Raw genomic sequence first — 133,272 nt, forward strand, 5'->3', positions numbered from 1 at the left:
TTTGTCTATAAGCTTCAGGTACCAATTCATAGGCCTTCAATATAGCTTGTTTTACCTTGGTATAATCAGCTGCATCCTCAGCAGACAAAGCAGAATAAGCTTTTTGAGCTTTACCTTTAATCACACTCTGTACCATAAGAGCCCATCCTTTCCTTGGCCAGTTTGAACTCACAGCAACCTTTTCAAAATGTTGGAAATACTGATCAACCTGATCTTCTTCAAAAGGAGGGACTAATCGAACCACCCTGCTGGCTGAAAAACCATCATCAGAATCAGATTCTGAACTCCTACGCTTCATTTGTAACTCATGCTGCCTCTGTTTCTCCTTCTCCTCACTATCCAGCTCCATCCTCTTCAATTCCATCTGCTTCATTGCTAGATCAGCCTCTATCTTCATCTGAGTTATCTTTTGTTCAGTCTCTAATTTCTTTTGTTCGGCCTCTAATCTCTTTTCCTCTTGTTCGGCCTATAATCTCTTTTGCTCTCGTTCAGCCTCTATCTTTAACTGGGTTTGCTCTCGTTCAGCCTCTATCTTTAACTGGGTTTGCTCTCGTTCAGCCTCTATCTTTGCCAGCTGCACCTGTGCCTCAGAAATTGCTATTTCACTGCCAGGAAACTGTTTTAACACTTCCTTCTCAAACACCTTCTTTTCCACATAATGGCCAGCTATCAGTCTCTGAATATCTGCCTTTCTCATAGACTGCTTTACTTCTGTAAGGTTTAGCTTTGTAGCAATCTTTATCAAATCATCCTTTTTCGCCACCTCCAATCCCTTTTGGGTTGGTGACTCCAAAAATGCCTTAATATCCATTGCTGCTGGTTTCCACACACACAAGCCAATTAAAAAGAATTTATCAGACCTCCCTCAAAAATCTTTGGATTGAATCCCGAACAAATCTCGTCAATCTGGGGAACGATCCCAGACGACACTCGTTAATCTTTGGATTGGATCCCGGACAAATCTCGTTAACCTTGGGAACTATCCCAGACGACCCCCCAATTTTGTCACGAACCAGCAACAAAAGAAACACACTGAGCATGATTTAGTGTTAAAAACTATTTTATTAATCACTACTTATGATAATACGTAAAATAAAAGTAAAAATGTTAGTATGTTAGAATTCAAAAATGTTAAACCTCGAACGTTAACCCCAAAACTAAACTCGTCGTGTGTGTGTGTGACAAAGTCCAAAACTCCCAGTTCCGGAATGGTTCTTAAAGTTCAGTTCCGCAAGCCATAAGGTGAAACGTGAGCAAGGGCTTCTTCAACAACCACCGTTGTCTGAAGATAAGACGTAGACGTAGAGAAACATAGGGAGAGTAAATACGAAATCCAAATGTTCCATGATGGAACCCAAACGACACTTCAGGGTTTACTCGGTAGTGACTTCCTCACCCCGAAAAGCATCCGAATCGTGGTCGTCCACACACAAATACCTGTTTCCTTCTACAGGTCAGCAACAAAGTGAACTCCACCGGATTACTTCCAACTTCCATACATGGATTTCAGTGGCAAACACAGTTATTGTTTCTCATCCATCGATAGAGAAAACAAGCAGGCTGGTGTCTCTCTCCCTTCTCTCTCTCTCTCTCCTTCTTCTTCTGACTTCTTCAACAACATCATTACGTCCTTTATCTTCTATTGACGTAAGCACGCCCCACACACACATACACACACACTCTCTATCTTAAAGGGACTTTCACTGAGTCCGTAACAATCTCCACGAGAACTCTGCAGTGGTCGCTTTTACCAATGCTGTCTTGGACAGAGACATTTGGCACATGTAGGTTGGTGAGGACAATGTCAAGTCCCTCATATTACTTTGCTTATAACATGCCACAGATGTTTGTACTTCAGGAATCACCAAATTCAGTCATTGGTGGAACTACCAGGCCACTCTTCATCATGGACATTGAAGTGCCCAGAACGTATTCTGTTCCCTTGCTAATTTAAGTTCTTCTTTATAGTGCACTCAATATGGAGGGGCACTGATTCATTGGCTGAAGGAGCTGCTTTCTACGCTTGAATTTCAATTGAATTAAATATCCTAACTTGCACTTCCTGGTTCAGACTTAGTAAGACTTATGAAAGATTCTTCAATTGGTTGAAGAGGCATGCTTTTGCTTGTCTTGTTCACAGAGGCCCCAAATCTCCTGTTGAGAGTGTTGCATGATATCAAACTCCCAGTGACACTACTTTGCCATCCAATTGTCCCCAAAGCGCAGTGAAAGGATGATGAACCAGTACCATTCATCCACTATTGAACCTAAAATCTGGCTCAGTGACACAGGCCAATTAATTTTGTTCAGGATGCCACAGAGTTTCTTGAGTTTACTCATGCTTATCCACCTATTCAAGAAGTTGTAGGTAGTGGAGAGTCTTTGACATATTAGGAAATGAGGGACTTGTCAAAGAATACTTTGCTGCATGTTCTTCTAGTCAATGGCAAACAACAGGATGTTGATGGTCTGAGATCAGGGTACGTTGTTCAGTCTCTCACTGATGGATGACAAATTCCTGTCACCTATAGAAATAAATGGACCTGCCAGTAGTCATCCCAACCTTCAAACTGTCCAAATCATGCTGTAGATTGGTACAGATCCTTCAATAAGGGATCTAAATGGACTTGAACATGAGAATTTTGAGTAATTAGCTCAATTCCTGATACAGCAGAAAGAAAACTACTTACAAATTCTATCTGAATAATTCCATATGCCACTATGAAAATGCCATGCAGAAAAATATGTCATATTTAAGCTTAATGAAGAGTGTTAGAAATAACTAATTTGGCCAAATCATGTCTACATTCTTAACATGGAGTGTAATTCAATGTTGAATGTTTGCCTACTTGTCCTTAACCACAAGAACAGTGGATAATATTAGCTACATTAATTTATCTTTCTGAAATGCTGGGAAAGTTGATTCAAAAAGGCGCAGTTCAAAAATTGGCCTGTTTGTAGGCATAACAGCATGCTAATGCGCTTGGGTAGATGCCTTCATAGTAAATTTATCTAGTGGCCTGCCAAGGAAAGGATGTACATGCATAGAAACTGGACTTATTTGTGGGCAATTTTAATGGGCATTAGAACCATTTTGTGCACTTCAGATCACGCTGGTGATCATTGGGAAAATGATCCAGGAGCATCCATTGTACCCAATGTGACATTTTCCCAGCATCAAGTGCACCCCCCAATGATGCCATCACTTGTGCAGCTGCCATTTTGTGATCAGCAGAAATTGGATTTCAAAGCTGCAACCCGTGTTCATTACTCACAAAAACACAAAGAGCAAACCCCACAGCGCCTCAGCAAAGACACAAATGCACTGCTCCCTACATCTGCCAGCCACAGCTTTTATTGCACAGAATTGCTAGATGCAGCCCTAATGCGTAATAACAAAGCATTATTCCACATAATATTGCAATCTCTGCAAGAGTGATGATATCATGGCTTGCAGTGCTTGGGGGCCACACTTGCAGCATGGTAGTCAAATCTGTGTTGATGATTGCAGAGAAGGGGTGGGTGGCCAGACACACTGAAGGCATGTGTTTCCCCTCCTCACTCACCTTTCCTGGATTTTCCCTCATCTCCATGGCAACCTTGCAGCTGCTCTGTGGTTACCATGGACAGAGATCTTCTATGGTTCTGACTGCCTTCCCCTACTTCACAGTGGCAATGACACAACTGTGAGCTCTGCAGGTAGCCGCTGCTGAACACCACACAGGTAAAGACTTTACAATCGGATAACGGTGAAAACATACCCAATGCTTTTTTTTAAACACTTTTTCCCAATTTCCTGATCTTTTATGCAGGTCACCTGATTGTACTGCACCAGGCTCAAGGAAACTTCTATCATGCTGTTATGAAACCATTGAACGGTCTCTTGACCTCACAATCTACCTCGTCGTGATCTTGCACCTTATTGTCTGCCTGCACTTTCTCTGTAACTGTAACACTATATTCTGCATTCTGTTATTGCTTTTCCTTTGTACTACCTGGGTGTATCGACGTGATGAAATGATCTGTATGGATGGCATGCAAAACAAAGTTTTTCACTGTACCTCGGTACATGTGACAATAATAAACCAATTTACCAATTTAGTTTACCAATCATCCACCCTTTTAGCAAATGAGAAAGGGTGAAGACACAAGAGACTGCAGATCTTGGAATCTGGAGCAAAATCTTGATGCAAGGTCTCAACCCAAAATGTCGACTATCCCTTTGCCTCCACAGATGCTGCCTGACTCACTGAGAAAAGGTGAACTCCAACTTCTCAGCAATGCTATCCAAACAAGAAATAAATGAAGGAGTGGCTCCTCAGAGCCTGCACCCAAGGCTGGCAGAGTCCATCCTGTATGCCTGTATTCTTTCAATTAGACAAATGAGTCAGAGGATGTAATTATAAGAATACTTGATTTTAAAGCCTCACCCTATGAGAATCACACCTAGAGAGAGAGAGAGAGAGAGAGAGAGAGAGAGAGAGAGAGAAAGAGGGAATAAAGAGGAGAATGTGTTTCTGCTCATCATTCCCTCTGGAAATTTGATGTCCTGATTGGCTCAAGGTATCCAGTGAAAAGACCCATGTTGGAACTGTTAAGGGGATACCTCCCCTCCGTCAACTGCCTGTCTGCTCCAAGGTTGATAAAACCTTTCATGTATGGATTAAGCAGTAATTGTTGCTTCTGAGTAAAACTCATTATTCTTAAACCCTTTGAGTCATGTATGCCCCTATGACAGAAGTTAAAATCTTAGGGGAGAGCCCAGCTGCCTTCTAACAATGTATCAACAAAATTACATCGGAGCAAGTAATAACAATTTTTGTCTATTCATGTTCAATTTCCAGTCTTGATATATTAGTAAACAAAGTCCTGTAAAGTATTATGGAAACACTGTGATTTTTTTTACAACATAGAACAATCCATATCAATAACTTGGTGATTTCATAATGGCATACAAGGAGGCCATTCAGGCTGTTGTGTCTATGTCAGCTCTCTGAAGAATCCACATTTCCCTGTAGAGAAACAAAGGACTGCAGCTGCTGGAATCTAGATGAAAAACACTCTGATGCTGGAGGAACTCAGCAGGTCAGGCAGTATCCGTGGAGAAAAGCAGGCGGTCAACGTTTCGGGTCAGGATCCTTCTTCAGGACTGAAGACAGCTAAAGGGGAAGCCCAATATTTAGGAGGCAGAAGCAGAGCAGTGATAGGTGGACAAAAGAGGGGAGGTGGGTGGGCACAAGGTGGTGATAGGTAGATGCAGGTAAGAGACGGTGATAGACAGGTGCAGGGGAGGGGGAGGGGAGAGCAGATCCACCGGGGGATGGGTCAAAGGTAAGGAGGAAAAAAGTGGGCTAGGAAAAAGAGAGAGAGGCTAGGAATGGGAAGAAAAGAAGAGGCATGGTTGGGGGCACTGCTCTGCTTTTTCCTCCTATATATTGGGCTACCCCCTTTTCCTATCTTCAATCCTGAAGAAGGGTCCTGGCTCAGAAAGTTTACCACCTGCTTTTCTCCAAGGATGCTGCCTGGCCTGCTGAGTTCCTCCATCATTTCCCTGTAACCTATTCTCTCGCACATGCCCATTAACACCGTGCTGAATCTCCCAGCAGCCACCTACACTGGGGGTAATTTACAGTAACCAATTAACCTAACCTGTCTTTACCTCTCGCTGTCTTGGTGAAGCAACCAGCATAATCAAAGACCCCACCCACCCGGGACATTCTCTCTTCTCTCCTCTTCCATCAGGTAGAAGATACAGGAGCCTGAGGGCACGTACCACCAGACTTAAGGACAGCTTCTACCCAACTGTGATAAGACTATTGAACAGTTCCCTTATACGATGAGATGGACTATGACCTCACGATCTACCTTGTTGTGACCTTGCACCTTATTGCACTGCACTTTCTCTGTAGCTGTGACACTACTCTGTACTGTTATTGTTTTTACCTGTACTACATCAATGCACTGTACTAACCCAATGTAACTGCACTGTGTAATGAATTGACCTGTACGATTGGTATGCAAGACAAGTTTTTCACTGTACCTCGGTACAAGTGACAATAATAAACCAATACCAATACCAATAACAACCAGCAAGTCCTTCTGATGTGGTAGGAAACCGTAACATGTGGGGAAAACCCATGCAGTCACAGGGAGAATGTGCAAACTCCACTTAGACAACACCCAAGTTTAGGATCAAACCCTGGGTTGCTGGCACTGTGAGGCGACAGCTCTACCAAATGTTCCACCCAACTACTCTGAGCTCTGAGAGTTCTCAGAGTTTTCTTCCAATCTTCTCCTTCCAAGATGGTAAAAACCCAGTGTAATCAAACTGTTCTGTTATGCCTTTGAATTCATGGATCAATTGTGTTTTCCCTACAATAGACAATCATCTTATTTTGAAATAGGGACTGCAAAAGTGTTGTAATATAGGTATGGTCTGGATTTATAATTATGAAATTTCAAAAGTAGTGTAGTGACTCATAACTTTTTTCCCATGCAATAATGAATTGATTATCTATTGAGGGTGATGACACAAAATGTACACTTCAGATTGTTATGAAATAATGTTTATTAAAGGTACATTGAAACTGCTTACCTTGTGATAAAGGCAGTATCTCTTCAGCCACGTCACTATACCTATAGTCATACTATACAGCATTAGTAGAGAGTAACACAGGCATTGTACCCATTCAATTGGCATGTTCTACATGGGGCCAGCCCAATCTAAACAAAAATTAAAATATACTTGGCACTAAAATGAGATACACTTGAATGACAAAATACCCAAACTGTTGCCATGATGTCTAGTCATCAAAAACATTATGCTCTTATTGATGTAGATTATTGTGAAAATATGTCCTCGAGTCACAACACTGCAACATAGATTTTCCTTTACAATGGTAGCCACATTTTCCAATGTTACGTGAACAACATGTGGATTCATTTGCAGTATCTATATAATTATGATTACATCAAAACCAAAATCTAGTTGTGATGCTTTTATGCAGAATGTTACACCAGTCAACCATAAAATGTGATAATTCAGTAATCATTCTCAAAGTCTACATGATAAATGACTATGTGGTTATTAAACCAAGACAATTAAAGAAATCAATGGCAACAGAGGTTCAATAATTAAACTACCAAAGATTCTCAGAAAATCACAAAGCACTTCATGGCCATTGAAGTATCTTTGCGATCACTGTTGTAATTTAGGAAATGAGGCAACCAATTTACATATGGCAAGCTTCCACAAACATCAAGTTTATAACTACCAAATAATTTGATTTGTATTAATGTTGAATGAGTCAAATCAAGGTGTTTGAATAATTATAAAAGTAATTGGTTTATTTCAGTAACCTACTATTCACACATCTGTAAGCCTTTCTGGTTTCTGCAGAATAATGTTCAGGCAGTGCAGAGGGATTGGAACATATTTGTTGTGCCAATGTTATAGAGTAAGGAGATCTCTTCCTACATTCCCAATCTGGGCCATCTTTCACAACAAAGAGCTCATATAAAGCCAAATCCTTAACCACAGAGCAGTCCGGAATAAGAATAATGTAAAGAAAAACATTGTGCTACACTTCTTAAGTTACTAATGGCCAACAATAGAAGGCTTTCCCTGAAACCTAGGGGCATGTCACTCACTGACCTCTCATCCATGAGCTTGCCTGACATAATGGAAGCAGAACTTAAAAATATACAAGTCATATATAATATGGCAGAGCCTTAAATGCTGCACAAGGCCAGGGTAAATTAACCATTCCATATACGATGACAGCAAGTAGAAAAATCATATGTAGCAATGCAGTCACTTAGGATGAGAGCACAACATCAGGGGTTCAAAGATGTGTTAATCTGTAGAAGGCTGAGCGGGGAAAATGAGATTTGGTTTTCATTCAGAGAGTGATAAGGGTCTAGTGCTATTTTCTGAAAGGATGGTAAAGACAGAAATCCTCATCACACTGAAATAATTGGATGAGTAACTACAGTTTGAGGCTACAGACTGAGAGCTAAGAACTGAGATGATCCGAAATGGGTTGGTTTTGCTTGGCATGGTTATGATAGGCTGAATGGTCTCCTTGATAGTAAATCGCTTTGAATCTGTGATGCACTGAAAGAAATGCACAGCAAATAACACAATGGATATGTAAACATGTAGCAAAATCAATTGTTGATTGGTTGTGTTGATTAATCTCTTCAAAGAAAGGGGTAGAGGTATAGTTAGGGGAAGTATTGAAGATATGAGAGTATCAAAAACACTTGGCCAGAATTTACTGTAAAAACAACCATGATGTTCATAATGCTGTTTCAATTTATGTACAAATTGAAGCACTACACAGATATGCAAAAATCTAAACTGTTGGCTAAGGTGCATTATTACTTAATAATCTGCACTAAACTTGCAATTGCCATAGGGTATCTTATTCAAAAATGAACAGCATGAAGTTCTGATCATTGTATCATGGACACAGATTAAGTTCACCATAGAAAACTAAGGATTGCCGATTTTTGGTCCAAATATTCCACAATGGCGTAATTATTACTGCCAAACAATTTCTTTCGCATTGAAAATTATTTTTTTTACAAGAGTGGAGTCTTATTCATTCAATTTTTTGTAATTGTTAAAGATCAGAATTATATTGACAGTTTCATTTCTTTCTATCGCTTTATTCACTCTTTCCCCTTCTTTGTTTTAATATTAAAACATGAACAAAATCTAATTTACACTTCCTGGTTCAGGCTTTGTGCAATTCATTAAGAAACCTCCAGTATAATTGGTGAAGGAGATCCACAAATGCTCCCAGGGACCAAATGCCCTGTAGAAGGTGTTGCATTTTTTTAATCTTTGACTTGCACCAACCTGCTTAGCAAAAACTGATGGAAAAGGGAGGAGAGTTGCTTGCAACTTACAGTAAATGCTGGTCATATATTATACACAATGATTTACAAACTGGTAGGAGAATGAAATTATGTTAACGAAAGTAATGGTTCAAGGTAGAGTGATGGGGAAAGCAGACTCACATAGCTATCCAAAATTTCATCCATTTACCTTTGAAGAGCAAACTGTTCACAGTCAATGGGAGGAACAGGTTTGAAGAACTGAATGGTTCTTTTATGTTTTGGAAAGATAAAGGTCAAAAATACAGAGCGTATGGAGCAGTTTCAATCCAGTTCCAAATACATGTCCACATGACATAATTTATTCATAATTCAACACAAATTGGAACAAGATCAGAGTCAAACTCAACTGGTCCACAACACTGGCTAGTGACAGAAATGGAAGTACAAGTATAAAGACTGCTTGGACTTGAAGCATGAGTTGGAAAAGCAGCATACATATATACGTACATGCTTACATAAATACAGGTATTGCTTGCACCAGATTATGTAAATTAATGGGATGCAAATTTTAATCTTAAATGCTCTTTGCCATTAGGCAGTTGATTCAGTACACTAATATATGGAACAACTGCAGAGCCATGTTTACATAAAGCATGATTTCTTTCATCCTTTAAACCCAAACTACTCTAGTTCTTTAAATTGTATTGTTAATTAAGACCTGGTAATTTCTCCCATTCCTAGAGAGACTGTTTTCATTAATATCATACTCCACCTCCCCCCACCCACCCACACTCTCTTCTATACCTCTCTCCTGAAGTCACTGATTCTTAGTGGGGATTAACCAGTATTTCTTGGCACTTATGGTTATATGCAGTAAGTATGGCAAGCTATTTATCCCTACCACCAGCAGAAAGGGCCATAGCTTTGCTACATTCCATGCACAGGAATCACTGACTAGTGAGAAGTAAAAATCCTGACAGATTTCTCCAGCTGGCTACAAAGATGTTGATGTCCACTCACACCCTAGTTGTAATCAGGTAGCAGTAAATGTTACTGTTCTATATTCTGATCTTTCTGGACTTCATTGTCCATTGCCATTCACGAGTTTTTTTCATCATTAATCCCCCAGGATTATTATAGGATAAATTTTAACTTTCATATAACCATGCACCTTAACACATTTTAAGTATGGCACATGAAAGGAACACTGAAGGGTTTGCAGACAGTTTTTGCCTTGTACAATGTCCCACAGGTATTTAGTTATTAGTTCATTTCTTTCCGATCAGTTAGAAATTAATGAATGCTCCACTTTTGAAAGAGGCTAAGTTACAGATATTTACCTTTAGACCTTTGAACCAGGCACATAAATTAGTATTACAACAAGGAAAAACATAATTTGCTTCTGGATATTCAAAAAGTAGGTTTAAAAAACACTTGAATCACTGTGCTCAGAAAACAAGAATAAAGGCCAAAAAATATCCAAGGATGAAAGAAGGTGAACAAAAATAATAACTGGCATTTTAATGTTTGTATTCATAGTGCATCTACTCTCTGTGGAACTCCTTACAGTAATTTAATGAAAGCAGGACAACAGTGTGCTAGAATGAAAGAGCCAGCAGTCCAACAACTGAGAAATAACCTTGAGACTGCTAAGTAATTCAAACAATAACACAAAAAAAAAGTTTTGTTTTTCTTTTTTTCCCTGTTCGGCTGCTTGGTATGAGGATGATGATTCAATACTGCTTGGCCTTGATCTCCAGCAAAATTCAGCAGCAACGCTTACTCGACTGCACCGTGTGCCTTCCAACTTTAAAAGCTCCGTTGCTGCTGATCTGAGAGGGATCCAGAGGTGGAATTTGCTGACCTGAAAAAAACCCAGTGAGATTATTACTGACCACTTACGTTACACATGGTACAAACACTTATAACATCTCTCAGATTCTGGGTTTACTGGAATAACACGGCAATGATTCATGAACTCTGATGTACAGCACATATGCAAACTGTTCATAAAGAAATTGATGTAAAGTCTGTAGGTTCTTTAGTGTTGCTACTCCCAGTGGTACAGCAGAACATCCTTTACTTAAGGAAGTAAACTCTCAACTGATGGACAACTGTCTGTGGCAACCACGTATGGAAAGTCGTACCACATGATACACTCAGTCTTAAAGATATACTTACATGCAGTACATTGAATTATTTCCATTATTTTATATTCAGGTTTTCCTTTAACTGAATCCACTGTTTCTTATTGCTTTATTTGCTTATTGCTTCTGGTCACTTCATCATAGGAGGGATGTGGAAGCTTTAGAGAGGTGCAGAGGAGATTTACCAGGATGTTGCCTGGATTGGAGAGCATGTCTTATAAGGATAGGTTGAGTGAGCTAGGGCTTTTCACTTTGGAGAAGAGGATGAGAGGTGACTTGATAGAGGTGTACAAGATGATGAGAAGCATAGATCGAGTGGACAGTCAGAGACTTTTTCCCAGGGCGAAAATGGCTAACACAAGGGGGCATAATTTTAAGGTGATTGGAGAAAGATATATGAGGGATGTCAGGGATAAGATTTTTTACACAGAGAATGGTGGGTGCTTGGAACGCACTGCCGGCAGAGTTGTGGGGGCAGAAAACATTAGGGACATTTAAGAGACTCTTAGAAAGACACATGAATGATAGAGAAGTGGAGAGCTATGTGGGAGGGAAGGGTTAGATAGACATTAGAGCAGGATAAAATGTCAGCACAACATCATGGGCCAAGGGCCTCTACTGTGCTGTAATGTTCCAACACTAATGATGCTAAGAAGACTTATTAAATTATTACCTAAACTTTTTGATTACCAATGGGATCCACAAAATTATGATATAATGAGGACGAAACCTGGTCTTGTTAAATTTTTATCTGTCAAAACAATCCTCACATTCCAACACTGAGTATAGAAGTCATGTTTCAGCTATACAAAACCTTGGTTCAGGCTACACTTGGAGTATCATGTACAGTTCTGGTCACCACAGTACAGGAAGGATGGGCTTTGTAGACAGACCGAAGAGGTTCACCTGGACGTTGCCTGGATTAGAATGTATTAACTATAAGTAGTGTTTGGGTAGCGGAGATAATCAGAGACTTTTCCCCAGGGTGGTAAAGTCAAATATTAAAGGGCATAATGTTTAGGTGAGAGGGGGAAAATTTAAAGGAGATTTGCAAAGCAAGTTTTTTTTTACATATACAGAGAGTGGTGGGTGCCTGGAATGCACTGCTGGGAGAGGAGTAGAAGCAGATACAATAGCAACATTTAAGAGGTACTTAGACAGACACATGAAGGGGCTGGGGATGGACGGATACAGACCATATGCAGGCAGATGGGATTAGTTTAATTTGGCATCAAGGTCATTGCAGACATGTTGGGCCAAGGGGCCTGTTTTATGTTTTCTGTGCTTCTATTCCACAGCAGGGCATCCAATTCGTGCACAAATGATGTGACTATTTTCATTCTACCCAGATATTGGTCCCTGTTTGTGTGAACAACTTCCTAAATCGGCCTCTCACCAGTTTGAACTGTGGCTCCTTTTCAGGCTTTAGTTTGAGGTCATGTACCAGTCAAGAGCTGATATGTACTTTATTTAAAATTATTTCTCTCCTTAAGTTATTTTTAAGGAGGAAATGCGCCAATTTCCTCAGTTATGATTCATACACTGGCTGATGCCAAGGTCATCGTGCCTTGGACTTAATTCCAGCCTTTCTTATTCTGGCTCACCCCTTCCCTGCCTGCATCTAACTGCCCCCAGAAATGCTTTGGCAGCTCATTAGGCCGTGCCCCCAGGCTTACTGGCAGTCAAAACCATCAAAAGACTTTGACAGCCTGTGACGGTCTCCAACAGTTACAAATAATAAAAAAAAATTACAAATTAATCATAATATTAATTATTACAAACTTATAAAGTAAAATATTAAAATAATTAAACACATAGGTGGCCCAATTGCACACCAGTTAGTGTAGCTGCCTCCCAGTCCAGGGACCCAGGTTTGATCCTGACCTCAGGTGCTGTCTGTGTGGACTTGGCAAATTCGCCCCACGGATTTCTGCCTGGTGTTCCATTTTCCTCCACTTCCCAATCTCATGCTGGTAGGATAATTGGCTACTACAAGTTACCCCTTGGTGGAGGCAAGCGGCAAAATGACTCAAAGGGGACATGATGGATTTGTGAGAGAGAGTAAGTTTCAGGGCCACAAGGAAAACAAGGAGAGGGGTGACAGGACTGACAGGTTACTTCGTTGGGAGCCGGCAAGATGGGTCAAACAGCCTCCTTCTGTGTTGTGGTAAATAAATAAGTAAATATGAAACTAAAAAAGTGATAAAATATATTCAACAATTAAATACATTTAAGATAATTCATTCAAAACATATATGGATTAACTGAAACTTACTTTTCACCCTTGGAGCCCTTCCTCTCCATTCTAATGAATGAGTGGCAGAATATGTGCCAGCTTCAGTAGGCAGATTTCCCAGCATTACTACTGGAAACCACAGGAAGTTAATGTTCTGCTGTCAGACTCCACGAGTAGAGTCATAGAGTTATACAGCATGGAAACAGGCCGTTCAGCCCAACTGGTTCATGCTGACCAAGATGCCCCATCCAAGCTAGTCCTATATGCCATCATTTGGCCCATAGCTTTCTAAACCTTCCCTATCCATTTGGCTGTCCAACTGTCTTAAAAGTTGTTATTGTATCTTCCTCAACCACTTCCTCCAGCAGCTCGTTCCACATACATACCACCCTTCTGGTAAAAAAATAGTTGCCCCTCAAATTCCTTTTAAATCTTTCCCCGTCACCTTAAACCTTTGCCCTCTAGTTCTTGATTCCACAGTCTGAATGATGGCAGCAAGAACCTCTCAGAAAGTCTGCAGGTTCCACATTTATGTTAGTGGCCCTCACGAGGCTTTTGTATCGTCAACCTGGCCTTTGCAGAAAAAAGAATCATCACTGTGCTAGTGTCCATCTCAAAGCCCTTTGCGATGTCTCTGCAGCGTGAATGTCTAGCCCATTGCTAGAATGCTCAAAGTGCTGTCTAATGCAAACACAATACAATTCTGGTAGGAATCCCTCTAATTCATACTCTCTGGTTTTAGTCTATTATTCAGCAATCGATTTGCTTGCTGACTGCTTGCACTCCAGGAATTTTAAATTGGATGGAATCCTGAGTTGTCATTCAGCTTGGCCATCTCACAGGAAACAGGGGTTGCTCATTTTTCCTTCTAATCACACTTTTGTGACTGCTTAAATGTAATGGGAAAGGGTAGAATAATATAATCCCAGCCAAAGATATGAAATGGCAGAAATAAAAGCCCTTTGTCTATATTAAATGTATCTTTTAAGGAGGGAGAGAGAAGTAGGAAGGTGGAGGGACTTAACAAGACAGTTCAAGCAATAGTAAGACAGAAGGAGAAGGGAATGCACAATGGCTGCAATTACGGGGCCTGATATACTAAACTAGTAGAAATATGATGGCAGCACAAAGTGGGTGTTGGGTACCAACATATATCCTATCGTTAGGAGTATTGTGATGAGGAACAGTATTAATATGAGGATTGGATATTAGCCACTAAAATACTAATACAGTGAATAACTAGTGTCACACCAGCACAAATCATGTTTAGAAAGGAATTAAAATAGAAAAATAAAATCCAACCTTACACCCATTCCACTGGACCTCAATCCAATTTCTCACACACATATTGTAGTTATACCTGATTAAGAATAAGCACAACATCCTATTTTACAAGCAGATGAATACTCTAAAGTTATTTAAGGATTAAATATTCAAAAGACCTGTTTTACCTGTAACTTTTTTCCCATCCTGATGAAAGATCATTGACACAAAATATTCATTCTATTCTCTCAACACACATGCTGCTTGACCAACTGAATATTTCACGTCTGGTCTGTTTTGCTTAACACAAGTTTAAGTTCAGTTAGTGAGTTAGTTAATTTAATTTTTTTGTCACCAGTAGGGCTGTTTGAAGATCAAGACCTCAATCCTGGCACAAAGTTCATGGTGTACAGGGCAGCTGTGATCCTCATCTTCCGCTACACTTCTAAGACATGGATTACCAGCAGCAAGCACCTCAAAGCACTGAAGAGGTATCACTAACACTGTCTTTGCAAACTCCACCAAATCCATGACAGGATAAGTGAATCAACATCAGATCCTCTCCCATTTTTGAGGGTCCAATTACACTCAGGTAGCTCCAATTGACAGGCCACGTTATGCACCTGATTCCCAAAATAGGCAGTCTACCCCAAGCTCCACATTGGCAAGAGGTTAGCAGGTGGACTAAGCAAGCAATTCAAGGATGGTCTCAAAGTCTTTATGAAAAGGTCTGATATCCCCAGCAAATCATGGGAATCCACTCAAAATGGGAAACAAGTAATCGGGATGGCACTGAGAACCTCGAGGCCATTCATCGCACAAAGCCCAGCATAAACACCACTTCCCAAACTACCCACCCTGCCACCCCACTGAACTCCACCTCCCTCACTTGTGACAGAGTCTGCGAGTTGCACATTGGCCTCGCGAGTGACCCCAGAACACACAGACCTGGAATGGAAGCAAGTCATGCGCAACTTTAAAGGCCAGCCTAAAAAGAAAAAACAATATCCTGCTGTTATAAGATTATTGAACGGTCCCCTAGTACGATAAGATGGACACTTGACCTCACAATCTACCTCATCATGACCTTGCACCTTATTGTCTGCATGCACTGAACTTTGTCTGTAACTGTAACACTTTATTCTGCATTTTGTATTGTTTTACTTTGTACTACCTCAATGCACTGTTGTAAATGAATTGATCTGTATGAATAGTATGCAAGACAAGTTTTTCACTGTACGTCAGTAGAAGTGACAATAATTAACCAATTCCAATTCCAGTTCCAATGGCTTTTTCCATTCCTATCCAGCTTCTCAGCTAAACTGCTCACATATTAACATTGGCTCTGGATATGGTTGGTCTTGGTTGTAAGTGTAACAAATGTAATATTGGATGATACCACTTTAATAACTATGCCATGTGACCAAACATGCTCTGTGTATGTATTGCAATGATGTTCAGATTAAAACTTTCCAGAAACCATCTGTTTGCCTCTGGGGAGAAGCTGCCTGCTTTTGTTTAGTAATAGGCACATAATAAAGAAATGCTGCATGTCCCTCTGCAAAAACTCATTTAATAAAGCACTTAGTTCATTTGTTATCAGTAATTTTCCGTAGGATTGGAGAAAGAGTGATGATGTGGCAAAGGTCAGGCCCACACCAAACAGTGATGACTCGATGCAGAAGGTCACTCTGTATCAGAGAAAGGACAGTCGATCAACCCAGATATCTGGAGGATCTTGTGCTAAAGTGAAGACCACAGAAACTGGGCTTCCCCTCTCCCCCTTTACATTATCAAAGGAATGGTGTATTATTTATAATATCAATTGGAGAACTATTCCAAGAACTGCTCTCTGTGACATTTTGTTTGTATTTATCCATCGGATGTGACAATGCCCACTTTAAATCCATATGTAGATCGTTCCTGAACTAAGAGGGGCTATAGCAATCAATCACTTTGGTGGGTCAAGAGCCTTGCACTGGCCAGATCAGTTAAGGATGGCAAATTTCCCTCCCCTGAAGGACATTAGTGTGCCAGATGGCTTTTACCACAACCAATAGCTTCAAGGTTACCAACAGCCTTCTATTTTTAAGTTCCAGATTTATTTAATTACTTCATTTTAAATTCCCCATCTGTATGGTAGGATTCAAATCTATGTCACTGAATCAATGATCTGGAACTCTGACTGTTTGTCCAGTAACTTAACCACAACACCGCCATACCCACAGTATTGCAAGACTGCTCAAGATGGAGCATTCCAGAGACTCTCTGCCTGTCTCTGGAAAGAAGCTCTCTGCCTGTGTGGTAGTGGGTATAGAGTAAAGAAATGCTGCAAGTTATTAAGCAGATCTTTTTTCATTTAACAAAGTATTTTGTTGGTTTAACCAACAGCCCATCCTCCACAAACACAGTGAATGAATAAGAGAGAAAGATACAGTGACAGTAACAAACCTCAGAGAAAACAGCAGACTAAAGACTAAAAGAAAGGTCCCATGGTTTTATTTTACTGAATGAGCAATCCAGAGGCTAGTATCAATTATTAGTTCAAATCTCATCAAAGCAGTCGGGGAATTTAAACTCAGCTAAATAATCTGGAACAAAAAAGTCGTGGTGAGCCTAAAATACTGGATTGTTGCAAATACCCCATCTGGTCACCAACGCCATTCAGGGAGTAAATCTACAGTCCTTTTCTGTGTACATGTGATTCCACTTCATGTAACCAACTCTTACATGCCCTCTGAAATGCCCCAGCACAGAATTTAGATAAGGTGACTCATTACCAACTTGAGGGCAATTAGGGATAGGTATTAATTGCTGGCCTTTCAGTTAAGTGTCAAAAAAGATTAGGCAATTCCTCATGAGGTCCTGTGTTTGCTGAAACAGGAAGTGGAGAGGAAGTTAGGCAGGAGAATCTTCTCAGACAAGACTGCAGTATTTTAGAGTTTAGTTACCTCTTTGAGAAACAGACTGCAGGATTGGCTGTTTTAAAATTCTGCACCATGTGTACTGTTGATGATCCACAGAAGAAAAAGACATCTATCCGGCAACCCAGCGAAGCACGCAACATGTTACACTGCCAGGTGATTCCCTTGGCCAATATACTTCACAATCTGGCAAATGGTTACTATTGAACTCCCTGCATGAAAGAGATTTAAAACCTAAAGTTAAAGCGCAGTCCGATAACTACTTTGCTGCAATGGTATGGTACCTTCCCTGAACCAAAACAAATCTTGCACATCTGAATATTAAAACAAAAGGGTTTTATTACTTTTCTTGTTGCTGAAATTATGTAATCCAAATGGTTGAAAATTGGTCTAATTTAAATAAAACTCCAAATGGCGACTCTGATGCTATGTGTAATAGGTGATGTGCACTCTCTGTTTTATTTCTACATCAGTTTTTGTTTTACATCTGCCACACAAGCCAGAGAATTGATTAATCTCTTAAGCCATTAACAGAACAATCATGGGGAATTTCTTGAGACATTCTCATCCAAACAAAATCACATGATTTTCCATTTAAATCTCAGTAGACAATCAGATATAAAGACTGAGAAAGGGGCAGGCAGCCAAACATTGCATCAGATTAAAAACACCATTGTAATCTTAGTGAAGAATGGCTTGCCTTGCCCCAATACATCTCTCAAATATGACAGCATTTACAGACCAAAATTATACCCAAAACTGAAGGTGGCTGAACCTATCTCACTGACATTAGGGAAAGGATCCTTGAAATATCAGATTCATTTGACTGATATGACAAACAGCAAATAATAGATGTAAGGGACAATAATAGTGCATTTAACAATACTTTCATCTTGGCATTTAATTATACTTCAATCTTTCCTTTATGGTTTTTTTTGTCTTTTCTGCTCGAGATCTTCCACTGGGGAAAGAATTGTACCTGTGCAATTAAAGAGCAAAATTCAGAGGTTGATGTCCAAGATCTAAGAGGGGTTTAGAGGGTTGTGGGCCAAACATGAGCAAATGGGACTAGCACCATGGTGGCATGGACAAGTTGAGCCAAAGGGCCTGTTTCCATGCTGTGTGACTTTATGGCTCTATATCTTGCTCATCACTAAGCTGTGCATGAATAGCATCTTCCTGAACGTGAATAATGAGAAGGTTCTGAATTGACTCACCAGATAGCCTATAAAATCACCCAAAGTAGTTAGGACTTGTCCATTCCCATGAGTAGAAGGATGCCTTAATTATTACCAAACAAAATCACCAGCATTAAAGTGTTCAGCCAGGTTCCTTCAGATATTGACTATAGTTAGAGAATTTTTAAAAAGAAAAAAATGAACTCTGAATTTGGATACAGAATGATTTTTTTCTCATCATTATACACTTGAAAATCATTTCTTTTCCCCTAGTAAGGGACATGATTGTGATCGCTTCTGGGTTGAATTGCTTCACTCTGGAAATTCGACTGGGTGTTTTGGACACAGTTCAGCTTTATGAGCACCGCCTGAGTTATGGTCATCCCACATGCAATAGTTTTGCCCCATTGCGGGGCCAATTGGACCAAGTCATCTTAGGAGCGAGCATGGTTGGTAACTCGCAGGATAACTAGTTCTTCACAATGCAGTGCTGAATTGGCATGGCATTTAAAGGATTGGGACCCCACACTATATGGCACCAACTCCTCCCACCTACCAACCAACATCACTCATGACCCACAACCTACCAATCTTGCTCCTGACCTCTCCTTTCCAGACATGGCTCCCAACTACACAATCAGCCAAGGCCCACAACTCTTCACTTGGCTGAGGTCCATGATGGGGGATCAATCTCCAAACTACTAAACAACATCCACTTACTGACCACCACCTTTCTCCCTCTTACCCCCTCTCCAGCCCTGACCTTGCTTGCCAGCACTCCAGCCACACTGCTGCTTCCCAATCCCTCACTCCATTCCACCTGATCTAACTTTGAATTAAATGGTCTAACTTCTCCTGGTCCAGTTCTCCACTAAGGAACCCTTAATGATTCACAATCCAATTGGTGAAGAGTTATTTAGTTGCTTGTTTTGTTCACAGAGGTCTCAGATGCCTTGAAGAGTTCCCTAACCCTTCAACACCTCTGATTTATTGCCCGCTTCTGTGCAGAAAACCAGGAGACAAGTGCAAGTGCAGTGAATGGCTGGTTCTGTTCATCAAGTGCTGAAAAGAAATACCCATAAACATCTTGCTGGTTAACTAGCACCAACCTTGGACCTCCCCTCCTTTAACTTTTCTAACCACTATTGTTCATGTGTGAACTTTAGCTATGAATGCTTTAATGGAGGACTGGTTAGTTCGTTGCCTGAGCTGCAGGCAATGAACCAACCAGTTTCTCAGTTGCACTGCATTACGTAAAGTTGTTTGCTGTCAACAAAAGTTTGGTCGCACAACAACCTAAAAGAAACTTTCAGCTGGCTTCTAACACACAGAATCTTCAACAACAGTCAGGATATTGGGAAAGGAAGCCTGATGCACAGTGCCAGCCATGATCTTATTGAATGCTAGAGTTCCATTTACTTCTTTCTGTTATAATTTTATATAAGTATAATATTAATAAACAGCAAATATCATGCATCAAATAGACTAATTAAGATCTGAAATCCCTGTTTAAAATAACACAATGCAAAATTTCTCTTGCAGACAACAGTGACTGAGCACCATTATTCATGTGTGGACCTTTAGTTCTGAATGCTTTAATAGAGGACTGTTCAACTGTGAAAGCAGCACAGTGGAGTTCAGTGGAGGAACTCAGCGGGTCAGGCAGCATCTGTGGAGATACACCGAGACATCGACAATCTGCCTCCACAGATGCTGCCTGACCCGCTGAGTTCTTCCTTTGTTTTTACTCCAGTTTACAGCATTTGCAGTTTGTGTTTCCAGTGAAGTTCAATCCTGTTCTTGTGTAATTTTGACCAGCAAGTGGGAAGAGAAATAGAGTTAACAATTCAGGTCTGGGTTCCACCTGAAACTTTAACTCTGTTCCTCTTCTCACAGAGGCAGCCCTGACCTACTGAGTACTTCCAGCATTTTGTGTTTATATTTTAGATTTCCAGCATCTGCAGTATTTCTTTTGGGTTTTCAAGTCCTTTCAATGCTTTTATGACCTGGAATGGGAACCCAAAGTATTCTTTCCTTCTGCTGTGAGGCCAGATATGATCCTCTTTCAATGTCAGCTCACACACCAGCTTGTATTATGTACTAAGCAAAGTAAAGGCCTGTCAGTCTACATTGCTTCATAGCTAATTGGGCAAATTCCTTCATAGTTTCCTTAAAGGCATAAAAGGTGGTTATTTGGCGCATCAGGTCCAAGCTGGCTCCCAGCAAAGTAATCCCTTTCCTCTATCCCTGCAACTTAGACCTTCCCTCATGTCTATCAACTCCCCTCTGATTATTTTACCATTTACCTATACTAAGGGGTAATTTACAGTCACCAATTAATCTACCAGCACGTCTATGGGATGTGGGAGAACCCAGAGCTCCTGGGGAAAACACAGGCAGTCACAGGGAGAGTGTGAGTACTCCACACACACAGTGCCCAGGCACTAACCGGTTTTTCACAGCGCTATGCAGCTATCAGTTCTCCTCAGCAGTCAAGTCTTGGAAGCACAACATAACCATAATTTCATTTGAGTATATGACACTTGGCCATTTTCATGGAGAACACAAGGGACTGCAGATGCTGGGATCTGGAGTGTAAAAAAAAAACAACTCAGCGGGTCAGGCAGCCTCTGTGGAGGCAAAGGGATCGTCAATGCCTCAAGCTGATGACTGAAGAGATAGAGGTGAGGGGTAGGGATGAGGCAGGAGACGGCAAGCGATAGGTGGACCCAGGTGAGGAGGGGTTGATTGGCAGATGAAGACGGGTGGGGGAGGGACGGGAGGAGATAGCTGGAAGGTGATTGGTGGAGACAACAAAGGGCTGCAGATTATGGAATTTGATAAGAAAGGAAGGTGGTGAGTGGAACCAGATAACAGAGGGATGCTGGGTGAAAGGGGAACATTCTCTGTCACTATTTCTGCCCCTCCCTGCCCCATCTGGCTCCATCTACCCACCAACCACTCCTCACCTGGATCCACCTATCCTGCCTCACTCTTCCCCCTCACATCTTTGTACTGGCTCTCTCCCCTTTGCACTCTCAGTCCTGACGCAGGGTCTTGACCCAAAAAATTGACTATCCCTTTGCCTCCTCAGATGCTGCCTGACCTATTGAGTTTCTCCAGAGGTTTGTTTTAAGGGCATTTTCATTTTATTTTCATCACCAACGGATATCATGATTTTCAGTGATGTCAATCTATTTTCATGGCTGCAACTAAAGTGAGAGTAAAGTTCACTGTGGTTGGAAGCAACAAACAAGGGACAGTAGAGAGCAGTTGTTACTGTACTAGCAGCCAAATCCATGGACTACTGACCCAGAAACAACAGTCTGAATCCCTTCATAGCAGCTGGGGAAGTTAAGTTCAAGTCATTACTTATCTCACTAATGGTAACCATGAAACTACTGGATTGATGTAGAAGCCCACTTGATTCACTAATGTCCTTTATGGCTGGAAAATTCTTGTCCTACCCAGTTGGGCCAATTTATGACATCAGCTCCACCAATGCGGTTGACCTCTTACCAGCCCCCTCACCTCAGAAGCAATTAGGTATGAACAGGAAGTGCTAGAATTGCTAGTGAAGTCCACATCTGGCGAATGAATAAATAAGGAAAGTAACTTTATCCACTGCCAGTGCACATTGGACAGCTGCAGGCAATGAACCAACTGGTTTCTGAGCTGCATTGCATTGGGTAAAGTTGTTCGCTGTCAACAAAAGTTTAGTCATACATCAACCAAAAAAAAACTTTCAACTGGCTTCTAACACACAGAACCTTCAACAACAGTCAGGATATGGGGAAAGGGAACCTGATGCACAGTGCCAGCCATGATCTTATTGAATGCTAGAGTTCCATTTACTTCTTTACATTTTTATACAACTATAATATCACCAAACAGCAAGTATCATGCATTAAAAAGACTAATTAATATTTGGAAAAACCTGTTTAAAATAACATAATGCAAAATTTCTCTTGCAGGCAACAGTGACTGAGCAGTAATCAAGTGACTTTGCCTTTACGACGACAGCAGAACTTGCTGAGTCAACACGGAGTCACATTGACTTATTGTGGTTACTGAACTTGCAGTCGCTTTGTCTGGTGAGGTATGTTTTCCATCATGCACCCATTCAACTGTGCAAGACCATAGATAGCTGGCAATGGCCAGAGTTACACAATGCATGTGAGACAGAAGGAATGATACCTAACCACAGAAAAAAACAAACTCTGACAAATTTAAACTGGAGTTCTTTGGCAGCGTATAATTATTTGCAATAGTTCGTACAGAATCATAGTGGACTGATCTTGACGGTACAAGAACCATCCAAAACCCCATGGTTTCCCCCCACCAATCTGTACCGCTCATGTATGCAATTGAAGCACATATCCAAATGAACAATGCTATGTCACACAATGTCTTTCTTTTTCAGAAGTAAGCCTTCCATTTTCCACATCCGGAGCAGAGCATTCTATGCAATGACCTGAAACGTAACTTTGTTTCTCTCTCCACAGAGGCTGATTGACCTGCTGAGCAATTCCAGCATTTTCTACTGCCCTATCAATGAGTTACTTTCCATATATGATGCCCCATTTCCAATGGCACTGAACTACACGTGCATGCTTAGTTGAGCAGATTCAAATGCTGTTTTGCTCCCTTCAAGTTGCAATAGTCACATCACTTTAGTGCTGAAATGCTGACCTTCAAGCCCAAGAATCATAGACTAATACAGCATGGACAAAGGCCCTTCAGCCCAGCTCGTCCATGCCGAACAAGACACTTATCTAAGCTAGTCACATTTGCCCACATTTGGCCCTTATCCCTCCAAACCTTTCCTATCCCTGTACCTGTCCAAGTGTCTTTTAAATGTTGTTATTGTACCTGCCTCAACCAGAGACACATGAAATTCTGCAGATACTGAAATCTGGAGCAATACACAAAAGTGCTGGAGGAACTCAGCAGGTCAGGCAGCGTCCATGGAGGGAAATAAACAGTCGACGTTTCAGGCCGAGACCCTTCATCAGGACCGGAAAGGAAGAGGGCAGAAGCCAGAAGAAGAAGGAGGTGGGGGGGGGGGGGGGGGGGGAGGGGGAGAAGCACACCCAGGCAGGGGATAGGTGAGTTCAGGTGAGAGGGGGAAGGTTGTGGGTGGAGGAGGGGGGGAAGATGTAATAAGCTGAGAGGTGATAGGTAGAAGAGGCTGAGGGCTGAAGAAGATGGAATGGGGTAGGAGAGGGCAGTGGACCATGCAAATAAAGGATGGGGGAGGGGAGCAGAGGAGATGGGCAGGTCATCAAGGCAGGGGAAGGGAAGAGTTGGGGGGGGGGGGTGACAAAGAAGGGTGAGGTTACCAGAAGTTAGAAAAATCGATGTCGAGGCCATCAACCACTTCCTCTGGTGCACCACCCTCTCTGTGAAGAAGTTGCTCCTCAGGCCCCTTCTAAATGTTTCCCCTCTCACTAGTTTTTGATTCCCTTTCCCTGGGAAAAAGACCGTGTGCATTCACCCTATCTATGCCCCTCATGATTTTATACACTTCTTGTAAGGTCACCCTTCAGTCTCCTATGTTCCAAGGAATAGAGTCCTAGCCTGCTCAACCTCTCTCCATAACTCAGGCCCTCGAGGCAAGGTAAAGCAAAAAAACTGTGAGTGCCAGATCATAATATTCATGATTTTTATAACATGCAAATTAGGAGTTGGAGTAGGTCACACAGGACCTCAAGCCAGCTCTGCAAGTGAATAATAAAATTGCTTATCTTATTGTAATTTCAGCTGTGTTCCTATCTACCTATGGTCACTTTACACCCTTGCTCAATCGCGTATCTGCCTCATGCTACATTAAAAACATCTGGACTGTGCTTCCACTACCCTTTGAGGAAGAGAGTTCCAAAGGCTCGCAACTTTCTGAACGATAAAATTTCAGAATCAGAAACAGGTTTATTATCACTGACATACGTCGTGAAATTTATTGTTTTGTGGCAGCAGTGTAGGGCAAGACATAAAGACATAAAAATTACTCTAAGTTACAAAAATAAATAAATAGTGCAAAAGAGGAATAACAAGGTGGTGTTCATGGGTTCATGGACCATTCATAAATCTGATGGCGGAGGGGAAGAAGCTGTTCCTGAAATGTGTGGGTGTGGTTCTTCAGGCTCCTGTACCTCCTCCCCAATGGTAGTAATGTGAAGAGGGCATGTCCCGGGTGGTGAGGGTCCTTAATGATGGATGCTGCCTTCTTGAGGCACCGCCTCTGGAAGATGTCCTTGATGGCGGGGATGGCTGTGGTGATGGAGCTGGCTGAGTCTACCTCCTTTCACCTCCTCTCTGTCTTAAATGAGCAACCTCTTATTTTAAACAATGACCTCTAGTTCTAGTTCCAGCTCTCAACTTGAAACACTGACTCACATCTTTTGCCTTCATGGATGCTGCTTGACCCGCTGAGTTCTTCCAGCATTCTGCTTTTTGTTCCAGATTCCAGCATCTGCACTCTCTTTTGTCTTCAAGGCTGAATGGGACTAGTGTGGATGGGGCAAATGCTGGCAAGTGGGACTAGCTGGGATGGGGCATCTTGGTCAGCATGGACCAGTTAGACCGAAGGGCTTGTTTCCATGCTGTATAACTCTACGACTCTATGACTCAACCATTCTCATCACCATGGGTCAAAGTCAAATCAGGTAGATTTAAGGGCAAGATAGTTGATTGAGATGAAACCATTAAGAAGCTAAGAGGGCAGATGCTACTTTGATTTCAGTTGTCCCACTCAGGAATGGGATGATCAGTTCCCACTGGTGACTTTCGGGGGACGCTTGTGTTATGGACTCGGTGAATGTTCCTTCAAGATAGAGCTAGTAGTGTGTGTGTGTGTGTGTGTGTGTGTGTGTGTGTGTGTGTGTGTGTGTGTGTGTGTGTGTGTGTGTGTGTGTGTGTGTGTGTGTGTGTGGCGTGTTTACGTCAACAGAAGATAAAGCATGTAATGACGTTGTTGAATAGGTAAGTCGAAGTCAGTCAGAGGAGAGAGAGAGAGAAAAGAGAGAGAGACACCAGCCTGCTAGTTTCTCTACCAATGGATGAGAAACAATAACTGTGTCTGTTACTACAATCCATGTATGGAAATTGGGAGTAATCCGGTGGAGTTCACTTTGTTGCTGACCTGTAGAGGGAAACAGGTATTTGTGTGGACGGCCATGATACGGATGCTTTTCGGGGTGAGGAAGTCACTACCGAGTAAACACTGAGGTGTCGTTTGGGTTCCATCGTGGAACATTGGATTTCGTAATTACTCTCTAAGTTCTCTCTACATCTACGCCTTATCTTCAGACAACGGTGGTTGTTGAAGAAGCCTTTGCTCATGTTTCACCTTATGGCTTGCAGAACTGAACTTTAATAACCATTCCTGGACTTGGAGTTTGGGACTTTGCCACACACACACGACGAGTTTAGTTTTGGGGTTAATGTTCAAGGTTTAACATTCTAACATTTTTACTTTTATTTTTCTTATTATCATAAGTAGTTATTAATAAAGTAGTTTTTAACACTGAATCATGACTCTGTGTTTCTTTTGTTGCTGGTTTGTAACACTTGAGAAAAAAAAGTGTGTGTGTGTGTGTGTGTGTGTGTGCGTGAGTGATAGAGTTCTACAGCATAGGAGCAAGCCTTTTGGCCCAACTTATCCACGCTGACCAAGGTACCTACCTGAGCTGGTCCCATTTGCCTGCATTTGGCCCATATTCCTCTATCCCTCTCGTGGGTTTCCTCCGGGTGCTCCGGTTTCCTCCCACATTCCAAAGACGTACAGGTTAGGAAGTTGTGGGCATGCTATGTTGGCGCCAGAAGCGTGGTGACACTTGCGGGCTGCCCCCAGAACACCCTATGCAAAAGATGCATTTCACTGTGTACATTTCAATGTACATGTGACTAATAAAGGTATTTTATCTTATCTTAAACCCTTCCTGCCCATGTACCTGTTTAAATATCTTTTAAACATTGTAATTGTACTCACCTCCACAGCTTCCCACATACCCACCACCCTCTGTGTGAAAAATTGCCCCTCAGGTTGCTTTTAAATCTTTCCCCTCCCACCTTAAACCTATGTCCTCTAGCTTTAGACTCCACTATCCTGGGAAAAAGACTGTGATTGTTCATCTTATCTACGCCATACATGATTTTATGTACCTCTATAAGGTCACCCTTCAGCCTCCTATGCTCCAGGGAAAAAAGTCCCAGCCTATCTAGCCTCTCCTTATAACTCAAGCCCTCCAGTCCTGGTAACATCCTTGTAAATCTTCTATCCACCCTTTCCACCAAAATGAAATCCTTGCACCCTTTGTCAGATAAGCAGTGAGAACATTGTTGAATTCTCTGCAGAGACTAAAGAATGACAAATCAGGTACCCAAGAAATTAGTATCCTAACAAAGGATCAAGGTTTTCAAAGAGTTAGAAAAAAAGATTAGAAAAGACTTCAGGTCGGGGGGAGGGGGTGGGAGAAGCGATGATGGCTACAAATAACTTCATATTCATGGGCCAATTTAGAAACTCCCGGTTGAATATCCTCTTCTTCCTGTCATTTGATGTGAGCATCCTTCAAATAGTTTCCAGCTTATTAAAACAAGTGATGAAACACCATGACTGGCAATGGATGCGGATTTGTATTTACAATTGGCAGATGGTAACATGTCTTAGGAGTTCGTCATTCACTACTGATTTGGCCCATCTCACTTGTGGAAATAAAAACAAAGAGAGACAGGAAGTCTCGGAACGCTCTTGATTTTTATTCCAGATAGCTCCCCAAACTGTCTGCCAGCTTGGCTGGCCTCCCAGACCCACACACAGCTGTAACAGGGCAGAACACTGCTCCATTGCTCAGCTCCATCCTCAATCCTTTGTTTGCCAACTCACCCGTCTCTCCAGTGAATCCTCTTCTCCATTTCACCTCTGAAACTGTTACTCTTTTCCTCTTTGTACTGCAGTTCTAGCTACACCTGTTCTGGTCACAGTCTTCAGTAAGGAAGAGATGCAGGGACAACTTATAGAAAAAAAATTCAGCCCAACTATCTCTGATGCCCAAAGCAATAAAACCCTCACGCAATATGTCCATATCAGTACAAATGAGACTTGCTTAGTGTGTTAGTAATAAGGAGACCAACCAAAATCTGCCCCACACTGAACCAGACCATTTGGAACGGTGATGTTACAATCTTCAGCATGAAGGAGAGCAGTTTTACACAGTTCCATCATCTGGTTTGACGTTCCAGCACATTACTGAGAGAGTGCTGCACTGTCAGTGGTGTCAGCTTTTGGTGCAAACAAAGTCCATTGTAGTGCGAAGTGGTCATAGTGTTGTTATACCGAGGTAGTGATTAAGGTTGTGCCGGTTGGTTCATCAACGATTCGGTTCTTGAACCAACCTGCACAACCCTAATCACTACCTCAGTATAACAACAGTATGACCACCTTGCACAACAATGGACTTGGTTTTCTTTTGTTCTAGTTATGTACTTTCTTGTATAATTTGTTTTATTTATGAATGTTGTGTATCTGATGCTCTGTGCCTGTGCTGCTGCTGCAAGTAAGTTTTTCATTGCACCTGTGCGCACATGTACTTGTGCATATGACAATAAACTCGAATGACTTTGAATTAGCCACTGTCTGCTCTCTCGTATTGGCATAAAATATCCCATGGTACCTTCTTGAAGACTTGGTGTCATGGCCCAAGATTTTGGGATGTACTGAAAGGGGCAAGAAAGACCAGATGTATACACAAGCCTTACACAATTTACTTTCCTACTGACTGGTTGCATCGTGGTCTGATACAGCTATTCGTATGCGCAGGAACGTCAGAAGCTGCAGGGAGTAGTGGACTCTGCCCAAGACATCACAGGCATATCCCTCCCCACCATCGGTAGTATCTACAGGAGGCGCTGCCTCAAGAAGGCAACATCCATCATTAAAGATCCCCACCATCCGGGCTACGCCACCTTTTCACAGCTACCATCAGGCAGGAGGTACCACACCACCTACTTCCCTTGTTCTTGAACCAACTGGCAAAACCCTAATCACCACTGCAGTTTAGCAACATGATGACCACTCTGATCACTTTGCACTAGAATGGACTTTGGTTTTGTTTTGTTCTAATTGTGCTTTTTTGGTATTGATATTAGTTTATTATTGTCACTTGTACCGAGGTACAGTGAAAAACTTGTCTGGCATACCGTTCTTACAGGTCAATTCATTACACAGTGCATTGAGGTAGTACAGGGTTGAAAACAATAACAGAATACAGAGTAAAGTGTCACAGCAACAGGGAAGTGCAGTGCAGGTAGACAATAAGGTGCAAGGTCATAACAAGGTAGATTGTGAGTCCATCTCATCGTACAAGGGAACCTTTCAATAGTCTTATCACAGTGGGGTAGAAGCTGTCCTTGAGCCTGGTGGTATGTGCCCTCAGGCTCCAGTATCTTCTGCCCGATGGGAGAGGAGAGAAGAGAGAATGACCCGGGTGGATGGAATCTTTGATTATGCTGCTTGCTTCACCAAGGCAGTGAGAGGTATAGACAGAGTCCATGGAGGGGAGGCTGGTTTCCGTGATGTGCTGGGCTATGTCCACAATTCTCCGCAGTTTCTTGCGGTCCCGGGCAGAATAGTTGCCATACCAAGCCGTGATGCATCCAGATAGGATGCTTTCTATGGTGCATCAATAAAAGTTGGTGAGTGTCAAAGGGGACATGCCAAATTTCTTTAGCCTCCTGAGGAAGTAGAGGTGCTGGTGAGCTTTCTTGGCCGCAGCGTCTACGTGGTTGGACCAGGACAGGCTATTGGTGATGTTCACTCCTCGGAACTTGAATCTCTCAACCCTCTCGACCTCAGCACCATTGATGTAGACAGGTGCATGTACACCGCCCCCTTTCCTGAAGTCAGTGACCAGCTCTTTTCTTGTAAAAATGGTGTATAGTTTATATTTAATTTATGTTTTTCTTATGAATGCTGCCTATATGATGCTATGTGCCTGTGATGTTGCTGCAAGTAAGTTTTTCATTGCACCTGTGCACACATGTACTTGTGTGTGTGACAATCAACTCAACTATGACCTCACCCATCTTTGTGTTATTAGCAAATAGAGCACCAATATTTTTTGTGCTATCAATCTGAGTCATGAGGTGTATAAAATCATGAGGGGCATAGATAGGGTGACTGCACACAGTCTTTTTCCCAGGGAAAGGGAATCGAAAACTAGAGGGCATAGATATAAGGCGAGAGGGGAAAGATTTAAAAGGGACCCAAGGGGCAACTTCTTCACGCAGAGGGTGGTGGGCACCTGGAACGAGCTGCCAGAGGAAGTGGTTGAGGCAGGTACAATAGTATCATTTAAAAGACACTTAGACAGGTACATGGATGGGAAAGGTTTAGAGTGATATGGGCCAAGCAGAGACAAATGGGACTGGCTTAGATGGACATCTTGGTCGGCATGGACGAGTTGGGCTATAGGGCCCATTTCTGTGCTGTATGACTTTGTGACTTTATTCAAATTAACAGCTTTATCTGTTGCCCAAGAAGGTGCCATTGGACCTTTTATGCCAGTGTGAGGGAGCAGACAGCAGTTCATTCAAATATACACTGGTGACCGTTTCCCTTGATAATAGGTATATCGTATTGGATACTGTTGGGGGGGGGGGGGGTAATGAATCACTGGTGGAGAGCCAGAGCAGCCGGGTCTCTGGCACGGAGTCTGGCTCTGTGGCTCAGAAAGGAAAGGGGGACGGAGGAGGGGCGAGGGGAGGAGAGCAATACCAATAGGGGGTTCGTTGTTTAGGGGAACAAGAACGAGACTCCTGGATGGTATGTTGCCTCCCAGGTGCCAGGGTCAGGGATGTCTCAGATTGAATGCACAGCATTCTTAAGGGGGAGCAGTCAGAAGTCATGATACACATCGGCACCAACGACATGGGTAAGATAAGGGATGAGGTCCTGAAGAGCGAGTTTTGGGAGTTAGGATGGAAGCTAAAAAGCAGGACCTCAAAGGTAGTAATCTCTGGATTGCTGCCTGTGCTACACGCCAGGGAGGGAAAGAATAGGAAGATACGGCAGACTAATGAGTGGCTAAAGAGTTGGTGCTGGGGGCAGGGGTTCAGATTTGTGGATCATTGGGATCTCTTCTGGGGAAGGTATGACCTGTACAGAAGGGACAGGTTACACCTGAACTCGAGAGGGACCAATGTCCTTGCAGGCAAGTTTGCTAGAGCTGTTGGGGAGGGTTTAAACTAGGTTAGCAAGAGGATGGGAACCGGAGTATCAGATTAGAGGATGGACCAGTTGGTGTAGAAGCAGATGCGATGTGTACAGAGAAGGTGAGGAAGGATAGGCAGAGGACGGGGCATTAATGCAATCAGTTAGATGGGTTGAAATGTGTTGACTTTAATGCAAGAATTGTTAAGAATAAGGGTGATGAACTTAGAGCATGGATCAATATGTGGAATTACGACGTTGTGGCCATTACAGAGACTTGGCTGTTGCAAGGGCAGGAGTGGCAGCTTGAGGAGCCAGGGTTCAGATGTTTCAAAAGAGATAAGGAGGGGGTAGAAGGGGTTGGGGGGTGGCATTGCTAATTAGGGATAGCATCACAGCTGTAGAAAGGAAGGACATCATAGAGGGATTGTCTACTGAGTCAGTGTGGGTGGAAGTCAGAAACAGGAAGGGAGCAATCACTCTATTGGGAGTATTCTATAGGCCTCCAAATAGCTACCAGGACTCTGAGAAGAGCAGATAAGTAGGCAGATTTTGGAAAGGTGCAAAAATAACAGGGCTATTGTCATGGGTGACTTCAACATTCCTAATATTCATTGGCACCTCCTTAGTGCAAAAGGTTTAGATGGGGCAGAATTTGTTAGCTGTGTACAGGAAGGATTCTTGAGACAGTTTGTAGACAGGCCGACTAGGGGAGAGGCTATGCTAGATCTGGTATTAGGCAATGAACCTGGTCAAAGACCTTTCGGTGGGCGAGCATTTCAGGGATAGTGACCACAACTCCCTAATCTTTAGCATAGCCATGGACAAAGATAGGAGCAGACATTATGGTAAAGTATTTAATTGGGGGAGAGCAAATTACGATGGTATTAAGCAGGAACTTGGGAGCATAAATTGGGAACAGATGTTCTCTGGTAAATCACCACAGAAATGTGGAGGTTGTTTAGGGAACATTTGCATGGGATTCTAGATAGGTTTGTCCCACTGAGACAAGGAAAGGATATTAGGATGAAGGAACCATGGTTAACAAGAGAGGTGGAAGGTTTAGTCAAGAGGAAGAAGGAAGCATATTTAAGGTTCAGGAAGCAAAAATCAGTCAGGGCCCTTGAGAGTTATAAGGTAGCCAGGAAGGAGCTTAAGAAGGGACTTAGGAGAGCTAGGAGGAGGCAATGAAAAGGCCTTGGCAAGTAGGATTAAGAAAAACCCGAAGGCGTTCCACAGATATCTGAGGAACAAAAGGTGAGGGTGAGGGTAGGACCTCTCAGGGATAAGGGGGGGAAATGTGTCTGGAGGTGAAGGAGGTAGGGGACGTCCCGAATGAGTACTTTGCTTCAGTGTTCACTGAAGAAAGGGACTTGGACGAAGGGAGGTTATCGTAGATCAGGCAAATGTGTTGGAGCATGTCTAGGTTAAGAAAGAAGCAGTGTTGGAGCTATTAAAAAGCACTAGGATAGATAAGTCCCCAAGGTCAGATAGGATATACCCCAGAGTACTATGGGAAGCAAAGGAAGAGATTGCTGGAGTGTTAACAATTATCTTTGAGTCCTCCCTGGCCACAGGAGTGGTACTGGAGGATTGGAAGGTGGCAAATGTTGTTCCATTGTTCAAGGAAAGTAAAAGGGATAATCCTGGAAATTATAGACCAGTGAGTCTTGCATCAGTGGTGGGGAAACTATTGGAGAGGGTTCTTAGGGACAAGGTTTATGACCATTTGGAGATGCATAGTCTTGTAAGGGATAGTCAACATGGCTTTGTGAAGGGCAGGTCGTGCCTCACAAGCCGAACAGAGATTTTCGAGGAAGTAACAAGACAGATTGATGAAGGTAGAGTTCCGCAGGGATCTGTTCTGGGACCCCTGCTCTTTGTGATTTTTATAAATGACTTGGATGAAGAGGTGGAAGGGTGGGCTGGTAAGTTTGCAGATGACATGAAGGTCGGTGGGGTACTAGATAGTGCAGAATGTTGTCATAGGTTGCAATGGGATATTGACAGGATGCAGAGCTGGGCAGAGAAGTGGCAGATGGAGTTCAATCTGGAGAAGTGTGAAGTGATAGACTTTGGAAGATCTAACTTGAAAGCAGAGTACATGGTTAATGGCAGGATTCTTAGCAGTGTAGAGGAACAGAAATATCTCGGGGTTCTAGTACATAGATCCCTCAAAGTTGCTGCACAAGTTGATCGGATGGTTAAAAAGGCATATGGTGTGCTGGCCTTCATTAGCCGAGGGATTGAGTTCAAGAGCAGAGAGGTAATGTTGCAACTCTTTAAGACCCTGGTTAGACCACATCTGGAATATTGCGTTCAGTTCTGGTCACCACACTATAGGAAGGATGTGGAAGCTTTGGAGAGGGTGCAGAGGAGATTTACAAGAACGCTGCCTGGATTGGAGAACACGTCTTATGAGGAGAGGCTGAGCAAGTTAGGGCTTTCCTCCTTGGAGAGACGGAGGATGAGAGGAGACGTAATAGATAAGATTATGAGAGGCATAGACAGAATGGACACCCAGCATCTTTTTCCTAGGGTGGCAATGGCCGATACTAGAGGTCACCTGTTCAAAGTGCGTGGAGGGAAGTTCAGGGGGGATGTCAGAGGCAAGTTTTTTTTACACAGAGTGGTGGGTGCCTGGAATGCACTGCCGGGGGGAGGGGCTGATACAATTGGGTCATTTAAGAGACGCATAGTTAGGCACATAAATGAAAGAAAAATAGAGGGTTATGGGAGGTGAAGTAGAGGGGGGGATAGATTGAATGGGGATAAGGTTTATATAAATCGGCACAACATCGTGGGCCAAAGGGCCCGTACTGTGCTGTTCTGTTCTATGTTCTATGAATTGCTGGACTCCAATTCCAAAGCAACACAGGCAGACTGACCTTACCCCTTAATCTGGCACCAATTGATGCTACTGATTATAGAAATGTATCCTGAAGGGCAAGTAAAATGAAGTAGATTTTTAAAAAATGTTTTAAAAAGAAATTTGAAGTTTTTCTTTACACTCTTCCATATCATGGAAAACAATGTTTGAAAAAGGAGTTGAATATCTTCTTTGGAGTCAGAAGAGAGACTGCAGACGCTCTTCCAGAGTATAAGGAAAAACCGAATATACATTTTCCATATATTCAAAACAAGTATGATTTACATTTCATATGATTTGGACAAGAATGTTTGCTGATGGCTGATTCAAATTACTGAACAGGTTTCACTTCAGACCGCAAGACCTTGCATCTGCAGTAGATGGCAGTACGGCACTGCATGGACCCAGAGACGTCACTAGCAGCACCAACTTCCATTAAAGATAAAACAGGCAATCTTGAAACAAAAATATACTTTAAAAAAAAATCTGACTGCAGGATATGTCTTGACCCCTTTATCATCCAATGCTTCCTTATCTTTGAATGAAGCTGCATAGAATCACAGACACCCAAAATATGGTACAAATACACTCATCCACTATTCAATGGAGGTTCCCAACAACCTATTTACAATCAAGCACCTAATCTAATTCTCATTGATATCACTGAATTGTTAGCATGTTAAAGAGGCAGTTGCTTTGATCCAATCAGATTCCAGTTGGGATAAGTGGGTTAAAGTTACCCCAATAATTTGGTGTCTGTCCTCTATAAGAATCAGCATGGAAGGGTAAATAAATACCAAACCATGCCGGTGATAGAATGCAAATGCTACTGTAACCCACTTTACTTCCTGTAAGAGAGCAGGTGAGACAGACATAACTGACAGAGCAAAAGGTGGGACAGTAAACCACATTTGTGCTTTCCTGATGAAACATTAAGATGAAGCAACTGAGAATTATTCTGGCAAATTTTCCATGTCTCCTAACAACATAAAATAAAGCCATTTCAGCCCATCAAGTCCATGCCAACTCTCAAAGAAATTCCATTTCCCTACATTCCCATCAGCTTCCCCCCAAAATCTGCCACATGCCAGGTACAAATTACAGCAGCCAACTATTAACCCACCAACCAGCACTTCTTCAGACACTGCAGCACCTAGGAGAAGCCCACGTGATCGCAGGGGAAAAAAACTGAGAACATCACACAGACAGCACCAGAGGTCAGGACTAAACCCAGGTCCCTGTGGAGCTGTGAGGCAGGAGTTCCACTAACTGCACCACTGTGCCTCCTTATATGCGAAGACCTTGTCTGAAAGGTTCATCCCAGAATTTTACAAAACATTAGAAAAAAATGTTTAGATTTCTATCGCATCCTTCCTGATCTCTAGATGTTTCAAATGCTTTAAAGTCAAGGAAGTATAGACATTGCTTTGACGCGGGAAATGCAGAAGCCAAGTGACAATGCTTTCTTAAGAGTTGCTAATTGAAGGAAAAGTACTGGTCAAAACCAGGGAATAACCCCTCTGCTCTTTTCAGACCATAAGATATAGGAGCAGAATTAGGCCACTCGGCCCATCGAGTCTGCTCCACCATTCAATCATAGCTGATTTTTTTCAACCCTATTCTCCCACCTTCTCCCCATATCCCTTAACCCCCCTTACCAATCAAGAACCTATCAGTCTCTGCCTTAAATACACCCAATGACTTGGCCTCCACAGCCATCTGTGGCAATGAATTCCACAGATTCACCACATTCTGGATGAAGAAATCCCTCCTCATCTCAGTTCTAAAGGGACATCCCTCTATTCTGAGGCTGTGCCCCCAGATCCTAGATCCTCCTACTAATGGAAACATCCTCTCCACGTCTGTTCTATCCAGGCCTTTCAGTATCCGATAGGTTTCAATGAGACCTCCCCCCCCCCCCCCCCCATCCTTTGAAACTCCATCGAGTACAGGCACAGAGATATCAAATGCTCCTCATATGTTAAGCCTTTCATTCCCGGGATCATTCTTGTGAACCTCCTCTGGACCCTCTCCAGGGCCAACACATCTTTCAGTAGATACGGGGTCCAAAATTGCTCACAATATTCCAAGTGCAATCTGACCAATGCTTTATAGAGCCTCAGCAGTACATCCTCCCAAAATGAATGCATTTGCCTTCCTTACCACCGACTCAACCTGCAAGTTAACCTTGAGGGAATCCTGAACTGGGACCTCCAAGTCCCTTTGCACCTCCAATTTCTGAATACTTTCCCCATTTAGAAAATAGTCTACACCTTCATTCTCCCTACCAAAGTGCATAACCCCACACTTTCCTACACCGTACTCCATCTGCTACTTCTTTGTTCACTCTCCCAACCTGTCCAAGTCCTTCTGCAGACTCCCTGCCTCTGCAACACTACCTGCCCCTCCACCTATCTTGGTATCACCTGCAAACTTGGCTTAAATAGTATCACCGGATATTTTCAGTTCACGAGAAGGCAGATCATCCCAAAGATGACACCTCTCCCGTGCAGGACTCTCTCTATGCCAACACAGGGATGTAATCTTAAATTTCTGTGCTCAGGTCTCTAGGGTGGGACATGAACCTCCAACCTCACAGTGATAAATGCTGACCCATGAGAACGAGCTGATGCTGAATATGAGAATCAGTATCATAGATCTCCATTAATCCTGAAGGATTTGGTGATATACAAGCCGCTGGAGGAACTCAGCAAGTAAGGGGGCACCTGTAGAGGCAGAAGGATGGTCAACGTTTCAGATCGGGACCCTGCATCAGTCCACAGATGCTGCTTGACCTGTTGAGTTCCTCCAGCAGTTTTTATTTCGCTCCAGATTCCAGCATCTGCAGTCTCTTGTGTCTCAGAATTTGGCGATGCAGATCTTCAGGACTAGTGGACGTTACTTCAGTAATGCCCCGATATAGTCTCATGCACAATTTTAAAACTTGTTAACTTCAGTGAACTCTAAGCTTCAAGGGCGGCCAACAGAACCAGATGAGTTTAAAGCGAGCGCAGGAACTGGAGCCCCAGCTAGCGGAGGGAGCGTGGGAACCACAGACCAGTTCAATGGACAGGAAGCACAGGAACCAGAGCCCGTGTGCGTGGAAGAGAGTACAAGAACCAGGGTCCCGTTGAGTGGTAGGTAAAAATATCACTTGGTGAGCCAGATGCTGAACCATCAGGATTTCTAAATGGTCAGAGAGTGGATTATCAGAGTATATTAAAAGGGGCAATTTCATGCTCCAAAATTCACAGGAACCTTAAAAGCCCACTGTTCATGGTTTCTGATGTCTTATCAGTATAAAGTAACCATATATAAGAATGTAATCCCCAGGAATAAAAAACTATCACCTTGACTAAACCACAACCTTAAACTCAGGGACTATAAGAAAACATTTCATGAATGAAAAGGACACAGGTAATAGAGGATAGCTTGTTGTGAATCGTGTTCTTATGAAAGAGTTGGTTGTTTGTTCTTGGGAGTATTACAACTGGCAGTTCAAAATGTCAGCAGAAATTCATTGTTAGGGAGAAGCAGCTATAATGAGGGGTTATAGGATAGTCACCATTAATACAAATGAGAAGCAATCCTCAAATGTAATAAGCAGTAATTGGTCCTGAAATTACAAACAGCTGTCTAAACAAACACTGCCTCTGTGAAGAGAGCAGGCTACCAGCTCACAGTCCTAGGCCCCTCAGTAAGTAACCTCTGGAAACTGACACTTGTAATAAGGATGCTCGGTTAAATAATGTGACATCTATTGATACTTGTACTGAAACCAACCATTCGGCTTGGGACATCCTGAGCTTTGCACCATTGTAACACAACAGATAAATAGCCATGTTAATTGGATTCCATCAAAACCCTCATGATGAGATCAGGGTAGGTTCCAGACTGGTTATTTTAACACATGATCACAGTCATAGTTGTCAATTAATATTTGGGGTTTCTGGAGAATCACGGTGGCAACAGAAGGTTGTTTGGCATCCAGATTTCCAACAAAGGCGTTTGAATATTGAGAGTTGGCCTTGTCAGTTACGGTGCGCTGCCAATGTAATTCAACAGAACCATCCGTCTACTGAAATCGTAACTATTGAAACTGTATTTAGTCACCAACAGTATTTAATCAAATTTCTGCTGGCATTTCAAAAGAGTATAAAAACTCAACGTACTTTGACCAGAGAGATTCTCCCACCAGTTCTCCCTGTGTCTCTGCTTGTGTTAAATAAAGACCTGCTACGTCTCCAGCTCCAGTCTCCGTGTGGCTCATTCAAAGTCAAAAACATTCATCTTTAATTGCTCATACTTAATGCACAATTCAGTAGCTGTACTCCACTTCTGCATTTCAATTTCCCTGGCTTCAATTTCTAGAGTACATTATGAAGCCACTGCAATATCGTTCACTTCACACAAAGGCCAAGGATGAGTACTTACATTACTAATCCCACCTCATAGAACAATGGGTTAAAATTTCTTAATCATAAACCAAAACTTATCTTCCACAAGCCTCAGAACCTCCACCTGAACAGGTTTAAAACAGGAAAATTTTTTTCCCATCTTTCATCTTCAATCAAAATAAATTGGAATTTGTATCTTTGCTCATGTTTTAATGAAACACTCAGATTGTCTGCTCATTGAGCTCACTCTTGCTGCTGCTGCAGCAGAATGTCTGCTCACAGAAGACAAAACGTTGTCTTTTAGGAGGCAGATAACTGTGTGAAGTATCTTGAGACTGTTCAATGCAATAAAGTGCAAGTGTTCTAATCCATTCTCCATATCTGGTCAGAAAAAGTGGGTCAGCAACCTGCTCCTAAAAAGGGACAGCTCAATAACCATCTCGTAGAGTCAGACAGCACAGAAAAAGGCCCTTCGGCCTACCATTTCCATGCCAACCATCAAATAGCCATCTCTACCAATCCCATTTACCAGCAGTTGGTCCATCTCCTTCTATGCCTTGGCAATTCAAGAGTTTGTCTAGATATATCTTAAATGTTGTTAGGTAGTGTGTTCCAGATTCCAACCACCCTCTGGATGAAAAAAAAAATTCCTCATCGTCTCTAAATTTCTTATCCCTGGTATGCCCTCTAGTTTTAGACACCTCTGCTATGGGGAGAAACTTCCTACTATGTACCCTATCTATGTAGGCATGTCAAGTTTAGGTGAATCCACCTGCCCTATCTGCTTTTCTCCCTACAGAACAATTACTGCATGTAAGCACATAGATAGGGACATAGGAAGCTGGGTGCCATACCATGTGATGAAAGGGCAGAGCAAAATTTGCCAAATGATAACAGGACTAACTTTTTAAAAAGGATTTAATTATGAGGAGAAATTATCCTCACCAATAATGTGTTCATTGGGACAATAAACAAACTGCTGGAGGAACTCAGCGGGTCAGACAGCATCTGTGAAGGCAGAGGGACGGTCAATGTTTCGGGTCAAGACCCTGTAATCTCTTGTGTCTCCATGAATTCACCGGAATTGAGGGTAAAGGCTAATTTGACTGAAGTTTTCAAGGTATTAAGAACTGATGGGGAAGATGCAGAGAAACTGCTGCTGCTGGCTGGGGCTCTAGGGCAGTGGGTTGAAGATTGAAATTCAAAGCCAGGCCTTTCAGGAGTGAAGCTAGGAAACATTTCTACATGCAGATGATGGTAGAAGTTTGGACATAGTCAAAGGAAAATACCAAGTCAATTCTTAAGTTTAAATCTAAGATTAATGTATTCTGTTAACCATGGGTGTTAAGGGGTATGGAGAAAGGGCAGGTAAATGGAGATGTCATGAATCAGCCATGATCCCACAGGCTTGACATTAATTAGCCTACTCCTGCCCTTTATCCCAATACAATCCAATGCAATGTTTTTAGCAAATACATTCCCAGTTTGCTTCCGTCACTCCTCCCTAAATTTCTCTTATGTTTTGCATCTGATGGTACGTTGAGATTTACTTGGAGAAATCATAGTGTGTGTTGCCACTCCATGCCACATGGATGGTAGAACTGAATGGATTGTTCTTACTACTCACTTCATAAAAATATCACAAGGAATAATTAATTTGTTAAACAATACAGGTGACCACCCACCCCCCACCCCGTTATGGATGGTTTTAATTCCTAGAAAACCGTCGATATCACGATTTTCTGTAACGTGAACCTGCTTTTCCTATTGAATCCCATGCGATAAGCGGAGAGGTGTTCCTTCCGGAGGTTTTTCTCTCATACTAAGCCGTTTTATCAGTAATGATGAAGTGACTCCTCGCCACCATCTGACATTATAGACTCAGGAGATGGACAAGGCTCGTGCAAAAGAAACAAATTAAGTCAATTTTTATTTTTAGTCACTCAATACTGTAGTGCAACAGGATTTGGATCTGATGCACCATTGGCTGTCACAGCTGAGCCCCTCCTTTGCCACACCCTTCCAGTCTGAGGACATGTGAACAGACATCTCAGAGAGCAGCGCTGCCGCACTCTTCACCTGCCAGGCATGTTCTCTGACACGCAAGGCTCACGGATCAGGAAAGGGTTCAGGAAGCAGGGATACTTGGGAAAGGATGGGATTCGAGGATTGGGTTTCATGGGTTAAGGCGCAGTGACTTGGTGGAAGTGGAGTAAAGGCCGAGGGATTACCTTAAGGAGCTGGCCATGGCTACTGTGGCTCCCCACAATGCAGTGCGTCAGAGAAAATGCCCTACAGATGAAGAGTGCATGGGGGCCTTAAGGAGTTTTGAGGAACAGAGGAACCTTGGAGTACAAATCTAAGGATCCCTGAAGATGACAGCATGAGTAGATAAGTTGGTGAAGGAGGCAGAAGGGATACTTGCCTTCATTAGCCAGGCATTGAATACAACAGCAAAGGAGGTTATGGTACAAACTTATAAAACAATGTTTTGGCCACAGCTGGAGTACTGTGCAAATTCCTGGTCACCACACTATGGGAAGGATGTGATCGCACTGGAGAGGGTGCAGAGGCGATTCAACAGGAAGTTGCCAGGGATGGCACTTGTCAATTATGAAGAGAGGCTGGAATGGAAGAGGTTGAGGGGGGAAGAGGTTGAGGGGGGAACCTGAGAGAGGTATGCAGAATTATGAGAGGCAGAGAGGCAGAATTACGATTGCATAGATAGTGAGAAACTTTTCTTCACGGTAGAGGCGTCTAAAGCTACAGTGCATAGGTTTAGGGTAAGGGTTGAGAGGTTTAGTGGGGATCTGAGGAAGAACTTTTTCACCCAGAGGGTGGTTGGAATCTGGAACGCACCGTCCAGGGAGTGGTGGAGGCAGAGAATCTCACAACATTTAAGACGTAGCTTGATGACTGACAGCCAGGACCTCCTGGTGGCCACCCACTTCAATTCCACATCCCACTCCCATACTGACATGTCTATCCATGGCCTCCTCTACTGCCACGTTGAGGCCAGGTGCGGGTTGGAGGAACAACACCTCAAATTCCGCCTTGGGAGTCTCCAACCTGATGGCCTCAACATTGATTTCTCTAACTTCCGGTAACCCCTCCCCTTCTTTTTCTTCCCCCCTCCCCACTCCTTTGTCTTCCTTTATTCCTATAGCTCTCTTCCCCCACCTTGATGACCTGCCCATCTCCTCTCCTTCCCTCCCCCATCCTTTATTCCTCTCCTACCAGATTCCTTCTTCTTCAACCCTTGGCCTCTTCTACCCATCCCCCTCAGCTTATTACATCTTCCCCCCCACCTTCCCCACCCACCTACCTTCCCCCTCTCACCTGGACTCACCTATCACCTGAACTCACCTATCCCCTGCCTGCATGTGCTCCTCCCCCTCCCCCCACCTTCTTATTCTGGCTTCTGCCTTCTTCCTTTCCAGCCCTGATGAAGGGTCTCGGCCCGAAACGTCGACTGTTTATTTCCCTCCGTGGACGCTGCCTGGCCTGCTGAGTTCCTCCAGCACATTTTGTGTATTGCTCCAGATTCCAGCATCTGCAGAATTTCTTGTGTTGCTTGATGAGTATTTGTATTGCCAGTGTGCTAGAAAATGGGATCAGTACAGATGTGTAACTGAAGGTCGGCATGATGGGCCAAAGCAAGTTTGTGTGCTATATGATTCCCTGATTCTGTAACTACTCCGGGGTTATAGTGTTAGTTATGGAATTCTTACTGCCAAGTCAGCTGAGAACAGTTAATTCAGCACAAGAATTTTTAAAAGGGAAGATGATTGAAACAAGGCATCTCCTTTGAAGCAAATGTCAGGAATGTGAAGCAAGTTAGTAGCTTTTCAAAAGAAATGGGTCCCTGAGGAGATCTGCTGAGGATGTCTGCTGCATGTTGTGTATAATATGCATGTTTTTTTTGAACTTGCTTTTCTGTCATCTCTATGCACATATATGCTCTTAATGATGAGGAATTTCACAGTTACAGAAAACACCATTTCTTTCCACCTTTGCATTAATGACCATGCTCAGTATCAGCAGGTCAAATGGATACAGCCATCTGCCTAAAACCCAGCCCCCAGAGCACTCTCCTGCACACGTTGTGACTTTTCCATTTCCTGCACCATCTGGTTTATTGAGAGAGTGAAGGTTAATCATTTTCAGACCCACAGGGATCCTGCTGCAAGAAGGTATTCAATTCTAAACCGAACGCTACCAGATAATACAGCAAGCCACAGTTGCAATTTAAATGGAAAATACAATGAGAGCAACAAATCATTTAACAATTTGCATTATGAACCTTGAAAATGCAATGCCAGTTTTCTATTCCTGCATTGCTGCTTCATCAAATTTTCCCACCAAATGACTGCTGTTTACAGCGCTGTGTTCAACTGAACATGTCAAATGTTTGACAGGGAGAAGTGCTCCACTCATTCAGACAGATAATTCACAGTATAGAGTAACAGAGAGATATAGCATGGAAACAGGACCTGCGGCCCATCGAGTGCGCACTGACCATCGACCAGACTAACCTGCTTTAATCCCATTCTCCCTATATTCCATCCATTCTCCCCAGATTTTACCATTCACCTATACAGTAGCTGCAAATTACAATGACCAATTAACTTACTGACCTGCACACCTTTGGGACGTGGGAGGAAACCCACACGGTCACAGGGAAAATGTGCAAACTTCACACAGACAGTACCCAAGGTCAGGATTGAACCCAGGCGTCTGGCACTGTGACGTGGGGGCTCTACTCACTGTGGTGCCCTGTCACCACAAGTTTCTATCACCATGAGTTCTCCCTAACTGCAATATTACAACCAGAAATAAAAACAGTAAATGCCAGAAATACTCAGCAGGTCAGCCAAGATCAGAACTTTCAGAATAAAGGTCAATGAATTAAAAAGTTGTCTCGGTTTCTTTAGCTGAGTGTTTTCAGCACTTTCTCTTTACATTCCACTTTTCTGTCTCGGTGGGATTTGGATCTATACTTAAATCTCCACCTTATCTGACCTCTTCTACCCTTAAGTCCCATAACGCCAGAACCAAGTGCTTCCAGTTTGGCTTTCAGGCAGACAAAATGTCCAAGAGGTTCCTCCCAGAGCATCATTCTGCATTTTCTCATTGCATGTATCATCCATTGCCAAGGCTTTCCAGGATGCAACAGCCAATGGAAAAGCAATTTATGCTGTGGGTAGCACTTTTTTCTAAGATTTCTCCCAGGTATTCACTAATATCTTTCCATTACCTTGCTGTTCTGGGATTCTTCCATTTCTAAATCCCAGTGATGCACTCAGCCAAATGCTGCTTTCTAGCACCAGTGCTCTGAACTCAAACCTCTTGTGATCTTGTTTCACTAAAACAGAGCAGAACCCTCAAGGAATATTGAAAACTTATCATCAACCTGTAAAGTGATCCTCTGGCTGCTTGGGTTCAATGCATGTTTAATTGAGGGATATTGATTCTAAAAATCAGCAGCTCACATAGTCAGCGTAGTGTAACAGTTAGCATAACGCTATTACAGCGTCAGTGACCCGGGTTCAATTCCGGCTGCTGCCAGTAAGAAGTTCGTACGTTCTCCCCGTGTCTGCGTGGGGTTCCTCCGGGTGCTCCAGCTTCCTCCCACATTCCAAAGACGTACGGGTTAGGAAGTTGTGGGCATGCTATGTTGGCGCCGGAAGCGTGGCGACACTTGCGGGCTGCCCCAAGAACACTTTACGCAAAAGATGCATTTCACTGTGCATTTCGATGTACATGTGACTAATAAAGATATCTTAAAATTGGCAAATGGGCAAATCTCAAAGATACTTCCTTGGGCCAATTTAGCCTCTTTCCCTCATTGCTTAGCTGCTGAAGCCATTATTTAAGATAAAATCCCAGCCATGGTGGTCAGTTCCTGTCCCCCTTTAATACATTCAACCATATGAAACTGAGCGAGGGAGAAATTTCTTTCCTCAGAGAATTGTGAATCTTTGGAATTCTCGATGACAGAGTGGTATATGTTTGGACATTAAATATGTTCACATCTGAGATGGAAAGGATTTTACAGATCAGCCAAGAAGTCAAAAGGTCATACAACACAAAACCAGCCCCTTGGCCCCATCATTATGCTTCATTTAATTCTCCCCACAGTCCCATCAACTCCCCACAGATTCTACCACTCCCATTCTATTAGAGGTAATTTACGGTGGCCAATTAATCTACCATCTCTATTCCTTATATTCTTACAATAGTAACCAATAACTGGAAAAATGGTGTACATGATGGATGAAAGGTCCTGTTTGACCATGATCTCCATCTGCTAATCCCAATGATGTGCTCCAAACTGTGAACCTATACCAGCAAAGTGAATATGTAAGACCAACCCTCTCATAGTAATATTTTTAATTAAAACCTTGTTTAGCGGATTTTAAAAAAAATTTTCACTCAGTCCTCATTATCCACAAGGAATAGGAACACAGACTTCCCATGGATAAGAAAAAACACAGATACTTCTAGGCCTACCGGCTGGAATGACACACAGTGGTCATCCCCTCCAAGTCTATGTAAGTTTCAGCTTGTATGTTTCAGCATGGCAAAGCAAGCATGGTTTGCTTTTGATTTACTGCAGCCTTACAGGGAGGAGATTGACTAGCTTTGGACTTTTCTCAACATCCACAGCAGCAGGTAGCTACTGGCCACCACTGATCAGCACCCAGACAGTACACCTGGCCCATACTTTGAATCCCAGCAATACCAGCCATATATCAATCTAGCTGTTACTTTAACTTACCTCCTACAGCACTGGTGATTACAGGACTTGGGAAGTCACATCCATGGAAATAACATTCCAGGAAGATGCAATTTTACATATTATGAGCAGCACAGTGGTGCAGCTAATAGAGCTGCTGCCTCTCAGAACATAGAACACAGTACATACAGCACAGGCCCTTTGACCCACAATGTTGTGCCAACATTTTATCCTGCTCTAAGATCTATCTAACCCTTCCCTCTCACATAGCCCCCTATTTCTCTGTCATTCATGTGTCTATCTAAGAGTCTCTTAAATGTCCCTAATGTATCTGCCCCACAACCTCTGCAGGCAGTGCTTTCCACGCACTCACCACTCTCTGTGTAAAAAAACTTACCCCTGACATCCCCCTTATACCTTCCTCCAATCACCTCAGCTCCAGCAACCAGGATTCAATCCTGACTTCAGCTGCTGTCTGTGTGCAGTTTAACTGCATGAGTTTCCTCCGGGTGCTCTGGTTCCTTCCCACATCCCAAATTGTGGGTTGATAGGTTAATTGCTGCTGTAAATTGCCCTTAGCCTGTGGGTGAGTAGTTGAATCTGGGGGGTGTTGATGGGAATGTGGGTAGAATAAAAATGGAATGAGTGTTGCTTTCGTATAAATGGTTGCTTCAGGGCCTGTTTCCATGCCGTATGACGCTACGAATAAACATCGTAACTAACAGAAAAAACACCCAGTCCAGGTTCCTGACCACAGCTCTGGCCACACACTAAGTATTTTATTACTTGTCAGCACAAGATATCAAATACAAACCCTCTCATGGCAAACTGGATTCACTGGACAGCACAGGAAAAGGACTCTGGAGGAATACTCAATGTTTACCAACACTTCCAGTAACCAGGATTTCATATATTTGTCAAAGCATTTGGCCAATGTTGGAAAGACCACACCTTCTGCACATCTCACATTGCTGCTGGCTGGCCACCTGGAAATGCCACAGTCCTGGCGGTGATAGTGCTCCTACACAATATTGGGTAGGGAATTCCGGAACTTCATCCAGGTTACATCTCATCTGAAAACCCACGCCTCCAACTGCACTGTACGGCACTGTGTTGGCCTCGATCAGGTGCTTCTTTCACTGGACTGGGCTTGAATCAACACTCTTTAACTCAAGAGAACATGCTACAAGAAAACCAAGCTTCACATATAACTATTTGAAGGTGGTATTAAAAACTTCCACTTTATTTGTATACCTGCACTGGACTTCCCCTACAACTTTAACACTATATTCTGCATTCTGCTTTTTTTCCCCCCTTTATGTACTGCCTCAATCTACCTATATATATTATGCTGTACTGTTCTATGAATTCTATATATGGAATGATCAATCTGGATGACATGCAAACAAAAACTTTTAACTGTATCTCAGTACATGTGACGATAATAAACTAATGACCAAACTCCCCCCTCACTTTCCTAATAATTAGCAAATTGAAAAGGACTGTAATTGGACAGTTATGAAAGTAGCTGTTTCTTGTGAAGAGAACATAACTGGGCAGTTCTCTTTATTAGCAGAAAAGAAGCCTGTATCATGGCCAGACTGAAAGAGCCCAACTAGGTAGGTGTCTAGATATGGTGTACGGCACTGCAAGTTGTAGAGATACACTCTGATCCATTCATTATGGGATAAGTTGTCACTGAAAATTTGCAGCAATTTCACTGGGTTAGCGCCTCATCACAAGACACACCTGGTGGCCACACCTGACCGAGCACGAGGTTTAGTTTCCTGTCTTATACTGCTTTGCGAGGTGCCACACTATTAAGTCGAAAGGTGCTGTTACACAATTCTGCTACTACTATTCCCCACTTCCTCCTATCAGTGCCCAGTTCTGGATTTCTAAATTGTTCGTCCAACAGCAGGATCACAAGCTATTGTAGGATGTCCTCAGTGTTCAGAGACCTGTGTTCTTGAAGCTTTTAGAACTCAACCATGGCATCGCCTAATTACTATTTCATGAATTACCTTGTAAGGTGCGGTAGCAGAGTGTTTGCATTATTGGACTGGTGTCCTCGAGCCTGTATTATTAATCTGGCGAGAAAAGTTCAAATTCCATTACTACAGCTGGCGAATTTAAATGAAATTAAGTAAACCAATAAAAGGCTCGAATTTGTTGTTCCTTCCCAGCCCAATAGGAAAGTGGCTGACTCTTAACTGAAATGGCCAATGTGCCAGTCAGTGAAAGGGTAATAAATGCTGCTGTGACTGGCGCCCATGAAACAATATTTTAACTCTGGCAGTTGCTCTTGCCCTTTTTCTTTACATAAGGCTTAGTGAGTGGACTGCAGTTCACATGATAATTTTGTTAACCAATGCCTTAATTTCAAATGAAGAAATATAACTTACTGATTCTTTCAAACAGCTCAGCAACATTAATGGCATTCTTTGCACTCGTTTCAACAAAAATTGCGTTTATGAACTTAACATATTCCAAGGCATCCTTCACTGTGACCTCTCTGGAACAGTAAAGAGAGGATCATTAGTCACACTGATTAGTGATGGAGAGATTATAAACAAAAACATCTTGAGCACTGAGGTTGAAGAACAAGTGGTTCACCTAATTAGCAACCACACACTGTGAAACGAAGATTTGCTGTTATCAGCTATTACTCATTCTCACATATGGAGTGAATTTTCTTTTTAATTGTGACCACGTGATGTTGTACCTTAACTTACACTGAATAGTGACCTGTTGCAGTGAAGACTACTACTATCACTTCGCTTATCACATGAATAATCTACTATAATTTGTAAAACGATTAACATATTGGCAGAATAGCAAAGAACTGACCAAAGTGAGAACAGTGTTTTGTACAGATGCAATACCGAGCTAGTAAAGGACAAAAATAATCCATACTGTCGCTTCTGTTCAAACCAACTTTGATTATGCAGTGCAGATACCAACCTCATGTCAGCGAGGTCACACTTGTTTCCAGCAATCGCCACCACAATATTCTCAGGCCCGTGCTCCTTCAATTCTTTTACCCATTTCTTCAAAGTGTAGAACGATTCCTGAGAGAAAATATGCAGGTTGATGGAGCTCCAAATAAAACAGATTATTCCCGCACAATTCAGTAGTTTGGTTTAGAAATAAAAATATGACATCTGGGGCTGAAATTTATCTCAAGGCAGGTGCTAACTGTGCAAAACAGTGATGTGTGTGCAAGGAACTCCTGAAATTCATCTTCATTGACATCAATTTCCGGCCCGGTTCAGGATTTCTTCAGATCTCCTTGTCCATTTGGTTATTTAGTTCCAATGTCTTATAGCAATTACCAGTGAGAAACTGGTGTTGATTTTTCCCAACCATTTCCATTTTCTCCCTCCACTTCAATGGCCACTGTTTACCTTCTTCACTTAATAGTGTTCTGTGACAACTCCCTGTTGCATAGAACCACTGCATTTCACAGCACCAAAAGCTTTATGACCATCATTAGTCCTGGCCTCTATTATGCGTCCAGTAATATAACAACTGTGATTGTATCCCACAATCTTTTACCCTTCAGATCTCTGTAGGCAAGAAGTCACTATTTCTTTTTAAATTTTGGAATTTCTAAAAGTAACCTTCTGTTGGCCAATGTTTTCATCCAGAGAGTGATTGTAATCTGGAAAACGCTCTCTGTTTGGGTAGTTGAAACAGGTACTCCAACAGATTTAAGTAGTATCCAGACAAGCACTTGAATCGCCAAGTGCCAATAAATGGGATTAGTACAGTACTTAGTGGTCAACATGGTCAGTGGGCCAAAGGGCCTGTTTTGTCCTGTTTTACTCTGACTCTTGAGGGAAGTCCTTGATATTCAGTGCTCCTACGATTGGTTAACCAGAACTTGTCATGCAATGGGGTGAATCATCTATTGAGTTTCTGTCCTCCAAATTGAAACCTCTCATCATAATAGGCTCCAGATCAGGAGCAGACAGATTGCCGAACCATGATAGACTGCCTTTTCACACCAGGGTGGCCCTGTGGCTGGAAGAGATATGAGATTTTTTTTCCTCTGCCTGGAGCTGAACATCTGGACCATCTCTAAATCAGGAACATTGCACGTGAGCATTTTGTTCTCTCTGACCTCAGAAAGTGCAGTCAGAAATAGGAACCATTCAGTAAGGAAAGATTGCTGTTGGAGATCTTGGGGCACACTTTGCCTTGGTCAGGCAAACACTGTCTCAGGATGCTGAATACTAGATTTCATCAGGCATATCTGATAATAATTTGTTCTTTTTTTTCTGCTATTTTTGTCTGAAATGTTTTTCGGCTCTGCTAAATTCCATTAGCTGTAAAGCAAAGATATAGATTCAGAAACACTTACCGTCGATCATATTGTCAAGCCCCGAACCCTCTCTTCCCTTTCTCTCATTGTTTCTTCTTCCTCACTTCATAGCACATTGAGACAATTCCATATCACATGGAACCAGGTATTACACTGTAGAAAGAGGCAATTTGACCCATCCAGTCTTTGCCTTCTCTCTGCAAGAGCTATCAATATGCCTCACTCCCTAAATAATGGGATCTTTTGCCATGTACGTTATAGTAACATTAATATAGACACCGCACCCTATAAATATTACAGCTGCATCCTTTAACAACGTTCCCCTCTAACTTGTCTGGCACTACTCCCAGAGATGGATCTCCTGAATCATTCCAGTGGGTTTCCCTCCACTGCTGCTTGTACTTAAGGGGGAGTTGAGGAGCCTATTCAGCAATATATGCTCTGCAATGGTGCATCTTTGAACAATCTGCAGATACTGTACGTAGCATTCTTTTTCCTTTTATCTTGCGATTGTTCTAAATGAAGCAAATGGGATGAACAAGCGTAGAACCTCACAACAGATCACCCTGACATATTGTTTCAGGAATTGGCACTGAATGGGGTTATTCACTGGAACAGGTGGAGAGTGAAGAAGAGGTAGCAGAAAGACCTGACATGGTTACTGCCCACAGCAGTTCTCAAAGGCAGAGGCAAGTGTCTAATATTCTAATGAATTTGCCTCTGATCAGTTTTAAGTCTGCATGAATGACCTCGAGCTTCCAATCATCTGTCACTTTAATCCTTCGTCCCATTTCCACTCTGACCTCTGAAAGTGCAGTCAGAGATAGGAACCATTCAGTAAGGAAAGATTGCTGTTGGAGATTTTGGGGCACACTTTGCCTTGGTCAGGCAAACACCGTCTCAGGATGCTGAATACCTCCACATTGTTCTAAAGATACCCAGCATAAATTCAAGGGACAGTACCTCATCTTCTGATGGGTATGTTGTAGTCTTTGGTACTTAATATTTAATTTAACGATTTATGCTAACCACCTGTTTCTTTTTTTTAACCTCCTCGTCCACCAATGTATTGGTACTTTTCTGTTTCAATTTATTTCTATTTTTGTTAACCCAATCTCTAACTGCTGGTTTTTAAAGTAATTTTAAGTTTGATTTGATCCTATTTTAGACATTCCCCCTGTTCTCAACCTGAAACATAAAACACACCTTTCTTGCCTTAAATTTTTCAATTCTGCTGAAGGTCCTTCACCTCAAACATTGACTATTTCTCTCCCCATCGATGCTGCTTGATCCACTGAACTGCATTTTCTATTTTTGTATTGGATTTCCAGCATCTGTAGTTTTTTTGCTCCAAGCATTCAAGTGGTAGCCGTCAACACCAAAAGAGATATTAAACATATTAGCCGATTTCAGTGCTGGGCAGACAAGTTGTGTACCAGTGATGTTTGTCAGGACTACGTTCTGTAAATGTATCCAGCCAAACCTAACTATAATTTACCTTTTTCCTGTCCAATCTATTAGGCTGCAGGCTGGAGCCTCCATCTCAATGACCCCAGTTTGCTGCCTGGTTCTCAGCAACAGAAAACTACATTCTTTCTTTAAAATGACACTCAATTTCACCCTGAAATATGCTAAACAAGCATTTTCCCCTCAGACTGATCAGATAGATCCAACCATATCTTCAAATCCTTTAAACCATATCTCTTTCCATTAACTCTGAAAGATATGTTTCCTGCAGCTGTGAAAACATTCTTTATGTGTTAGTTGCTACGTAGAAGATGCATTCCCAGTTTGACCCTTCAGCAGTTTTAACATTTTAACCTTAACCTCTTCCTTTTAGTCCTTCTTGGTGTTCCTCTGAACCAACTCCAATTTGAGGTTACAATGTACATATTCTTACAATACAAAGGAGCACTGTTCAGAATCTCTCTTTGAAGCTTTGCAATCAATTCTGGACTTTAATCCCTCTTTTCATACCTGTTTGGAAACTTCTAAAGATACATAACAAAGAAGAAAACTCAATTTATCTGTTCTTCAATCCCTATAAAAAAAATTGTTTTCACAAACTATCTATGTGGTTTAGTTCAAAGACACGTTCCAACAATAAGATTTCCTGATCTTGTGATGATCAGCTCCTGGACATTTTAAGGAATATTTTTATTAACAGCTAATCTCCCTCAAAATCAGATGTTGTTGGGTGGTACAGGGGCACAGCAGTTAGCACTGCTGCGTCACAGCTTCAGAGGCCTCTGGTACTACCTGCATGAAGGTTTCCTATGTGGGTTTCCTCCAGGTGCTCTGGCTTCCCAAAGACATGATGGTTGGTAGATAAATTGCCCCTAGTGTACTTGAGTAGCAGGAACATAAGGAGGCTGGTGTGGAGGGTAGATGGGGTTAATGGAAATACAAAAGAAAAAGATAGGATTAACTTAAATAGGTACTTAATGGTAGGTGCAGACACATTGGGCCGTTACTGTGCTGTATGACCGTGACTTCTATGATCTGTTCTATACCAGAGTTAACTGAACTCTTTGCCTTTACTTATCACACCAGCCAGCAAAAGTATACATTAATCACATAATCAGTGTGTTGCTCCAGTCACTTATTTCCTTGTCGAGGCATCACACTGTTTCCTTTCTCATTTATCTTACAAAGTACATTGCTCTGCAGCCACTTATAGTTGTAGAGGTCAGTGTAATTATGAGTCGTTTACTCTCGAACATGTCCAACACTGAATAACGCATGGTTGGAAAGAAAAGTAATTAGCTACAAGGAATTTACATAATAATTTTAATAAGGTAATAGGAGAATTTCACAGACTAAAGGGAAGTCTGTCTCTGTTCAGTGGTATGCCAGGAAATCAGGCCATTGGGTTATCACCATGAATTAAATTGCCAGTAAAGCCCGATGATGAACGAACAACCTCGTAAACAAGCAATTCTGCGTATTTTCATATATTTTTCCTTTTACTTTCAATCTTCCCATTTGCTTTTCCTTCTGCTCCTTTGCAGAACACCTGGATTGGTCCAAGGTGAACAAACTTAATACAGACCAAGGATTGAATTATGAGACCTTTACCGCTCAAGCTCCACACCAAACAGTGCGCTAAGTGGCAGAGTGTTGAGAGAGCTTTGAGAATATTCAGGTCATCTGGACTTTACTAAAGCCTACGTCCTATGCAGCCCTTTAGGAGGCACCCAGCTACACATGATAGCCTGCAATATAGTGCAAATTGTCACAAATGAACTGATCATGGGATATAGGGTTAGTAGAGGAAATCTTGACAATCGTCTGCTAGAAATCTAACATTGCATGTGAATTGTTTCAAACATCTAACTCATTTGCATTTGTTAATAACTTGCACTCAGCAGTGAGATAATTCCAAGAATGTCCATCAAGGATGTTTTATTAATTGGGATGACAAATTGGTGCAAATCACATCTGCAGAAGGAACATCTAACTGTTGTCTAGGACTATGAGAGGCTCCTAATATGCTACTTGGGGATTGGTTAATGGATGAAAAACAGAATATAAGCATTTTTTGGAGTGGGGAGGCTACTGCTAATAGAGTGCCACTTGGATAGGTATTAAGGGGCCCACAGCTGTTCTAAATCTATATCAATGGTTTGGGTAAGCGCACCATGTGTAATGCCTCTTAGTTTGCTGATGATGCTAAGCTGGTTGCAATGTGAGGAGAATGCAGAGAGGCTTCAGGGAGACATGGGCACACAAGGGAATGGGAGAGGACATGACAGGTGGAACATCTGAGATCCACTTCGGTTAAAAGAAAAGTGGAGTGTTCTTCAAATTGTGAGAAGTTCAAAGGAGTTGGTGTTCAGAGGGACCTGAGCGTCCTTGTACAAGTTAATAGGAAGGTACTGCAAGCACAACAACAGAAGTAAGCAAGCCACTAGCCCCTCAAGCCTACCCTGCCACTCAGTCTGATCATGGTTGATCTATGCTGGCCTCAACTCCTCTTCTGTGCCAGTTTTCCATTACCCTTAATTCCTTGACCTTTCAAATATTTATCCCTCCCCACCTTAAATACATCTAATGATCTGGCCCCCACCACTCTCAGGGGCAGAGAATTCCAGAGATTCACCACCTTCTGAGAGAAGAAATTTCTTGACCCCTCAGTTTTAAATAACCGAACCCTTGTTTTGTAGCTATGTTCCTTTGTTTGCGACTGTCCCACCCGTGGAGACATCTCAACATCTGCCTTGTCAAGCCCTCTTAGCATCCTATGTATTTGAATAGTGGGTTATAAACGTGGGTAAAAATTGCACAGGATTATGTTAGGAACCTAATTCAGAATGCCACCTCCACATGCAAGCCCAAGTGCTGAGCATCAACATCTATTCAACTACAAGAAGTGTCACCACCAATTTCACCTCCTGCCTGGTTTTCTGGATAACTTCGTCGGTCACGCCAGTGTATGTGTGAAACATATGGCAACCAAATTTTGCTGATTTCAGCTCAAAGCTCTGTGACAAGCCACAGATATCTTTCAATCTGTTATCCAGTTGAGCACTAGTTAAAACTGGAGAAAGGACACAGCTAAAATTTGTTATAAAGTAGAAGAAAACTGAAAGCTTAATTGAGATGCTCTTTCATAACAACACAGACCAGTGACATTGGTAGGTTCCTGTCTCATAGAAGCTCAGCTACAAGCAATCTGCTACTACATAAATACCTCCCACCATTTATCAAGCAACATGACTGACATAAACTGCTTTCTCTAAATCTAAAACAGGGTTTACAAAGTTGTACTTTACAGCACATTTACCTCATTGGTGATGTCGTAAACTATAACAGCTGCGGCCGATCCACGGTAATACATTGGAGCCAACGAGTGGAACTAATGGGAAAAAAAAGGCAAAAATTAAACATGCACTTTCAGAATGATGACATTGTGATTTTATAACAGTATGCCTACAGGCCAGCTTGTTTGTACACGCACACTTATACAGCTGAAAGCTCATTTTGAACCTCATTGATTAACTTGCAGGAATAAAATGATGCAAATTAAACTACATCACTTACCTCGTTGCACATATTTTATGTTTGGATGTATGTGATAGCGCAGTGCATGAAAGGCATTGTGTCTTGCCATGGCAAGAGTCAATTGACCAATGCTAGGCAAAGATAGTTAAAATATTTCTTGGGTGAGGCCAATCCACAAAAATCAAGAAAAATCCCACCACATCAGTTCTACTCAATCATCAGACTATTAGTGGCTGTCATATTACTGTCAAAGTACATTTTACCAATGATAATCTGCTATTTATTCAGCTCTGGACATCATTACAGCCTCTAGAGAAACAAAGGACTGTAGATGCTGGAATCTAGGTGAAAAACATGATGATGCTGGAGGAACTCAGCAGCCCAGGCGGAACTCAACAGCCTGGCCTGCTGAGTTCCTCCAGCATCATCGTGTTTTTCATCATTACAGCCTCGATTTGAAACATGGTAACTAATGATGCCTCTGGAAGATGCATAGAAGAATACTGTCCTAATGTGGGCAAATGGGATTCGTGTAGATGGGCAAAAAGGTCGGCATGGGCATGGTGGGCTGAAGAGCCATTCCTGTGCTCTATATCTCTATGGACACAGAGCAAAATTTCAAGGGTGAGATAACAGTGACTGCCCTTCATCAAAGCAGAACATGGCATCAAGGAACTGCAGGAAAATTGCACATTGGTGCTGCTTTTGAGGCTGAGCCCAATAATTGAAACTCAGCATGTGGAGGGATCACATTCACTGTGCTTTTACAAACCACTAGCAGGTCATTAACTTCTAACTTCAGAGTGAGAGCTGAACTCTGGTCTGGAATTCCAAAGAAAAAAAATGATCAATGATGTTTTAGATTTTTGCCGACAATATGAATCTTCAACTCTGTTGAATCACATTTCTCGCAGAAGTGGAAGTAGTGCCTATCTATAGAACAAATGAAGCATCGTGAACTAACTGGTGCAGTCAATGAGATGCGTTGTAATTTCTTGCCTGGAACTAACATACCATAGAGGAACCGAAACAATCCACCTAGCCAGGCCTGATGTCATCAGTTGGTTATCAAACCTCAACATGCAACTTTAATCAGCCCCATTTCTGGGAATCAAGCCCACTGCCTGGACTTATCTCGCCCAAAGGGAGATGGTAATGATTGTTGGTGGCAAATTATTTCAGCCCCAGGACACTACTGCAGGAGTGCCTCAGGGCAGCGCCAAGGCTCAACTATATTCAGCTGCTTTATTAATTATACTTAAAGGTAGGTCATCTGCTGATGATTACACAGTGCTTGCTTCAACTTGCAGTTCATCAGAATACGAAACAATCAATGTCTGCAGGCAGTTAAGACCTTGACTATATCCAAATATGGGCTGATAAATGGCAAGCAACATTCATGTCACAAAAGGGAAGGTCTAACCACTTCCATGTGATGTTCAATTACATATCCATCACTGAATCTCCCACCACCAACACACTGAAGATCATCACTGAGTAGAAACTTAGCTAGAACAATTACATAAATATTGTAGTTCATCGATAGATATCTTGCTTGTGGGGGGAATTTGAAGGAGGAGATTCTCAATTCCTGATAATCTAAGACTTTTCATTATCTTCTATGTACAAGTCAGAAGCATGATGGAATACCTTCCACTTGCCTGAAAAACTTAGGCTCCAATGACACTCAAGAACTTGACATCACTCAGGACAAAGCAGCCCTTTTGATGGCACCTCCCTCACCATTCAGTCTCAACATTACCCATCTACAAGATGGACTGCAGCAATTCATCAAGGCTATTTCACAAGTAATTTCCAAATTATCAAACAAGGAGGACAAGGACAACAGGTATATGAAAAGATGTCCATCTTAAGGCTCCTCTGTAAGTCGGAAAACATCCTGATGGAAATATGTCCCTGTTTTTTTGTTAAGTTGCTGCTGGGTCCAAATCATGGAACTTCCTATCCAACAAGATGGTGGATGTAACTTCATCAACAAATTAGCAATTCATAGTGGAGTCTTACAACCACCTTTTCGTGAGCATTAATAGCTGCTCTTGCCAGTGATGTCTACATCCCACGTTCAAGTGAATACCCCCCAAATCCTGTGTTGTAGGATGATGAAGTTGAGGCGATGCTGAATGAAATGGTGGTGAGAAGAGTAACCTTGCTTACTATTCTAGGCCAATTTGCCCACTAGACAGCATGGAATAATGTCCGGAAGGGAAAAGGGAAGTGAACGAGGGTGCAACTGGTCACTACTGCATTGGAATGCCAGACCCACGGTTTATACTGGCAGCGGGTGTTTGGCTAAAGGTGACACCAGCTGCCTAATAGATATTGTTCAAACAAACAATCTGCTGATGGAACTCGGCGAATCTGCCAGGATCTGTGGAGGGAGATGGATAATCAATGTTTCAGGTAGAGACTCTTTATCTGGACTGGTATTGATGTTGTTAAAGTGTATGGTTTCTTGTAAACATGAAAGCAAAGAGGAGAGGTGGAATCAGTTATCGTCTGGTGGAGACAGACTCGGCTGACATCAGTGACCTTCCCAATGTCCTCCCTGATTGCAACATGGGCAATATAACCCAGGCCACCCAGGGCTGCTTGAAGTGAGCCTTCAACTTAAATTGTATTAATTTTTAATCAGCATTATCTCAGTCAGGGTAAGTGATCTTCATATCTTAGTAATGGGTCTTCACGTGGTGGTTGGTACAATTCCTCCATTGGATCCAGTGCACCACCCTCTTCTTCACACAGAGCCTCTCAGTGAGAATTGTTGTCTTTAAGTTGTCCAAACTGGGAGGTGAGAGTATTTAACAAATGGTCCACTGATGCTGCTCCCTTTTAATTCCATTCTGTAACCCCACTCCTCCACTGAAACTGCAACAAATGAAATGTAGAATCCGTATTTGGCACTCAGAACTTCTTCACTCTTGAAGTCATCCAAGATAGTGAATGCTGTTTGGGTGTTGAAAGAATTATGTGCAAGAGTCCAGCACAACAATTCCAAAATTCCATCGATCTCTATTTGCATTGCAAACTTCTGGGAGTATCACAGAATTACAGGTTGGTTACAGCACAGCAGGCCATTCAGCCAGCTGAGTTGCTACTAGCTTCATCCAAGAGCAATTTAGCCATCCTGCTCCCCTGCACTCTCCCCAGAGTCCCACAAATTCTTTCTTTTCAGATCCTTATCCAGCTCCTTTTTTGACTTCCCTGCACTACTATCCCTGGGAACACTTGCACGCCTTCACGCAGCACAGTAACCCTAACAACCACAGAAGATGCTAACCCTACCCTTTCAATTCCTGCCATCTCTGGCCTCAAACACTCTTCCCAGGCAAAACAGCAATTTGCTTGGACTTCTTCCAATATAGCATACTCTATTCAATTTTCACATTGTGGTCTCCTCTACAGGATAGATGACCACTTTGGAGTACATCTCTGTTTGATCTACAAAGTTGACCTGAACTTCCCTGTTGCTTTGATTTTCAATCCCATTCTCACTTTGACCTCTGTCTTTGCCCTCCTACACTGTTTCAACACAAAGCAAGTTCAAGGAACAAAACCTCACCTTTCCACTAGGCACCTCACTCCTAGACTCAAAATTGAATTCAACAACTTTGGATAATCATTCCAGTGTTGTAGCTCACATTTCCATCATTCAGCTGATTTCTTCTCTTCTGATATTTCAGATATCATTTGCCCCCTCCTATTTACACCTCTTGCTGACCTAACTTTAGTTATTCAGTAGACATCAGCACCCTTTCTCACCCACCACCACTGGTGTCATTCAAGCTCTCCTGATTGCCACTCTATCACAGACCTTTCCTTGTTCTTCCTGCCCCTTTCTCTCCAATTTAAGACCTTCCTTAATCTCCAATTTGTCCCAGTTATGCTAAAATCATCAACCTGAAACATTACCACAAACATAGCCTGACCTGAGTATTTTCAGCATTGCCCATTTTTATTTCAAGGTTCTGGGAGTCTCAACCAATTCTGCCAAAAGGTGTGTCTCATTCACAAGGACTCAAACTTAGCTATTAGTGCACTGTGACTTGAGTGTGCAAGATTTTGTCACACATATATATACTGGAGGAAATTACCTGTGGAATCTGCCAATAAACTCAACTTTGACTTGAATAGAGAGATAATTCATGGGTGAAATCAAGAAGTGCCCTTTCACAGAAAGGATAGTGGATCTCTCCCCCAACTGTTGTCCTCTAAAGTGGGTGGGGGCTGAGGGCTGGTGAGCAGTCAACACTGTGACTTATGTTCATCAGTTAGTACACACAGATTGGTGGGTGCCTAGAACCAGGGCTGCCAGGTGTAGTGGTGGAAGCAGATACGATAGTGCCGTTTATGAGGCTGTTAGATAGGCACATGACTATGCAGGGAATGGAGGGATATGGATCATGTGCAGGCACAAGGGATTAGTTTAATTTGGCCTTGTACTCAGCCCAGACACCATGAGCCAAAGGGCCTGTTCCTGTGGTGTACTGTACTATGTTCTATGTTCTAATCCATTATGTGATTATAGACAGGCCCAAAATCTGGTTATGGGGTGATAAGTTGACAGCATTGGTTTTAAGCCCAAATTCCCACCAATGAAAATACTATTGCACTGAAGTCCTGCCCTGGAAGCTTAAGCTGAAACAAATAATCACAGGGCCAGAGTGCCAACTTCTGTAAACCACTCACAGTTTCTGGTAGTGGACTTGGCCAAATACACCATGGGCATATCCTTCCCCACCATCTGCAGTATCTACAGGAGGTGCTGCCTCAAGGTGGCAACATCCATCAAAGATCCCCACCATCTGGGCCATACCATCTTCTCGCAGCTACCATCGGATAGGAGGTACAGAAGCCTGAAGTCCCACACCACCAGCTTCAAGAACAACTACTTCCCTTCAACCATTCAGTTCTTGAACCAACCAGCAAAACTCTAATCACTACAGTTTAGCAACACTGACCACCTTGCACTAAAATGCACTTTGTGGTATTTTTCATTCTAATTCTGTTCTTTCTTGTAAAAATTGTGTATAATTTATGTTTAATTTATGGTTTTCTTGTGAATGCTGCTTACATAACGCTGTGTGCCTGTGATGCCGCTGCAAGTAAGTTTTTCATTACATCTGTGCGTACATGTACTTGTGCAGATGACAATAAACTCAATTTTGACTTTGAATCTTGTGAATTGACAGTAGCACTGCAATTCACCCCAACACTCTGCAGGTTACTTAACAAATATTAAACCCTTCAAAGAGGAAGTTGTCTTCAAGCAGCATCTGAAGTCCCAAACAGCAGGTTACTTAACAAATATTAAACCCTTCAAAGAGGAAGTTGTCTTCAAGCAGCATCTGAAGTCCCAAACAGTGAAAACACAGAGAAAGCAAATTATATAAGACCCATATTTCACAACGATGTCAGATGTCCACAGTTCACCCAAAAACATAGAAGCGTACTCTTTATGCCTTAACCTTGCAGTTCACCCATGTAAAAATGCAAAGTGATTCATGGATTTTTTTAGGCAAAGAGTCAAATGACATCAACTCTCTGAAAATCAAACGTGTTTTTAAGATTTAGCTGATGATTACTGCAGACATGACCTTCCTTTAATCATGATAAAGAAACAAAACTCATAGAAAATATAATCCCCATGAGACAAAACCCAATGCTTGGCTGTTTCATATATTGTGGGGGAAAATTTGGGCAAATTCATTCACAATCAATATTAGTTGATTTGACACTGACAGAGTTCCAGCTTCCACTGAGTGCATTCACAACGTTATAGTTCAGGGACTGTGTCTGTGCTTTGAATCCTACATTGTATGATTTAAATTGTAAGTTACAGCTTGAAGTTTTACAGCAACATTAACAGAGTAAATTATTGACAGAGGTAAAACTAAATGGATCTGATTATCATTTTGCTTTTTAAGTATTATTCTGTTGATTGTTATCATTTTGGATTGTTTTTTTAAAAATAACATAACTGAAAATCAAATGAACTGCAGATGCTGGAAATCTGAAATAAAAACAGAAAATGCTGGAAACACTTAGCAGGTCAGATAGCATCTGTGGAAAGAGAAACTGTTATCGTTTCAGGTCTGTGGCCCTTCATTGGATGAAAGGGCCTGGATTTGAAACATTAACTATTCCTCTTTCCATAGATGCTGCCTGGCCTGCTGAGTCATAGAGTTACACAGCGCGGAAACAGGCCCTTCGGCCCAACTCGTCCATGCCGACCAAGGTACCCACCTAAGCTAGTCCCGTTTGTCTACATTTGGTTCGTATCCCTCTAAACCTTTCCTAACCATATACTTATCCAAATGTCTTTTAAATGTTGTTATTGTACCTGCCTCAACTACTTTCCCTGGCAGTTTATTCCATATACGCACCACCCTCTGCGTGAAGAAGTTGCCCCTCAGGTCCCTTTTAAATCTTTCCCCTCTCACCTTAAAAGAGTGTTTCCAGCATTTCCAGCTTTCATTGGTGTTTTAACATACCCCTGAAATAAATTCAACCAGGATAGTTCAGCCTCTATACTTCTGGCTTGTTTTCTAGTTGTCCATCTGTTGGAAAAGATATTCTGGTCACATTTCATAATCCAGTCAAAAATATTGCCCGAATAAGGAGGCAGTGAACATAAATGTGGGCATAAAACTGGGCATGCACAACTGTGGGTGCGATACTAGTCTATGACAGACGAAACTTATAGAAACCACCTTTTACCATGACAAGTACAGATGTATTAGTAAAGTATGTGTCTTGATATTTCTTTCTTCTGGTCCCATCAATCTCCTATTCTTGCACCTCCCACCATATCCATTCCTCATCTGTCCTGTGGCAATATTATCTAAACACATTCCAGATTCCACATGTATTTCGATGATACTTTACTCATTCCTGCAATACCTACTCTTTTTCCGACTTCCAACCTTGCTCGTCAGATATCCAATACACAAGGAACAAAAAGTACTTCCAACTAAAAATTGGGAAGACCGAATCCATTGTCTTTGGTCCTCTGTTGTCCCCCATTCCTTACTCCATCACCTCCCTGGCAATGTGAGGCTGAAGCAGTTGTGTTCACAATCTTAGAAGAGCTTTTGACACAGATTATCTTTGGACCAATAACCATTTCAAATCACCAAGAATGCGCATGTCCGTTATTGTAACGTCCTCACTATTTTAACTGATCAGCTGCTAAATTCCTCACCCATGTCGTTATCACCTCTCGACTTAAATAGTGCAGTCTTTGTTTGCTTTTTCCCTTTATAAACTGCAGCCCATCTAAAACATAGCCATATGAATCCCAATTCACCCAAGGAGGCATTCACCAATCACCAAGTGCTCACAGATCCATGATCGTTCCTGGTCCAGCGATGTTTCAGTTTCAATTCTCTCACCTTCATTTTCCAATCCCTCATTGATTTCATTGCTCTAATCCTCCATGGCCTCTGCCAGTCCTACAAGCCTCCGATTCTAACCACATGTCCAAATCTATTTTTAATCATTATCTCAAGAAGTCAAGTCTTCACCTATCCTACACCCTCCTGCATTGCCATATACTGGCAATATTTCCTCTTCCCTCTCAACGTGATGCAGGGTCTCGAGTCAAAACTTCAACTTACACCTTTTTGCCTCCACAGATACTGATTAACCCATTGAGTTCTTCCAGCACTCTTTTTTTGTTCCAAGTTCCAGCATCTGTCGTCTCTTTTGTCTCCCAGTCTTCACCTCTCTCAACCCTAAACTCTGGCGTTCTATCCCTAGACATTTATTGTCCTTCGAGACAATCCTCCAATTCTACCTCCTTAACAAAGCATCCAGTCATCTGACCTGCTAACTCCTCTTGAGGCCAAGTGTCACCTTTTGTTGACTTATTGACGATAGATTTTACTTAAAGATGTTTTGTGAATGCAAGTTGTTGTTGAATTGGCAGGACAGTCGTGCAGATTTAAAAGACTACGCTAGGCTCAAAAAAAAATCTGTTCAAGCAACTCTTCCTCCCCTGAAGAACCACAAGCATCATGACCTCATGAGCAACAAGGCCAGAAGTTAACAGTTTACTAAAACTAGATTCCATGCTGTTATGTCAGAGACGTGTTTCTTAACATAGGAAATGAAATGCACAGTCTGTTCTTGGTTTAATCACAGATGGTAGAAGTTCTTGAATGTTTTTCATTAAATATTTTCATTTCTTTCATCCTGATTCCAAGATCTGTAAATCTGCCTGCTCTCACAGACAGGAAAAGATCAAGATGCCTGAAAGATCATGAATTAGGATGTGGATTAAAAATCCAGCTTTTGAACTCATTTGCCCTTTCACTTGCCTTGGGCTGCTTCCATACCCCATCCTTTGCACTCTACATACAAATATTGTTGTTGGACATAAAAGTTTTTAAACGGTGAAGGGAAAACTCATTCCCAACTGCCTGTGGTTCCTTGGGCAGCAGCATTGAGCAATGACTCACTTTCCTGTTGAGAAATCGACTTATTTTTGTTCCTGGTTTATTATCGTGACCAGTGTATTTTATCGACGCTGACGACAGAAAAAAATTCCTGCTTTTTCTGATGCATTCCCTGCCTGCTGCACTTTTTTTTCTCTTTGATCATTTGTTATGTTCTGCAGTCTGAATCTTTATGCCACCCTTCCCCCCCCCCCCCCCCCCACAAAAAACATGCGCCTACATGTATACAAACAGTTCACTCTCAACATTAGCTATAAGGAGAGGTTGGACAAACTTGGATTATTTTCTCTGGAGCGGAAGAGGCTGAGGGGAGGCCTGATAAAGTTGTGAGAGGCATAGACAGGGTAGATAGTCAAAGTCTTTTTCCCAGCGTGGAAATGTCAAATACTGGAGGGCATAGCTTGAAGGTGAAAGGGGGAAAGATTAAAAGAGGATGTGCAGGGCAAGTTTTATTAAATAGAGAGTGGCGGGTGCCTGCAATGGGCTGCCAGCGTTGGTGGTGGAAGCAGATATGATAGGGGCATTTAAGAGGCTTTTAGATAGACACATGAATATGCAGAGAATGGAGGGATATGGATCATCTACAGGCAGAAGGGACTAATTTAAGTTGGCATCATGCCTGGCACAGATATTGTGGGCCAAAGGGCTTGATCCTATGCAGTACTGTTCTATGGTCTATGTTCAACACAGGCATAGGTCCAGAACCTATTAGCTCCACAAACAAAGAAACATAGAAAATAGGAGCAGGTGTAGGCCATTCCACCTTTCGTCCTGCTCCATCAATATCGCCATCCATTTCACTACCTTGTTCCTACCATCTCCCCACATCCCATGAAAATTAAGAAAAATACCTATCTCCTTCTTCAATATACTTAATGACTTGGTCTCCACTGTCTTCTGTGGTAGTATTGCCTAGGCATAGGCAGCTATGGGCCAAGTGCTGGAAGACGGGATTGACAAGTTGATATAACAGCATGGACTTGATGGTTGAATGGTCTGTTTTCACACAGTATGAGTCTACAAGAATAAGCAGAGTAACATACAACACAGTCCATTGCCACCATGGTGCAGAAGCTAACTCTTTTCGACACTACACTACATGGTAGTATAGCGGTTAGTGTAATACTTTACAGTGCCAGCGACCCGGGTTCAATTCCGGCCACTGTCTGTAAGGAGTTTGTATGTTCTCCCCGTGTCTGCGTGGGTTTGCTCCGGGTGCTCCGGTTTCCTCCCACATTCCAAAAGACGTATGGGTTAGGAAGTTGTAGGCATGCTACGTTGGCGCCGGAAGCGTGGCGACATTTGCGGGCTGCCCCCAGAACACTACGCAAAAGATGCATTTCACTATGTGTTTCGATGTACATGTGACTGATAAAGATGTCTTATCTTAATAGATAACAAGACGCCCTGTGGTCTAATTAATCTGCTGCAATACACCAGTAGGAGATAATCAGATATTCTGCTGACTGGACTCTACTCCGTGTAAAGCAGAGCTCATCAAAGCTCTGCTGCTCCAGTCCTGACTCACACCAACCATTTAGCCATCACTCCTGTGCTCATTAATGTACATTGGATCCCATCTTTAAGTTCTCACTCCAGAGTTCAATTCCTCCAACAGCCTCACCTCACTTGCTCTAGTTTACAACACCTTTAGATGGCGTCATAGAATCACACAGCATGGAAACAGGCCCTTTGGCCCATTGAGTCCATGCTGACCATCAGCCACCATTCTTTGCCGTGGATCCCAGATTTCCTTGACTTCCACTCTCCCATCCCCAATCACTGAATATGTCTTCAGCTTCCTCAGCCCTAAGCACTGGGCTTTCCTCCATTAACTCCTCTACTTCCTTCTTCACTTTTAATTTGCGCCTAAATCCTTCTCCCTAACTGAGTCATAGAGTTCTGCAGAACAGAAACAGGGCCTTCAGCCCAACTCATCCATGCCGACCAAGTTCCCTACCTAAAGCTGGTCCCATTTGTTTGTATTTGGCCTATATCCCTCTAAACCTTTCCTATCCTTGTACCTGGACAAAATTTTTCAAAAGTTGTAATTGTACCCGCCACTACCACTTCCTCTGGCAACTTGTTCCATATACCCACCACCCTCTGTATGAAAAGCTTGCCCCTTAGATCCCCTTTAAATCTTTCTCCTCTCACCTTAAATCTATGTCCTCTAGTTTTAGACTCTCCTACCCCAAGAAAAAAACAGTGTCTTCTGGTTGTCTGTCCTGACTAGGAGCTGGGGAGTGTTTCAGTTTCTCATTGTGCTGGGAGAAAGGAGGTGGGTCTGAGTGGGTGAATTTTTTTGCTTCTTTAACCGTTGCATTAATATCTTTATTTTTAGTTTTCCGAGCAATTAATTTGAGCAAGATTGATGATGACATGCAAAAACTATTTTTAGCCCTACTTCTTAAAGGCACATTGCAAGGATGAAATATGATGTATGCAACAGTGGAGGAGAAGAAAATAGACTGAAAGGTTCCTCAACAGGTACCTCACCTGTACACACCTGCAGCAAGATTGGAAGAGAGGCTTCAGAGAGTTGATGGTGATAAAGGGAACATAGAATCAAGCGTTCTGATCAAAGCATCTCTAGTTTCTCCCTGCATAATCAGTACCCACATGCTACCTTGTACCCAAATACCCATTTGTACCTAGACAGGCACAAAGGAACTCACAGACTCCAGAGGCCAAGGATGTTGAGCAAGAGCATCTCAGGAGTCAGAGGGTGGATTGGAGCATCCTGCCTCTACCTCTCCAAAACCACAGGGGATGATGCATCATGAAGATGGTCCGGGAAGTGGTGTTGAGTTGTGTTAAGCTCCTGTAACCTTCAGTCATAAACATTATCTGTTTACATTACACTGAAACAAGTGGAGTAATGAGGCATGAAATGATGCCAAGCAATGGGTGTGAGTGCATGCGAGTGTGATTGTGAGATTGTAAGTGCTGGGAGGAATGAGTTGGTGTTTCTATGTCAGATGGTTGGAATGAGGAAGTCTAAGGGACCCTTACCATGATAAGAACCTTCCCTACAACCCTGCGACCAATATGCACTCTTCCTCTTGTATCAGCTTTCTCCTTCTTGCCTCTGACTTTGCTTCATCACCTGAAGCTCTGCAATGTTGCATTATACACAATGCACAGTGTGTCCTCTATTCCTGGAGTTCCACCATAATTGGCACTTGCAAAGAGACACTTGGCTTCTGGTTTGATGGGAACATCCAGGAGATTTGAGAGTTAATTAATTGCAAATGCAAGGAGTTCTTGGACTGGAAACATCATTACGTCTCAAGAGAAACAGAAGCATGTTTACTGCCATCTGAAGACCAAGTTCCAAGAAAAATACTGACCTAAGAATCTGATGTGGGTAGACAAAAATGCAAGAGGTCTAGCAACTAGTTGATAGCCATGATGTGCATGGATTTTTCAGGCCTGTTGAGACCAAGGACTCAAGCAGCCAAGGACTCATCCGGCTGAGATCCACTAACAGATAAGACCACATCCAGAACAGAAAGGCTGTCAGTACCTTCCAGAAGGAAGAATTCGAGGAAATCCTCAAGGATGTGGGAGTCATTGACTCCATTCCATCGCATCACCACAATCTTGGCATTACTCCAGGGCAGTAAGAGATTGCAAACACCTCCCATCAGCTGAAAAACAAGCCACTGGAGAGGTAAGATCTCCAATAATGTACTAAAAAGTGGCAGAGAGAAATTTCTGGCATGAATTCATGAACTCATTTCCTTCAACTGAGAAGAGGAAAACATGCCAGGGGACCTCAAGGATGCCACAGTTATGAACATCTTCAATAAAAGAAACAAGACAAGCTATGGTAAGCACAGAGTGGACTTCCTGCTGTCTGCTTCAGGGAGAGACATTGCAAAGATCCTTCTCCAAAGCCACCTCCCGATGACCCAAGAGCTACTCTCTGACTCGCTTTGAAAATCCCATCTATCAAGAAATAGAGTTGGTAAGACTTTCACAGCCAGAAAAAGATATGGAGCAACAGGAACTTCACAAAATCCATCAACTCTTGTCAATCAAGAAGAATCATGGAAAAATCATTCTCAAATTTCAATGCCCTCAAAAAACTTGTTTTTCTGCTATTTCTTCTATGTCCAAGCTGCAATCCTAACCAGCAGGTCCATCAGAGTCTCAATCCAGTGCAGACTGGATTCAGACAAGGTTGTGTCAACACAGCGATCCTCTTCTCAATCTTCCTCAACAAGTTCCCCTCTGGAGTGGGATTAATTTACAGGATGAATGGGAACTTATTCAACGTTCAGCATCTCCACTTCAGGACCAAGGTCACTCCAAACTCAGTCTTCGATTTATAGTTCACAGACAATGTTGGTTTGTGTGCACATTTGGTGGTTGAACTCCCATTCATTGTTGATTCCTTCACAAAAGAGCACGAGAGGATGGGCCTTACCTAAATGTCCAGAAACAACGGCCCTCTACCAACCTACTATGCCACACAATCAACTTCCACAACAAATCAGTTTAATGCAGATCACTGTCTAATTCTTGGCAATCATCTATCAGCAAAGGCAGACATCGATGATGAAATCTACCAGTACCTCCAATGGGCCAGTACAGCCTTAGGCTAGCAAACAGAAAGTGTGTTTGAATGCCAAACCTGGCACCAAGCTGCTGATCTACCAAGCGACCTCTGGTAAACTGTGGTGACGTGGACATTGTAACTGGTAATCAGTTTACTATAGTTGCATGTACCCAGATACAGTGAAAAACTTTGCTTTGCATGCCATCCATACAGATCATTTTAAAACATGAATACATTAAGGTAGTAGAGGAAAAGCAATAACAGAATGCAGAACATGGTGTTACAATTACAAAGGAAGTGCAGTGCAGGCAGACGATAAGGTGCAAGGGCCACAACAGGGTAGATTGAGAAATCAAGAGTACATCTCTATCATACAAGAGGTCCGTTCAAGAGTCTTACAACAGCAGGATAGAAGCTGTCCTTGAGCCTGGTGCGTGTTTTCAAGCTTTTGTATCTTCTGCCCAGTGGAAGGGAGGAGAAGAGAAAATGACCGAGGTGGGAGGGGTTTTCAATTACATTGGCTGCTTTCCCGAGGCAGTGGGAAGTGTAGACAGAGTCAACGGAAGAGAGGCTGGTTTTCATGATGGACTGAGCTGTGTCCACAGCTCTCCACAATTTCTTGTGGTCTTGGGCAAAGCATTTGTCATACCAAGCTGTGATGCATCCGGATAGGATGCTTTGTGTGGTGCATCTATAAAAATTGGTGAGGGTCAACGGGGACATGCCGAACTTCCTTAACCTTCTGAGGAAGTAGAGGCACTGGTGTGCTTTCTTTGCCATGGTGACAGCACTTTTCCCATGTTTGCCAAGCAGTGAAGATTTTATCCAATGTTTTTCTTGATGGATGGTGTTTGAATGCGAGTCAGGGAGCAGCTCTTAGACCAATGGGAGGAGACATTTGAGAAGGATCTAAACCAAACACTCTCCATGCAGCAGGGAGATCCCTCTGTGATTGCCATAATTGGACTCCTTTTGTTGAAGATGGTTACCATTGGAGAAAGACCACACTATCTCTTCAAAATCCTCCAAATCCATTTCGCAGGATAGGCAAATGAGTGACACACATCTACTCCCAGGACAACATGCCCAGCATCGAGGCTTTGACGATATTCCAAAGGCTCCAGTGGCCAGGCTAACTCATCCTCACACCTGACAGCAGACTCCTGGAACAGTTCTGTCAATGACAAGAGATTCCCAGGACAACAGAGAAACCATTGAGGATGTTGTCAAGTCTCCACAAAAAAACAATAGGAACATCCTCTTCAGCTCATGGCAACCCACTTCTCAAAAAAACAGAGGTGTGTCCAGGATGGTGCTGAGTGCCTCGTGTCCTTAGGACAATAAGCATGTGCCGGTCAAGCACAAACTGCAGGAGGAGCACATAACACTCCCAACTACTCACCCACCCACCTTAGCACCATCTGCCCCACCAGTGGCAGAGTCAGCGGATCCTGTATTGGATTCATTAGTCACCACCGAACTGGAATGGCAGCAAGTCTTCCTCAACCCCAGCGGACTGCCAAGGGAGAAAAAGACTACCTGCTCCTGCCATTCTGGAAGCTTAGGGCAGATGTGTATTGAAGACCAGCTTCAGATCATCCAGGAACATTAAGTGCATTGTCGGCATTATGATGGCTCATCGACACCTCTGGCGGACTGACAGCTTCAGAGCAGAGGTGTACAACACGGTTTGGTCCAACCCAGTTTGCCAGACCCCTATCTGCTCTTACCTGCAGCAGTAAATTGGTCCCCTGGTGGGTTAGGGTCTATAAAACATAGGCCCTTCTCATTGAAAATACAAGCACCATATCCAGAGATGCTTTGGCAGCTGGCTAAACCTTTACCTCAGGCTTAAGTCAAAAGATTTTAAAGGTCAGTAAAAGTCTAGTACTAAAAATGTATAACATTTAAATTACTAGAAATAATTAAAAATGACTAAAACACAAGGAATCATTTGAAACACCAGAAAGCATTTAAAATAATTAAATACTTAACTATTAAATGCATATCAATTTATTTAACTAATTTAAAAAATTGTCTATTACCTGAAACTCATCTCTCTGCATCAGAGCCACTGAAATGAAGTCTTTCCAAACCTGCACCAGGTCTAACCAGTTACAGCACCAGCATTTCCCATTGTAATTCCTGAGAAACCGCTAGTAGTTGGTGTTGCAGCATTGGAATCCACAAAGATTGCAACCTTGCAGTGCAGTCAGAATGACAACAAGTGCCTCTCTGGAAGTCAGTGACTTCAGCATGCACCCAGATGTGATACAGTTTGTTAATCTGTCCCTCCCTACCAAACAGTTACTGGTTCAGTGGTAGACTTCTGCTTCTCAGTGCCTGAATTCCTCCCAGGTTTAAGTATCATCCCTCATCTCCATGCAGCCTAATCATGCCCCGACATGGAAGGAGTTCAGGAAAGTTTGAATGTCATATTTGTACATCCTTGCAACACAGAAAGAGCCCGTTCAGCTCATCGAGCCTGTGCTGGCTCTGACGGCTCTCCCATCAGTCCCATTCCCCCGCTTATCCCCCTGCAACCAGTTCTCTCACATGCCCATCAACTCCCCTTTGGTTCCCCTGCTATATTTCTGCACTACAATGGCCGATTCAGCTACCAACACGTCTTCGGGGCGCAAGGGGAAACCCAGACTGCCACATAGAGAACTTGCAGACACCATACAGACAGAACCAGTGGTCAGGATTGAACCTGGATCGATGGAGGTACGAGGCAGCAGTTCTGATTGCCTGCCACTGATGAAGCCGTAATGGCAGTTGCCAGAGGACTTGTCCACACCTGCAGGAATATCTTTCTGCCATTGCATTCTAGCTGCACACTTCTAACGTGGAGCATGGCTGAGTGATTTGGGCGTTGCTTCAAATATCACACATTTATAGCCTGCCCCTGGGGAAAGCCAACCAGAAGAGGAACCATTGCCACCTATCTAACCTCATCAGGCCTGGCAAACAAACCATCACTCAGCAGCCACTTATATTTGTATGAATACTGGGTAGACAGTGGTAAAGATTCCAGGATGCACTCAAACCCTCCTTGAGAAGATGCAACATTCCCACTAACTCTTGGGAAACCCTAGGCCATGACTGCTCAAAGTGGAGAAGGAACATTGTGGATGGTATTGCCAACCTCACATCCATGCATCAGGAGAGGGCAGAAGCCCTGTATAAGGAGCAGGAGTGCACCCCCTTGCAAAATACCCACCCATTCAGTCTAGCCCCATCAGTGGGATAGTCTGCAAACCCCAGAATGGCCTCATCAGCCACCTCAGAACCCCTAGAACTGAGTGGAAGCCTAAGAAGAATCTGTGTGTTGTTGATGGCAAAATCCTGAATACATTTAGAGAAGAATCTTGTCTGATCCAAAAGGCATAGGCGAGTTTGACAGATGTTTGATAAGATGCCACAGGCTTGTCAAATGTGCCATTTCCAACATTTTCAGTTTTATTTCAAATTTACAGCATCTGCCCTTTCATCTGCTTTTCAAACTGTAGAGAAAGTTTGTTTGGACTGGAGGGAATTGTACAGTGAAGTTTGCCATGAGTTAGTTTTAGGACAACTGGTTTTCTTAATATTTATTATTGAGTTTAATTTGGCATCATAACATCAAGGGCCAAAAGGTCTGTTCTTGTGCTGTACTCTTCCATGTTCCATGCTCCATGGCTTGGACTTGATTGTAGAGAACTCAATTTCCAAATACGCAGTTAGCATAACATTTGGAGACATAGTGAATTTTGAGGAAGATAGCAATACACTAAGAAGATATAAACTGTTTAAGCAAGTAAGTAGGTGGTGGATGAAATTTAATGCCAAGAAATATTAAGTGTTGCATATTGGTAGGAAGAATAAGAGGCAATGTAAATTGGAGGGCACAATTCTACAAGGGGTACAATAACAGAGAGATCTGAAAGTATGTGTATTAGAAGTGGCAGAGCTGGTTCAGAAAGTGGTTAAAAAAGTATGTGGTATTCTGTACTTTAAAAATAGAGGCACAGAGTACATGCTGAATCTTTACAAAATACTGGCTTGGCTACAACTGTTGTATTGTGTCCAATACTGGGTGCCACACTATAGGAAAGATGGGATGGTTTTGGAGGGGTTACAGGAGAGATTTAGCAAAATGATTCCAGAGATTAGGGATTGCAGATTTTTGGACAGACTGGAGAAACAGGGGTTATTCTCCTTAGAACAGAGAAAAGGATCTGACAAAGGTTTTTAAAATGAGTATAGACATTTTTATACAAACTGACCCTCTTGAGGTGGAGTCAGGAATAAGGGGACATAGAATGAAGGGAATTGACAAAAAAAACAAGTGGCACGGGAAGTTATTTCACCAGCAAGTTCTTTGGGTCGGGAATACACTGCCAAGGGTTTTAATGGAGGCAGTGTGGGATACGGTTATTTTTGAATCCACAGGTTGTTTCAGGAGTCCAGGAATGAGTTGAAAACAACTTGGTGCTTCACAAAGTTTTATTGGGAAAGTTTAAGACAAACAAGCAGTCACAGAGTTAAGCACTAGCTTAACTACCAGGAGATGAGCTGAGACAAAAGGAACAAAAGCTCGGCCAGGGGGAGGAGAACAAGAGAGAGAGATAACAAAAGACAACACCTTTTATAACTGAGATAAGAGACACTCCCCAGCCAACAATAGTCCAATCAGGAAACCTATTAGATACTTGTGGCCAAACCAACCAGTGAAAAAGCCACATATTCACCTGATGGACGAACCAATAAGCTAGTAACCAGCCATTCCTTGTGCAGCCACTTGAGGTGTATTAAACACTATACATGTTAAAAAAAACTAATTAAAACAGTCGAATCCAACAGCAGATTCAATTGTAGCTTCCAACAGGAACCTGGATAAGTATCTGAAAGGAAAGAAATTTCAGAGAGAGGGCAAGGGAATGGGACGATATGGATTGCTTTTGCATGGAGCCCATGTGGATTTGATGGGCTGAATGGCCTCCTGCTCATTCTGTGATAAGGCACGGCCACATGGTGCAGCATAGGAGGAGGTTTGCTTTGATGGGTTGCAAGTGTCTGCCTGATTAGGCATCATGTCCTGATGACCTTCCTTGAGTTGTTCTGATCAGGAAGCTCATTCTCTACATAAGCACTTTTACTTCTTCAGGGATTGTCAAAATTTGCCTGTGCCAATTATATTTCAAGCTGTTACAGTGTGTTATGGGAAAAAGTTTCAATAAACTATAATCATGCCTTGGGTAAACCTCTTGGCTACAATACTGCCACACCTTTTAAGTCTTCTCCAAGCTGCATCCATATAGTTCCCACCTCTCATCCAACTGGACGTCTTTTAAGAACAGTGGCCCAAGGTTTTGGATAATGTTGATGTAGAGCTCTTGTGGTTCTAAAATATGTTGGTAAAGACTGCACTTATGTTCATTTGGCTACAAAGTGCACATAACTTGTTCAGCAAAGTTTGGCAAGTATCCTACAAAATTTATAGCTAATGGTCAGAAATTTAGCACCAGTGTTTTCCAAATAATTCTCAGCACAAATTCTGCAAAGGAAATCTTTCATGGAGTCACCCAAGGACAGAGCTGTGAGGATGTAGTCTTTTTGACAGCTTTGTCAACCAGCATCCCAGCTCCTGTCCAACGTCATTCTTGCTTGTCTTGCTTTCATTGGCGAGGTCCAGGAAACTCAGAAAAACCTATGTGCTTTCAGTTGGCATTGCACACTTCTGTCACTCTTATTGAGTGGTTCCCATTTGAAATTGCCAACCCAACTCGCCTGAGGTTGAGAAGGAGCTGCATTTTCTGCATGAAGCCAACACACTCAGGTTAAGTGTAGAAGTCAGCAAGTTGTCATCAAGCATCCATAGCACCATCACCACTAGCATGTAGAACAGTACAGCATAGGGACAGGCCCTTCAGCCCACTATGTTGTGCCAAACTAATTAAGCTAATGATGAGTAATCAGACTAGCCCCTTCTGCCTGCACATGGTCCATATCCCTCCATTCTCTGCATGTCCATGTGCCTATCTAAGAGTCTCTTAAATGCCTCTGTTGTACTTGCCTCCACCACTACCCCTGGCAACGCATTCCAGGCACCCACCGCTCTGTGTAAAAAAACTTGCCCCCCAACATCTCCTTTGAACTTTCCCCATCTAATATAGGACATTTCGACCTGGGAAAAAGGTACCGGCTGTCTACTCTATCTATGCCTCTCAGAATTTTATAAACTTCCCCTCAGCCTCAGCAGCTCCAGAGAAAACAATCCTGGCTTGTCCAACCTCTCCTTACAGTACATGCCCTCTAATCCAGGCAGCATCCCCTTCTGCACCCTCTCCAATGGAGTGACCAGAACTGAATGCAATACTCCAGATGCAGCCTAACCGGAGTTTTATAAAGCTGCAACGTAACGTCCTGACTCTTGAACTCAATGCCTCTACTAATAAAGGCAAGCATGCCATATGCCTTCTTTACTACCCTATCAATGTATGTGGCCACTTTCAGGGAGCTCTGGACTTGGACCCCAAGATCCCTCTGTACGTCAATGCTGTTAAGAGTCCTGCCATTAATTGTGTACAGTCCCTTTACATTTGATCTCCCAAAGTGCAACACATCACACTTGACTGGATTAATCTCCATCTGCCATTTCTCCGGTCATATCTTCAACTGATCTATATCCTGCTGCATCCTTTGGCAATCTTCTACACTATCCACAACACCACTAATCTTTGTGTCATTTGCCAACTTACTAACACATGCATCCTCGTTTTCATCTAAATCATTTACAAGTTTTACACACTTAATTCCTCCCAACCCAACTGCTTCCAAACCCACCCACTCACAGGAGTTAAAACTTCTCCAGCAAACTCCTTGTATCAAATTTTAATTTAATAATGCTGGTATGAAATGGGATTTCATGACATTAACTAAAGAATACAAAATCAATTTTCCAGTTATAGTCCTGTCCCTTAGCTGTTTGATGTTTAATGATTTTATAATTCTCTGAAATACAGAAGTGAGTATTTTAAAATGCTAGTGTAAATGCTGCTGGACAGTATCTGCTTACAGAAAGTACAGACTTCCTGTGTCAATGCACATCATGGAGAGGTTGATAGGAGCAACGGCTTGGCACAGAGATACTTCTTCTCTGGGGATCCAGAGATGACTGCTGAACCATATTTCGAAATTGCAAGCTACTGTGTCCTGTAAAAGTCCTTCTTTCTCCTCCACTTATCAAGAGCAAAAGTTCTCTATTGTCAAGTTCAATCACTGGGCAGTATACAATGGGTTTACACTTATAGCATTGCTGGGCACTGCAGACCCAATCTGAAGTGTGCCAGAACAAGCAAGAAACAGCCCAATGCTTTTCCCCCTCAGTGTCTCCACACAGCCAGCCCCCAGCAGTCTCCAGTGCCCCATCCTCAACTGTAGGACCAATAAAGTCACAGATTCCCAAGAAATGCCTGTGCATGAGGCAACCACAGACTTGCACAGAGATCTAAAAGGTCACACCCTACCTAGCTTTTTCATTAAAAGGGAAGTGAAAAAATGCAAAAGCAAATTACATTTCAAAATTGTCCACGCCAAGTAATGCCTATATTGTGAAATGCTGGCTGCATAGTTTGTTAAATAAGATGCAATGTACATTTGTTGACCATAAACTGAAAATGTACTTTAACATTGTATTGATGGCTAAGGGCAATGATGTGCACTAGAGTGGGGTGAGAGGGATCACAGGCGTCTTCCCCCCAGAATTATTAAGCACACTGAGGATGTGTCAATTTATAACCTCAGTGCCCCACCCCCTAAAGTTTATGCCTGAACACGCCCCTCCAACAAGGGTCCAGAAACATTTAACATTTTCCAAAAGTGAAAGCTTTTAAATTACTTTGACAAGTAGACCAAAGATTTAAATTGCTTGCCCTCCAAAATGCCAAGCATTTACATCCCATTTTTTCCACAGTACCAATGTCAATTTTGTTTCCATTTCTTTTTGCTGGTTTGCCCTCCTCGAGTCTTATTTGAGTAGAAGTTTGGGAAGGCTTATTGGCAGTAATGTGGATTCAAAAATCATAATTCAAAACAGTTTGTGATCGTTTTTCTCCTAGGTTAGTGCTGCTTTCACTATGATTCGCTTGAAATTGGCAAAACCTGTGTAAACGTATTTGGAATTTTAAGCATAAATGTTTAGCATAGGGTTCCCACAATTTTTTGTACTGTTACAAAGCAGGATCTGCCCAAAAAGCTGGCCACGTCTACATGATGGATTAATCATCTTCAGGAAATGAAAACCAAAAGAACTGTAGTTGCTGGAAATCCAAAACGAAAACAGAAAATGCAGGAAACAACTCAACAGATCAGGCAACATTGATGAAAAGAGAATCAGAGTAAATGTTACAGGAGGAAAACCCTCCTTTATCAAGGGTGGACAGGATCTCGTGTTAACGTGGAAGACAGCACCTTCAATAGTGCAGCATTCCCTCTGTACTGCAGTGAAATGCTCACGTCTACAGAGTGACCACTCAATGTTACCACTCAACCATGTGGGGATGTTCATTGAAAGTTTGTGAGTTTCATAAACTCCAAACTTTGTACTGTAATAGACCAGGAAGCCAAAAGTTTGAACACTCAAAAATGAATTCATAACTTATGAGTCAGACAAAAGATTTAAATAGGCCAGATTTTCTGCAACATTTTCTGTTATTGAACCTTCACCAAGATTACAATTGATTAAAGAACTGTTTGGCATTTTTTTTTTGGTTTTAGGTGCAAGAGGAACCTTCAATAAAACTTATGGGTTCAAGTCCCACTCCAGAGATGACAATACAAAAGCTAACCCCCTTGTGCAGGACAGAGGGACTGCTGCAGTGTCTGAAGTGTTATTTTTTGGAGATATGAAATCAAACTCCTCTCTGCTTTTAGGTGGACATAAAATAGGGCAGTTTCTCAGGAACAGCAGTGGAGTTAACCCCTATATTCTGGCTAGTATAAGTTCCTGGGTGTGAACATCACCAACAGCCTGTCCTGATCAAATCACATAGACGCCATGGCCAATAAAGCTCATCAGCGCCTCTACTTCCTCAGAAGGCTAAAGAAATTTGGTCTGTCCCCTTTGACTCTCACCAACTTTTACCGATGCACCATACAAAGCATCCTATCTGGATATATCACGGCTCGGTATGGCAACTGCTCTTCCCAGGACCGCAAGAAGCTGCAGAGAGTTGTGGACACAGCCCAGTGCATCACGGACACTAGCCTCCCCTCCTTGGACTCTGTCTTTACCTCTCGTTGTCTTGGTGTAGCAGCCAGCATAATCAAAGACCCCACCCACCTGGGACATTCTCTTTTCTCTCCTCTTCCATCGGGTAGAAGATACAGGTGCCTGAGGGCACATACCACCAGACTTAAGGGCAGCTTCTACCCCACTGTGATGACTACTGAACGGTTCCCTTATACAATGAGATGGATGGACTATGACCTCACGATCTACCTTGTTGTGACCTTGCACCTTATTGCACTGCATTTTCTCTGTAGCTGTGACACTTTACTTTGTACTGTTACTGTTTTACCTGTCCTACAACAATGCACTTTGTACTAACTCAATGTAACTACACTGTGCAATGAATTGACCTGTACAATCGGTTTGTAAGACAAGCTTTTCACTGTACCTCAGTACAAGTGACAATAATAAACCAATACCAATAGTATTTATTTGATTGAGGAATAAATACTATTATTATCACTAAAATGACTATTATCACTAAAACAGATTTTGTCGTCGTTATCAGGCTGCTGCTTGCAGGATCTTGCTGTGTGCAAATTGACTGTGGTACCTGCTGCATGCCCCTTCAGCTTTTTGGCTGTAAAGACCTTTGGAATGTCCTAAAGGTCATGAAAGTCACTTTATTAATGGAAGGGTTTCATTTCATTTCATGTCATTATACTAAGTTTTAGTACAATTGGCAAAAAAAAATTAAGAAGCTCTTGCCAAAGATTACATCATGAAAACAAAACCCTGTTTACAGACATTTAGGGGAAAAAAATCCAAAATGTTGCAAAACTGGCTAAAGACAAACAGGAATGCATGTCAGCAGCTAAAGGGCAGCTCATTCAATGTTTTGTTTAGGAGCTACCCACAAAGACAACCCTGATGTTCAATGGAGGAGAACATAAAGCCACAATAAACCATGCAGTCTGTCTTTCATTGTGACTCAGATAACCATAACCTAAAGATACTGTATATAATAAAATACAATGTCTGTGTCCCCCACACATAGCTTAGTAACAAAACAACTTAAAAATCTGAAATTTTGCATGTACGTTAGGTTTAGCATAAGGGTGTGGACTACACTCTTAGTTTTTCTAAAACTCCAACAGAACACCCTTCATAGTCCAAAAGGGGCCTCATTTTAATTTTCTCCATTGAAAATTGATGAGATTTTTCTCAGAGCTATATTTGAGATACATTGCTGAGATTTTCTTTTGAGTTGGTTGTTTAGAAATAGGGTTTATTTGTCTCAATTCAAAATTACATCCTTGCCAAAAAAAGAATGGGGATTGTCATAAAATTGATGTGTGTCCCATGCATAGCTTAGTAATAATCTGGAAATCAGAAACTTTGCATGCAAGATAGCTTTAGCAGAAGGATATGGACTACACTCTATGTTTTGCTAAAACGCCAACAGAAGGCCCTCCATAGACCAAATAGGGCCTAACTTTAATTTTCCCCATTGAAAACTGATGAGATTTTTCTCAGATTTAATCTTGAGGTAGTAAATACTTGCGTCGACCTGACCCGAGTACTTTTTGGTCTTTCTGAACGACAAAAAGAAACTGAAAGTTTGTGTACCGAGTTTCTGCAGGAGACCAGCTATGGTTTAGACCAGATAGAAAAATATATGTTTGGAATGCACTGCCAGAGGTTGGTAGTGGAAGCAAATACGTTAGAGGCATTTAAGAGGCTCTTCGAAAGGCACATGAATGTGCAGAGAATGGAGGGATATGGACATTGTGTAGGCAGAGGGGATTAGTTTAGTTAGGGATTTAGTTACTAGTTTAATTAATACGGCACGACATTGTGGGCTGAAGGGCCTGTTCCTGTGCTGCCCTGTTCTATGTTCTATATTTGAAAGAAAGAACCAAATTTAGGGAGATGCTAAAGAAATCCCTCAGATACTATTACAGAAGCTGTTTACAATGACCAATTTTTGGATGCTTCAGGTGGAACAGGAGAAATTGTCCTAATTTTGGCTAAAGTTCGAAGACAAATCATGATTGCCCTGGCCTTGGTATTATCAGGCATTGTTTCAACATTTTTGACAGAGGGTAAAAACTGCACATTCAACTTTTAAATTCCACTTAAATTTAACAAATTGTGGAGCCTCCAAAATGTAGCATGGTTGTAGAACTGCAAAGGAAAAAAATTGTACAAGATTGTCAACTTATTGTCTGCGACGAATGCACAATGGTTCACAAAGCAGCCATTGAAGCATTAGGTCAATTGCTGCAAGATCTTAGACAATTATAAATTAATGGGAAGTGTTACTTTAGTGCTAGCTGGAGATTTTTTTCCAAATGTTATCAGTAACCCCACAACCCCACGCAAAGCAGCAGCAGTGGGTCACCTAACCCAGTGAGTTTTTTTCTATCTCCATTTGCTTGGAGTTTTTAACCATAAAAAGGAGGTAGGGTCTAGCGGAGCAGCCATCGTTGGAGTGGACTCGAGTCAGAGTGGGAATCTAGAGGTTTTGGCTCAAGAGACTTTGACGAGAAGAGGCTGAGGCAAAAGAACGGTTAGTGTAACACTATTACAGCGCCAACGACCTGGGTTCAATTCCGGCCATGTCTGTAAGGAGTTTGTGCGTTCTCCCCGTGTCTGTGTGGGTTTCCTCCGGGTGCTCTGGTTTCCTCCCACATTCCAAAGATGTATGGGTTAGGAAGCTGTGGGTGTGCTATGTTGGCGCCGGAAGCGTGGCGACACTTGCGGGCTGCCCCCAGAACACTCTACGCAAAAGATGCATTTCAATGTGTGTTTCGGTGTACATGTGACTAATAAAGATGTCTTGTCTTGTCCTTTTATTATTGCTGCTTTGGTCTTAGATTCCCTTAATACAGCGTAGGCAGGATGGCAGATACAGCAGTGGAATGCTCCTCCTGTAGGATATGGGAATTCAGGGAGTTTGATGGTCTCCCTGATGACTGCACTGCGGGAAGTGCAGCCAACTTCAGCTCCTGGAAGACCGGATTAAGGAGCTGGAGCTGGACGAACTGAGGAACATCAGGGAGGCTGAGCGAATCATAGACAGGACTTTTGAGCAGGTGGTTACACCCAGAGGGCAGGATTCAGGTAGTGGATGGGTGAGCACCAAGAGAGGTAGGGGGAAAAAGAAGTCAGTGCAGGGTCCCCCTGTGGCCATTCCTCTCAGCAACAAGTATTCCCCTTTGGATACTGCTGAGGGGGATGACCTATCTGGGCAAGGTGGCAGCAGCCAGGCCAGTAGCAGCATGGTCAGCTCTGAGGCTCAGAAGGGAAGGGAGAAGTCAGGCAGAGCGATAGACATAGGGGACTCGATAGTTAGGTGGACAGACGGGAGATTCTGCGGCCGCCGAAGAGACGCCAGGATGGTGTGTTGCCTCCCGGGTGATAGGGTCTTGGATGTCTCGAAATGGTTGCAGAATATTCTTAAGGGGGAGGGTGACACAGCCAGAGGTCGTGGTGCCTATTGGTACCAATGACATAGGCAGGAGAGGGGTAGAGGTCCTGCGCAATGCGTATAGGGAGTTAGGAAGGAGGCTGAAGAGCAGGACCTCTAAAGTAGTAATCTCTGGATTACTCCCGGTGCCATGAGCCAGTGAAGGAAAGAACGGTATGATAGCACAGACAAATGAGTGGCTGGGGAGATGGTGCAGGGGGCAGGATTTCAAGTTCTTGGTTCATTGGAACCTTTTCTGGGGAAGGAGTGACCTGTACAAGATGGACAGGTTGCACCTGAACTGGAGGGGAACCAATATCCTGGCAGGGAGGTTTGTCAATGTTACTGGGGAAGGTTTAAACTAGCTTTGCAGGCGGATGGGAACTGGAAAGACAGGTCAGTGAGGGAACAGGCAGGAGGGCTGATGTCAGGGAATGTAGTATTAGGCAGATTCCTGATAGCAAATGTGATGGGACAAATGGTGTGAAGTGTTTGTACTTTAATGCTCGGAGTATTATGGGCAAGAGTGATGAACCTAGAGCATGGATCTGTACATGGAACTATGATGTTGTGGCCATTACGGAGACCTGCTTGAAGGAGGGACAGGAATGGGTGATCGATGTGCCAGGGTTTCAAAGTTTTAGGAAGAATAGAAAGGGGGTAAAAGAAGGGGAGGAGTTGCAATAGTAATTAGAGATAATATATCAGCTGCACTCCAGGGAGACATAATGGAGGGCTCGGATACAGAGTCTACATGGGTAGAACTCAGGAATAGGAAGACTGCAATCACTCTCTTTGGGGTGTACGATAGACCTCCCGATAGCCACCGGGACATTAAGGAATGGATATGCAAACAGATTAGGGAAATGTGTAAAAATTACACGGTAATGGTCATGGGAGACTTCAACTTCCCTGATATAAGTTGGGACCTCTTTAGTGCAAGGGGGTTAGATGGGGCAGAATTTGTTAGGTGTATCCAGGAGGGGTTCTTAAATCAATATGTTGACAGTCCAACAAAAGGAGAGGCTATTCTGGACCTGGTGTTGGGTAATGAGCCTGGCCAGCTGACTCACCTATCAGTGGTGAGCAATTTGGGAACAGTGGCCACAGCTCATTAACTTTCAGGATAGCTATAGATGAGGATTGGCATGGGGCTAGCAGGAGGGTTTTAAATTGGAGCAGGGCTAATTATGAAGGCATAAGGCAGGAACTAGGTAGAGTAAACTGGGAACAACTTTTTGCTGGCAAGTCCACGTCAAGCATGTGGAAAGTATTTAAGGATCAAATACACAGGGTACAGGATAGGTATGTCCCAATTAGAAGGAAGGACATGAATGGCAAAATATGGGAACCTTGGATGTCCAGAGAAGTAATGAACTTAGTCAAGAAGAAAAAGGACAAATATGTAGAGCTTTGGAAGTTAGGATCAGACAGAGCATGTGAGGACTATAGAAAAGCTAGAAATGAACTCAAGAAAGGAATTAGGAAAGCCACGAAGGGCCATGAAAAGTACTTAGCAAGGAGAATTAAGGAGAATCCAAAGGCAGGATTACTTACGTCAGGAATAAGAGGATAACAAGGGAAAGGGCAGGACCACTTAAGGATAAAGAAGCAAATCTATGTTTGGATGCAGAGGATGTGGGTGAGATTCTGAATGAGTATTTCTCTTCAGTTTTTACCCAGGATAGGGACATTCAGGATGCAGAAACTGGAACTGAGGGCAGAAACATGTTAGGGCATTTAGAGGTCAAAGAGGAGATAGTGTTAGGTCTCCTAAACAGTATTAAGGTGGTAAGTCCCCGGGGCCCGTTGGGATATACCCCAGGTTACTGAGGGAGGTGAGAGAGGAAATTGCTGGGGCCTTGACCAGTATCTTTGTGTCCTCTTTGACCACGGGTGAGGTCCCAGAGGACTAGAGAACAATTAATGTTGTTCCTCTATTTAAGAAAGGGACAAGGGAAAATCCGGGGAACTATAGACCGGTGAGTCTCACGTCAGTTGTAGGGAAATTGCTGGAGAAAATTCTTAGAGATAGGATATACGAGCATCTAGAATCCAATGGCTTGATTAGGGAAAGCCAGCATGGCTTTGTGCGGGGCAAGTCGTGTCTTACTAACCTGTTTGACTTTTTTGACAAGGTGACGAGAGAGATTGATAAAGGTAGAGCTGTGGATGTCGTCTATATGGACTTCAGTAAGGCAATTGACAAAGTCCCACATAATCAGTTAATCAAGAAAGTTCAGATGCATGGGGTCAGTGGAGAACTGGCTGTGTGGATCCAGAACTGGCTTGCCCGTAGAAGACGGAGGGTGGTGGTTGAAGGGACTTATTCGGGCTGGAGGCCTGTGAGTAGTGGTGTTCCGCAGGGATCTGTGCTGGGACCTCTACTGTTTGTGATGTACATAATTGACCTGGATGAGTACGTTGATGGATGGGTTGGTAAGTTTGTTAACAATACCAAGATTGGTGGAGTTGTGAATAGTGTAGAAGACTGGCGACGGATACAGTGTGATATAGATCAGTTGCAGATGTGGGCAGAGAAATGGCAGATGGAGGTTAATCCGGATAAATGTGAGGTGTTGCACCTTGGTTGGACTAATATCAAGAGGCAGTACACTCTTAAGGGCAAGAACCTTAAAAGTGCTGAAGAGCAGAGCCCTTGGGGTGCAAGTCCATGACTCATTGAAAGTGGCTACACAGGTAGATAGGGTGTTTAAGAAGGCTTATGGAATGCTTGCATTTATTAATCGAGGTACTGAGTATAGGAGTCAAGAAGTTATGATGCATCTCTATAGAACTCTGGTTAGGCCGCATTTAGAGTATTGCATGCAATTCTAGTCACCACACTATAGGAAGGATATCAAGGCTTTAGAGAGTGTGCAGAGGTGGTTTACTAGGATGCTGCCTGGATTAGAGAGCATGTGCTATCAGGAGAGGCTGAGCAAACTTGAGCTCTTTTCTCTGGAGCAGCAGAGGCCGAGGGGTGATCTGTTGGAAGTGTATAAAATTATGAGGGGCATAGATAGGGTGGACAAGCAATATCTTTTTCCCATTATTGAGCGATCCAATACCAGAGGGCATGCATTTAAGGTAAGAGGGGGTAGGTTCAGAACAGACGTGAGGGGTACGTATTTTACTGAGAGAGTGGTGGATGCCTGGAATGCGTTGCCTGATAGGGTGGTGGAAACAAATTCATTGGGGGCTTTTAAGAGGGGCGTGGATGGGCACATGAATGAGAGGAAAATAGAGGGATATGGGCATTCTGTAGGTAGGAGGGAATAGCTATGTCGGCACAACACTGTGGGCCGAAGGGCCTGTTCTGAGCTATACTGTTCTATGTTCTTAACGTACCAAAGCTGATGAACTGAAAGCCTATATTAAAGCATCATGTATTTGGGAAAATGTTAAACGATTACACTTGAAAACCAATATGCAAGTACATTTGACAAGTGATCCATCTGCGAGAGAGTTTGCCTTAGATCAGGAGATGGGAAAGTTATACATGTAGACTCAACAGGAACGATTTCAACAAAAAAAACTTGGCTGAATTGTTACATCACTTCATGATCTACATAGAACAGTACAGCACAGCAACAGGCCCCTTGCCCCACAGTATCAGTCCCCACTATTATGCCACTTTTAAACTGCACATCCGCCTGCACATGATCCAGATCCCTCCATCCCCTGCCCTTTCATGTGTCTGTCTAAATGCCTCTTAAATGTTGCCATCGTATCTGCTTTCACCACTTTCCCTAGCAGCCTACCCCAGACACCTACTATTCTCTGTGTGAAAAAACTTGTCTCGTAAACTTTCCCCCTCTCAGCTTAAATCCATGTTATCTAGTATTTGGCATTTCCACCCTGGGAAAGAGGACTCTGATTATCTACCATAATCTATGCCCCTCATAATTTTATCTACTTCTATCAAGCTGTTTTCCCAAATGTCACTCAACACTATTTGAATTACCAATGCTTGCATGAAAGAGCAATTTTGGCATAATAAATGATGCAATGCAGACCATAGATAAAGAAGCTTCAGGAACAACCTGTACAATGCACAGTAAATCTATTAACATTGATGACAAACATTGATGAGGTTCTATATTTTCCTACTGAATTTTTAAACTTTTTGTCACCACCTGGTATGCCATCACATAACCTTGAATGTTAAAAAAAAGCAGCTCCAATCATGCAACTCAGGAATTTGAATCTATTAATACTATGTAGTGGCACAAGATTCAAAAGAAAGAAATATAGTGTATTCTGAAACACTTCTCACGGAGGATGGTGAATTTCTGGAACAGTCTATCCCAGCAGGATGTGGAGGCTAGATCACTGTAGGTACTTAAAGAGGAACTGAAGACTGTTGGGGAACTGTCACAAAAGAGGAACTCAAGACCGAATTTCTGTCTGTTTAAATGATACGGGGGTTGGGGAATGACATGGAGGAAGAGGCAGAGCAGGGGGTCTTCAAATTTGTTGATGACACAAAAATACATTGGATGACATACTATAGTGAGGATATTTGAGCTCTGCAACAGGAAGTAAATGGGTTGAGTGGGTGGACAAAACTTGGCAAATGGAATGTTTAACATGCACTTTGGCAAGTGGAATCAAAAGGCAGATTATTGTCCAAATGGAGAGAGACTGCAAGTGTGTGAAGTACAGAGGGATCTTCGTATTCTTGTGCAAGAAATAAAAAAATTAGCATGCAGTTGCAACAGGTCACTAAGGAGGGGCAGCCGGCATATTGGCCTTTCAGGGGGTTGTGATTTAGAAACAGAGAAGTATTGTTACAATTGTATAGAGTGATGACGAGGTCACATCTGGAGTACTGTGTACAGTTTTGGTCCCATTTTAAGGAAGAATATACTAGCACCTGAAGCAGTCCAAAAGAGAGTCACTTGGCTAATTCCTGGGATTAGAGGGTTGTCCTAACATGAGCAAGCAACTAAAAAAAAGTTAGATCTGTATTCTTTCAAGTTAGGAAGAATGAGGAGTGATTTTATTGAAACATACAAGATCCTAAAGGGGCATGACTAGATGTTAGGATGTTTTCACTTGTGGGAGAGGCTCAAATAAGAAGACACAATTACAAGATTAGGGGCCATCACTTAAAATTGAGGTGCATTCGGAATTTCTTCTCACAGGGGATGGTGAATTTCTGGAATAGTCTATCCTGGCAGGATGTGGAGGCTAGATCACTGTAGGTATTTAAAGAGGAACTGAAGACTATTGGGGAACTGTCACAAAAGAGGAGTTGAGGCCTGGCGTTGAATAGCCACAATCACATTACATGACAAGGCAGGCTTAAGGGGACAAGTAGCCAATTCCTGTGACTTCTTTCCTAAACTCTGAGGGGTAAAGGAAGATGAAACAAATCTGTAGCTCCCTTGATGGTGTAAAAGTTACAGAGAAAGATAAAACAAAAAAAGTACTGCTCATGACAAGTGTCAGGTTGTAAATACCAGAAATACCAGACTGATTACAACAGAGAGGAGGTAAAAATTAAAGTAAATTAAAGGAGGCGAAAGGAGTATTTGAGAAAAGATCTAGAAATGTTCTATAGGCATATAAATAGTAAAAGGGCTGTAGATGAAGGAGTGTGGCCTGCAAAGGACAATGATGGGAACTTGATATGGATGCTGAGGACAGTCTTAAGGCACTAAGTTAGCAGTTTGCATCTATCTTCACCAGGGAAGAGGGTACTTCCAATGAAACAGTGATGAAAGAGATAATTGAGACACCAAATACATTAAAATTGATAGCATGGAGGCAATGGCAAAGTCAGCTTTAAGGTGGGTAAGTCACCAGGACCAGATGGGCTGCCTCTTTGGATTCTGAGGGAAGAACACAAGGAAATCAGGGGTGTCTGACCGTAATCTTTCAATGCTGTTTGGATACGGAGGTAATATCATAAGGCTGGAGAGTGGTAAATGTTATGCTTTTGTTCAAAAGAAGTAGCAAGGAGAAGTCTAGCAACTACAGGCCAATCAGTTTAACCTCAGTGTGAGAAAGATGTAGAAACATTCATCTAGGACAGGATTAATAATCACCTGGAGTAAAATGGATTACTTAAGGCAAACCATCATGGATTTGTTAAGGACAAATTGTCTTTAACCAATGTGGTGTACATGGACTTCTGGAAGGCTTTTGAAGAGGTGCCACATAACAGACATCAAAGTTGAAGCACATGGTATAGTAGAGACTTGCTAGCACGGAAACAAAGTTGGCTAATTAACAGACACCAGAGGACCGTGGTGAATGGTTCTTTCTCAGATTGGAGGCAGGTAAATAGTGGCATTTGCCTGTGATCACTATTAAGGCCATTGCTTTCTTCAATCTATACTAATGACCTAGATGGGAGAGCAAGCCACAACTTCTAAATTTGCAGGCAACACAAAACTATGTAGTGGTATGAAGTGTGAAGAGGATAGTGATACATGGCAACAGGAAAAACAAGCTGATAGAACAGGCAGGTTGGCAGAAAATGAACTTTAATGCTGAGAAATATGAGGTGATGCAAGGGAAAAGGAATTAAGTGTGACATGAGGAAAAACATTTTATGCAGCATGTAGTTGGAATCTGGAACGTGCTGCCTGCAGATGTGGTGGAGGCAGGGTTCCTTTGTGGCCTTCAAGAGGGAATTGGATCAATATACAGTGAGGAAAAAAATTGCAAGGCTACAGAGGTTGAAGAGGAGGGATGGATGGAACTAGTGAGTTGCTCTGGCTAAGATCTGACACAGGCATGATGGGCTGAATGGTCTCCTTCTGTCTTCAACCATTCTACGATAATTCTTCTTGTTCACTTTTTGTCATCCTGCCCTTTATTGGTCCTTGTAAATTGACAGATATAAACTATAACAAATATCAGTTGAAAATATGCCAAGGGTGACTCCTCTAGCCTCTCAGCTGCCACTTATTCCTCAACAAAATATTACTTAAATCTTTTATCTTCTAGGATCCTATTTCTTGGATCTTGTCATGCACAAACTGGTTGCCAGCTTCCCCTGCATCCTACATGAGAAGGAGACCAGTCAGCCAATCAGGTCCTTGCTGGCTCCCAAGTGAACAACCACATCAGTTCCATTTCGCCTCTTAATTCTCTCCAACTGATTTTCACTTATGTCTCCATCAATTCCCTTTTGATATCTTTGTCACTTATCCACGCAAAGAGGCAAAGAGTGAGCGGCACGGTAGCATAGCAGTTAGCGCGACGCTATTACAGCGCAAGCAATCGGGGTTTGATTCCCATCGCTGTCTGTAAGGAGTTTGTACGTTCTCCCGTGTCTGCGTGGGTTTCCTCCCATATTCCAAAGACATACGGGTAGGTTAACATGGGGGTTTAAAATGGGCAGCGAGGACTTATTGGGCCGGAAGGGCCTGTTACCACGCTGTAAATAAAATTAAAAATTAAAATACAGCAACCAGTAATTTACCGGCACATCTTTGGGAAGAAACCAGACACAATCCCCATCCCACAATCGCACCGCCGGAGGCACAGGGAGAACGTGCAAATTCCACAAAGACAGTTCAGGATCAAATCTGGGTGATTGGAACTATGTGGCAGCAAGACTACCTGCCATGCTATTGTGCTGACCCTAACAGTGATTTACAACAAAAATATTTCAAGATCTCTTAAGTGCTCTGGAATGTGTTGAAGAAGCCCGATTCCACCGAGCAACAAGGAAATGGGCAATATGTGTCCTCATTCCAAGGTAAATGCATATTTAACTGATCTGATTTGCGATTACATCAGTTATGCATCATTAAAAATGCAAACAAAACTGTAACATCAAGCAAACACGACTGCAAAGCGGGAAAACAATGCTGGGCTATCTGGAAATTTTCGTAGCTGTTTAACAAGGGCACGCAATGCAAGTAGGGTTTCTCCCAAATTGTGAGACCAATTAGAACAAGGCACTTTGCCTAGAAAAATGTCAACCCTTTGGCTGTAAAATTTGGTTCAGCACATAAATCAGTGACTGAAGCTCTGAGCTTGATTGCAGAATTCTCCATTCCTTGCCAAGAGAACCCACCCACCAGACACACAGCCACATAGAGCTGACCCTTCGCTGTCGATGGAAAAGAAGGATAGCAGTTCATTTATAATCTCTGCCAGGGAGGGAGACCAGCAACAAAAAATACCTTGCAGTGAAATTAAAGCTCTCACATTAGCTCAAAGGCATATCCAAACATGAAACTTAGGCCTTCATCTGAAAAGCATGTTGATGTTATTGCATCAACCATTCTTACAATCCCAAAGCCTAACCTACTAATCCACAGCCAGATTTCCTTGGGCCACAGTGAAAATAACGCATTATATATTGTTTTTCCAACCGCAAACAGAAAATATCCAGAGTTACGTACCCGCTCTTGTCCAGCTGTATCCCAAATCAGAAACTTATGGAGCTCATTTCCACAGCTCACAGTCTTAGTCATGAAGGATGCACTGTAAAGCAGTCCAGATCAGACAAGAAGTCAGTTCAACAATAACGTAGGATTTAAAGTCCAGGAATGTGATAAACTCCATAAATCCATCCATACTCACCCAATTGTGGGCAGAGTATTGACATCGAAGGTGTCTTGGACGAATCGGCAAACTATACTTGACTTCCCAACCCCCGTATCCTAAAATCGTTTAAACAGACAGAAATTCAGTCTTGAAATCATAGGAATATTAAAAAAAAACAAAAGGATTTTTTTAATTAACTCATTATGTACATGTGTAACTGAGAAAAACAAGCCAGACAGCCAATGTTCTAATCCCACTGAGTGGGTCTCAACCAGATGAGGGTGCCCGAGTGATACTAGATAATACAAGTGTTTTTTTGTTAGTTTTGCTTCATTCTCTTTTTTGCTCTCCCTTTCTCCCCCTCCCTCCCTCCACCGAGTCTGCATTTGACACACCAGCTGAAATGAATTAACTCCATAAAAGCCAAATGGGAGGTATGCAGTTCGATATGGGTTTGTATTATATCTGCCATTATCTATGGGGCATTGGAGGTATTACAGGTCACATGATATGTCTGCAACTGGAACACCCAAAGTGAACAAACAATAAACTACTTGCAGCAACACACAAAACACTGGAGGAACTCAGTGGGTCAGGCAGCATCTATGGAGGGAAATGGACAGGCAACATTTTGTGTCAGGATCCTTCATCCGGACTGGACAGATGCTGCCTGACCCACCGAGTTCCTCCAGTGTTTTGTGTTGCTCCAGATTCCAGCATCTGCAGTCTCTTGTCCCTCCAAGAAACTGCTTCCACTAGACTTCCATTGCGGGACACCATCATCCCCTTTGTCGTCTTAATCTCACCTGCCTTCTAACCTGTCACAGATCTTCCCGCACTTCTCCCCACCTTTTCTATGCATCACAAAGTCTGTTTATTTCTACCCTTCCCAATTCTAATGAAACTTTAAATCTGTTTCTCTCTCTCACTGCAGATACAACCTGACATGCTAAATATCTCCAAAAAGGTTTTATGTTTTCATTTCAGATTTCCAAAACCTGCAGTATTTTATGTTTGTAAAGCAACAAGAACCCAACTACACCCATCTATAGATGACAGAAAACTCAATTACTGTATATACTGCTTTGTAGAATTACACAGAATTTTACATCACCCTGTGTGGCTCCATGATCAGTGTAAATGGGTGGCTGATGGTCAACGCAGACTCAGCGGCCTGAAGAGCCCGTTTCTGTGCTGTCTCTCTACGATTCTAATCCTAGACTGATGTTTATGCTTTATACAGGCTTCCTCCCAGAACACTTCATCTCACCCTGTTGACAAATTCTTCCCTTCCTTTCTCCCCTTGTGCACTTATCCAGATTCCCATTAAATACTTCAGTGGTAAAAGTCTCAATTGCTCGTGTGGTAACAAGTCCCACATTCTAACAAGAAGTTTTTCTTGAATTTCTTACTGGATTTATTAGCGTCTATCTTAAAGGCCCGTAGCTTTGGACAATTAAGAGCATGTACACCACCATGAACCTATTCCCAATTTAAAAAACTTCTATCTCAGTCTTCTCTTTAGAAAGAAGAGTATGCCAGCCTATTCAATCCCATCTGAGAGTTATATGGTGGTATAATCCTTGTGCTGTGCGAAGAACTTTCCAACTACATTACCATCTATATTAAATTCTCTAGTGAAATATTTTCAACCCCAACAATTACAGTTATTTGTTGGGGAAAGCAAAGCTACAACCTATGCAGTGCTCAGATTCACAGTTCATCATATGTCAACGTACTAGAAAAATGCCTCGTTTGCAGCTACAGACAGGAATTTTATTTGCTGCTCATAATATTACAGCAGATGTCTGAGCCCTGCCCCCTGGTCTTTAACTCACACAAATCCAGTTAACATCAAGTCAGTGTCCTCCATGTGTACAACTAGACCAAGCCCAACAATTAAAAAAAAATCCAGTGGCGATTTGACAATTTTACTTCACACCCACTTCAAAATCACCATCTAAGTAACATGGACAACCTTCAAGGGAATTAAAAGGCCACTGGCAATGATCAATTTGATTTTTTTTCCTTGCCAAGATATACAGCAAGATACCAGTTCAGTAATAATAATTTTCCCCAGCTCAAGACCAAGAATCAAAGCCAAGGTGTCCCAGAATCTAAGATAATTGGTTCCAATTTAAACAATTAAACCATAAGGAACTACATAATTGATTCTGTGTAGCTTCAATCAATGAAAAGCACTTTGGGATATCCCAAAGTCATGAACAACATTATACAAAGATAACTTCTTCATTTCCTTAATTAGCTATGAGGAGGCTTACAGGAGTGAGATAGATTGGCTGCTTGAGTGGTGTCGCAACAACAACCTCACACCCAACCAGCTGATCTATCTCACTCTGACCAAGGAACTGATTGTGGACTTCAAGAAGGGGAGGTTGGGAGAACACACATCAGTCTTCATTGAGGGGTCAGTGGTGGAAAAGGTGAACAGCTTCAAGTTCCCGGGCATCAACATCTCAGAGGATCTATTCTGGGCCCAACACATTGATACAATCATGGAGAAGGCCCCCCAGTGACTCTACTTCGTTAGGAATTTGAGGAGATTTAGTATGTCACCAAAGACTTACAAATTTCTGTAGACATATGATGGAGAGCATCCTGACTGGTTGCATCATAGCCTGGTTTGGAGCCTCCAATGTACAAGATTGCAAGAGGCTGCAGAGGGTTTTATAGACTCATCTAGTTCCACCATGGGCACAACTCTCCCCACCATTGAGCTCATTTGCAAGAGGCGGTGTCTCAAGGCGGTGGCATCCGTCATTAAGGACCCTCTCCATCCGGGACATGCCCTATTCTCATTACTACCATCAGGGAGGAGGTACAGGAGCCTGAAGACCCAAACTCAGTGATTCAGGAACAGCTTTTTCCCCTCCACCATCAGATTTCTGAATGATCCATGAACACTACTTCATTATTCCTTTTTTTTGGCACTATTTATTAATTCTTGTAACTTATTTTTATGTCTTTGCACTGTACTGTTGCCATAAAACAACAAATTTCATGTCATATATCAGTGATAATAAACGTGATTCTGAGCTTTCTTTATTTTGGAGACAAATTTGATACTTACGGAATATCAATGTGCAACTCGCTAAATGTTACAATTTAAAAAGCAACACAGAGAAAGATTTGTGTACGAATCTGAATTTCTCATTCACCCTTAGTCTAAATAATGAAATCTTAATGACTAAAACATGTAGCACATACTTTCTAAATGCAGCCTCTACCCACAGGTCAGATTGGCATTATAGTAGTTAACAACACTACCTTCCACTGGTTCCACAGTGAATACTTGGTGAACAATATTCATTACTTTAAATCTGTCACCCTGTTTTATGATTAAGTCACGTTACTGGGTTGCTAAACTGTTTTGCCGAAGGCTCCAGGAACAGTCTATAAAGCGCCCGTGAATAAACCACAAACACTTTATTTGAACTCATCATGTCCCATGTGTATACATCTGTACATTTTGTAATGGACCTTGCTGTTGATTTACAAACTACACATAAGCGCATAACTGAAATCAAATCTCACTTTGTGAAGTAAATCACTTTCCAAGTTTCCTCAGTGTGGCTCTTTTATTTATCTCATGTATTTTATACACATATATTTATGCAAGTTATTTTATGATTAACCTTCAAAGAAAAAAACAAAAATGGGAAGTGACAACTCTGGTAAAATAAATTTGCTACTTCAGCAAGTCATTGCAATTACTGAAAATACCATCACGTGCTGACTGTAAAAGACAGAAGCTACAAGATTGAGAAACCAGTGTTAATAATATCGATTGCAAGTTTGCAAGAAAAATGAATTTGGAACACCAACTGTTATGGGATTTCAATCACTTTGAAAATGGTGGCTGGATTACTGTATTTTATTTTGTGAATTTTATTTGCGCATTTTCCTGCAATTGCCGATGTGTAACTCACAGTAATGGCATCACTTCCAGTTACCTGTGGTTTTCCTACCCCTCCTCTTTCCACTTTGTATGTCCTCAGAATGATTGAGACACAGCAAATAGTATTCAAATGAGATACAGATTTATTTGCAAGGCAGAGCAAGTACTTTTACATGTTGGAACTCTTAAGTTCTTAGTCTTAAAGTGAATGTCTGTGAAATAGTTACATCATTTGGGAAGCTGACACACCACATAACTCAAAATATAGGGTCTCAAGGAGCTAAAGGGAAGCAGGCCTGAAGTGCTAATGCTATTTCTCTCTCCACAGATGCTGCCAGCACTCCACTCTCTCTGCAACTGTAACACTATAGCTGATATGGCTGCAGAGACTCAGCCAGATCCATCACAGGCACAACCCTCCCCACCACCAAGGACATCTTTAAGAGGCAGTGCCTCAAGGCGGTGACATCCATCACTAAGGACCCTCACAATCCGGGACATGCCCTCTTCTGATTACTACCATCAGGGAAGAGGTACAGTAGCCCGAAGGCCCACACTCAACAATTTAGGAACAGCTTCTTCCCCTCCACCATCAGATTTCTGAACGATCCATGAACACTATCGCGTTATTCTTTTTTTTGCACTATTTATTTTTGTAATTTATAGATTTTTGTCTTTGCACTGTACTGCTGCCGCAAAACAACAAGTTTCACGTCATGTCAGTGATAATAAATCTGATTCTGACTATATTCTGCATTCTGTTATTGCTTGTACTACCTCGATATACTGATGTGATGAAATGATCTGTATGAATGGCATGCATAACAAAGTTTTTCATTGTAACTCAGTACATGTGACAATAATAAACCAATTACTTGCAAAAGTTTCTTTTATTTCAGCACCTTCACTAATTTGCTTTGGTTTATTCCTCCTCTCTATACTATGTGAAACACAATTGTATTAATAATCCCTATGTTCAGAGGATTCCAGTCCCAGCCCAAAGACCTAGACACAAAAAAGGAGCATTTTCTGATTTTTAGAAAATAAATCAACTGCAAGCAAAAGTTGGAAAGAAATGTGTCCTCACAGACACAAGATTACTCCATCACTTATTCATGATTTTCATCACAGATGGAGACACAAGGGATTGCAGATGCTGGAAATGTGGATCAACACACAAGGGAGCTGGAGGAACTCAGCGGGTCAGGCAGCATCTATGGAGGGAAATGGACAGTCGATATTTTGGGTTGAGACCATTAGGACATTCATTACAGATGATTCATTTTTATTACTTCCATATAATCAAAGGGAGTAATCCCCATTCATGAAGCTTGTGATAAATTTAACTCTAAAGATCAAAGTACAAATGTGTAGCCTGAAATGGCTGACTTTAAGTCTCTGAACTGAGATGTTTTGTCAAGATTTGTGATCAAACATAGCAAACAGCCAGGAATAACCCTTCCCTCTATAAATAGGTAAATTCTATGGCACATTCTCTTCCATGGAATTTTATCATATAACAAAGAACATCCTTAAACATGTTCACCTCAGCTGTTTTCAGATATTTAGTGTGGAGAAGGGGGTCAACTCATGTTTTTCAAGGACTCCCCTCATTTCAGAGACACAAGAGACTGCAGACACCGGAATCTGGAGCAACAGAAGGATCAGTGGGTCAGGCAGCATCTGTGGAGGGAAAATGGACAGTCGACATTTCAGATCTGAGCTGCCAGAGGAAGTGGTTGAGGCATCTTATTTGTTGCTCTCTCTCATTTAAGAAGCACTTGGATAGGTACATGGAGGCGCGGGGCTTAGAGGGACATGAGCCGAATGCAGGAAATTGGGACTAGCTGGGTGGGCACCATGGTTGGCATGGACCAGTTGGGCCAAAGGGCCTGTATCCTTGCTGTACTGCTCCATAACTGTCCAGATGAAAGATCTCAACCAAAACACTGACTGTCCATTTCCTCCCCCACAGATGCTATGTATCCTGCTCAGTTTCCCCAGCATCTTGTCTGTTGCTCTCCCTCATTTACAGAACCTGAAGGCCAAAGCATAATATACAACTACTTCCGGTGCTTAAGCCTAAGTTGTTCGTGGTCAGCTTCTCAAAGTAGCATCAGGATTTCCTACTGTCTGTAATTTGCTTCCTTATATTTCCTTTGCTGAATATTGCGGTGAGTTATGGATGGAAGACAGCCTTATTTACTGAGATAAGATTAGAGACAGTGATAGGTGAGGAGGCTTGGCAGTTTTTTGGTGCCTCCAATCCCTCTTCTCAGAAAGCAACATCAATGAATACTGTTTCTGCGGTAAAAAGGTCTTCCTCCCAGATAAGAAATAATTTAATTGTTTTAGACTATGTCTCAGTCGTGGCAGCCTTGCTGGAGTCAGAAGATTGCAAGTTCAAATCTCCCTTAAGAGATAGAAGGACACTCCAGTGCAACACTGAGGGAATGCTATTCTACCAAGGCTGTCATCTTTCAGGTATGTCAAACAGCTTTGTCAGATGGACTTAAAAAACTCTATCTCACTTTTTCAAAAGCAGAACACTTAACCCTGGCATGCTGGCGAACATTTTGCACGTGTGTAAGATGTGTATAATTTATGTTAAGGTTATGTTAACTTATGTTTGTCCTCTTCTTGAAGTGGACTATGCTGCTATTGCAAAAAGCCAATTTTCATGGCATTTATACCCTGTGTATGTATGCCTATGACAACAATAAATTTGAACACTTAATTCTCAATCAACCAATGCAATTGAAGTAGATTATTCGGTCCTTATACCATATATAATAATAATAATTGTGGGAGTCTGCAGTAAAATGGCCACCACATTTCCTATGTTGCAACAGCAATGACATAAGGCATTTCATTAGCTCTAAAGTGTTTTGGGACATTCTGAAAAGGGCAGGAATGATGCTATCTAAATCCATGTATTCCTATAACTCAACACTGTGCATGGGATGGCATGGCATGCCTCAATATTTACTATTTCTTCACCTAGTTGCTATGGAGCATTGGAATATAACAGTGGAGTTATTAGCGTAGTATTTAAAGCCTAGGAGTATAGATCGAGAGTCATGACTTCAAATAACCACACCAGTGGGTAGGAATTTTAATTCAATTAATTAAACTAAATCTGTATTTTTTTTAGATAAAAGTACAAATCAGTAACATCAGCCACAAACTAAACAATTGTCATAAAAACTTAAGACACAAGAGAGTGCACATGCTGGAATCTGGAGCAACAATCTGCTGGAGGAATTCAGCGGGTCGAGCAACATCTGTGGGGGGGAAAGGAATTGTCTACATGTCAGGTCGAAACTCTGGATCATTCCTTTCTCTCCAAAGATGTTGCTCGACCCACTGAGTTCCTCCAGCAGATTGTGGTCATAAAAACTCACCTAGTTCACTGATTTGTTGGGGATGAAAATTTCCCCTCCTTACCTGGTCTTGCCCACATGTGACTCCAGATTCCTCCAACACAATTAACTGTTAAATGCCCTCTCAAGACAACCTAGCAAGCTGCTCAATTTAAAGGGAATTAGGCATGGACAACAAGTAACAGCCTCGCTACTTACATCTAAATCCTGAGAGAGAATAAAAGATGCTTGCTTTCTACGTCCTTATGGCTTTATGTGCCCTTTTGCTCTCTCTCCCATTAAAAGAAGGATCCCATCTAGCTCAGCTTTCATCTTCTATGATACAGTGATCAAGGTTGGGTCCATCTCCTCAACTGTCCCAGCCCCTTACACTTTTGCATGCTAGTACATTAGGACATTTGTGTCTTGTGGGGCACAGTGGCCAACTGCATAGTTGATAAAACAGCAGCTTTTCAATCCCATGACTTCAAAAAGAAGCCCCCATAAACAAAGTGGCTGTATGTCAAGATGAACAGACCATGCCATACTCGAGGGTGAATGCAAAAGCAAAGCCTTCATCAGCACACTCATACCAATTCTTCTATCTTGATCCCACCACAAAGAATTTGTTCTTCATTCTGGTTTCTACAACAGGAACTTCAACTGCCACCAACTAAATCAAGTGCCTGATTCAATAAAATAATTGTCCCCTTATTTAAGACTTCCTGAGTATTTGCTCACAGGTTCAGTAACCTAGTTACTTTATATCACAGTCCCACTGATCAAGCATTTCATTTCATTTTGTTCAACATCACAATGATGCCCTATGCAAAGAATGTACTTGCATAATCACACCAAGGAAAATAACAGATAAATTTGGCCTCCAGGACCAAATAACAGCACATGAAGATACAATGCGCTAGTATAAAATGTTTGAACTCTCTCTCCTAGTCATCAACAGGGATTAACTTTACATACAGTAGTGAAACAGACGCATTCTCAAAAGATGCGAGAAAACCTGGAAAAATAACCACTCAGGCCCTCTTAACAATGACCAAAGGGTGGCAATAAAGAAGTTTTAAAGGAAGCCACCAGTCAAGGAAGTGTGTGCACGCACACATGCATGGGGGGGGGGAGGTGGTGGTGAGTGGAAGGGAGATTTTACATGAGGGTGGTGAGGAAAAGCACTTATGTAATGAATTTTGCTGCAGTATACAATGCTTGATTTCAACACCATCATGCAGCTGTCTTTGCCTGTGACCACCATAGGATCAGGAACATTCATTCAGATAGGGTAGACAATCAGATTCAGAGGGCATAGCTTTAAGGTGAGAGGGGGGAAGTTTACAGATTTATTAGGCAAGTTTTATTTAAAAAGAGAGTGGTAGGTGCCTGAAACACACTGGCAGGAGAAGTGGTGGAAACAGTGAAAGCAGATATGATAGCAGCGTTAGAGTCACATGAACAGACGGAAAGGAGGGATATAGACCATGTGCCGGCAGAAAGGATTAGTTTAAATTGGCATCATGGTCGGCACAGACGTTGTGGGCCGAAGGGCCTGTTCCTGTGCTGTACTGTTCTATGTCCTATGTTTAGTCTCTAAGCCTGATCTGCCATTAAATAAAATAGTGGGACTAACTGAAGAAATATGAAATAAAAAGGATGGAAATAAAAAAGCACTGATTTTGATTTGTGAGATAGTAAATGTCGATAAGTTTTGGTTGCCTTTTCTTTAAGACACAATGTGTGATTCAAGATTGCAAGTAAGTGTTTCATTGCACCTGTGCATACACGTAGTTGTGCATAAAACAATAAACTTGACTTCGACTTTGATTGGGTGGAACCCACCGCTGATTGTTGTTATATACTTGTGGGTAAATGTTATTTCTTCATGGCTTTTCTCTCACACTTCCAAATTCATCTTGACTTTACACCCAGCAGTGAAATGGATGCCAAAGCAATTTAAAAACTGCACAATACACAAAAAGTGCTGGAGGAACTCAGCAGGTCAGGCAGCATCTATGGAGGGAAATAAACAGTCAACGTTTTGGGCCGAGACCCTTCATCATGTTTATGTCCCTCCATGGATGCTGCCTGACCTGCTGAGTTCCTCCAGCACTTTTTGTGTATTGCTCCAGATTCCAGCATCTATAGAATTTCTTGTGTCTCCTAAAAACTGCACATATTGTGCATGACACCAGTGGTCAGTGATGAGGTGCCTCACAGTTCCAGAGTCCGAGGTTTGACCCTGACCTCCAATCCTGTCTGTGTGGAGTTTACCTGTTCTCCCCATCACCACATGGGCATCCCCAGAGTGCTTCGGTTTCCTCCCACATTCCAAGATGGGCTGGTAAGTTAACTGGCTATTATAAATTACACCACAGTGTGGATAAATGGCAAAAGAACCAAAGGGGAGTTGATGGACTGACGGGAGAGTCGAAATTGGAGGACTACAGGGAAATAAGAAGGGGGAATGGGACTAACGGAATTACTCTGCTAGGAACCAGCATGGCTCTGATGGACTCAATGCCATCCTTCCACATTGCAATAAACAAGTCAGTTGGACAAATCCACTTCCTTTTTGTGCAGTGACTGGGATTGCAGAGAATTCTCTCCACTTAACTGGATGCCATAGTCTGAGGAACATTTAATGGGCAAAAACAATTTGTATAAAAAATTATTTATTTCCCCCCTACATAAAACTCATTGACCTTGTGGCTTCTTTTCTGCCAACTAGAATTGAACTCTCCATCGATATACAGCAACAGCACTGCAAGTACACACAACATGAAGTTGTCTGGGTAATTAAGACCAATAATGAAAACCACTGCCCACAGCAAAATACAATAGTTCTGTGCTTTAAAAAAACTACAGGAATTTGCAAAGAGATTTTAAGGTGGACTCATAGAATCATGCAGTGTGGAAACAGGCCCATCAGCCCAACTGTCTATGCCGATCCAAGCTAGTCCCATTTGCCAGCGTTTGGCCCATATCCTTCTAAACCTTTCCTATCCATGTACCTATCCAACTGTCTTTTAAAAGCTATTATTGTACCTGCGTCAACCACTTGCTCTGACAGCTCATTCCATACACATACTACCCTCTGTGTAAAAAAAAGTTGCCCCTCAAGTTCCCATTAAAACTTTCCCATCACCTTACACCTATGCCCTCTAGTTCTTGATTCCCCAACCCTGGGAAACAGACTGAGTGCAATCACCTTTTTTATGCTCCTCACAATTTTATACACCTCTATAAGATCACCCTTCAGTCTCCTACGCTCCAAGGAAAAATGTCCTAGCCTGTCCAACCTCTCCCTGTAACTCAGTCCCTTGAGTCCTGGCAACATCCTTGTAAATTTTTTCTGCACTCTTTCCAGTTTAATAACATCTTTCCTACAGTATGGTGACCAAACCTGAACACAATACTCGAAGTACGGCCTCAACAGCATCTTGTACAACTGTAACATAATCTCCCAACTTCTACACTCAGTGCCCTGATTGATGAAGGCCAGTGTGCCAAAAACCTTATTCACCACCCTGTCTACCTGTGACTCCACTTTCAGGGATCCATGTACCTGAACTCCTTCTGTTCTACAACACTCCCTAGGGCCCTACGATTCACTGCGAAAGTCCTACTTTAATTTGACTTTCCAAAGAGCAACGCTTCACACTTATCTAAATTAAACTCCAGTTGTCACTCCTCAGCCCACTTCCCCAGCTGATCAAGATCCCACTGTAATTCTTGATAACCTTCTTCACTGTCTATGATACCACCTACTTTAGTGCCATCTGCGATCAAGGTTGGGAAAATTTTCACAGCGGTTCTTTCACGTTCAACATTCTTTTTCCATTTACTCATTCACAGAATGTGATGACCACTGGCAATGCCAGTGCTTATCATCCATCCCTGATTACCCCTGAACTGAAGAGGCAATTAGGGGTCAGCCATACTGGCGGGTCTGGAGTCACACGTAGGGTTAAAGGTGTAGGGACTGCAGATTTCCTCCCCTGAAGTACATTAGTGAAACCTGGGAGTTTAAACAATCCAGTACGTTCATGCTTACCATTACTAAGATTAGCGTTTTGTTTTAAATTCCAGACTTATTTCATGACATGAATTTAAATTCTCCAGCTGCCATTTTGGGACTCAAGTCTCTTGATCTCTGGTCCAGAACCATGGCGGTTGGTCCAGATACTTAGGGTACCCTCCCCTAACTTAATTACATCTGACCACCTTCAGCTCCAATATTTCTGCATTGAAATGTTCAGGTAAAAGAGTTCTGTTGCACCAGAGCAGAAATGGCATCCAACCCAGTGCCTGGGTGACATGAGGCCAATAATTCTGACTGAGTAAGTTGGCAGAAGAGGAAGCATTTTTTTTGTAGGAGCTTTTCAAATAAAAACACATTTTACTAACTTTTTTTCTGGAAGTTGAAAAGAAGTGAAGGAAAATAATTTTGGAAAGACGGGAAACTGGCTGTTTTCAGAGCTGATGCTGCAGAAAATGACTCTGTGGAATGTCTCCTTGGAGACTCAACATTCCTGAACTCAAGCAGGCTCTCCAACTGCAACCAGCGGTACACAGCCAACTGGAGTCTTTGAAAGCAGGGAACGGACGGGTCTTGCAGAAATACGGGCTCGGATAACTCTAAAAGCACAACAAGGAAAGGCAAAGATCACAGGGACAGCACAAAGAGATGTTGAATATATAAACACATTAAACCTCTGCCAGACGATTCCCCTCAGCAGGCAACCACTAAGAGGAACAACAGTCAGTTCAAAAAAAAACTCCACATAAAAGTGGGAAACAATTCCATCAATCTTACTTACCCCAAGAAGGCAGATTTTTAATTCTCTCATAGCCATATTCGACCTATGAGCCTTGTGTCATGCTCCTCGCAACCTGGTCTTCACAGTTCATGTATCAAAGTGCGTTGTCTACGAAACTAACCTCCTCTTTTCCTCACGGCGAACGGAAACTGCTCTGCAATAACTCTCAGCCAATGGTCACGTGGTACTTCTTCACCAGCAGTCAGTCTTACTTAAGTTAACTTACGAGGGTCTTAAATCTGTTATGCTCAGCAAGGGGCGTGAACTGCAGAGAAACATATTTGCACACAGCAATATAGAAAGGAATTCTGTGCATCCACTCGACTTAACAATCATTTTAAGTTTGCCTCAGCTTTCAACGCACGGAGATTGACAGATGTCAAAGGACGAAATATTCGGCTGCAATTTACCCCGCAGTGATGGTGTTGGATTGGTAGGGGTAGGGCCAGCGAAATCTTACATTTCTTTCCTCCAAATCAAAGGGAGAGTCAAAGAAGTGAAAATAAAACATGAATGTAATGTTCTCTATCTGTATCTAAAAAGAAGCTGCAGTTGTTGTACATCTAAAATAAAAACAGAAAATACTGGCAATACTCTGCAACACCTGTGGGAAGAGAAACAGAATCAGCATTTCAGGTCGAAGAGCCGACATCAGAACCGGAGACAAAAGAAGCTTCTTAAACTACAGGGAGGAAGATGTCTATGATAGGGTAACACCAGGGTGACCATGGGGACAAGCTGTAAACAAGGTTATCTGGTCAATGAGTGAATGGGAACCATTAGAAAGTAAGAACATAGACAAAAGAACATTGACAAAAAAATTAGGAATTGCAAAATGCAGAGAAGGAAGATGTGCCCGGCAGGTCAGACTGGGCACATCCTGCACTCCCTGAGAAAAAAAAAGAGGAAAAAAAGCTGAGCTAATATCACAGATGGATGACTGATACAGACAGAAAAAGCAAGTTACCTGAAGTTGTTGAATTCAATATTGAGTCCAGAAGGCTGCAATATGCTCAGACAGAAGATGCTGTTCCTCAAGCTTGTGTTGGGCCTCACTGTGACAGCACAGGAGATTACAGAGAAATAGATCAGAGTGGGAATGGGATGAGAATAAAAGCAGCAGGCAACAGGAAGCTCAGGGTCATCCCTGTGCTCTGACACAGGTTCCCTGCAAAGTGACCTCCCAATCTGCATTTGGTTACTTGTGTGTAGAGGAGACCACATTGTGAACACCAAATGCACTGCACTTGATTGGAAGGAATGCAAGTGAATCACCACTTCACCTGAAAAGACGAATTGGGTACCTGGATGGTGGGAAGAGAAGGGGTGATAGGAAAGGTGTTGCATTGCCTGTGGTTGCAAGGCAAAGTGCCGTAAGTAGGAGGTGGGGTGGTGTGGGGTGGTGTGGGGTGGAGTCATAGAGTCATACAGCACAGAAACAGGCCCTTCAGCCCATCACATCCATGCTGACCTGTTTGCCCGCATTGTTGACAATTTGGTGCTGACACATTATTTTGTATAGCATTGTTTTTCAGCTATTAGAAAATGAAATTTTTATTAAATCATAAGAATTTAAGCCTCAGAAGGAAGTTACTCAGTTTATTATGGCCATGCAAGTCAAAGAAGAGGTGCATAGACTCATCCGACTTCAGGCAACACGAGGACAACTTTGAGAAGGGAGGCGGTGAATACAGGATTGAGGGTATTGTATTTGAATGCACGCAGTATACATAACAAGGTAAATGAATTTATAGCACAGACTGAAATTCATGGGTACGATGTCATAGGCATCACAGAGATGTGGGTGCAAGAGGATCAGAGCTGGGGGCAAAACATCCAAGAATGCATATCCTTTTGAGAAGACAGGCAGGTGGGCAGAGAGGGTGGGCTAGCCTTGTTGGTAAAAAAATGAAATTAAATCAATAGCAAGTAATGATATAGGATCAGAAGATGTAGAATCTTTGTGGATAGAGTTGAGGAACCACAAAGGTAGGAAGACTCTGATGGGGGTTATGTACAGGCCTCCAAATAGTAGTCAGGATGTGGGCTATAAATACACCAGGAGATAGAAAAGGCATGTAAGAAAGTCAACGTTACAGTGGTCACGGGGGACTTCAATATGCAGGTAGACTGGGAAAATTAGGTTGGTAGTGGACCCCAAGAAAAGGAATTTGTGGAATGGCTACGAGATAGCGTTTTAGAGCAGCTTGTGGTCGAGCCCACTGAGGAACAGACAATTCTGGATTTGGTGTTGTGTAATGAGGCAGATTTGATCTGAAAGCTTAAGATGAAGGAACTCTTAGAGGTAGTGACCATAATATAATGAAATTCGCCCTGCAGTTTGAGAGGGAGAAGCTGAAATCAGATGTAACACTATTATAGTTCAGTAAAGGTAACTACAGAGGCATGAGGGAGGAGATGGGGACCCCAGTAGGGAAGACAATGGAGCAGCAATGGCAGGAGTTTCTGGAGGTAATTTGGGAGACACAGTAGAATTTCATCCCAAGGAAGAAGAAACACACTAAGGGGAGTATGAGGCAACCATGGCTGAGAAGGGGTGTCAGGGATAGCAAAAAAGCAAAAGAAAAGGCAGACAATATGGCAAAGATTAGTGGGAAGCCAGAGGATTTGGAAGCCTTTAAGAACCAACAGAGGACAACTAAAAAGGCCTTAAGGGGGGAGAAGATGAATTGCAAGGGTAAACTGGCCAATAATGTAAGGGAAGAAAACAGAAGTTTTTTAGATACATAAAGGGTAAGAGAGAGGCAAGAGTGATGGCGGGAATAATTATGACTCTCTTAGTGGCTCTGTCAATCACAGTCACTAAAGGTAACATCTGAGCAAGTTACTGGTAGCTGTGGGTCTCTTCTTGGTTCTAGTCCTACTGGAAACCCACACGCCGCCCTGTGTGGCAACCAAAGTGACTTAAGATCTAGTATGAACCTGGACGAGGGCAGTGTTGGTGGCAGCACCCCTCAGCAAAAGAAAAATTCTGTGATCCAGTCACTTCGAAGGGCACAGTACAATACTTTGTACCACCCAGCCGTTTCGATGGATTGCAGTGCCGGATGGGTCTTGTCCTGGACAAATAATGACCCCGCAGAGGTACTCACAACGGTACATCGTGTTAAGTGCAATACGTTGTAATTGGTCTGGTATAGCCGCAATACTGACGTGTGTGCCTTTCCATTAAGCGATGTGTTTCAGGTATCCGCTGCTGGGGGTGGCCTGTTGGAGTGCTTGGAATGCAAGACAATTGGCAGTGATCACCCGAGGTGTCGAGGGAACTCCACTGAAGGATGAGAGCTGTTCAGCCCAAGACACGATCAACGACGGTGTCGAGGCGGTGGCTCCACAGTCGGAAGAGATCCTGATCACGTCAAAACTGTTACAGTCGAGCAATGTTGCGTTATGTTATGTGGTGACCGCCAATGGCAACTCCACATGTAAAATGTGATTAAAAGGCACCTTGCGGAGCCTCACTTGCGCTTTGTGGCATACAGTGCTCCAACCCGTTAGACTCAGAAGTCAGATGCTCAGGTTACCCTACCAGCCCACACCATCGAGCTCCCGTTGGCTGGCATCTCTAACCCCGCTGGTTCTTGGTAGTGGACCTACGTCTAGTGTGGACGTAACATGTAAAACTACAAAATGCACTCAGCCACGTATGTGACTTAAAGAGCGTTATCCATAGCCAAATGCCTCGTCATCTAATTAGTGACACGCATGAATGGATGTATGAGATCCCCACTCTCCCTACCTCCTATCTAGCAAAATCACAGTCAAGGCAACAGGCTTGGCAGAATCAGCAGGGAAAGAAGACTCTGTTGAGCTTGACTCTAGTCTGGTACCATGATGAGACATGAGAGGTGTAGAATAAATGGGAGCCCCTCTGGGGCTGCCGGTGAAACACCACTACTTTTGGATAGGATCAAATGAGGCACTTGTGGAGTATGAGAAATTAGGAGGGCAAAAAGAGGTTGCTCTGGCAGACAAGGTAAAAGAGAATCCCAAGGGTTTCTACAGCTATATTTAGAGCAAAAGTGTAGCAAGGGACAAAATTGGTCCTCTTGAAGATCAGAGTGGTCATCTATGCATGGAGCCGAAAGAGATGGAGGAGATATTAAATGAATTTTTTGCATCCATATTTACTCTGGAGACAGACACAGAGACAATAGAACTGAGGCAAAAGAGTAGTGAGGTCATGGACCATATCCGGATTATGGAAGAGGAGGTACTCGCTGTCTTGGGGCGAATTAGGGTGGATAAATCCCTAGGGCCTGACAAGGTGTCCCCTCAGACCTTGTGGGAGGCTAGTGCAGAAATTGCAGTGGCCCTGGTAGAGACACTTAAAACATCCTTAGCCACAGGTGAGGTGCCAGAGGACTGGAGGACAGCTAATGTTGTTCTGTTGTTTAAGAAAGGCTCTAAGAATAAGCCGGGAAATTGTAGGCCGGTGAGTCTGATGTCAGTCGTGGGTAAATTATTGGAAAATATTCTAAGGGACAGGATATATAAGTACCTGGATAGACAGGACCTGATTAGGGATAGTCAACACAGCAGGCACAGTAGTGTAGCGGTTAGCGTAACGCTATTACAGTGCCAGCGACCTGGGTTCAATTCCCGCCGCTGTCTGTAAGAAGTTTGTACATTCTCCCCGTGTCTGCGTGGGTTTCCTCCGGGTGCTCTGGTTTCCTCCCACGTTCCAAAGACGTGTGGGTTAGGAGTTGTGGGCATGCTATGTTGGCGCCAGAAGCGTGGCGACACTTGCGGGCTGACCACAGAACACTCTATGCAAAAGATGCATTTCACTGTGTGTTTCAATGTACATGTAACTAATAAAGAAATCTATCTTATCTTTGTGTGGGGTAGGTCATGTCTAACCACTCTTATAGAGTTTTTCGAGGAGGTTACCAAGAAGGTCGATGAGGTAAAGGCGGTGATGATGTCTACATGGACTTCAGCAAGGCTTTTGACAAAGTCCCCTGTGGGAGGCTGGTCCGGAAGTCACTTGGCATTCAGGATGATGTAGCCAATTGGATTCAACATTGGCTTAGCGGGAGAAGCCAGAGAGTCGTAGTAGATGGTTGTCTCTCTGATTGGAGGCCTGTGACTAGTGGTGTGCTGCAGGGATCAGTGCTGTGTTCATTGTTGTTCATCTATGATTTGAATAATGATGTGGTAAACTGGATCAGCAAATTTGCAGATGACATCAAGATTGGGGGTGTAGTGAACAGCAAGGAAGGCTATCAAATCTTGCAGCATGATCTTGACCAGTTAGGAAAATGGGTTAAAAAAATGGCTGATGGAATTTAATGCAGACAAGTGTGAGGTGTTGCACTTTGGGAGGACAAACCAGGGTAAGACTTGCACAGTGAATGGTAGGGCTCTGAGGTGTGTGGTAGAACAAAGGGACCTGGGAATACAGATCCATAGTTCCTTGAAAGTGGCGTCACAGGTAGAAAGAATCATAAAGAGAGTTTCTGGCACTTTGGCCTTCATAAGTCAGCGCATAGAGTACAGGAGTTGGGATGTTATGTTGAAGTAGTAGAAGATGTTGATGAGGCTACATTTGGAGTATTATGTGCAGTTCTGGTCACCTACCCAGAGGAAAGATATCAATAAGCTTGAAAGTGTGCAGGGAAAAGTTACAAGGATGTTGCCAGGACTTGAGTTATAGGGAAAGGTTGAATAGGTTAGGACTTTATTCCTTGGAGGACAGGAAAATGAGGGGTGATCTTATAGAGGTATACAAAATTATGAGGCATATAGATAAGGGAAAAAGCCTGCATGCATTTACCCTAAGGTTGGGTAAGACTAGAACTAGAGGACATAGGTTTAGGGTAAAAGGTAAAATACACAAAGGGAATCTGAGGAGAAACTTCTTCACTCAGAGAGTGGTGCAAGTGTGGAACGAGCTGCCAGCGGAAGTGGTAGATGCGGATTCAATTGTAACATTTAAGAGAAGTTTGGATAGGTATATGGATTGGAGGGATATGGTCCAGGTGCAGGTAGATGGGACTAGGCAGAAGATCAGGTCAGCATGGACTAGATGGACAGAAGGGCCTTTTTCTGTACTGTAATACACTATGACTCTAGTGGAGATTGGACTGCTGGAAAATGACACTGGAGAAGTAGTAATGGAGAACAAAGAAATGGTGGAGGAAATTAGTAGATACTTTGCGTTAGTGTTCACACTGGAAGACACCAGTAACGTGCCAGAAATTCAAGAGAGTCAGGGGCAGAGTAGTGGCCATTACTAAGGAGAAGGTGCTTGGAAAGCTGAAAGGCCTGAAGGTGGATAAATCACCTGGACCAGATGGACTACTGTTATGGACTCAGTGAAAGTCCCTTTAAGATAGAGAGTGTGTGTGTATGTGTGTGTGGGGCGTGCTTACGTCAATAGAAGATAAAGGACGTAATGACGTTGTTGAAGAAGTCAGAAGAAGAAGAAGAAGAAGGAGAGAGAGAGAGAAGGGAGAGAGACACCAGCCTGCTTGTTTTCTCTATCGATGGATGAGAAACAATAACTGTGTTTGCCACTGAAATCCATGTATGGAAGTTGGAAGTAATCCGGTGGAGTTCACTTTGTTGCTGACCTGTAGAAGGAAACAGGTATTTGTGTGTGGACGACCACGATTCGGATGCTTTTCGGGGTGAGGAAGTCACTACCGAGTAAATACTGAAGTGTCGTTTGGGGTTCCATCGTGGAACATTTGGATTTCGTATCTACTCTCCCTATGTTCTCTACATCTACGTCTTATCTTCAGACAACGGTGGTTGTTGAAGAAGCCCTTGCTCATGTTTCACCTTATGGCTTGCGGAACTGAACTTTAAGAACCATTCCGGAACTGGGAGTTTTGGACTTTGTCACACACACACACGAAGAGTTTAGTTTTGGGGTTAACGTTCAAGGTTTAACATTTTTGAATTCTAACATACTAACATTTTTACTTCTATTTTACGTATTATCATAAGTAGTGATTAATAAAATAGTTTTTAACACTGAATCATGCTCAGTGTGTTTCTTTTGTTGCTGGTTCGTGACACTACACCCCAGGGTTCTGAAAGAGGTAGCTGAAGAGATTGTGGAGCCATTAGTAGTGACTTTTCAAGAACCACTAGAGTCAGGAATGGTCCTAGCGGACTGGAAAATTGCAAAGGTGACACCCTTGTTTAAGAAGGGAGGGAGGCAAAAGACAGGAAGTTATAGGCCAGTTAGCCTGACCTCAATTTGATAAGATTTTAGAGTCCATTATTAAGGATGAAGTTTCAGAATACTTGGAAATACATGATAAAATTGGACATAGTCAGCATGGTTTCACTAAGGAGAGATCTTGCCTGACAAATCTTTTAGAATTCTTTGAAGTGGTAACAGGCAGGTTAGACCAAGGAGGATCAGTGGACATTATTTAATTGGATTTTCAGAAGGCTTTTGACAAAGTGCTGCACACGAGGCTGCGAAGCAAGGTAAAAGCTCATGGTTTTAGAGGAAAGGTACTAGCATAGATAGAAGAATGGCTGACTGGCAGAAGGCAAAGAGTGGGGATATAAGGGGTCCTTTGCAGGATGGCTGGTGGTGACTTGTGGAGTTCTGCAGGGATCAGTATTGGGACCACAACTTTTCACTTTATACGTTAATGATCTCAAGAAGGAAATGGTGGCATTGTGGCCAGGTTTGCAGATAACACAAAGATAAGTGGAGGGACAGGAAGTGTTGCGGAGGTAGGGAGTCTGCAGAAGGACTTGGACAGGTTAGGATAGTGGACAAAGAAGTGGCAGATGGAATACAGCGTAGGGAAGTGTGGGGTTACACACTTTGGTAGGAAGAATATAAGGTGTAAACTATTTTCTAAATGGGGGGAGAATTCAGAAATCGGAGGTGCAAAGGGACTTGGGAGTCCTAGTTCAGGATTCCCTTAAGATTAACATGCACATCGAGTCAGTAGAAGAGAAGGCAAATGTAATGTTAGCATTCATTTTGAGAGGACTAGAATATAAAAGCATGGATGTACTGCTGAGGCTTTATAAGGTGTTGATCAGACCACACTTGGAATATTGTGAATAATTTTGGGCCCTGTATCTAAAGAAAGATAAGCTGGCCCTGAAGAGGGTCCAGAGGAGGTTCACAACAATGATCCCAGGAATGAAAGGCTTAACTTATGAGGAGTGTTTGATGGCTCTGGGGCTGTACTCGATGGAGTTCAGAAGGATGAAGGGGGATCTCATTGAAACCTACCCAGTACTGAAAGGTTTGGATGTGGAGAGGATATTTCAATCAGTAGGAGAGTCTAGGATCCGAGGGCACAGCTTCAGAGTAAAGGGATGTCCCTTAACTGAGATGAGGAGGAATTTCTTCAGCCAGGTGGAGGCCAAGTTATTGGGTATATTTAAGGCAGAGATTGATAGGTTCTTGATTAGTATGAGGTTAAGGATTACTGGAACAAGGCAGGAGAACGGGGTTGAAAAAATACAGCCATGATCGAATGGCGGAGCAAACTCGATGGGCCAAATGGTCTATTTGTGCTCCAATATCTCATGCTCTTATGGTCCAGTACCACCTGTTCCATGTTCAACTACGCTGCCCCCTGCCAGGGTAGCCTGGGTGAAAAAGAATGTGGACTAAAAATCATTTGTCAAAGGATGGATGCCAGACATCTCCATACACGATGGGCACTACCAGATCACTCTGTCTGAGGAATCACCTATGAAGCAGAGCGGTTCAACAAACCTCACATGAAACCAGCTGAGGCCCAGGTTAGAACATTAGGCAAGCACAGGCAAACTGGAGGGGTGTGGTTGCAGAATCTAAGGTAACCTTATAATCACAGCACTTTCATGGCCATTGTGAAGTATTTAGTGTACAGGTAGAAACATGAAGAATATATGATAGCAGTGCATTAGGTTTCCATTTCCATTCTAAAGATAAAACACTTCTCCCACTCTCCTTTACACTACAGGATCACATTTAAGGTACATCTTCTCTTTCAGGGTCTTTTTAGATGTAATCTCACCACCACAAGGAATGATGGACGAATGACATGGATGATAAGCATAAAGAATGGAAAGATATGTTGAAATAAGGAAATTAATCAGAGGAAGCTCACATGGGGTATGGACACCAAAGTAAATTAATTGGGCTAAATGGCTGATTTTTCTACACTGGACACAATGTGGTTCCTTGTATCAGGGTGCTGGATAGTAAATTATCGGACAGAATGACTCTTGAGTGGACCTCTTATATGATAAAGATGATCTCTCAAGCTACCTCGTCATGGCCCTTGCACTTTATTTGCCTACCTGCATTACACTTTCTCTGCAACTGTAACACTATATTCTGCATTCTGTTTTCCTCTTGTACTATCTCGATGTATTTATGTATGGAATGATCTGTCTGGATGGCACACAAACAAAAGCTTTTCACTGTACCTTGGTACATGTGACAATGATAAACCACTTACCAAAATGGGGAGACCAGAAGTCTAACAACCTGTACCAAGACTTTCTATTTGACTCAAATACTGTTTTATTGTATTTGACTCCTGATACTACAAGCCATCTGTCTGTAAATTCAAATGCATAATGCATTTTTTTCAGTGTTTTGCCATTGAAAATTGATTATTTTCTGGAGTAAAGTTATGAGTAGTCTTTTTATTTTGTACCACCTGGAAGATTTAGCACTCCAAAAGTACTGGAATGAAAGAAATATCTTTTGCTTTATCAATTACATATGATGGATAACTACAATCAATTACATTTTTGACTAACTTTGCCAGCACTTAGGATAAAGTATATTTGCAGTGTATTTCAGATTGAGAGGTTACCATTCGGTGCTGCTTATCATTGGAAAGACAATATCTTGGATGAAGGTAGAACATAGAACAGTTCAGCACAGGAACAGGACTTTCAGCCCACAATGTCTGCGCTGAACACAATGCCAAATTAAACCAAATCTCCTCTGCCTGCACACGATCCATATCCCTCCATTCCCTGCATACTCATGTATCAATCTAACAACGTCTGAAATGCCACTATTGTATCAGCTTCCACCACTCTCCCCCTGGCAGCCCATTCCAGGCACCCATCACTTTCTATGTAAAAAAACTTTCCCTGCACATCTCCTTTAAACTTTCCCCCTCTCACCTTAAATGCAAAGATGAAAATGAAAATAGGCCCTAGGCAGGCACGGTAATGTAGCAGTTACCGTGACGCTATTACGGCGCCAGCGACCTGGGTTCAATTCCCGCTGCTATCTGTAAGGAGTTTATACGTTCTCCCCGTGTCTGTGTGGGTTTCCTCCGGGTGCTCTGGTTTCCTCCCACATTCCAAAGGCATATGGGTTAGGAAGTTGTGGGAATATTACGTTGGCGCTGGAATCGTTGCAACACTTGCGGGCTACCCCCAGAACACTCTACACAAAAAGGTGCATTTCACTATGTGGTTCGATGTACATGTGACTAATAAAGAAATTTTATCTTATCTTACATTTTTCTTATTAAACCTTTTGTAAACTTTGTAACAAGAGGAATGATCTGTTACTTGTTTCCTCAGAGCAAATTTATCCTGTTTAGTAATCCACAACAGGCTACTGCCCAATGAGAATGTTGTTTTCTGTCAAGCTCTCTCCAAAATTATCAAAAACTAATGACTTACCTATCCTTGGCACCAAATGAGAACTAACAAGAGCATCATAATTCAGATCAACACAGAGACACAAGTGACCGCAGATGCAGGAATCTGGAGCGAAAAAACAAACTACTGGAGGAACTCATTGGGTCAGACAGCATCCATGGAGGGAAATGGACAGTCGACATTTTGGGTCGAGACCCTTCATCTGGGCTGAAAGATAGAAGGGAGATAGCCAGAGTAAAGAGTTGAGGGGAAGGGTTGGAGCAAAAGCTGGCAGGTGGATCCAGGTGAGGAGAGCTGATGGACAGATGGAGGAGGGAAGAGTGGAAATAACGACAGAGGCTGGGAAGTGATAGGTGGAGCAAACAAAGGGCTGCAGATGATGGAATCTGAAGGGTCTCGACCCAAAACATCAACTGTCCATTTCCCTCCACAAATGCTGCCTGACCCACTGAGTTCCTCCAGTGTCTTGATTTTCATAACTCATAGTAATGTGCTTCAAAGTAGTATTATGACTAAAAAGTAACTAGAGTGATTAACTATTATAAGTTGAACATTTAACCATAAATATTGCATCGAGTACAGATGTGCAGTTCACTTGTGAACAGCAGTGAATGTCTTTCTCTTAGAGGATGTACTGCCCAGCACCACCTATTATTTATCAAGATAGCAGTATAATAGAGTAATGTTATAATGTCACCTCTTTGAGACTTGAGCTTGTGCTTCTTTGATGAAGTTAAGGCAGTAAAACAGCATATTTATTATGTATATTAATCATTGTACTCCTTGCTCCTTACTCCTTACTCTGCTCAAGTATTTATTGTTGTCAGGCAGAATCTATGGAAGAAGAAACCTAAGGGTATTCAATCTGAAACATCAACTGTTTCTCTTTCCACAGATGCTGCCTAACTTGCTGAATGTTTCCAGCACTTTCTATTTTTATTTCAGATTTACAGCATTTACAATTTTATGATTTTCAGATTGAGTACTAAGATTGGATTCACTATATATCAATTTTTTGCACCTAATATTACAATACAATAAGATCTTCCACTGCCAACATCAGTGAAGGAGAGATAAGGGCAGGGCCCTGGCTGTTGTCTATATGGACTTTAGCAAGGCCTTTGGCAAGGTCCTACATGGAAAACTAGTCTGGAAAGTTAGACTACATGGGATCCAGGGAGAGCTAGCTACGTGGATATATAATTAGCTTGATGGTAGGAAGCAGAGGGTGATGGTGGAAGGTTGTTTTTAGGACTGGAAGCCTGTAGCTAGTGGTGTGCCACAGGGATCAGTGCTGGGACCTTTGTTCTTCGTCACTTATATAAACGATTTGGATGAGAATGTACAAGGCATGGCTAGTAAATTTGCAGATGACTCTAAAATAGGTGGTGTTGTAGACAGTGAAGAAGGTTATTAAAAATTACAAGGGGATCTTGATCAGCTCGGTAAGTGGGCTGAGGAATGGCAAATGGCGTTCAATCCAGATAAGTGCGAGGTGTTGCATTTTGGGAAGTCAAACCAGGGTAGGACTTTCACAGTGGATGGTAGGGCGCTAGGGAGTGCTGTAGAACAGAGGGACCTAGGAGTTCAAGTACATAGTTCCCTGAAAGTGGCGTCACAGGGAAACAAGGTGGTGAAGAAGGTGTGAGGCATGCTGGCCTTCATCAGTCAGGGCACTGAAAATAGGAGTTAGGAACTTATGTTGCAATTGTACAACACGTTGGTGAGGCCACACCTGGAGTATTATGTACAGTTTTGCTTACCCTGTTGTAGGAAAGACGTCATTAAGCTGGTAAAAGTGTGAAGAAGATTTAAGAGAATGTTGCCAGGACTCGAGGGCCTGAGTTATAGGGAGAGGTTGGGTAGGCTATGACTTGGAGCGTAGGAGACTGAGCCGTGACCTTAGAGAGGTGTTTAAAATCATGGGGGGGGGCACAGGTAAGATGAATGCACAGTCTTTTTCCCAGGGAAAGGGAACCAAAAACTAGAAAGCATAGGTTTAAAGTGAGAGGGGAAAGATTTAAAAGGGACATGAGGGGCAGCTTTTTCATGCCAGTGGTGGGTATATGGAACGAACAGCCAGAGAAAGTGGTTGAGGTGAGTATAATAACAATAGTTAAAAGATACTTGAACAGGTACGTGGATAGGAAATGTTTAGAGGGATATGGGTCAAACGCAGACACATAGGACTATCTTAGATGGGCATCTTTGTTGGCATGGACTAGTTGGGCTGAAGGGCCTGTTCCCATGCTGTATTGCTCTATGACTCTGTGGGTTACCTGACTTGACAATGAAAATCCCTGTGAATTCAGAGCCCTGACTGATATACCGACTGCAATTTCTGTTCAATACCAAAACTCAGCTTATCGCCTTCAATCCAACCTAATTTAATAACCAGATTACATCAAGATGCCATTACACCAACCAGTGCTCTACTTTTGGGTTGTAAGTACCTACCACATTTCTGTACACCATGTCTGAGCCTTGTCAAAGTTTGCCCTTCCACCTGCCTGACAAGCTTTACAACTTTTGTCAGACATGTCCAAGTATGTTTCCTTGACTATTTTAACCTCCATCTCACAATGACAGACAACAAAACAACCTGCATTTATATAGCAATTTGTTTAAACAATGCCCCCAAGCCGCTTTGCAGATGTACTGATAAGATACCAACCCCAAAATGAAGATATTAAGAAAGGTCATCAAAGCCATTGTCAAAGTCTTGAAAGAGAAGAGGAATATAAAGAGTTGGAAGTCTCTCAACATTTTAAAACAAAATACATATCATTAGATGACTTTACACTCAAAAAAATGAAATTCCATCTGATATAGTTTGGCTCACTCACTTAAACTAGGTTAAAAACAGAAAATGCTGGAAATACTTTGCAGGTCAGGCTGCATCTGTGGGAAGAGAAACAGAATTGAAGTTCTCAGCTGTTCTTTTGATTTTCACTTAAACAACTTTGACAACTTTCTGCTCTCCCCTGTACTGCAAACTGTGCCTTCTAATTTACTGTCAACTTAGCAATTCTGAGTGGAAGAGGTGATGGGGTCCTAGATCCCATGGTTACAGGAATGAAAAAAATATCTGACAGGGTCCCTGCCCCTTATCATTGATCATGAAAAAATATGCATGTCACAGATTATAGCAGATTAAAGAGGGTGTAGCGGTTGCTACCGCGGAATAAAACAAGACTCTACTCAGAGGATTGCCAAACAGAACTGGTTTATTTTCCCGCCTTGCGCGGGCCCTTTAAGGGAGAAAACTCCCGCCCAAAAAACCGGCAATGACGTAAGTCCTACGTCATCAGGACTTTCCCGCGCGCGGGTTCTCCCCGTCGCTCGGAAAGACGAGGCCCGCCGCCATCTTGGGCCTCGTCGCTCCGACACCGCGCGACCCGACTGCCGAGCCGGTTCGCCCGACTAGACGGTGAGTCGCCACAAGGGAAATACAGAAAATAATGAGAAGGGCAACAGAAAATAAAATGCATACTAAGATGCAGAAATTGATCATGGACAAATCTTCTTCCTTGGCTCTTTCCTCTGGTGCTAAATAAAGGAACCATTTGCGACAACCCTTGCCATCATATAGTTGGAACTTGGAAGACCCATTCCCATACTAAGTGCAGTAAGGTTTCATTTGTTATTTATGATCACCCATTATTAATGTGGTTTGCAATGCCCCAATGTTCTGCCATAGAATGAGTAACTGTAGCTTCAGCCCTTACCAACACTGCATCAGATCTGAAGACAGGTGATGTCTATCCATGCTCCTGTTTAATCTTTCACAATAACAGGTTTTGTGTAATGCACCATCCTTCCCCAATTACATCTTGGAGCCCAATGAAAAGTATATAAACACAACGATGCATCCACTGCAAATATTGCTCAGTATTTCAACATACTCCAGCCACTCAACATGTTATAAGAATTAGGAAGGATTGCAGACTTGTATTGTGCAACAGCTTCTTGCACCTACCATTGGACAGGAGATACAGAAGCGTGAAGTCCCACACCACCAGGTTCAAGAACAGCTACTTCCCTTCAACCATTCAGTGCTTGAACCAACCAGCACAACACTAGTCACTACCCTAGCATAGCAACACCATGACCACTTTGATCACTTTACACTAATATGGACTTTGTTTTGTTTTTTCTTGTTCTAATTGTGTCCTTTATTGTAAAAGTTGTTTATAATTTATGTTTATGTTTTTCTTGTGAATGCTGCTTATATGACGCTATGTGCCTGTGACGCTGCTGCAGTTAAGTTTTTCATTGCACCTGTGCATACATGTACTTGTGCATACAGTATAACGATAAACTCAATTTTGCCTTTGACTTTGATATAAGCCAAGGGAACCAGGGCATTGAACACAATAAAGATCAATGCCCAAAGGAAAGGTGAATTTGAATTAAAACCCACTATTTCATAGAACCGTAGAACACTACAGCACAGAAAACAGGCCATTCGGCCCTTCTAGTCTGTGCCAAAACTTTATTCCTCTAGTCCTATTGATCTGCACCCAGTGCATAACCCTCCAGACCGCTCCCATCCATGCATCTATCCAATTTATTCTTAAAACTTAAGAGTGAGCCTGCATTTACCACGTCAGATGGCAGCTTGTTCCACACTCCCACCACTCTCTGGTTGAAGAAGTTCCCCCTAAATCTTTCCCCTTTCACCCTAAAGCCACATTCTCTCGTACTTATCTCTCCTAATCTAGGTGGAAAGAGCCTACTCGCATTTACTCTGTCTATACCCCTCATAATTTTTCCTTCCACTATCAATGGTCTTTACTGCAGTTAGAATCTGTGGCAGACCTTCTATGGAGTGGGCATTGGTCCAATGGCAAGCTGCTTTGGTTTTATTTATTCATTTATGGATGAGAATGTTTCTGGTAATCCCAGAGTTTATTCCCCATCCCTTATTGCCACTAAACTGAGGAAGCAGCCAAAGGTTGACCACATTGGTGGGACTGGAGTCACTACATACCAGACTAGATAAGGACAGCAGAGTTCCTTCCCTGAAGGACACTCATGACCCAGATGGGGTTTACAACCTGCTCAGCAGTTTCCTGGTCTCCGCCGCTGAGATTAGATTGTTTTTTTTTTAATTACTTGGTTTTAATTTGCTCAGCTGCTGCATTCCTATTCTACACTAATGAATTCAAATTAAAAATAAGGGCAATTCAACATCCTTCTGGTTGTGCCCTACTTGTGCTGATTTGGTAAGGCTTTGGTGCGGAGAATCTTTATTCAATTCCTTCAGAGCTTTTAATATGTCTCTCTTAAAGAGATTTGTTTATCAAATTAACAATGAAAGAAACCTCATGGAATGTTTGTATTTGAATTGAAATGACTTTAGGCTTTAGTCTCTTAGTTCGTAAAGAATTGCCTCTGAAGACCTTCTCTTGATGTCAATTTCCATATGATTTGATTGACAAACAATGTGTCTTCCCAAACATGATCTCCTACTTCACATTGTGCATGATGAAGGGAGGAACTCAAAGAGTTACACAATTTCTTAGTTCTTATCCGGGATCAACCTGGGAACAGTGGAAAAAAGCAGGTATTATGGCCTTCCACAAGTAAAATTGGATCCACTGGTGGCTACACATAGGTCTTGATCTGAGACAAAAGCAGTATGATATTGGGAAACAACTCCTTTACGTAAGAAGTGACACTGTCTGAATTGCCATTTTTGATCTCGGATAATGGCCTTCAGAGTTTCACTGCACCACCACTATCAGCCAATATAGGAACCAGAGAGATGCTAGTAACAGAATCAGAACCTGCTAATGCTGGTTCAGATCTCCCAGGTTCCAGGTGTTTCAGTAAATTTCCCATCAGCAGGTCCCTACTGGACGGCCATTAGTATTATGAATGACAGTCACTGTTTCTTACAGAATCTGGGCTGATTAGCAGAAAGGGAAGAGAGACGGTAAATCCAATTTAAAGTAGAGAAGTGTGAGGGTATGTATTTCAGAACTAAGTGAAATAAGTTGTCACACTCAAAGAAACAATATGGGCTTACACAGAACTCAAAATGACACCAAATTAAGAACTTCTGAAGTTTGTGATGTAGAAAACCTGGCAACCAAATGGGCAATGTATACCCCTCCCTAACAGTAATGTAATAGTGATCAGATAATCTGGTTTAATGATGTTACTCACCATACAAATGTTGGCCAGTTCTCCCAGTTCTTCAGTATACTGCCATTCAGTTTTTGGTTTAACAGTGCAGCACTCTCTCAGTTGGAGATCTGTTCTCTTTGGGATGAGACTTGAACCCCCTGAGCCATGGGGGCTATTAATACATTTTTAGCTCACACAGTAAAGAGAGAAAGAATAAACCAAAACAAAATACTAAGGATGCTAATATAGAAGCAGAAAATGTTGAGAGTATTCATCAGATCAGGCAACTACTGTAGAGAGAAAAACAAAGTTAATTTTTCAGCTGGATGCCCTTTATGAAAGTTCATCGACTTGAACGTTAACCCTGTTTCTCTCTCCAAAGGAGAAAAAAAGAACTTAGGGACAATGTGTATTTTGTTAATAGTCTAAAAATGTCCTGTTTTACTACCTGTTTCTAAATGGATAACCAACTCTTCCTTTTATGCATGTCATTCAATAATAATGAAGAATTGACAAATAAATCATTTACAAAAATGAATTTAATCACAACTATTTTGCACTATAATTACAGAACTTTGTTTATTTGCCTCGTACTGATGTGCATCAATTTATTTTTATTGTTACATTGAACATTGCACATTTTAAGTCCATTCATTTAAAATAATGTGGCTTTAAGAATATTTGCACACTTGTTCTTTGACCATAGCATTTAACTAATCACATGTTTTACCAAAAATGTGTCTCTTTTTTCTTTATAACAAATAATTTCCAGTAACCTAAAATTTTCAGTAAGATGGAAAGTGTTCAACATTGCAATGCAGCTAAAATTATAGCAGTTGGTTCACACATCATATTACTCAGGGCAGCAAATTAAGCAATCACTCCTGTCATGTTATTACCGGTCTAAACTGAACGTGAGGTTTTCTATTATGAAAAATAAGCCTCAGTTAAACATAAACCAAATCCTCAGGAAACAGTTTGTGTAATAGTCATATTCTACACAGAAAAGAACATGCTGAAGTAGACAGAAATATTTTCATATACCTGTCAAACTAAACATTGATACAAGTTTTATTTGATGTTCAAAATGGTGTTCTGAACTGTCATTTATATACATGCATTTTCCACTGCATCTCATACAACAGTAGATTCTTAATTGGTTTTTATCCTTCCCTAAATCCCTTTGTACTTTCTTCTCCAACATTCACAACTAAATTGGAAAATTGCAAATAACCTGATAATGTGAATATTCTGCTCTCAAATTCCTTCGTAATTAATAAAACAGAGAATTAAGGAAAACTCAACAGTGGAAAGAGAAACAGTTAATGTTTTAGGTCACAGAACTTCCTGCAGGCTTACTCATTAAAGGTTCTGTAACATAATGGTTATGTCACTGGATTAGCAGTCAGACATTGGGACTATTGATTCAGAGACATGAATTTGAATCCTACCAAGACAGTTGGGAATTTAAGACGAATAATAAAATAAAATCTGGGTTTTTAAAAAAAAGCTTGTTTCAGCAACTGTAGCCATGAAACTACTGAACTACCATTTAAACACACACATCTGACTCATCAGCATCCTCAGGGAAGGATATCTGACATCCTTATCCAGTTGGCCTGCAGGTGAGTGGATGGGTGGGTCCATTGCTACACAGGTGGATAGGCTTGGCAACCAAGGTGGATAGAGTAGTGAAGAAGGCATTTGGTATGCTTACCTGAAGCACTGAGTATAAGAGTTGGGATGTCAGGTTGCAGCTGTACAAAACATTGGTCAGGGCACATTTGGAATATTGTGTATATTTCTGGTCACTACACTGCAGGAAGGATGTGGTAGCATTAGATAGAGTGCAGGAGAGGTTCACCAAGTTGTTGCCTGGACTTACTTATAAGGAGAGATTGGATCATATGGGTTTATTCTTACTGGAATGTAGGAGGCTGAGCGGTGACCTTAGAGGTTTATAAAACATTTCTTTTTCTCTCTCTCTCTCGACTGACACTAATGTCGTTATGTTTATTTTGTTGTCTAAATTACGTATAATTTACGTTAGTTTAAGTTTATGTTAACTTATGTTTGTCATGTTTGTAATTTACTGTGCTGGTGCTGCAAAAAGCTAATTTTCATGGCTTTTATACCCTGTGTATGTATGCCTATGACAATAAACTTGAACCTAAAATTATGAGGAGCACAGAGAAGACACATGTCCAGAGTCTTTTGCTGGGATGGGGGAGTCTAGAACAAGAGAGCGTAGGTTTAGGGTGAGAGGGGAGAAATTTAAAGAAGATCTGTGGGTCAAATTTTCACACGGAAGCTGGGGTTATCTGGAATGAGCTGCCAGAGAAAGTGGGATAATCACAGTGTTTAAAGGTATGTGGACAGGTTCTTCAATAGGTAAGGAGCAGAGAGATATGGGCCTAATGTGGGCAAATGGGATTAGTGTAGAATAAGCATCATGGTCAGCATGGGCAAGATGGGCCAAAGGGCCCGTTTCTGTACTGAATAACTCTCTGGCTCTACTGAAATAATAAAATGCAGTGGTATCCACATTTCATGAATGAATAAATGAATAAAAATATATCCAGTTCTGTTTACTGTGGTCACTTCAGTAGCCAAGGCAGATGGGAGCACCACCACCTGCAGCTTCCCTCCAAGTCACACTCCATTCTGACTTGGAAATATATCACTAGTCCCTTATTTTCACTAGATCTAAATCATGAACTCCCTATCCACACCTATGTGAGATTACCTTCGGCAGAGCCACTGCAGCGATTCAAGAGGGCAGCTCATCACCACCTTCTCAAGGACAATCAGGTACGAACAATAAATGCTGGCCTTGATATGATGTGCAGTCTCTGGAAGATGAAAGAATATAAATCATTCCTCATCTAGTCATTAAATTTAAGCCTACCCTCCTTAAATTTAAAGCTTTGCGTACGGTTCTTTTTTTTTGCTTCTCAATCCCAAATATAAATTCAAATCACATTATCCTTTGCAAGGATTATGGGTTTTTTTTGTCAACGTTATTAGTTAACTCTGGCTCACTTCACATCACCAAATCCAATACAACCTGTGCATCTGTTGGTTCCAGGAAGTATATTCCAGATCTCTTTCCTAAACAAAATCTAGGCATCCACGATCTTTACTACTGAGCTGTTCTTGTTCCTCCAGTCTCTGTAAATAGTAAAATCTCCATTACTACCTCACTCTTCTCAGTGATGTATCTCCATCATCATTACAATGAATAAGTCTGCAGGCAACATCTGCCAGAACCTGAACCTGTGTATCAGGTAAATATATATTATGTTTACCTGTGAATAGGTAAACTTGAATCTGTCCCCAGCTATGTTCACATATGGATGTTTTTCTTTAGAATAAAAACAGAAAATGTTGGAAATACTCAGCAGGTCAGGCTGCATCCTGACCTCTTCTGACCCTGTTAGGCCAAAGAGAGTCTTCGATCTAAGAACAACCTTTGCTCTTGTACCTGCCAGGTGCCTTTGCTGTTCTTCATCCTTGGTGTTTCCACTGTCCAATGATGTTGACTGAATCTCTTAGATCTATGACAGTTGTGTCTTTTATTATTTATCCTGACACTTCCTTCACTTTCCTTTTCCTAGTTTCTTTGGTCTTTTGAAAAGCAGCCAGGTCTCCGTGATGGTTACCGCATCCCAAATTTGTTGTTCATACTCATATGTTCGGAATGCAATACAAAGGAGCCAGAAACATTTACGGAAGGTTCCATTCTGGCTGCTTTCCTTCTAACATCCATCTTGATGTCATAGCTTAAGCCTTTGGCTGCATCTACTTCCTTGAGCGCAAAGTAATTGTATTTATTCTTACACTGAACCATTTATATGTCAGTGACAGATTTCCTGAATTTGTCTGTCTTTCCACTCCGTGAACCTCTTGGCTGATAGCTTGGCACATGTACCTCTGTTTGGGGTCAAATGGCAATCCACATTCAGCAAACCAGATGAAAATTGGTTCTAGATAAAACACTGTTTGTGGTGGAAACAACAGAGGTATTGAGTTCAGAAACTTTTTGCTCAAGCTCCCAGAAGCTTGGAACTACCTCAACCTAGTGGTCTTGTCCATCATCACGTTAGAAAATATCAAGTGCAATGTACAGGAAACCTTAGAAAGCATGGCTGTGATTTCGTGGTACCTGGTCCCATTGAGCGTTATCCAACACTGTTAATGTGAATAGGTAAACTGATCATTTAAACTTGAACCTGTCCCCAGCTATATCCACACATGGATGTTTTTCTTCAGGATAATAACAGAAAATGTTGGAAATATTCAGCAGGTCAGGCTACATCCTGACCTCTTCCAACTCTCTTAGGTCAAAGAGGGTCTTTGACCTAAGATGCTAACTGTTTCTCTTCCCACCTATTCAGTATTTCCAGCATTTTCTGGTTTTCTTTTAGATTTCCAGCATCTGCAGTTTCTTTAACTTTCATTAGTTCTCCCTTTGGAGATCAATAGAGAATGGGAACTACCATCTAATGTTAGTCGCCCTAGTCCATGGGTGCTGAGACGATACCAAACTATTTGTCATCCCTGCTCCAACTAGCTCCTTCGGCACCGAGTAGAAATAAAGTTGCACAATGGCGCTGCATGTGTTGCTAAAATCTCACAGCTTCAGTGATCCAGGTTCAGTACTGACCTTCAGTGCTGTCTGTGAGAGTTTGCACTCCCCCCCCTCCCCCCCGTAACCACATAGGTTTTCCCTTCATCCTCCAGTTTCCTCCCACATTGCAATGCTGTGCTGGTTGGCCAGTTAATTGCCCACTGTAAATTACAGCATTTGGGTCCCTATCCTTATATTACGGATGCCACATTACATTGGCACAAGATGAGGGACACCAGTATTTAAATACATTCTGTTTTCATCCAACACCACTGCGGCTATCTCTGTCACTGCTTAATTTGCAGCATTCCCTTCGCTTATAAATGGCACAATGTAATAACTTACTACCTCTGCCTCCTTTTCAGTCCCTATTTGAACACTCTCTTCTTTGACTACCCTCTTGGTATTCATACTTTCCTCAAAGGCTCTCTCTACTTCTTAACCTGCTTACTCATCCTGTTGCCTCCTTCTTCTAAGTCTCCTCTACTTAGTATGTTCAGCTTAATTCTTTACTGCAATGTAAACCTTAAATTTGCCACGATTTTTCTTTTTGCACCACATTTTGATTTCTATATCTTTCAGCAGTGGCTTTGGACACCCTTCTGCTTTGGCTTCTGTCTGTACGAGAACCACCTCTTTTTCGAAGCACTCCAACTCTACAGTTATAATTTTGCCTTCCAAAGCTTGATTCCAAGCTAAAGGCAAAGTTAACCCTCCAGCACTTAAACAGTTTTACATTCAGTTGCTTCTTGACCTTTTCCATATCTTTTCTAAATCCTTTGCCACAACAGATGCTGCTTCACTGTTGCTTTATGAAAACTGCTTTGCTTGCTCATGTTCATTTGTAAAAGTAACTGGAAATGTAAGGGTTAATAATGTACAGCTGTTATTGCTTCAACCATGGTGTAACTATAGTTGAGACTGCAAGATGTGCAGGTGCTTGAGTGAAACAAAGAAGTGCTTAAGGCATATCTTGTTTTGCTAAAGTTTGCTGTAAACAACTGCCCAAGTATGTTCAACTCCGCATGTAGGCATCTTTAGATTAAGTATAGAAGGAGGGTCACAAACATGTAAATCTTTGAGTGGGGATCAGTACAGAGCTCAGGTTACACTGTTTACTCTTTCTCTGTATCCCTCAATCCCGCTAGCGTTAAATAATAAAGCATTAATTGTACGCTCCTTGGTTCTGCAGTTGTCTACTTTATTACAGCATGGACTGACTTCCACACATTCCCCAGAACCAGATCCAGCACAGCTTCCATGCTGGTTGGGTTAATCAAGGTCTCCTGGACAGTATAGAACTCCCCCTATCCCACCTTCCACTCTGTTCCAATTTATACGTGTAAATATGAAGACCTCCATTATCATAAGCTGCAGCTGTTGCAGCTTTACGTACTTTGCACATTTACATCCCAAGCTGGGGTCTCTTGCACATCCCAAATTTTAATCACTCCACCATAGGCAATCTGGGACCTATACTCTGATAACAACTTCTTTACAGAGAGACACAAGAGAATGCAGATGCTGGAATCTGGAGCAACAAACAATCTGCTGGAGGAACTCAGTGGGTCGAGCAGCATTTGTTGGGGGGGGGGGGGGGGGGGTGAGGAATTGTTGACATTTCGGGTCGAAACCCTGCATCAATAGAGGGGAGATGGTCAGTATAAAGATGTGAGGGGAAGGGCTGGGGCAAAAGCTGGCAAGTAGATAGGTGGATCCAGGTGAGGAGAGGTAGTAGGCAGATGGAGGAGGGAAGGGTGGAAATAGTGACAGAGGCTGGGAGGTGAGAGGTGGAGGCAACAAAGGGCTGCAGATGGTGGGATCTGACAGGAAAGGAAGGTGGAGCGTGGAACCAAACAAGGAAGGTGGGGAGGGCAGATGGGAACAGCGGGGGGAGGGGACCCAGTGGGAGGGGTGTGTGGGTGATGGACAGATGGAGTGGGTAGAGGAGGGGAAAGAAACAGGGTGATGGAGGGCTGGGTAGATCAGGAAAAGAGAGAAGAGGGACAGAGGGGGAGCACATTACCTGAAATTGGAGAATTCAATGTTCATGCTGTCAGGTTGCCTAAAGCTTAACATAAAAAGAGAAAATGCTGAAAATTCTCAGCAGGTCAAGTACAAACATCTCTACACATGTAGTGATGCAAAGGGCTAATTCAGAACTGGCAAGATGCCCAGATAATTCAAAGTCGTTTGAAACCTCATGCATAACTAATTAAAATCAGGCACATTACACACACTTAACACTTCAAATGTCCAGCCAAAGGGGTTACCGAGCTGTTTAACTCTTGCGAGATTAGAATTTTGAAACATTACATTTAATGTATTGTGCACAACATTTATAAACTAGTGATATGTTATAGAACCATTATGCTGAGTGCTTTGAGCTCCATTTCAAATTGCTTTCCAGAATATGTCAAGCACTACAGAAGAAACTGTCCATCTTAAGGTCAAAAGTGGAGATATTCACTTATACTTGGATGGCACTCGGTCCATTTGCAACCCTTCAGATGAGAAAGCAGTCCATGGGCAGACTGGGAGAGGCTGTTTGCATGTAAAGGGACTTCAAGGCTTTCAAAAGTGAGATAAGAAGAGTTCAGGCCAACATGTTCCTGTTGGAGTGAAGGGCAAGGCTGGCAAGATTAGAGAACTTTGGTTAAAGAAGGATAGTAAGGGCTGGTCAGGAAAAAGTTGATGTATATCAGGTATAGGCAGCTGGGGCCAGACTCCCTTGAGAAGTACAAGGGATGTAAGAGTACATCTAAGAAGGAAATTAGGAGGGCAAAAAGGGGCCATGAGATATCCCTGACAGACAAGATAAAGGAGAATCCTAAAAGATTCTATTTGATTAAGAGCAAAAGGGGAGCTAGGAAGAAAGTGGATCCCTTTAAGGGTCAGTGTGGTAATCAATGTGTGGAAACACAGGAAATGGGAAGGGTGTTTGATGAATATTTATCTTCTGTATTTATCATGGAGAAGGACGTGGAAGCTAGTGGTTTCAGGGGAGGGAACGGTGATGTCTGGGAGCACATCAACATTACAAAGGAGAAGGTGTTGGAGGTCTTGAAATGCACAAAGGTTGAAGGCAGAGCTAAGGTCAATAAATAGTTGTCTAACGTAGGTCCCTTTGTTATCCAGAGTCCTGATATTTGATTCCTGATGAAGGGTCTCGATCCAAAATGTTGACTGTCCATTTCCCTTCATAGATACTGCCTAACCCTCTGAGTTCCTCCAGTTCCTTTGTGTGTTGCTTTGTTATCCAGTGTAGGGCCAGGGAGATGGTGTCCACCATGGACCTGTCTCGGCAGCAGGCAAAATGCAATGCATCAAGGTTGTCTGGGAAGCTGGAGCTGATGTGTCTCAGCTGGTCCATGCAGGGCACGGCTGGCTAACTCCATCTGGGCTGGTCACTTTCTGTGGGTTCACTCTCAGATTGGCTGATCTGATGTCTACTACAGTGACCGTGGTACAGGTGCATTGGAGGTGTGGGGACAGGTGACATCGTATCACTGACCCTCTGTTCGAAATGAGCATAGAATGCATTGAGTTCATCAGGGAGGGATGCGTTGGTTACCGGTGATACAGCCTGACTTCACTTTGTTCAGCCCATTATAGCATGCAAGCCTTGCCAGAATCGATGGGTGTTCGTGTAGTGAGCTGGGACCCTTATTTTCATCTGGTAGTGTCTCTTGGCATCCCTGATGCTTTGTGAAGGTTGTACGTGATTTTCTGTGCAGTTCAGTGTGCACTCAACTTGACTGCTCGTACCTGGACTTCAGTAGGGAGTGGACCTCTCAGTTCAGTCCAGATGAAGGGTCTTGACCCAAAACATCAACTGTCTATTTCCCTTCACAGCTGTTGCCTGACCTGCTGAGTTCCTCCAGCAGCAACCTTTTTGCTCCAGATTCATCCATCTGCAGTCTCCAGATGCTGTCTCTACAGAGTCCCTGCTCCTGACTCATTAACAGTCATAGAATTCTTACAAAACAGATCTCACTAAAACTGGTCTAGACATCATAAGGTGGGAGGAGCAAGATCAACTGATCTCAATGACAACAGATCTTCCATCAGGTTGTTGTATGGTTCAAGAAGAAACACTCCGCACTCAAAGTACTGAGAGAGGGCAGGAAAGACCACCACCACCCCCCCCCCCCCCCCCCCCAGGTAACAAGGAAATGTCTGTGCATCTGCAGACAGGTTTGTGGTTCTGGGGTAGAATTCCTGAGACACCCCAGTAAATTTATGATCATGTGGTGGCTGACAACATGTCCCACAAACACACAACTGCTGGTGCAAAAAATGATTTCTGTTCCTCAGTCATTGAGTATAATGAAAATTGAAAACAATCCATTTATGGGCACTTAGGGATTCAGGGAATATGGAAATCAGGCGAGGAAATGTGCTTGATGTAGCAAATCAGCCATGATATTAAATTGTGGAAAGGGTCTGAGATGCTGTATGACCACCCTCGCTACGCTTTCTTTACATTTTCATGTTCTCTGGATTAAATCTCTTTCATGTAATCTTATATCGATGTCCCTTTATTCTTGGCGTCTTGACCAAAGGAAGTAACTTGCTTCATAACTTTAAACATTTCTATCAAATAACCCCCCTCTAATCTCTACTACCCAAGAAAACAAGTTTCAAATGTTTCAAGTTTTATGTTTTTGAATTAAGTTACTATCAAAGCAGAGCAGAAAGCAAACTGCTGGAGGAACTCAACGGGTCAGGCAGCATCTGTGAAGGTAAATGAACAGTCGATATTTCATGTGGTGACCCTTCATATGGAGACTGAAAGATAGAGGGGAGGTAGCCAGTATAAAGAGGTGTGAGGAAGGGGATAAACTGCTCCCTCTCTGTCCCTTTCTCATGTACCCAGTTCCTCCTACATATGCTCAACCACCTCCCTCAGCCCCCCCCATCACCCTGTTTCTTTCCCCTCCTCCACCCGCTCCATCTGCCCATTACCCACACACTCCCCCCACTGGCTCTCCTCCCCCACTGCTCCCATCTGCCCATCCCACCTCCCCTATTTTTGTTCCATGCTCCACCATCCTTTTCAATCAGATTTCATCATCTGCAGCCCTTAGTTGCCTCCACCTCTCACCTCTGAACCTCTGTCGCTATTTTCACCCTTCCCTCCTCCGTCTGCCAATCACCCCTCCTCACCTGGATCCACCTATCGCTGGCCAACTCTTGCCCCAAACCTTCCCCTCACCTCTTGCCCCAAGCCTTCCCCTCACCTCTTGCCCCAGATTCCAGCATCTGCAGTCCCTTGTGTCTCCACGATCAAAACAGAGTCTGTCCTTTTCTCACTTGATATGCTCACATAACTCTCTCATTTGCTGATAAGGTGACTTTTGTTTACTACTGGCTTCCTCCTACAGCTTCCCTCCTTAAAAGACAGCTGAGAAAGCATTAAATTCTAACACCAGCCCGTCAATCAAACAGCCAAATAAGAATGGGCAGTAGCAGGCCAAGGGACTTCTTCTTGCACAAAGTCCACTACTCAAATATCAGCATGATATGTACTTAGAGTATTGTGTCCATTTCTGGTCACCTCATTATAGGGAGGATGTGGAAGCATTAGAAAGGGTGCAGAGGAGATTTACCAGGATGCTGCATGGTTTAGAGAGTATGGATTATGAGGAGAGACTAAGGGAACTAGGGCTTTACTCTTTGTAGAAAAGGAGGATGAGGGGAGACATGATAGAAGTGTACAAAATATTAAGAGGAATAGATAGAGTAGACAGCCAGCGCCTCTTTCCCAAGGCACCAATGTTCAATACGAGAGGGCATAATGGGTGGGAAGTTCAAGGGAGATATCAGAGGAAGGTTTTTTACCCAGAGAGTGGTTGGGGCATGGAATGCACTGCCTGGGGCGGTGCTGGAGGCAGGTACATTGGTCAAATTCAAGAGATTAATAGATAAGCATATGGAGGAATTTGAAATAGAGGGATATGTGGGAGGAAGGGGTTAGATAGTCTTAGGCGAGGTTTAAAGGTCGGCACAACATTGTGGGCCGAAGGGCCTGTATTGTGCTGTACTGTTCTATGTTCTATAACCAGAAGCTATATTAGTCCGTCTCAGAGTTATACAGCATAGAAACAGGCCCTTCGGCCTACAATGTCCATGTCGACCTTTTTTCCATCTACACTAATACCATTTGTCTCATGCAGAAAACATCTTGGAGGATTTTATATTAATGGAATAAGCATATCAGGCATACTTTTTTGCTAGTGTTATACCTGCATGGCCCACGCCCATCCTCAGAACTACACCAGATGTTCTAATACTTGCCAAAGCTTCTCACTGCAAGCCATTTGTGATCACAGTTATACTTCCACTGATGGACCACTAGATGGGGCATTACACCAAGGAAGCAGGCAATGCATGTTAAACTAAAGATGGGTCTGCTTCTAACAACACCAGAACAGAGGAAGGAGATGACCTTACAGAGCTTCAAGTCCTCTCTCTTCTTCATTAGATCATGGCTGAACCTCCTCTCCTTCACTTCCTCACCGTGTCCATTGATTCCATTCTATTGTTCACAATCTTGAATACAACCAAAGGCAGAATTTCCATGGCTGTCTGAGCTGGGTGATTTTAAAGATTCACAGCCATCTAAATGACAAAATTATTTCTCGTTTCTTTCGTGAATAACTATCCTCTTTTCCTGGCACTACAAAATCCAGTTCTAAATTCTCTAGTCAAAGGAAGGATATTTTTGAGCTCTCTTGGGACTTTACATGTTACAATAGGTCAAAATCTTTCTCCAGAACTCCAGAGGATATAGGCCCATTCTACTAAATGAGGTCTGCAAGCAGTGATGAAGCCAAATAGTTCCCCCTAATGCAGATAATGCTTGACTGCTGTTGGTCATCCAATTACATATTGTGGGTAGTTACTAACAGGAGAGACTGATACCATTGCAACCCACCCTCAACACAAGACAACTTCCTTGCCATCAATTCCACCACAATCCCAAGCCATTATCTCAGGCAAAATTGGGCTACTTGCAATCCAAGTTTCTTACTCAAGCTCAAGCTGAGCTTTTTACGGCATGTCCTCTCCATCGTAGAGGTTGCTGACTTCCCAAGCAGACTTTGATATCCATCAAGTAAGAGCTGGTCTGGCTGAGACTGCCTGTTGGAAAAGAGAGATTCAGTGAAAAATTCAGGGCCAGACTGATATCCTGGACCATTTTATGATGTCTGTGGGGAAGACTAAGAAGAGAGGTGGTACAATCGGTCATGAACAGAAAATATTGGACTTAGTCAGAATCTGTGGAGAGTGCAAACAAACTCGTATTTCAGCCCCAAACTCCATCTGGCTCAGAATCTGTTCTTGATCTTTTTGTCCATCCTTTAACTTTCCACTAAAAGATATTTTAAACATGCTGGTAGTAAATGCCTTTACTACCCTGACAAACTATTCCTGAATTATTTATCACCTCTCGAATAAGTAAATTGTTTTGAGCTTTTTTCTAAATTAACTTCTCAGTAAATCCCTGTCCCTACTTTTTCTTGTCTACTTTAATGCCCAATTTTGGTCTCTTTCTATAATTAAAGGAAAATCCAAACTGGAGACGACATGTATATGCCTCAGGTGTGGGTCAGTTTCAGTTGTGATACCTTCCAGACTAAATATCCCACGATTAAGATCATGGGTTATGATCAGACTGAAGGGTCTCAGCCCGAAACGTCGACTGTTCATTTCCCTCCATAGTTGCTGCCTGACCTGCTGAGTTCTGCCACCATCTTTTTGTGTGTTGCTGTTAGCAGAATGGACCTCTATTCTCTGGAGTTTTGGAAAAAGAACTTGACCTTGTGTAGTCCTCTAATTTGTTTACTCTCGCTCGTTCTCTCTCTCTCTCTATTATATATAGATATAAATTGGTAGCAAGACTTTCTTACTTTTGCATTCCGTTCCCTCTGCAATAAAAGGCAACATTCCATTTGCTTTTCTTATTACCTGCATGCTAACTTTTTGTGTTCCTTGCACAAGGATATCTAGATTTCCCTGAACACCACCTAAAATTAATTTCACACCAGATCAGTGAAACCAAGAATTAAAAATAATTATGCCAAGAAAAAAAAGTCAAAATATTATCTGTTAAAGCAAAATAGGTTAATGTTTTGGTATAACCATTCACAAGAAAAAAGAAAAGATGTAAAAGGAAAACAGAAACAAAAGCACCTGCTCATATTACCATCATCCTGTTTACTGTACTGCAGGTTATGACAAGATTGTGCCAGATATAATGTCATAGACTCATACAGCACAGAAGCAGGGCCTTTGGCCCACTGTATTCGTACCTGCTATGATCATATTGAATGGTGAAGCAGGCTTAATGGGCCAGATGGCTTGCTCCTGCTCTATTATTTTGTTTCAATATTTTCTCAAGTCAAGTTGAGTTTAATGTCATACGCACAATACATGCATGCACAGGTACAATGAAAAAAAACTTACCTGCAGCAGCAATCCAGGCACATAACATCAGAGACACAACTTTCTATACCTCTGTGTACATAGAAGTAATTCTCTTCCCGTTTCCCTCTAGAAAACTCAGAATCTAGTGAACATGTATTCCCCCACTTTGTTTGCACTTTGTAAATGCATCACCTCAAACATCTCTGAATTGAATTGCATTTACTACCTTCTTACCCACCTGACCAGTTCATTAATTTCTGCCAAAACATGGAGTTATTTTTGAAGCAGTTGTTTACATTTTTCAACTAAAGAAGATTTTTTTAAAAATGCAAATACTGGAAATCTGAACTAAAAATAGAAAATGCTGGAAACACTCAGCAGGTCAGACAATGTCTGTGGAAAGATAAACAGAGGTAAAATTTCAGAATGTATTCTCTTCATCAACACTGTGAAAGAGATTAAAAAAAAGATAATTTTGAGTTGCAGGGAAGGTGACAGGGAAGGACAGATGGGACAAAGGGAATATCTGTGAAAGGGTGAGACCATGTTATATGGGTTGATAGGGCAGTTAGCAGTGATTATTATTCTTTGTTTGTGTTATGTGTTGCAAATAGAATGACTTGTGGGACATGCCCAGAAGATCAGTCTGTAATAATTGAGAGAGAAAAACTGAGCCAAAATCATAGATGTTTGACTTACAGCAGAAATGGCCAACAGGGAGTTCAAGGTCATGGTCACTCCTAAGTACTAAATGCTGTTGCTCCACAAACCTCTGTTTGGATTCTCCAATGTATTGTTGTCCACATTGTGAACACTGAATGCAGTACACGTTTGAAAGATCTGCTACACCCAAGAAAGACTGTTGGAGTCCCTGGATGGTGGGAAAGGAAGAGGTGAAAGGGTAGATGTTAAATGGGAATGTGCCATATGATGGGGAGTGATTGGTGGGGACAGAAAAGCAGACCAGGGCAGATGACACTAAAATAGGAGGTATCGTGGGCAGTGAAGAAGGTCATCAGGAACTCCAGAGGGATCTTGATCAGCTGGGTAAGTGGGCTGAGAAATGGCAAACGGAGTTTAACTCAGATAAGTGCAAGAGGTTGCATTTTGGGAAGACAAATGAGGGTAAGACTTCCACAGTGAATGGTAGGACTCCTGGGGAGTGTCGTAGAACAGAGGGACCGAGGAGTACAAGTACATGGTTCACTGAAAGTAATGTCACAGGTGGACGGGGTGATGAAGAAGGCTTTTGGCATGCTGGCCTTCATCTGTCAGGGCATTGAGTATAGAAGTTGGGATGTTATGTTGCAGTTGTACAAAACATTGGTGAGGCCACATTTGTAATATTAGGTTCAGTTTTAGTCACCCTGCTATAGGAAAGATACCATGAAGCTGGAAGGAGTGCAGAAGAGATTTACAATAATATTGCCAGGACTCAAGGGACTGAATTATGGAGAGGTTGAGCAGGCTGGGACTTTATTCATTGAAGCATAGGAGAATGACAGGTGACCTTATAGAGGTGTATAAAATTATGAAGGGCATAGATAGGGTCAATGCACAGTCTTTTTCCCCCAGAGTTGGGGAATCAAGAACTAGAGGGCATAGGTTTAGGGTAAGAGGGGAGAGTTTTAGTAGGAATCTGAGGGGCAACTTTTTCACCCAGAGGGTGGCTCATATATGGAATGAGCTGCCAAAGAAAGTGATTGAGGCAGATAAATTACAACAGTTAAAAGACACTTGGACAGGTACATAGGTAGGAAATGCTTAGAGAGATTATGGGCTAAACACAGGCACATGGGGCTAGCTTAGATCGGTGTCTTGGTTTGCATGGACCAGTTGGGCTGAAGGGCCTGTTTCTGTGCTCTATGACTCTATTAAGGGAGGGAGTGGTCCAATTGAAATGTTGAAAGGGGAATATAGGTCTGGTGGTAGAATCTTGTTGGAACTGGTGGAAATTGCAAATCTGTTGAATGTGGAGGATGGGGGGAATTCTGTTCAAGGGGAGTGGTGGTGAGAACAGAGGTGCAAGAACTAAATAGGGTGTGGCCAACGGCTTTATCCACTATGGTGGCAGGGAAGCCACATCTTAGGAAGAAGGAAAATATTCAGAGGCACTTGTGCCAATGTCTCATCATTGGAGAAAATGCAATGGATATGGAGGAACTGGGAGAACGGGAATGGAGTCCATGCAGGATGGGAGGAATTATAGTCAGGATAGCATTCCAACTAATCTTTGTACTTAAATGATGAATTTCCTGCAAACACAGGACTTCTTGCAAATCTTGAAGCATTGTTATTTCTATATGCTACAACTGAATGTGATAATTTTTAATGCTCTTATGGATTTTCTTCTATTAAAAGAAAATAAAATTCTTGCACTTATTCTGTGCTTTTCAGATTAGCACCAAACTACCTTACATCCAGTGGACTGCTTTTGAAGTGTAGAAACTGCCGTAATGCCAGAAACAGAGCAGCAAGTATTTTGGAAATTATCATAGTCGTTACAACATAGAAAGAGGACATTCAGCCCAGTGGGACTGTTATAACATCCAATTTATGACAGGGATGGAATCAACCTTTATTATCTATAATTTACAGGAGAATCCTGGTGGATTAGCAACTCTGTGCCAACCAAGGATTCTATTTCAAGCACGAGAAAGATGTCAACTTGAGGAAACATTTTCCAAGTAATCAATAAATTACTGTTGGCCCAGGGTAACATACAAAACATCACTAATTTGTAGTGAACTTTGCTTATTTTGGAGGAAAAGGACAAGCTTGTCTGATATGGCTTCACTTTTGTACCTTCTACAATAAACACTATGGTTTTCTTGCAGGATATTCCAACCGCTTCGCCCAAGCTTTCATTCTTTACTTGCAAAAAGGACATACAGGTGCAAGCAAAAGCTATAAGTTCCCCTCCAAAAGCCACACACTGCTCCA

At 42.4% G+C, this 133,272-nt stretch overlaps 1 protein-coding gene and 1 long non-coding RNA gene across 2 annotated transcripts; both read right to left on the reverse strand.

Annotated features, from left to right (window-relative positions):
* Positions 1 to 6,562: 6,562 nt before the first annotated feature.
* Positions 6,563 to 100,648, reverse strand: rab31 (RAB31, member RAS oncogene family). Its single transcript, XM_052023773.1, has 7 exons — positions 100,500 to 100,648; positions 88,426 to 88,505; positions 88,245 to 88,326; positions 53,925 to 53,996; positions 47,776 to 47,882; positions 47,217 to 47,326; positions 6,563 to 10,711 (listed from the first exon to the last, which is right to left on the reverse strand). The coding sequence occupies exons 1-7, from the start codon at positions 100,533 to 100,535 to the stop codon at positions 10,614 to 10,616; spliced, it is 585 nt and encodes a 194-aa protein (XP_051879733.1). The 5' UTR covers positions 100,536 to 100,648; the 3' UTR covers positions 6,563 to 10,613.
* An 18,663-nt stretch (positions 100,649 to 119,311) lies between these two features.
* LOC127574365 (uncharacterized) lies at positions 119,312 to 129,043 on the reverse strand. Its single transcript, XR_007956907.1, has 3 exons — positions 128,933 to 129,043; positions 123,923 to 123,967; positions 119,312 to 120,118 (listed from the first exon to the last, which is right to left on the reverse strand). It is a non-coding gene; the product is annotated as an uncharacterized LOC127574365 (long non-coding RNA).
* Positions 129,044 to 133,272: the final 4,229 nt, after the last annotated feature.

This window comes from Pristis pectinata, chromosome 9, assembly GCF_009764475.1.
Source record: "Pristis pectinata isolate sPriPec2 chromosome 9, sPriPec2.1.pri, whole genome shotgun sequence".
NCBI lineage: Eukaryota > Metazoa > Chordata > Chondrichthyes > Rhinopristiformes > Pristidae > Pristis > Pristis pectinata.

What these genes read in the sequence shown, in the direction of transcription:
- rab31 (XM_052023773.1), bottom strand. Translation starts at nt 100,535, where the DNA reads ATGGCTATGAGAGAATTAAAAATCTGCCTTCTTGGG. An exon ending in AATACTCTGCCCACAATTGG is followed by an intron (nt 88,327 to 88,425) that starts GTGAGTATGGAT and finishes ACTGCTTTACAG; the next exon opens with TGCATCCTTCATGACTAAGA. An exon ending in TGAGCTGTTTGAAAGAATCA is followed by an intron (nt 10,712 to 47,216) that starts GTAAGTTATATT and finishes GGTTTTTTTCAG; the next exon opens with GTCAGCAAATTCCACCTCTG.